This window comes from Sparus aurata, chromosome 4 (assembly GCF_900880675.1).
Source record: "Sparus aurata chromosome 4, fSpaAur1.1, whole genome shotgun sequence".
NCBI lineage: Eukaryota > Metazoa > Chordata > Actinopteri > Spariformes > Sparidae > Sparus > Sparus aurata.
This window is the reverse complement of record NC_044190.1, coordinates 24,656,909-24,780,752: the sequence shown is the minus strand read 5'-3', so window position 1 is coordinate 24,780,752 and position 123,844 is coordinate 24,656,909. Positions and strand designations below refer to the sequence as shown.

General features: G+C 40.9%; 1 protein-coding gene and 1 long non-coding RNA gene across 2 annotated transcripts; one reads left to right on the top strand and one right to left on the bottom strand.

The window, feature by feature from the left end:
* Positions 1–17,987: 17,987 nt before the first annotated feature.
* LOC115580584 (uncharacterized) lies at positions 17,988–20,509 on the bottom strand. Its single transcript, XR_003983877.1, has 2 exons — positions 20,265–20,509; positions 17,988–19,760 (listed from the first exon to the last, which is right to left on the bottom strand). It is a non-coding gene; the product is annotated as an uncharacterized LOC115580584 (long non-coding RNA).
* A 90-nt stretch (positions 20,510–20,599) lies between these two features.
* On the top strand, positions 20,600–114,684 carry galnt18b (UDP-N-acetyl-alpha-D-galactosamine:polypeptide N-acetylgalactosaminyltransferase 18b). Its single transcript, XM_030415096.1, has 11 exons — positions 20,600–21,151; positions 57,500–57,695; positions 60,490–60,656; positions 68,991–69,174; positions 70,206–70,403; positions 70,653–70,767; positions 93,429–93,614; positions 98,281–98,418; positions 103,079–103,174; positions 108,060–108,224; positions 113,947–114,684. Exons 1-11 carry the CDS (start codon positions 20,914–20,916, stop codon positions 114,091–114,093), a joined length of 1,830 nt encoding a protein of 609 aa, XP_030270956.1. The 5' UTR covers positions 20,600–20,913; the 3' UTR covers positions 114,094–114,684.
* The last annotated feature ends 9,160 nt before the right edge of the window (positions 114,685–123,844 follow it).

Here is a 123,844-nt window from a genome sequence, read left to right as displayed (position 1 = left end):
GACGGACAACAGAAATATGAATTACAGTTTTTCTCGATTGTTTACACACATTTTCTGAAAGCATGCCTCATGGTCTCAGAACTCTACACACAATATAAAAAAACACACACACAATGGGCAAAACCCCTCATTTCTCCTGCAAAATGAAACTTTACATTCAAAACAATGTTATTTCTTCTCAAAATGGTATTTTGTTTTCAAATGACACGCACAAACCAACAGACATTTATAAGAACCAGACGAACACTGATGTATACAATGTAAAACACTATGATGAATGGAAAACACTTCTTCATTCATCATAATGACTTAGGCCTTTTTTGTTCAGTTACACTTACTACAGTCAGTACATACATAAGTGTGTTGTAAAATGTTTGAGAATATTGTTTTTATACTCAGAACACACAAATACACGGTAACAGATATATTTTATTTTTCCCACAAAAACAATGTACACAGTGTACATCCCAACCAACACAAAGTTGCATATACAACAATATACCGTCTACATACAAAACAACACAAGAATTTACTGTACACAGTTACAGTAAAAAAATAAACTAAAAATTTAAAAAAACTGTGCAGTATGCTCTCCTCTGTTTCGGTCTGGCCACAGCACCTCATCCACATCACAAGCAATGTTTTCTCTGGCCAAGCAGCAAGAGAAACATCACCTAGCATGGTGAATCCAGCCATGAAAAGCACCAACTGCTATATATCCACATGCATCTTCCATAGCTTGGAGAAGGGGTATACACATTTGTGGATTTCGGTCAAAAATTCTCAGTAGGATTTGGGGAATGGAGAATATGGAGGGAGATAAAGCGTGGGTGGGCAGTGAACCAGTTACGAACCAGAACAGCCCAGTGGAAACTTACATTGTCCCAAATGGCAATGTACCTGAGCTGATCTGGTGGAATGAGTGTGTTGTGTAGGGTGTCCAGGTGTTTGCCCAGTACACATAGTAGGGCTATTAACTTTAGAATTTTGAATGACAATCCTTGTGAAAACAAGAGATTTTCTTTATGAAAATTGTGCCAAATGCAGAGAATTGTGTGTAGTGTTTTGAAAAAAGTCTGTTTTAGAACTGCAATTCGAGTGTAAAGCAGGAATTGTGCTTGTCGTTTAGCAGAATTGGTTCAGGGGGTTGGTGCATGAGTTACATGTTGTGGTCATTATGTACCAATTTTTGTGTGTAAACAATTGAGAAAAACTTTGAACAGCTATAACTTGTGTCTTCTACTTACTTTACTCTCTTTAAGAAATAATAAACAATAAATCAGACTACATAACTGCCTGTTACACCCGCCTCAGTACACTCTGCCCTGCATGCTTTAGATCTCCCCCTGCTCCAACGCGCCTGACTCATATGAATGGGTTGTTATCAGGCTTCAGCAGCCCTCGATGATGAGCCGATCATTAGAATCAGGCGTGTTGGGGCAGGAAAAACATCTCAGAGGACTAAGATTGAAAAAAACATGCAGCCAGTAGGTGATTTCATGGGTGATGCCAAGCCTTTTATTAATAAAATTACCAAATGCATCCCCTTGTTAACCTGCAACCCCCCTCTCGATCCCCTGGCAGCAGAGTGAATATAGGGGCAGAGGGGTTGCTTAGTTGAAAATGTTAGTCTAGTCTGCTGGAGCTGCTGATGCTTTATCTGATGGAAGTCTGTGCGAGTTAAAATCACCCCAACCTTGGCAGGAGTGAATTATTGTATGCAGAGCTAGAAAAATCTAACTCTAAAATAAATTCTGTGTAATTCCACTGACTGCGAAACTAATAATTCAGATGTTTGCAAAAAATTGCATTGTATTTGGGATTACAATGAAATTCCATGTAAAGAAAAGCGATATTGCACAGGCTACCCAGCTGTCACTGCACTGTAACTTCAATAATATAAAGGACTATGCCACGATTAAGTACACGGAATTATCACATAATTCACCTAAACTGTAAAATAAATGTTTATGACTCCTGCCAGTATACCATAATATAAAGAACTGTAATTCACTAAATTGTTTTATTACAGTAACATGCGCTAAAGTAGATTACAGTAGAAAACTATAATAAATACGAAACCCTGCTGCCAGTATTTTACTGTTCTACATAATCTAATCTACATGAAACCTGTTGAGAATGAGAACTGGTGGGTGTTAAGTGGGATACAAGTGTTTAAATAAAACTAACGCGTGCCTGAGAAAGTCGGACATACCTTCGCTTGAAGATGAATAATTTTCTCTGATTAGACCTATAATTAAGACAAGTGGAGGGCAAGTTATTTAATGCTCCCGCTGGCTTAGCGTTACAACCTCTCTAATAATAAATTCAGACTAAACACTAATTGCAATCAATGAAAGTGCAAACGTGAGAAAAATAACAATAACAAAAAGTCACAAATTTGGTCCAAAGGAGTCTCTATACAAATTAGGACTTTTTTGTCTTCATTGGTGCGTGGCTGTACGCTAAAGACTCCACCAACATATGGTCCTCGTGTTGTTTGTCTGGCATGAATGGTTTACTCTATATCACAGGCTGATGCTGAGTGAGCAAATAAAAGAACAACACCCGTGTCTGGCTGTAAAGCTTCTACCAAGGCTCTCTAAAGAGTCTGTCCGTGAGCCTGCAGTGATTTAACGTGTAATGCTGTTTTCTGAGAGCTCTTTCTGCAACTGTTTATGAGAGAACTTTTGGTCATCTATATGAAGTGTAAAAGCCCCAAAACTGTACCACAGATTGTGGAATAGAAATGCACAAAGTCCACAATCTGTGTATTGTTAAAAAAGCATAAAAACAATGCATAATTAAGCGTCATTATTCATGTGGATTTTACCCTGCAACCATGCAGAATCAGAGTCTCTGGAGACGGCGGCGTGCAGTGTATGAGCGCGTGTTTTGGATGCTTCCATGATCCAGTTTAATATAAAGTAAATCATGCCTTCTATTTTAAGCTATTACTGTGAGGTCAGAGCTATTTTAAGTACAGTAAGCAGCACCTTATCATCTCTGAGCTTGGTCTTAGTTGTGTTTTCTACCGTCAAAGTAGCAGTTCACAGCACTGACATCACAGCCGTGTCTATTAAAAAACAAGCGGCGCGCTACCGGTTTGCAGCTCTAGCAGAGACAAAGGTTAGCTGCTAGTTCCCCCCGAGCAACAAAGGAAACGAAGAGAAGAAACAGAAGGAGCAGTGTGATTGGAAGCTGGAAATCGAGTCGCTAATCAAAGCTGCGCCTGGATCTGTAACTCTAGCAGCTGGGTGTGGAGAGCTGTTCCCTGCTCGCCCTCATTGCAAAGAGACACACTAACCTGCAGTGACCAGAGGGAACAAAGATTCACACTTTAATTCATTTTACTTTTATGTTCTCCTGCTTAATGAAAATCAAATCAAAACCAAGCCAGGGGCCCCCTCGGTCTCGCGTTCCGTCTATCGCTCCCCTCTTCCTTCCCGATCTGTCTTTTCTTTCCCCTGTCGCTCGCCGTGCTGCTTTGAAGTGTAAATCAGATTCTACTGATGTATGAAAGTAGAGTGCAGACTGTACACCGGAGAGCGTTTTACACCACTGAGGGCATGCAGGGTGCAACCAGATGTAAGTGTATCTTTTTTCACCGAGCGCACAGGTCAATAATGCTTCGTACAGCCGTGTGCACGCATCTGTTTGTGTGTTTGTGTGTGTGCGAAGCCGCTTACCAAAGGTACTGCTTGCTAAAAAGTAAAGGTTGTGACTTTGCCTTCACTGTAGTAGGCAAAACACCGTAACTATCAATTGCACACGACTTGTTATTGCTGTTATTTCCTCAATTAGCTCCGTTCAAGTACGTTTTAGCCTGAGATTAATTCTCACTTTGCAGGGGGTTTTTTTTCCTTGGGGGGGGTTTAAAGAAAAACGATCTTGAATAAACAGAATCAGATTATAGTATTATAGAGCTCTGATCTACGAAACATGAATATTCAGTCCAGTTAATGTTAAGTTCAATCCTTCGTAAACAGCCCATCAGTTATCCCGCACCAACTCTGACTTCATAGAGATTTAATAAAGCAATCAGCAAGATAAACGATGATGAGTTTAACCTGATTTAGCTCATCAGTGTACTTCATGAAGAGAGAGAGCTTTTAATGGAGCCTCACAGTCACTCAGGCTGGCACACAGGTCATTATAGTCACATTCGACAAACCATCCAATCGTGTACGTCCGTGGCCCGTCCTTTACACCTCTTCGTCTGTGTAAATGTTTTGCTCCCGTTCACAATCTGAACAAACAAACGTCGAGCTCTGTATCCTCGCTGCTACAGAGCTGCCTTCCACTTCATCAACATTCAAGTTGTGTGACTGTTTCTTTAAAGAGTGAGTTAAAGTCCAACTGAATCAGACTGCATTGTTTTTGTCTGCTCCTCTGATGGTGCTTGATGCTGAGGGTGGTCAGGGGTCAAACAAGCTTGAAACTCTCAACCTGAGAGAGAAGTGAAACCCTGCTCTCACTCCTACTTTTTAATTACTTACGTCCATCACGCGCTGTGTATACCAGGTTCTGCCAGAGAGCTGCGCGCTCAGAGACAGTCGGTACCAAGCCCGACTGAAAGGAACCTTTTTGTGTCTTTTTAATAGGTGGAGCCTGGGACAGAAGACAAAGTTCATTGTTTGCAGTTGAATGTTGTATGTAAGAAGTTGTGTTTATGTCTCACAAATGGTTTGAAACTGCAACAGTATTATTAGATTGATGTGGGCTGGGGACAAGCATGTGCATGACACACTAAGTAAATAAATAAATAACTAACAGTAGATCCACATGGTCAAACTAAAACGTGGTTTTGTTAAAAGAAGTGGTTAAAACCTCATGATGAGTTTTTTTCCCATGCTTACTAACATTTTAAAGAATTCTATAAACACAAAAACAACATAAATAAAAACACAAAGAAAGGACAGTATAAGCATGTTTACATTTTAAAAAATGACAAAGAAAGAAATTAGACAAAAAATGTATAAATTAATTAGACATTAATTAAAATGAATATGCATGAAAGTCAAAAAGTCGAAATAGAAGCTGTGTTGTAACTGAGCCATCGTCTTGTCTTTTAGCGTCCATGAGTAAGAATCTTATTTAAAACCACTGAAAGAACACTAATATGATATATATTAAAGTGTGTTCAAAAATGTTTCACCCATTGGTGATGTGTTATTTTTGTCTTCACTTTTATTGAACCTTTAATTAAACCAAACCCAACCTAATTTATTTTTTAAATAGCACTTTTCAGACAACAAAAATATGAATTGACAGATGTAACTCATATCTGCTACCTATGAAACTGTTTATACAATAATAAATAATAGATTATAAATGTTTATATATGTTACACTACATAGCTGCTCATTACATTCAACACGATTGTCTTTAAATCCTAGTCCTGGTGTTCTCCTGTGCCCTGCTCCAATACACCTGATTCAAATGAACAGGTCTTTATCAGGCTTCAGAGGAGCTTGATAAGGAGCTGATCATGTGAATCAGGTGTGGTGGGGCAGGAAATCACAAATAGCTAGAGTGAGTACTGGTGCAAACAGGGTTGTTTCCTTAGTAATTGGTCCTTTACCTGACTGAGGTTTGTGAAAGTTAGAATCTATGGCCGTGACCATGGCTCTGAAATATTAGCAGCCTAACTGTGCTGTGTATTGATAAATCCATGGTGCTTTCCCTTGCGCTGAAGCTAAAGACAGATTCGTAATTGTGCCTTTTTTTTCTCTCAGTCCCTCTCCTCTGTCAGTTTTATCTCGGATCTAGAATAACCTCGACTCTGTACTATGTACTATAAATACCCAATTCTAGTCACCTTCATGATCAAAGTGACAAGGAGCAGCATGTAGTCGCAGAAGAGTGAGAGGATAGAGACACACAGCTGCCTGTAGTTTGTTCAAGGAGTCCTGCAGTGATGAACTTTTTTTTTGCTGTTTTACATGGGTGTGTGTGTTGGAGTGTGGTGTGGGGGGTTAGGCAGCTGTCCTGCCGGGCCATCAACCTGTTAGAAATGAACAGATCTGACTCTAACCATTTGTTTTAATGATTAGTGGTATGCACAATTGTCTTACTAGAAATAATTGCAGGTTAATAAAAAGTCATATTTGCACCTGCATTTTTGTGTGTGTGTGTGTGTGTGTGTGTGTGTGTGTGTGTAGGTGTGTGTGTGTGTTTCTACTCTGTTACTGAAACACTATTACAGAGATATTTCCATCAGCATTGGAGAAGAAAGCGGGTGTTTTGTATCAACACAGTGGCCTTGAGATGATCATTGCCCACCGCAGTATCCAACCTGACCACCCCATTGTCAAAGACCAACCATACTAATCCAGCTTAGTATGAAGATTCAAGATTCAAGATTCAAGAAGCTTTATTTATCCCGAGGGAAACTGCTGTGCAACAGTTACAATACAAAGTGGGAAGAAGAAAATAGAGAAAGTAGAGATAACATAAATAAATAAAATAGAGAAAGATAAAAATAAATTTAGATGTTAACTTAACATAAATCAAACATCAACTCAATATAACATGTAACAAAATTGTAGTAAAAACGTAGGTTTATACAATATACAACAATACGCAGTGCAAAATCGAAATAAAATAAGTACAACCTAAATGAGTGATGCGGAGCGATTGGGTAGAGTGTAACAGTGTTTAAAGTGATGAAAAATTGTGGCAGCATTTGTTAGCAAGGCTACGTGAAAAGGAAATGCACAAATGAGACAACCTGAAATCAGTGACTGTGATCTCCACCACCGCATCTCAGATCAAGCTGTTGCACTCAACGGGCGTTGGACTGTGTTCCAATTCGGCAGAAAGTAGGACGACGAGAGCTGGACTCTGTGTTTACATCAGTGATGCTTGGTGGATGGACGGTGTTTCCCAGATGTTGATCTTTGCGGATTTCTCATCACCATCTTCACCCTGAAGCAATTTCAAAAGATGCACCACATATGTGCGTGTGTTAGTATATAACCATATGTTCTGTTATTTGTGTAGCATGAAGTTCATTTCATCAACTCTAAATACGTTATGCAACCCCGTGTCTTATAATGACCAATAAATTACCTTGTACCTTGAATCACATGAAGATGGAGAGTGTGTTCTCAAAGTGCATAGATGAGTGATGTTTGGCTGTAATGCATTCATTCAGGCCGATTTCCTGCAGTTTCTGTTTCAGCATCTACTGCAGCTGTTTAACATGAATCAGAATTAGCCCACCGCATGTTTTTATAGCAAGACTTTGATTTATTTTTGAAAGCTGTGCAGTCAGCAGTATGAGCCATATGTGGCCATGACTGCATTTGACTCATCACTCTCTTTTTTTTATATCTGTTTATCTTTGCTTTTGCTGTTGTAGCGTAAAATAACCATAGTAAGTAGATAGTGGTCAGTATAAAATAATCACAGTTAGTAAATAGTGACTAATGGTAACTGATAATAACTGTTATAATGATGAAAATAAGAAACAAAGGGTAACAAGTGTGAAAGAGATGCTGAAACATACTACTGGGCACCGGCTGACTGAAAAGTGCATCTACTGTTTAAAGCTGCTATAGTCAGATGATGTCAAGTGTGAAAATGTAACCACAAATCTAAGAATTACATCATATGACCAAATATGTAACACTTTCATTATGTTTTAAAACGCAGTGCCAAGAGTGGTCAGATATAATGGGATCAAGGAGGGGAGTGAATTATCAAAAACCTGAAGGCCTCAAGGCCAGAGTTTCTAAGAGCCGGTGATAGCGGCACAGAGAAAGCCCCAATATAAAAAAACAAAGCGAGGCGAGGTGCAACTGGTCAACATGCAGCTCTGCACGTATGCCAATCTTCGCGCAAGCGCAGAAGGTAATACAGGATTTTTCCACTAGAGGTACAGGGATTTTCCATAAGAAATATGGTATTTTTCCATAGAGAAATAACAGTGTCAGCAGAAATTAAGCAGAATAATGATTGGTTGAGGCCATGTTGTCCGAACGGACACACCCACTTTTCTGTGTTTAAAAGAGGATGTTCGGGACTTTGAGCCTCGGGTCAGTTTGTTTTTTACACGGATTTTGTCTGTGTCTGATCCCGCTCTTTTTTGCCGGCAAATAAAGTTCTATTGCACTCAGCCTTGAAGACTCCTGGTGACTTATTGATCTTTGAAATCTTTTGGACCAACCGAGAAAAGAGAAGTCATTATACGACACTGTGATTCAGCACTAATGCAATGTAAAGTTATGTTTTTTTATATTCAAGAGCAGGGCAATAGATGATTAATTAAAAGTATAATATAAAAGAGGATTGTGATATTTTCCTAGAGCTGACCACTGACAATCAAAACTCCACAGATACTTTTCCTGGAAGACTTTAAATTTTACCTAATTTGTTCAGCGATCAAATGTATTTTCACATCTCTTCATCTGAGACAGAATTTCTCTTTTCTTTCCTTTATCAAGAACTTAGAAACAAGCCCCATCACCCACACGGCATGACCTGTAGAAGACTTCCTCTGACTCAAACGTGTAAAACTCGTTACTTAATCACTCACAGCGAGGAGACATCGCCTTTAATCAGTCAATATTGTTTAAGTGGATTTGCTGCAAGGATCTTCTGCTTGTTACACCTCATATTTTAGAAGTTTTCTTTTAGACTAAATGATGTTCAGCATGAAATGTTTAGGCTTGTTAGAAACAGCGAATCATTCCTGGCTTAAAGGCTTATAAACAAGGGGATTTAAAACATCTTTTTTTGTACAAAGCTCATATTATCAGGATTAAACTTAAGTGCCCATGGGTGCGTACAATATAAAGAGAATACACAAGTATCAAGAGCAAGTTACACGTCTTATTTACTGTGGTGATGAAAAAATCTTTTTGTATTTCATTTCATTTAAAAGAAAATATATGCAAAGATGGTACAGCTTAGGGTGACTGGATGTGGGTAAAAAAAAGTGTCTTAATTGACTTAACAGTTATTGAAGCACCTATGATGCCACACAAAGCCCTTTGTCGTGACCATGAAAGGATTTATTCATCTTCACCCACAGACAAAAAACAGTGTTGAGGCTTTGGGGTTCTCATTTTGTGTGACATACATCCTTTTCCTCTGCCGAGTTTGGCCAATTCACTTTATTTCTGCATGAGAGATGAGAAGAATTGGAAGCTAAAATGGAGAAAGTAGGGCAAAGAAAAGAGAATTTATGCCAGGCATTAGTCTTCACAATTATAATGGTCAGAGATGATGAGTTCATTTCTGCTCCTAAGCCACTGAAGAAAAGGCCATCAGACAAATCACATCTGGACCAGGTTATAAATGTTAAAATCTTGCAGCGCATAGAGCTTATATACTCAGTAGCCTATAAGAAAAAAACAAAATATGACAGCAGAAACGAAAGGACTGGACTAAACTGTGTTTATCTGCTCAAACGCCTAATCTTTTATCACGAGCATGTCCGGCTAACTAGCTTGCTAATCTACGTAAATAACACAGTGTTGTTGCCCATCTCTATCTGAAACCAGGAAACTTGCAAAGAGTTTACATTTTTAAAGATACAGGCTAATGTATTAATATTACCTGAAAAAAATCTGAAGTTGATTATAACTTTGTTATATATTTTGTTGAGTTGTGTACTAACATTACTTAGATTTCTTCTGTCAACGCTCACTAAATTCAGCACTCACCAGAGACTCCAGTTCTCTCTCTTCTTTTCCCCACTCTCTTTTGTGTCGGTACATTCATATAGTAGAGTACATTTTTCTTCAAGCATCAATCGGCAGTCAAAATAACAGTAAAGACAATTGAGGTCACCTCTGCGGATCACTGCTGCAGTCGGGTTAATTAACAGGAATGAAGATTAATCATCTTTTTAACCATAAAAGTCAAAAAGTAGTATCTCAGCTCTTCTGGCAGTAAACAGACTCAGAACATCTCTGCAGAGTCGTCTTTGATAAAATGAGACTGTCTACAAAAAAACATCAGAAATTTGTTTGTTAGCATTTGGGGGGAAATGTGTCTCATTTCTTGCAGCCTTTTCTTGCCAGAAAAGTCCAAATATATAGGCCGTAAAGTTGTTTTTTTACGGCAATATTCCATTACTCATATGGTTTTATAACTGATGTTGTAGAGAATGTTTAAAGAGGAGTGTAGCTGCAGCAAGTTTATTTGGATTTTCTTTTGTTTTTAATTGCAGCAAGTTCAACAAATACAAAGGCAGCAGTTATACTCATGCTTTCTTTCCCTAATTGTCTGCTACCACAGGCACAGATGGTGATCGCCTCACTTGACTCCTTCCTGCTTGCATGGAGTATACCCATCCGTGATTTAATTTTCAGGGCATCAAACTGAGCTCATAAACTTCATTTCCTCTCAAAGCCCAGGTGAGTTCACCTACATTTTCTCCCTCACTATTGTGCCAAACATGACTGCAGCTTATTTCAAACCCCCTGCTATCACTCTCTGATACATTAGTTAATTTATCTACATCGAAAAAAAACACTTGAGTGCCCTTATCTTGTTTCCTCAGCTGAGAGTTCAAACCAGTCCTCTCACTGGTTACCCTCTGGGTTTGGGCTTTTCATTTTTAATCATTTTTCTGAGCTCATTTGCTCTGCAAATACTTACCAGAATTAAAGACCAGAATGTCTTGCTTCATGGTGCATTGATGCTCTGTGCCTACTTAAAACCTGTGGCTTCTCAATTTTGGAGGTTCCATTTGAAAAGATGAGTTGCTGCACTTCACAGGCACCCTGCAGTGCACAACAACTTACTAACTTTCAGAGCACTGACCTCAAACTGCACAGAGAGATGAGATTATTAAAAATCATTCTCAGTGAATGGATGCTATAATTCAAATGAGATTTCACCAGGTGGACACAGAATGGACTGTGACAACTCAAAGTGAAAGGTTTTTCAAGGTTGGTTGTGTCGGGTGGGCAAGGCTTCATATGTCGAAATGAAAACCTGTGTGGCCAAACACGATCTTGCATAACAGACGATGATCACTACACCACAGAGCCTGTAGAGCCTTATATGAAGCAGAATGTATTCATCCGTCTGCATATTTCTGGAATACCATCAGCTTTTCAAACAGGCAAGTTTAATGTTCCCCCTGAAGCGAAAAGACGAGACTTTTTCTGTTAAGTCCATTTCATGTTTCATCGCTCATTACATGATGATTTAAGTGCTGCTCTGTCTTCTGAAATGTCTCTCATTTCTGAGTTCTTCTGGATGACTGATTATGAGAAACTTAGGCTTCTTTTTAGAACAGGAACCTTTTGTGTGGCTGATTTTATTTGAAGACCATGAAACAGAGGACATAGTTATTTCGTTGCAAAGTGGTGTGATGTATAAAAAGTTATGTTCATGTCTGACAAATGTTTCACACCTTCAACAGTATTTTTGGTGTTTTATAAGTCTCTTACGCCCGCCAAGCGTGTCTAACCCTTTTCTAGTGTTTTGATATACCAAGAAGGATATGGGGTCCCCTGTGTGAGATTGGTTCCTGCTGCTGAGGCTCGGCCCATCCCGCTGAACATCCTGATTGAAGTGGCACACGGGTCCAGCTCACATATCCAGGGATGCAAATTTGGGGACACATGATAAATTGTTGGCCAGCTTGTCAGCCAGGGCCGCTGGGAATTTAAGTGAACAGCTCATCACTGTGCCTCTTATTACTGTTACAGTCTAATAGATGTTAATCCACCTTCAGGCTGTTAATTAAATTTGAGGCACTGGTTAACTACCTGGAGACTGACACAGGCACAGTTTGGACTACTGATAGCATTTGGAATAGCCTTGTGTAAAAACATTGGCAACAAGGGTGCTGTTTTGACTGTTTTTTCATCAGGTGAGTCTAGTACTGAGGTTTTGCTTCCATGTTTGTCTTACTTTAAAAGTGCGATTCATAAGAATTGGCCAACTAGTTATTTAATTCCAGAAAACTAGTGGTGCCGCATGTCACCTCTTACTATAGCTGCCGTTAGCCAGTTAGCTCAGTTAGCCATGCAGCAAGTGGACTGGACTTGGGAGCTCGGAGCACTTGGTGAGTGTTGGTCTTGTCTACAATGTCGACATAAAAAATACAGTCCGAATACAGTTTTGGATTTTCTGCATTGTGGGCCCCATAGAGCATGAGCGCAAGAGACTTCTGCTGACAGAGCAAGCTAACTTCAATCGTGTGGCTCAAATTCTGACAGTGAAACAAGTCATTTTGCAGTGGTTGCGATACAGCCTCTTCTTTCACAATGTAACCTTATAAGGAAAAAGTATTTATTTGCCACTATGAAATTGCCTTCAAAGCCTGGTGCTCTGTGCTGTGGCCTTGGGGTACACCAGGGGCATGCTATCATGCTAAGCATTCTAACTTCAGTAAATATCTAACAGCGTCAAAACTGATTGTTATTCTGTTGATAATTCAAGTTAATTTTATCAGTGTTTTGAACTAAAATTCTTGCATATTGCACCCTTAAAAGTCCCATTTTGATCATACCTTTTCTTTGTCTAAACAGCACCCAGAAGGCCTTTTTTGCCTTTGTCTCCTTTATTATCTTATTTTACCAAATTAATCTGATTTTTCATGAGCTGGCTCATAACAAAGTCCCTGTGGGCTGAGCACTTGTATGTACATGACACAATAAATAAATGAATCAATAATAAACAAACAACCAGAACATTTCTTAAATTGTCCGTTATTTGCTGTTTCATAACCTCTGCAATGTGCACACTGTATAATTCAATCCAAGATAAACAGAGTGCAGTATGGCTCACCAGAGGCAGCTCCTTTCTTACCTAGTTTCAATAACAGAAAAAGAAATAAACAAATATATAACCTGATACTGTAAGATTCAAAACAGCAGCCTTCATTGCATGATTGTTGAGTTGGATTGCATTAGACTGTACAGGCACCTGTGATGTTGTGTCCACCTCTTGTAGATTAATGAGACGTGTGAGTCTTGTGCTTTGTTTGCTGCCATGCATTTCACTTGTTTCATCATGTATTACAGCACTTCACTTTGTCATGTGAATGATTCTGATTAGAGCCATCCGGAAAGGTTTGTGTGTTCTGCCTGTGAAGTCCTCTGAGACGTGCTCGTGATGAAAGGCTCTATAAATATACAAGCCTGAACTAAGTGTGATTCTCACCTCGCCACCCCCCTCCGTGTCCACGCCAGGAAATATACTTTCCCAGCTGCTTTACTTAATCTGTGGTCTTACTTAGAAATAAAATTATTGAGAACACTTCAATATCAGTAAAAAAGAAATGATACTCTAATCTGAAGTTTCCTGTTCAGTTGTTGACATCAAATCCAAACAAGTGTTTTAATAGGGGATAAAAAAAAACAATCAGATGGAGAGAAGAAGCACCAGTTTAACCTCCATCCATAAAGAAAACTTCATCCAGTTGATTATTGTGTGAATTTGACATGTAATATTAAAGACTAACAACTTAAATTATGTGAACACGCATACAGATTAGAAGGAAAGGCCTGTTTCTGTCATGTGACATGTTTTACATTTAACTGCAAAGACAATGTTGAATATTTTGTTCCTGCATAAAAAAATGCAACCCAGTCACAAGAATGCGCAATATTGCAAACCATGGATATGCTGACTCTAATATCCAGTTTCTGTATGTTGCAATTTTGCATTTCTTTAGGATTTAATTCTATGTTCTTGTGTTATATGTTCTTGTGTTATTTTCTTTATTTAAATAAAAAAATATATATATATTTAATGTTATGCTTATGTCTGTTTTTGCCTACCTGGTTCTGTCACATGGTTTAACCTTGTTGCTACGTCTTGAATAGGAGTTTCTGGTTTGGCAGCCTTCCTACCTATAACCTACGTAAAGATATTGTGTTGAAATGTTACTTTGGCAAACATGAAAGTCACTCATACAGATAGAACTTGCTTAAGTCTTAAAGTGACTTATACATGTATACACATTAAAGATGGCTCGTTTGCGAACAAATCAGTTTGAAGGAACGACTCTTTAACGCAAACGAACTGACCTGATTCCAAGTTTCACTTCTCTCTCATTCGTTCTTTCATTCTCACAGACCAGTCACTGTGTTGTTCACTGTATAGTTATCAAAGTGGTGAAGAGGACTGAGAGCCAGCCAGTTGTATGCTGAGTCTAGGACACTGTCGTCGAATTTTAGCCAATGAGTAACAGGAAAGCATAGCAACTGTTTCTATGAAAAATTTATTTTTTTATTTTGTTCGTAGCTCATTGTTCTCGTTCAGTCAGTCAGTAAGCCAGTCCTTAGCTTACCTTCAATACATAGCAATTTAATGTCAAGGTGAATATATATAATTATGTGCATCTAAAAGTGCACATAATCACGAAGTTGCAGCTATGTATTTGCCTTGAACGACAGTGTTACATTGACCGTTAGCACAATCGTTTGAGAACGAGGAGCTGAGAACTGTGCATTAGATGATTCACCGGTAAACTACGTTGTACCGGAAACGCGACTGAACGAACGAACAAATGAACGATATGAACGATTCTTCCTGCCGAACTGACTGACAGGAACTGAATCTGGACATCGAACTATGAAATCCACCTCTGTTACACATATCAGATCTGGAATCTGTGCTTTTTGTTTTATCTGTTGTCAATAAAATTGGTCAATTTAAACACACAATCATTTGGCTCTGATGCAGAATGCAATCTGAGAGAAACTGGTAACTTAAGTTATTAAATTAATGTGGCAACAAAACAGTCAAAAAACTATTTCCCTGTAAGATGTAGTGAAGTAAAAAATATAAAGTATCGGAGAATACATTCCATCACTGGATACAAATGCAGTCCTGTGCTCATGTGTCTACCTGTTAATATTCTCAAGCTGAAACTTAATAAACTAGCTGTAAACTAAATTGTAGAGCAGCCTCTCACCTGGCACCCCATACTTTATTTCAATAGTTCAATAGATTTTTTTTGAAACTCAAAGTCTTTTTCAGGCTCTTGTTCAACAATGAGCAGTTTGCACCAGTAAAACATGAATTAATTGAAAGTGAGTCTGTGTCTCGGGGGAAATTTCCTTTTTCTTGTTGGCCTCCCACCCACAGCGAGCTCAGAGCAAAGGGTCAGCCTCCTACACCATTTGAAGTGTGGATTTGTGTCATTTCTACCATTAAATGGGGGGATTGTGAGACAATCAGGGGGTCATCCTCAGAACAGCACCTTTTGAAGCCGGCAGGGAGTTAGTCTTTAGCCCAATATCTGCCTCGATGTGGACAAAATCCTTATCAACAAGTCCTCCGTAATTTAAAGCTGTTAATTAAAGGCCTAATTTCAGGAGAAGGTTTGAAAGTTTATCACAATTATTTACTAATCTTCCCCGTGTTGTCAGGGCCTAATGCTTCCATGTCGAGCGTGTGGTTTGTTGATTAATGGCCACTGTCTCCACAGCTGAGGAACTTACAGCTGTGGAGTCTTTGTCTGTGGGACCTCACAGCGATGATTATAGGATAACCTCTCACACACACTAATTAATCAGCCCACAAGAAGCCCGCTCGTTCAGAGTAAATGTGACAGCTGCTTGGCCGGGTGGATCACCCAGTGGGAGGATCACAGGGCCTCTGAAACCAACCTCAAAGTGTCCCCGAGGCTGGCTCACATTCAAAAGTATACGATAGAAATTGCAGGTCCAACACATGCAGGTGTTTATTTCCTGTCAATTCAGTGGTCCACACTGGCTTTGAGGTCACCTTCATGACAACACATTGTGTAACCTGGACATCCAGTGATTGTACTCGCAAGGACAAGTTTTTTTTTTTTTCCAGTGCTGTCCTTTAAACATAGGAGACGGTCAAAAATAACATGAACAAAGTGAAACCGGAGCTGAACGACACTCATACATCATGCTGTGCAGCGAACGAGCTAATCTTTGATCCAGTCCTTCAGTGCGACTGTCTGGTGACCTAGCTGCGATATAAATTTCTCATTATAATTTCATCGTGTTTATCTGCACACTGTGCGCATGTTTGCTGCATTACATGTCCCATTTGAACTTCAGAGGAAGGCACTAATCCAACATTTGATTAGAATAATTAAACGTCTCTCAGATTCGAATGAAATATTTCTACTCCTCACATTTAAAAATCCATATTTTAGGTGATCCGAACATGGAAATGCAGTCAACAATGTACCACAATGTGCCACAGTGCAGTTCCATCAAAACAGACTTTGTTGGAGGTGATTCATAGAAATATAAATCATTCAGATTTCAACCTCAACAATGATTTGAATTATTTTGGGTTAATCTGTGAGTAATTTTCTTGATTCCTCTTTTGATTTGGGGGGGGGATTTGATTTTCTGCACCACAACAGGAGATGAGGCAAGTGGTGTGAGTGTTGCATGTGACTCATCAATGACAAAGACAGATTCCTGCACAGATTGGTCACTTCTGCATTGATTTATTTATAAAAAAAAAAAAAAAAAAAAGGTCAGCCTTTCAGTCACAAAGACCTTTCTCAAGACATAACATTCACAAAGTAACACAGAGTTAAAAATGCAACCTTCAATTAAAGGAAAATCCAAATCAGTGCTGGAAGCGTTTCCACAGTCACATGCAGCGGCTCTTCAAATCAAGACGATCATGAGCCGGCAAAGCACAAACAAGGAAAACATTCATCACTTTTGTTATCATATACACAAAAAATAGGTCATGTCCATAAGCTAGAAATGCCCCAGGAGGTGCTGGAGGTCTGTATTCATCCATGCACATATTTACCAAACACATAGTCACAAGGAATAACAAGGGAAAACAACAGAACTAGACGAACACAGAACAGCACTGCGATTATGGTGGTGAGCTGAATGATGTTAAAGCCGATTGATCTGTTGGTCAATCAACAAAAAATGACTGGCCAACTATTTTGAGACTAGATTAATTGTTTACTTTCACGAGTGACCTTCTGATTCCAGCTTCTTAAATGTGAGCATTTGCTGCTTTTGCTGTTTTGGATAATCCCAAACTGACTGCGCTGAGCTCCACAGCTTAGGTTTAGACTTGCAAAGTCAGAACTTTCATTTAAATCTCTCCTAAAACCTACTTTTATACATCTGCTGCTGGTTTGGCCTCTATCTCTCTCACCTTGCTTCCAGTTTATGTGATTTTATTATACTAATTATGATGTGTTGCTTTCAACCTGATTGTTAGTACCATCTTACTGTCTTCTTGTTTTTATATTGACTGTGTGTTTATGTTTTAACTCGACCTGTACAGCCCATTGTAACCATGTTTTGAAAAGTGCTGAACAGATAAAACATATTATCATGAGTTTACTTTTATGTTTGAGTTTTTGGACAAGAACCCTGCAGATGTCACCTGGGACTGACAAAGACTGCTGGAAATTGTTTTAATGACTCATAGATTAATCGTGAAAATAACTGGCAGAATAACTGCTACGAAATGTTAGTTATTCTTAACACCAAGTCGCTTTCTTCAAATCATTTCCTCTGTCCACCCCAAACATATTTAATTTATATGATATTGTCATACAATACCCAAAAGCAGAAAATCCTCACCACTGAGAAGCTAAAACTGGAAAATGTTTGGCTGAGAACAAACTTTTTTTTTTTTTTTAATCCATCTAAAGATTTAATCTGGCAGACTGGCTCATATTCAGCATGACAATCTTTCCAGTAACACTTTATACCATCAGCTGCAACTGAAGGGCACCGAATCCTGGAGTTTACTGATCTTTCATAGTGTCGAGAAAACTTTCTCATTACATCCACATAACTAGCAAATATGGGGGGAAAAAAAACCTTTACATATTGCAAAGTAAAAACAAAACAAGCTTTCTGCTCCCTGGCAGGTCTGTTAGCTGAGATGAATGGGCAGCATGTTCCTGCATTGATCATCTCGCAGCCATAAATGGCTGCTGCTGAGCTGACAGCACAAAGATCCAGACCAAATCACATAAAACACTGATGCTTTCTGACTGGAAAAAAACAATAAATTAGAGTAAATTTCTGATCCTGGAGCATCTTTTTTTAATACGAAGAGACAGAAATACATTGGAGCATTTACTTTCAATGGCAGCGTTTTCCTGGCTTTCAGTTCAACTCACCAATTCTTCTTTCATACATTCTCTATAATAAAGGTGTACGATAGAAGTCGGCCACAAAGAAGACATAATAATGCGGCTTATTCCATCCATCAAAAATAATTCATGTATTATATTGATGTAACATTTGTTTTTTTTCATCGTGGAATATAATACATTCACTCTGGCAGTCTGCTGAGTTGTAGCTGTCTGGCGGATTGGATGACAAAGGCTGTTATTAGCAAATAATCATCTGGTGATGATGATACTGGAAAAAAGCTGTCAAAACACAATCAAGAATTTCTGGGAAAATAAAGGGAAAAAAAAAACCTGACAGTCGCTCAGAGACAGCCGTTTCCACTTAAAGACACGTCAGTTACAGACAAATGTCTGTAGAGAAATAAAAAAACGTTGGTGAAGAGCAGGAAGGACAGCTTTTAGTATTTGTCTTGTATTCTTACACCTCTTGCTCTTAACAACCGTCAACCACCTGCTGAATATGTTGATCTGTGTGTTTGTATTCCATGTGGTGACAATTTTTTACCTGATTTGCTTTGCTGATTCGTCGCCCTCAGTGATTTCTCAGAGAATCTAAAACTGGCAATAGATTAACTTTTTTGCTTCCACTCATTATTCTTAAGTAAATACTGATTGCAAAAAAAATGACAATATCCATGTACAGATAGATTTCCTATAAACCTCACTTTTGCTATGATACTTGGCCTGCCGCGGGGCTTGAGTTTTCAAGAGAAAATGAAGGTCAAACTGTGCAACCAAAACACAGAGAGGCTTTGTTTCCCCGGGTCATTGTCAGCAGGTAACGGTGGAACGACTGGAACGACTGTGGAAATGGAAATGGAGGAGGCAAAGAAGGCGAAGAGGGAGAGTGATAAAAAACCGAAGGTAGAGCGCGAGTGAACGGACGGGCATTGGCTCGACGGACGGCGCCGGTGTTGTGTCAAAGTCTGTTCTCAGCTGATACGTGTTTCCTCTCACCAGTGGGTCCCTTCTCTAGATCAGCACGCCACAAAACCTGCCCGCTTATTAAAACAACAGTGTCGAACTCTGCCTTTTCAAAGCACCGAGGTCAGGGTTTCTAGGTCAAATTGCAATTCTTACGGTTGCTTTGGACAGTAGCCAGGCTGTTAGCAGTAGCCCTGTTGCCAGGATTTAACGTCAGCAATTAACGTTTCCCCAAGGTGGATATTTGTACCAAACGTGGCATATTCACATTAAATTCTTATCATCGCCTTTTTTCGAATCAGGAGGTGGAGGGGGAAGTCTGGTGGTGTTATTACAGCCGACAAGGCTTGAGTCACTTCACTGGATATCTTTAAGGAAACTTGAGGACATTTTCAGTTGCTTTTGTGGCGACACAACCGGCCTTGTTCCATCTGTGTTCGTCGTGACCAAAACAGGTATTTTAGGCCAAATCACGATGTTCTCCTCCCTCCGCTCTATCCGAGTGCTTTTTGTGCGTAAACCTACCAAGAGCATGAGCACAGTGTTGCAACATGAAGAAATCTTTGGCTCTAACTTATCTGTGCCTTTCCAGAAAGTTCTGAGCTGAAATGTATTCTGGCGGTTGGGAAACACTAAGAAGCGGGGGAAAAGGTTGGAAATGTGTCTATTTCTGCTTTAAACAAAGGTTGAAATGAAATGAAAACGAGGAGCAGGAATGACAGCTCATCAGGCTTCAGGTACACTGAAAAAAAGAAATAAAGAGAGTGCTGTCAGACACGAAAAAACCCAGATGCTCTGCAGCATTCGTGCAGATATGAGAAGTGGTGCATGGAGAGTGAACAACATCTTTACATTTCAAGCTTTGTTCATGAGCCTCTTTTCTCCTTCTCAGCATCAGAAGAGTACTACAATTTAAAATCCAGTTATCACATCATGCCACAAAACAACAGGACTCACATGGTGCTGGCATGCCCCCCAAACTACAGACTTTTGAACACTGAAATTGACAGTTTTGAAAATGACTCAGACCGATCCTCACCACTGCTGTTCACTTTATCTGCAATGTCTCCCTCTGAGCTGTAATTACTCTGCCTGCTATCTGTCTTTCAGGTCTAATTGCAGCAGAAGCCTCTCATCTCTGCATCTTGTGTGTGTGTATATGTATGTATGTGTCCGTGCGTGTGTGCGTGCGTCTCTCATGGTGAGCTGGACCTGAGCAGAGCCCCATAACATGACCCCACCACACCTTGATTTCCCGTGGAGACGCGCTGTCTCTATCTTCTGGCTCGATCCAGAACTGCAGCGGGACGAATCAGCCCCTCCGCGTCCGATTGGAGACATCTGATAGCAGCAACTCCAGAAAAAAAAGTGAGAGATCCTGCTGGATGTTTCTCACCGCTCAAGGGACAGGGAAGGGGGTGGGGAGAAATCACGCATCAAACACGCGCTGCTGAGGTCTGCTTGGCGCAAACTGTGCGGACAGCGATAGGTTGTAGCACTTTGCGGTCGGAGCCGCTCTCTCGCAGTGAATCGGTGCGCTGCGGGGACGCGTGCAGCAGGGGCGGCTGTCAGTCCTCACCTCCCCTCTCATTGGCTGCGGCGGGATGCTCGCTGTCTCTCCTGCTTCCCTGATCCTCAAACGCAACTGGAGCCGACGGAGGTTCACCATGGAGCGAGAGAGGGAGCCTTCACCTGTAGATATTTCACACTAACCTGCCTTCTTCAAAGAAAAAACAAAAAAGCGCCCGCACGCCACTTTCCAAGTGAACGCCCCGCGCCTCGGATACCACAGTCCCCTGGAATAACTTCATTATTCCAGGGCTTTTTTGCGGGCGGCTGTCGCCCCGTGCTCCAGGTTTGACGGGATACTGCAGGCTGTATGGAGGGATGTCGGCATGGCTTGCACCAGGAGAACCAAAACTTTGGTGTCCACATGCGTGATCCTGAGCGGCATGACCAACATCGTGTGCCTGCTCTATGTCGGATGGGTCACCAATTACATCGCCAACATTTACATCAAGGTGCCGATGCCTTTAGCGGAGAGAAAGTTGGAGGGTGACAAGAGAGGGGACACCATTCGGATCATGGAGAGGCTCGATCGGCTGGAGAATGTGGTCAACCAGCACATACAAGGTAAAAAAATTAAAAAAAAAAAAAAAAAAAACTCCATCAATTCTTCACCTGCGGCGAGAGGAAGTTGTACTTTTTTTTCTCACAGTAAGGTGTGATAGTGTTGTCTGATACAGAGGGAACTTGTTAGAGATCAGGTTATTTGGAGGATGTGATGGAGGACAGGAGGGGCAGAGAGGCTGTAACCTCACATACTAAGAGCAATCATAATTTGTCATTTGAAGAAGCTTGCAAGATACATTTTATTATTATTCTGCCTTAAATGAAAATTCAAAAAAATAAAGGCCCAAAGCCTCATAACATCACAATAAATAGTGATCAAAATGACTCGGAGTCACAGGCAGTGAAATGCATTCAGTGTTGGAGAAGAAATTCAAACTCAGACTTTTAATATTTATAAAATCATTGAGGCAATAATACAAATTCACAAATACAGATTTTTTTTTTCTTTCCTTAACTGAATAAACAACTTGTTCTCAGAGGAAAATAATATTCCCAGAACACTGTGTGAAGCTAGAGAGGTGGCAGGGTCCGCCACATAGAAACAAAGTCAAACAGTATGAATCTGTGTCGTCCTTTTGAGGCCAGCTTGTTTATTCAGACGTGAAAACAAAGAAAGCTTGTTTATAAAACTGCACAGTGCCGTTTTTTACTGTTAAACACATGCATGTGCCTTTTTTTAAATTAATATTAATATGAATGTTGAATGTTGCAAAAAATAGAGCTCCTCATATGTCGACCTGCACTCCACCTGAAAAACCCCAGTGTGACACAAAGGTATGCATCCCCACTGAAAGCCGTGAAGTGTTCAGTGCTGGCATTAAAGGGAAAGGCATTAAAACACAGTTACAGCATTCATTTTCCGTGCTGGTGCACGTCTGACTCCGACCGACCATTCATCCTTTCAGCTACTTTCTCATTTTATCAAAGTTAATCGGGTATAATTATGAAACTGTTCGATTCTCAGCTCCTTATACATTATTTAACCCGTGCTCGTTCTTTTCTTTGAGGAATGTCTGGAATCCTTTTCCTCAAATTCCTCCCCAGCCTTTTTCCTCCACCGCCGGTGTACAGTTACTTCACACTTGATCACACACAGTTAATTTCTCTCCATCTCTGTGTCTTTAAAAGGAGCTATTCTTGTCATCACAGGGGGCTCGTGTTGGGCAGGTCCCACTCTGAAGTGGCACAGAAGCTGGTGCACGAGTGAGAGAAACGCAGACAGAGATCTGCTTATGCTGCTGCGAGCAATAAAGGCTCCGCGCTAAGCTTGGGTAAACATTCCTCCTGGAGGCACAGTCTCCATTTCAGCTTGGCACCCATAGGCGTCTGCTGGGCGGAGCTTTTGTTCATGTGACCCCAGTGACTTACCTCCGGAGTACATTTTGCAACTGTTTCTGTTGCAGGTAATTCATGCTGGATTTTTGCTATAAAATCAGCAATGTTTTTGGGAAGATTTACAGTATGTTTTTCCACTTTAGCAAGCCTTCATCTCAAATAAAAGATAACTAAGGACAAGTTTAATCATGTATGAAGCTCATAAAGTCGCCAAGAGCTTTGTATGCTCTATTTCAAGCAACTTGAAATGCAAGGTTAGATTTCTATATATATAAATATACTGAGCTACACGTCGACTGACAAGAAGAGATTGTAATAAGAGGAAAACAGCCAGCCTGGCACTGAAGGTAAAAAGAAAATAATTCTGTCTGTGTAACGAGGTCAGTTATACAGCATGAAAAAGTAATATGTCTTGATATGTTCAGTCATCCAGAATCAATATGTATACGTGTCAGAGACTTATCTCCAGGTTCCACTGAGCCCGCCTACGCCGCTGTTTCAGACAGGGCTTGAGTTTCCAGCCGCTGCGCCACGGCACGTTTCAGCAGCGTTCCTGAAGCAGTTCTCAGCTCATCTCTGTGGAAAAACACAAAATACATTTTTGATGGAAGCAGACCACAGCCGCGTCAATCTGCTCAGAGCAGATCGAGCCAGACAGCAGAATGGTGTAGTGTTTCTGGTCAATTTTCAAAATAAAACACCCTGGGCAGCCTGGGGACTAGCACAACAAAGTCGGAGACATAACGATTTGACTACGTAGCCAACTCAACTTCAGTAGAAGCACAACAATCAAGGAGAAATTAGAAAATAAACACAATCTGAGCAAGTCAACAACATGAGGCAGATGTGACTCCATGCTTCTGAAACGCTCCCAGTGGGATATGAAGCCGCGTAAAGGACAGAACAAAACCACGCTTCACACGGCAGGTAACAGAGACGTGCCCAGTGGGATCAAGGGGTCAGATTCTACACCACTTAACTTTTACAGGGTCCCTGCCCCTATATATGATGTCTCCCGTCCTTACCTCATCATAAAAGACACACCAGATTTTTCCATGTTTTAGCCTTGGAGGTAATTTACGTTTAAAGGTTTGCTTAATTTCTGCATAGTCTTTTGTATAGGAGCTCAAGTTTGTTGGCATAATTCACCTGAACATTGTGTTATTTACCTGAAATCCTAGTCTGGGCCACTTCGTCAAACACTAATCTCCACCGGTTATATCTGCAGCACCTCTAAAGCTCACTATTTAACACGTTGTATCTCAGAAGTCAGCATTATTGAGTAAAAAAACAAGTTTCCACCTGTTTCTTGCTAAGCTAGGCTAACCGATTGTAGTGTCACATTTACCTGAATGTGCCATCAACCTTCTCATCTAACTCCTCCACAGGAACAGAATTGTCGGCTCATCCTGTAAAAACTAGCCGCGGCTCGTGGTCTTTTTATACCTCGTCTAAAACTGGGCCAGTCATTCTGTAATTAGCGACAGAAAAAAAAAACAACAACACTGTTTTGCACTCGTTCTGTCGTGATCTCATGCACAGTCAGCCTGCACCATCAGTGAGTGCAACAGCTTTTTGTCCTCCTTTTTGATTTGTGGACCTGTCTCCAGACCTCCGACATAAAAAGCCAGGACGTGGCAACAGCGGCTCTCCGTGCTTGTCATTTTTTTTATACTCTGGGAGCTCGGCGTCGTAGTTGACAACAGAATGTGTTGGGGCTCATGCTGGAGGAGACTGCTGATGTGAAATGCAACAACAGAAACCGCTCCAACAGAATGACCTCTCTCTTTACATGCAGGCCATATTGTCTGTGCTTCCTTGATAATTGCTCTGAATGCATCCGCTGCAGATATAAACCCATAATCCGAGACTGTAAGTGGCCGACGGCATCAACAGTCAGCGAGCTTCGGGCAGAGTCAGAGTCATTAGTGAACTTTTGACTTCCCTACAAATAAAGTGTCCTCCTATATCTTTGAACAAGTGCAGGAATTGTACATCTTCAGATTCCTGCATTCTTCAGTGCTGTGACTCGCACACTCAAGAGGATCCCGATGTACTATCCACACAGCCACATGCACTTAGTTTTTTAGTGCAGTGCGAGAACAGTCTGAGCTCCCACGGCGCAGAGCATTAGGGCATGTGAGAATGAAACATTTACTGCAGCTGAGTCACCGTGGACGGTCAGAGGGAGATGTCTCTGGTGTCAGCTTCCCACTCGGGGAGGAGACAGAAATATTCCACCGCTGTATCTACGTGATGATGTTAAGTGCCCTGTTACCAGCACAAAGCTACGTGGCAACCGCACACAGACCGGCGGCCCTGTATGAAGGTACAGTCAGCCGAGGAGAATTTATTGGAAAGTTGGACTGGGCAGGTTCACACATGCCCACCATGAGGGTTTCTTTGCTGCTCTTTCTTTGCCTCGTGATACCAACGCAGAGGAGTCTGTAGACTGTAACTGCTCAGGATCTGACATGAAAATGATTATTAGAGTAATTTATGTCTGCATATTTGGTACATGTACCGTGAATGAGGTGCTTTTGCACAGCTGTTACTGTGCGTATGTATACATTTGGACATTTGTAGCCTGTTTTCTGTTTTTTTATCAATGTACATATTAGAAGAATTCCAACAATATTCATGTTTCTTTTGAACACTGTTTATCTTCTTCTACTTCCATTCATTTTGTGTTTAGCTGTTGCCCTGGGGGTCGAGTTGTTGCATACAGTTACTCTTGCAGGGACAAATGAGGCAGTATAGAACTGAATCAGATGCAAATAGCCATTGTTTTCATTATTTTTCTGATTAATCCTTGAGCCTTTTAGATGTCAAAAGAAGGAGGGAACAATGCACATTTTAATGTCATTTGCTTGTTTTCTTCGGTCTGACTAACAGTCCATAAAAGTCCATTTTATTTATGCTACCACTTCATTCATTACCGCCTATACTTCTCAGAAGGGCATTTTTTAAGCCTTGTTTGCTTGACAGATTAGTAAAACAATTAACTTGGTTGATCATGATTTTGCCAGTGCAGGATCTCTGTCATTAGAAAACTAAACCTATAGTAAGAGCTAACAGTGTGTGCATGAATGTATGGTATGACAGACATGCAGTTTCAGTAGAGACCGGTTTTAATGGGATGTTGTTCATGAATAGGCAGCTTGTTTCCTAGCTTGTGCTGACCTCTGAGGACGTGTAGTCTGCCTGCACGGCCACGAGGCCTGCGAGAGCTCGTCATCAACACAGTGCTGATTTAGCTGCAAATGATAGCGACAGCCCCCGAGATGGCTTCAAGCAAATCCACCCGCCAAGTCAATTGAGCAGTTCAGTAAATCAGCGTTTACTTTGATGCTCAGAGGACAGCTATATTTGGATATTTATCTGATGTGATACACCAGAGCAACAATGACTGCAAGAGTAGAATAAATGAGTGTGTATGGATGTGTGTGTGTGTGCGTGTGTTTTTGCATGCTTGTGCATGCATGTTATGGTATGTAGTTCCAGAGAGTACAATTTACACTCACGCATACATCCAGTGGCTTTAAAGTGCTTTGGCCTTTGGGAGAGAAGCAGTTGAAACGCTCTTTTTGTTCATTTTTAAGCCATGTATCCTGCAAGATGAATACACAGTTTTTCTAATTTTTTCATGTTATTAGATGTGATAAGTCTCAATGGGTGTCATTAAGGTTTTAAAATATATGAAACGCGAAGTGATCCGGGGATAATTACCACATATTGATTCAGAAATATCCACTGCTGACTGAAATCTGGATTTTTGAAGTGGGCTTCATATCCAGAGACCTCCAATATTTGCTTCCCATTTTTAATTTCCCATTTTAATTTGGCTGTTTTTTTTTTCTTTGTTTTTAATTAATTTTTCTGACAGATGCAGCATAGTGGTAGATTTATTTATAGGTGCCAATTCAATGTTTTTTAATCACTGTTATGTAAGTATTATGTAAAATATGAATGTGTTTTGTCGACAAGGAATATTTACTCGAAAAAGGAATTTGGGATGTCCTTCCTCTGTTGTTAATTAATTGGGTAACACTTCCACTGTGGCATCATATAGTCACAGGACTCCTGTTAGTGGGCACAAACTGATTGGCTGATTATTAAGGCAGATGAGGCGCAGGTGTGCTGGCAGGAGATGGGCAGGTGACTGGGGAACAGCTGGAACAGCTGAGGACGACTGCTTAGTGCAGAGTGACGTCTGAAGTGACAGGACAGGTTAGAACTGGCAGGAGAGGATGATGGCAGTAGACTGCAAAAAATATTGAGACAATGAAAACTAGTCTGTGGTTGTGCAATGCCCAATAGAATGTATAAAATGCATACAGTAATTAATGTTTATAAATAAAATAGGCCTATATTTGGGCACACTTGAAAACAAAGCTGCCTTGTTTTCTGATCTGTTCCAGTTTGCCTGGTTTAAGTTTTGCCACTGCATTATGTTCAACATTTCATTTATCCATTTCAAATTAAAAGCCCTTCAGCATTTCAGTGAACACAACGGCCTCATTTTTTAACAAGACTTTAATGCTGAAGCATTTGCAAGCAGTGGTGGACAGTAACAGAGTAAATTTACTTGAGTACTGTACTTAAGTACATATCCAGAGGATTTGTACTTTACTTGAGTATTAGATTTCTTTGGTACTTATTACTCTTACTTGAATACATTTCCAAGACAAATATTTTTACTTTTACTCGAGTTAATTTCTAGGTCTGCTCTTTTTTTTTTTTTTTTTCCAAAAAACTATTGGACACAAGCTGTGTTTGTCAAAGAAGGAAACCTATCACAGTGCACGCTCTCCACTGGGATCTACGTAAAAGCGGAAATACGTCATCCCTCCCCATACGGATACCACCAAAGTAGCCATGCTCTCGACTGTGTTTGTCAACACAAAACCGCGACAATGGCTGCATCAGATGTAGTTTTTTGTAAAGCAGTGATTCTCAATCAGTGGTCTGGGGACAACATTGGTCTTTGAGGGGGTTCCAGTTCCCAACTTAGCTAAATGATAGAGAGTTAGTTGGATGCTGCAGGTTCATTTGGTTACAGTTTTAATGATTGTTAATAAACATCTGCATCTGCAACATCTGCTGTCCTCCTGTGATCCCATTCATTTTATTTGTTTTTATAGGTGTTTCTGCAGGCTTTATATAACATTGTGGTTCTAAAAGCAAGCACATCAGTGCAGGTGGTTTCAAAGAGTTAATTCTCAGAAACAAGAGTTAAAAGGTCCTTAAATTCATTTAGAAAAAATTATAGTAATTCATTAATGTGAAACATAAGAAATTTACTCTTACTCTTACTCATACTTTTACTTAAAGTAAATTTAAAAGCATGTACTTTTGGATACTAAAGTACCTTTAAAAGCAAGTACTTTTTTACTCTTACTCGAGTAACATGTCGACTGAGCTACTTTTACTTGTACTTGTAACATTTTTACCAGTAGTATTTGTACTCTTACTCAAGTACTGGGGTCGAGTACTCTGTCCATCTCTGTTTGCAAGAATGTGTTGTAGAGGAAGTGACCTGCACGGTTCTCAGGGTCTCATAAGGGACTATAAATGTAGCCACTGCCATCTTATGTCACTTGTATGTTACTACAAAATACAGTTTGGCTGAGACATTGAAATATGAGTAATCCAGAAAAGTGTTAGAAAATGGCAGGATTATGTTGTTGACTAAATTTATGTAGAGTGATGGAACTCTCCATTACACATACATTTATATTATATGACAAAGACCAGGAGCATCTCGACTCTTGTTTTTTCCCCCAGCCTGTATTTGGAACCACACAGACATTATTTTAGACCCTTATTTTACTTGCGCAAATATGTTAGCTAAATGCAAACGTCATCAGGCTAATACACATGCCCTCAATAACAGTGCTTACATTCTGCTGTTTGGCATGTACGATCTGTCCCATTCTTCATCAGCTAAAAAGGTTCCCTGTTGACATTTTGACTTCTAGTAGCATTAAGGAGCTGGTTCTGAGCTTGGTTCACTTTTTTTGATCTCTGCGTGTGCATGCAGGTGACGCAGCACACATTCCTGACCGTGGTTTCACACTATTCCGCTGGTCAACAGAGGGTGGTAACACGGCAAGATATGCTAAAATGTGTCGGTAAAGTCACGGACGAAGAGGACTGCAAGCTTGTAAGCACAAATCCAGTCATTGCAGTATTACAAATACTGTAAAAAAAACCCAAAAAAATGGTACAGCTGAGCCGCAAGGAAATGTCCTTAATTGTACCTTATTTGTTAAGTTTCTACTGAGTTTGGTATTTACGGTCGAGAGAAAATCTCCATTGGACAAAAAATTGTTTCTAAATCCGTGACAAGCTATAATTGTTTTTTATTAACTGGCTGATTTATCTCGACTGTCAAACAATGATGTGATTAGAAAAATGTTTGTTAAGGGAATATTTTAATCCTGCCACGTTGGCAGAATTTTTGTGACTTATTCAGAAAGCAGCCACGCAGGACACCGGGTGCATTAAGAGGTAGAGAGTTTTATGCTTTTAATAGCCCGACCCTCTTAAAGGTTGTTGTGAATTCTTCAAGGTGCAGTGATGATGCTTCTCTGGCCGTAAATAGAAAACAGAAGAGCCTTTACTGTTCTTCATAATTGATAAATATTGAATTATTGTGACCGAGGTCTCTATAAACATTCTGCTGTAGATTTATTACGAGTCTGACTCATCTGTCAGCGCTGCAGTTTGCAGCCTCTAGGCAGGGACACAGACGCTGTGCGACAGGGAGAGTGTGAGGTGAGGAGTGGAAGATATAAAACGGAATAACAGCGCAAATCCTTGGTGGTAATTTCAATAAATCGAGAAATTATTGAAAAACGGGGATATGAATGCACTGGAGAATATTTGGTAATGAAAACAATTAGTTATTTTGACTCCAGAGGGCAAAATAATTGAGAAGGCAATAAATTAGTCATGTAAAAGCCTTTTAACAAGGGTGTCGATTGAAAAGTCGTCCCCTGACAATCTCTACTAAATAGATCAGTTCACTATTGCAAATGTTCCCATTGTAGTTTTACCCCACTGACTCTCCGCAGCCACAAGAAAATATGATAAGAGCCCCTTGTAAGTCACACCGAGATCTGGTTTAGCTGTGACTGTATGAGATTTACATTATGTGAACCACAAGCCAATCATCTGTAAGCTTTGATAAACAGTGACGTATTCGTATGAACTCCAGAGCTCGGGGCTCGGTAAAAAAAACACTATGAATATTTTTAGGAAAAACTTACAACTGCATTCAATTTCTGACCAGTTGGAGAAGAAATAGTTTAGAAAATGTCAAATTTAATACATAACTGCCTGCTCTCAGCAGACACAGAGCAACACGAGCATCCCATTAGAGTCCTCTTTCATGCCTGATTTGTTCCTCCCGCCTCTGAGGAAAACATCTGGATCGTTAACTGGTGAAATGCTCAACTCTCTAACCCTGTCTCCTTAAAGTGATAATGTATTAATTAGTGAGCATATGGCTGGCAGACAGATTTAGTTTGGACAGAGCCAGGCTAGTTGTCCAGACTAAGTGCTAAGCTAAGCTAACCTGTCGCTGGCTCTGGCTTCATATTTACTGAATATTTACCCATGGTATTAATCTTCTCATCATCTAACTCTCTGCCAGAAAGAGAATAGACATATTTCTATAAATATAAAATGCACTGTAACAGCATTACACCTGCTGGAGCTTCAGTAAAGGAAGCAGCTTATATTAGCAGTGTTGAAGCTGAAGTCAACATTACAGGAAACACCCAACAATGGTGATCACTGCTGCAGTCAGGTTGATACACAGGGGTGAAGATAAATCCACTTTTTATCCCCACAAGTTAAAAATGAATCCCTGCGCTCTCTTCCCACCAGTGAATGGCTCCATTGAAGAGCAGAATCTGATGTGATTCTGGATGTTTATTCCTCCAGAAAGCCTGGGTCTGCACCTGACTCTAGTCGGCTCTGAGCAGCTGATCGGCACAATAACGACAGAAACTGGCAGATGAATTGAAAAAATCATTTTTCACATCCTTTTTTTCACATACTCACATAAAATTAGACTTATTAACCCTTCTACATCAAATGTTGCTAAACAAAGAACAAAAGTGTGTATGTTTAAAAATTAAACAAAACGATAAAGATTTAAGTAAATGTGGTTCTTGGTTACTCCTAGAGTTTCTTAAAATGCTTTCCTAAGAGTGGGTTGGACTAATCTGCAATAATTTCTAAGAGTTCCTTCAAGCGATTCTTCAAGTGTTTCCTGCAGGCACTGTATTTGGGAAACACTTGAACACTCGAGAAGGTGCGTACATTTTTCTTACAATAGTCTCAGCCTAAATCTACCTTCGGGGAAGCAAGGCCTTGGTCTGTGCTGCTGGTGGTGCATTAGGTGTCTGTCTGGCTGTTTGTGTTCACACAACATCGCCCAGCTGCCAGCTGCTTGGATCTGCCTTCATCAACCATGTGGACCACCATGCCACATGCCAATTTTGTGATTTGTGCAGTTCATGAGCGCAGTCAATACACAAAGCCAATCTGTTCACAGCCCAAACACCTCAACAAATTTAGTCAAATTCAACTTACTAACCTCTGAAACCACCACAGTTGTGTTAACAGAAACAACACGTTTTTAAATGACAGATTGAAGCTGTATTTGTGAGTCTCAGCGGATTTTTTTTGTCAACGACACAGTAGGCTTTAGTGTCAGTGTGGGATTTGTCCTCATTGAGTCAGCTGTTGTTGATGTGAGGTTATGATGGGGCGGTGGAGATGGATGACAGTGTGAGAATCTGACAGAAGTGAATTACCACAGCCTTGAAACAAGATGCATCAAAGCTAACTGTAATTTAGATCTTCTGTCAAAATATATTTTCCCAGCAGTCACTCAACATTAATCCATCGCTGATGAAGAAGAAAAAGATGTGATGTTTTTTTTTTCTTTCCTGCTATTTTTTTGTGTGCTCAGTAGAGCAAAAAAACTTCAGTCGGCTTCAGGCAGATGTTGTTTTGTAAATTCTCTCTGTTTTTTGTTTAGTTAGCATTTTTACTTTACATTCAAAACACCCAGTCACCTGAATAAAATGTTGGCCCTGTACTTTTCACAAAGCACAGATATTGTAAATTTGCATGATTCATACATATGCTCTCAACACTTTCACATTACATATTCTGTTATGTTCGGATTACATGTCTATGAACCAGATTTCGTATCAGGAGGAGGAGGTTAAGTGTGACAGCTGCCAGTGATAGACCGCTGTTTAAGACCACTCAAAGGACACTTCCCAGCCGTGTTTGACGACAAAACCCTGTAATTAAAGCCAAAACATGATCTTTTTCTTACCCTAAGAGAGATAATGTTGAAACATAAAGACGGTTCGACCATATGATTCACAGAAACATGCATTGCCAAGGGGGCCGCCACATTTATTGGTGCAGCTGTGGCTCGGGAGGCGGAGCGGGTTGTCCACTATCGGTGGAAGGTTGTTGTCTGATCTCCAGATCCGACAGCTGCGTGTTGAAGTACCTTGAGTAAGATACCGAACTCGAAATTGCTCCTGATGAGCAGGTCAGCACCTTGCATGGCAGCCTGTGACATCATTGTGTAGATGTTTTTATGAATCAGTCAATGTGAAAATGCTTGAATGCCCAGTCCACTGGAAAATGATTAACAAATGCTGTAGTTGAAATTTGGTCCCTGAGACTTAAAGTGGAAAAGATTCCTTAATTCTTTGTTGTCATCCCAGAGTGAAACGCCTGAGTGAATGGAAAACACTTTAATGGCTTGTTTAGAATAAGGTTTTACTTTTTTTTTGGCCATTAGGCTCTAACCATTTAAAGATCAAGGTTTCTCTTTCTATCCCAAGGTAACATAAGGAGAAAACTGCTTTCAGACTGTTGTCAGGGGCAACAATTACAGAAGACAAAGGCCAAAAGAAAAGACTGAATAAAAGATTAGATTATGAAAATAAAATGATTAGAAGATTTCTTAACGAACAGGTTGTGATAATAATTTTTGTTTGCACGTACTTTCAGAAGGGAAAAAGCTTGGTACATCTAACTGACGCACTTATATGTAAACTTACACAGCTACTGTGTAGGTCATGTATGTACAGAAGACAGGAGGCACCTGAGTATCCAGCATCCAAAGTGAGATTCACCTCTTGTAGGCGTGAGCTTTTTATGGCTCTGTTTGGGTTTAAATCACTGATGATAACTTCAGATTGTGTTCGTGTAATGAAGAGGCCGTTAAAGTGTTTTATTCCCAAGATCTCAAACCACTCAACCTTTTCCGCACAGAGAAGATTTAAGACTCAGTTGCAGTGCACCCGCTGTCAGAGAGCATCTTAGTAACTGGTGAGAACAAGTTTCCACATGACTCAGTTGTCATCCGCTGTTTGCTGACACATGTGAGTGTCGAATGCCTCAAGCTGATGACAAACTGCATGAGAAGCTGAAGAGGCTGTCCTCTCCTTTCACATATTGAGATCTTGCTTCTGCAGAAGTATTGATGTGTTAGTCAGGGCTGAAACATTTGGTCGGAAAACATTTAACAAATGATGGAAGTAATTGTTCATCGAACAATGTTGAACAAATGCTGGTTCCTGCCTCTCAAATGTTTGAAAAGATATTCCTTTTATCCTTTGTGTAATAGTTGCAGAGAGACATTGTCATTAAAACAATAGTCTTTCACATTTGATGGGCGCTGGCATGCGCGCACACAGTTATGTTATTTTTAACAATTAACAATTAACTCACAAAAACTACATGCATCATTTAAGGTGGAACATTTCCTTGCATGCTGTGCTGGAGCCAATATTTTATAACTGCTGAGGTCATTAATAGACATACTAGAGGGATAAAGCATTAAAAAGGAATTAAAGCGATGATCCAGATGAGACTGACTTCTCTTTCATGCACTGATTACTTATTTATTGCCCTGTTATGGTCCTTCCGATGGACGCCCATTTCTGCCATTTAAAGACAAAGCCTGGGTAAAATTATGACTTATAAATCTCATAATTTAATGTCATATTTCTGAATTATTATCTTATTATTTCATCTTTATTTCATAATTTCAAATCTCTTTTCTACGTTAGCATATCCCTAGAGTTCCCGCTTACTGCTGCTAACTGTTGGTTCCATTAGCATGTTACCTCAGCTAGCCTTGCAGCTTAGCTGTCGTATCAGTCAGTGCCTACCGCCAGAGGCCTGAGCTATTCTATCAGACCGTAGTATCTTGAGGTACAAAGTTGATCTTGATAGGAAGTGCCGCCATGAAATAGTTAGCATGCTAACTTTAGTGGATATCTCTGCAGAAATGTACATACATGTATTTGACATGATGCAAAAAATTATATTTCTTCAAAACCTGGTAATAACTTTAGTACTTGTAATGTTTTAAGGTATAAAAAATGTACATACCTTTTAAGCTGTCTCATTCTTTTATAGATTTGTTTGCACATTATGAAATACAGTTATTATAAAAGAAATTATATGAACTCAAAAACATTCCCGTATATTAAAACACAGTTCTGCCTATTTCAACTACATTAATGTTAAGGTACATAAAACCTATTAAAGGAAAGTAGTTCATGCAAAGACCCCTTAAACTCAAGAGTAGATAAAAAAAAAAAAAAAAATTACATTAAATGAGAATAATGAATTGGAAACTACAAAATAATTCCCCTTTCAGTGAACAATACAGCTCAGTATTGTTCACTGAAAGGGGAATTATTTCTAAAGTTCAGCCCCGGCGTCCCCATCTCCTGTCTGCGCCTCTTCCTGCTGTAAGTGCAAGACATCAAATATTCACAAATGCCTCCAGGATGCAGATATTTAGCATAAAAGTAGAGCCGGCTTGGTTTATATTTGCATGTGGACGTCTCAGCTGAATTGTACGCTGAGGAGAACAACGATTGGCGAACCGCGGCTTCAGAAGTGTTTTTTTACAATACGTTTCTGTTACTATCTGTGTGAAAATTAAAGTAAACGTGGTGCATTTGTTGTTGTCAGAAATAAATGTGCTGGATATAGTGTTTATGGTCCTGCAACATGGTTAGTGAGACATTTTTTAGTAATAAGAGAAAGGATGATCCGTGTTTCTATTTTCTAATTAACAAATCCATGACAATAATAAAACTTGATCTTGAATTGCACGCACCATTGTTTATGTTACTAACCCGATGCCTCGATGTGGCATTTCTTCAAAAGATTGCAAGGTTTTGGAAAGCTTTTGGATCTTGCGACCAAACACGATAGAGCCGTCAGGCAGTGCTTTGTCAGTCGGGTACAGAGGGCAGCGGCTGCCATCAGGAGCCTGCCAGCAGCCATTCAGTCTGCCTGGCCTGAGGTGCAAACCAACACTGTGCAGAAACTCCCCTGTCATGTGCCTTTGTGGGGCATCTGCTGTGTGGCGATAAGGACCGGGCAGTTTCACTTTTTGCAACACAGCACCGAGTTTTTGAGCTAATTTTATATTTCATTGTACTGTTGTAGGAATTCATGGTAGATAAAAAATTTCCCTCAACCTTCTGTGGCAAAATCCTGACTCATGATATTGTGGGACAGAGCAGGATATACATAGCGGCTCCTGTTTTTTTCAAAGTGATGTGTGAAATATAAGAGCACATCAACAACAGAGAGACTAAACCTTCACATTTCTGTACTGAGAGCTCTCTTTGCCAGTACCTCTGAATCAGCAGCCTCAGGTTCAACACAAAGACTCGCTGGACTTCTCAGCAAACACTGCGGCTAGAACATGGGTCCATGCTGGGCGGTTCGTTGAAAAGTAGCTGTACCTCGCCTGCAGCTGGATTACGGTTAGCTCAACACATCTACTTTTTACATCTAGCTATGTTGTGAAAAAAAACAGAAGCATCGTGTTCTCTTTGGTGTATCTGAGGAGGATGCAAATATACAACCAGCTGGGGTCCGTTCCCTGGTTCCGTCTGTAAGTCGACTCCCCAACTATGTACATTTTGACGGATTTGAATCACAGAGAAATCTATCAAGTGCCGCATTCACAGCCGTAACATTTAGAGTTGGATTATTTCCTGTCACCACAACTACTAGCTAGGCCGCTAGGTTGGACAAGCCCAACATTTGTAGGAATGAACTGCGCTGGGGTTAAAATAACACAAACAACAAATAACCTCTATTGCAGCCATAACCCTACCATAAGAATAACACAGCCTGATTTGAAAACTGTTATTGATGCAATATGAAATCAGGGCGATGTTGTGTTGAAGTCTGTTCCCCGATTAAATAAAGTTGTCATCCTGTTAGAATTGTTTTTCCTGGTGACCCAAATCTCCACTGTTGGGTGCAGGTTAAGGTCAGCAGGTAGCACATATGTGAATTACATAAAGAGTAACCTGTGGTTTAATTAACTTGTTTTATTAGTTTAAATTACTTTTTTAATCAATATATATAATCACAATTATATTAGGGCAATTTCAAACCTAACCACAAACTATGACTACGCTTTATTCATGTATCGGAAATGACATCTCACAGCCCTCCTGTGGTACCTTCACACAGTGCGTTTACATGACGCTCAAGAAAACCGAATTACTGTGTTAGTCCGGCTATGATCGGATTTTTAAGATGCATGTATACACCTTAGTCTGACTAAAATCGGACCGGATCGGATTTCTCATAGTCGAATTAAAACACCTAGATTATTCGATTGATAGTCGCATTACTCCTGCATGTATACGCTCTATCCAATTGGATCGGATTTTGCGTTCTGTGCAGGTGCGAGATTTCTTTAGGTGACGGCGGCGTCTTTCTTCCGAAATCACCGCAAGAAAGAGCGCCATTGTGCATCTAGTTTGTGTAATTATCATGTACACCATATGCGAAATGTGCAAAGATGTAGCTTTGTCTTGCTCTTCGTACACCATCTTTCTTGAATGCCAAGGCAGAGTTTGTTGTTGCTGGTGACGTAAAGAGGTCAGCCGGAGGTGGCTCTGTTACCACTAGTTGAAATGGGTACAGCGCCACCTATCGTACCGGGGTATGACATACTTCGGCCAATTATCTGATTTTCTCACCGGCATGTATACTCGGACAATTGCAGTTGTCTGATTGAGTAGCATAGTCGAACTATGGCTGTAATCCGACTAAGCTGTGCATGTAAACGCACTGACAGTCTCACTGTGTCGCAAACTTTTAGGATCACTGCTCTGGTGCGAACAAGACTAACTAGCTACAGCTTACTGAGTAGAAGCTAGTTAACTTGTATTTACAGGTGGAAGACAAACTAAACAGGCCTCCAAAATGTTAAAAGGCTGCATAACTATTGACCCTGTGTGGGCTTGATGAAAAAGGCAATAAATATCCGCAGGCTATAAAAGGGTTATGCTCTTTTCAGTAGTGTGCCAGGATAGTTACTGCACAACCCTGTTAGATGTCAGAAACGTCCAAAAAAACTCTTTTGTTTTCTTTTCATGGTTGTTTTTCTTTTTTTCTTTTTTCCCAAATAAATGTTTTGAAATCAAATCTCACATCAACTCTAACACAGTTAGTGCACCTCCTCTCCCTAAACTCTTTTGTAACAGACGGCCCAGCCACTGTGATATTTCTGCTGTTTGACTCGCTTGTTTATCACTTGCAGCCTCTCTTCACTGGAGGATTGGTGAGCCTCATTACTGGCCTTTAGCTTGTTTCGTCACCCTTAACAGGTGATGTGAAAGGTGCAGCACATTTAGCCAGCTGGTTGAGCGAGCAGAGACAGCCGGGGGCTATTTTCCTCCATTTCCTCATGAATGGGCACGCCGGTTCAGACTTGCATCTGGGCTGTGAGGTTTTTTATGACTGAGGTTAATGATACCTCTGATAATAATATACATCTTATCATGTGTTGAGTTGGATTTTATTTTCTAAGTTTTTAAAAAAAAAATTATTTAACTTATTTTTGTATTATCCTTCTTTTGAATTCTTCTCCATGATTTTTGGACTACAAACTACTTTAATTCTATATATTATTGTATTTAAGTCAGTAATGTTTGTCTATAGTTATAACAATAACAGAAACAGTTGAATTGCACAAGCACTCGTTATTTTGTCTTCTATGCTTCATGTCGGAGTTTCTAGTTTTTACATCTATTTTGCTGTATTTTGCAGCCTGGATCGACTTCTTTCTCGTCCCTTTTCACCAAAAAAATCAGTGGTTCGAGTTCCAAACAGACATAGGCATATACATCGACAAAAGAGCTTTGTCAATCAAGTGTGTTCATCAGGGCTCAATCCATCACTGCACCGGTTTATTGATGTGTGCACCCACAGTCACAAAAAAGAGAACGTAGAGGAGGTGATTGTAGCCAGTGGGGTGACTGAAATGAAAACCTGTTTGTTGTTGTGCTCTGACGTGTAAAGAAACAGCCTTCGCAGCATTCAACACAAACTTAACCTGTTGTGAAAAGTACTTTTTTTCCTAGTAAAGGCTTAATTTCTACAGACATTTGTACCTCATGTCCACTTCTTTCTTTGATTTCCACAGCTCTCCTAATTTAAAGTTTGTGATGTTTATTTCTACATGAAAGTGATAAAACGGAGGGAAGGGGAGAAAATCAAAAAAATCAAAAAGAAACCTCAAAGGGCTCATTAAAACATCTCTCCCGTAAAGGCAAGGGCAAACGGCAAATAAGGACACTGACTGAGCCACAGTGGCAGAAACATGCTCGTGTTTGCTGATAGCAACGCTGCATGTTGAGCGATTCTTATCTGATTTGAGATTAGTGCAGTTGGAAATGTCAGACAAAGACATGAAAGACCACTGATGTGATTAACATCAATGTATTCATGTTTTTACTGCCTCTGTGGCTCGTCAGAATATCCACAAGTATTCAGGACGGCACTAGTTGATTTCTTTGTTTGGTTGGAGAGAAAAAACCTAAACTAAATGATCTGCTGATCCATAATCAAAGTTGACGCTCCATGTGTTGATAAATCAGAGTAGAACAGGTAACTTAAATACGTTTATTGGATTAACTTGGGTTTGACGACCAATTTATCACGTTTCAAGCTGGTGTTATCCCTCCTCGACAGGCAGCTCTGCAGTTTGACCCGCAGGTCATTTCTCCTCCTCTGAATAGAAATGGCAAAATCTTGATTGATATCACTGACCGGGCCCTCGGCTTTCTTCCAGATGTTGAAAATGGATGGTCAGTTATCACAAATAAACTGGCCGTTATTTGCCTCAGCTCATCCACCCCGTGAGCCCATTTCTGCTCTCCAGCATTCGTCTCACTTTCTCTCACTTCACTTTATCGTCAGCGTTTCCAACCACAATAAAGGTCCTGTTAGCTGTGCAGGTTTTGACCCTTGGCATCGACTTGCCCATCTCATTCTTTCTTGTTAGGAAGATATGTTGACTTCTGTCAGTGCAGTTACATCAGAAACAAAAGCATGAAGATTTTGGACAGCGGGTACATTTGTTAGCAGCACTGCATTGCAGTGAATGGTTTCGTTTTTTGGACAGAAGATGGGATGAGTGTCCACAGGGTCCCTACACCCAACAGCATCAGAGGATGGAGGACTAAATGAGATTAGGGCCAGTCTGCCCAAGGCTGGTTGTTGGACTTTGACAGTTTCCACTCAGGACTTCCAAAAAACTCTGTGTGTAGCCCCGGGGTCCACACCATATGTCCGGTGTCACACTGACTGTTGTGTGTCTGATGTCTCTCAGGCTGGCATTGGGTGTCTCATCACTTGTAACTTCAAACAGAGAAGATTTTTTATTTTAGGTGATCATTGTTGCTCCTGTCACATATAAAACCAAAAGCGAACGCAGATTTATTAATTAAATCCAGACCTTGATCTTTTTTAATGTCTAAATCAGACCAAACTAACTAAAAAACTGGAAATATTCTTTATTTGCCTAAAAACTATAAATTCACAAAGTCTAATGGTATAAAAGCATAAAACCAAACTCTTATTCCATGCAGAACACAAACTCTGGGTGACCAAACAAAAGTCCACTTGCATCGACCATCCAGCCAGTTCTCCTTTCTGATACTTCATCAATTGAGCATTTTGAAACTATATCAGAAGACTGACCTTTCCAGAAGCTTTTGCAGCAGAAAACTTATAACAAAGCCGCCCAAACAGTCTTACAAGGCAATATATCACCTTGAGGCAGTGGCCATGTTTGTGTTGGTGTTGTATGCTATTTTGAGTTTATTTTTGACAAATTGCGACTTTCTTCCCTTGGAAAATAATCTTTTAAATTGAAAAACATCAGATGCGTGGTCCATGGCACAATTCAAGCGAGTTCGAAAAATTGTTTGTCAGTCTAGGCCAAGTTTTTGTGAAATACGATCCCATAGGGTCAACTGGAAGGGGCGTGAGTTTGGCTCCCTATTGAGGAAAAGTCAAAGCAAGACAATTTAAACACTTTAGTCATTCCATCAGGTTTCCCCTGATATGGTGTCAGTGGTCAGCTACAATACATTACACAGCATAAAGCTCAGCATGAAGGTCACATATGTCCCAGAACCCTTTCGTCTGGCGGGTCAGGTCATTATTGTTCTGATATCTTGTAGTGTGATCTTGTTACTGTAATCTGGTTACTTATGCGCTTGTAGGAAACCTGTAATAATATGGTTTGTAACCACAACGTGTAAGAGTGTCTCATTAATTGTGCCAAACATGCAACAACAGGAAACTCAAACAAACGTTCCCAGTCACGGTGGTGTAAAGAGTGCGAGCGGTGAGTGTATTTTTTGTATGCTGTGCGCTGTTTGTCAGCTCTTTCATCAGGAGAGAGTCGCATCTAAAACCTCGGCACAGACCCTTGGGTATGAGCAGCTTGTTGAATAGGGACTCTCACAATAGCTCTGGTTGATAAGTGACCCGTGCCTTATTTCCCTTCAAAAAACTCCCAGAGTGAAAAATCAAGAAGCTCTCCACCTGAATAATTGATTCGTGCCCCATACCAGCCATCAAGAGGCCATGATCAAAAACAAAACATAAAGTGAAATATTCGATTTCTCTGTCTGCCGTCCAAATCCATGTAGGCTTCATTAATATAGAGCAGACGTCTGTTTCTACATGCAGCGGGTAAAAAAAAAAAGACAAATTCAACAGTGTTTTAAGGATTCTGTTACTACTTGTCAGTGAAATATTAAACACCTGTCTGTCAGAAACCTTCACACATCTTCACTATCTTTTCCTATTCATTAGAACCTCCCTCCAAGCCGTGGTGCCATTGTAGGTTAACACTTTTGCACAGCGCGGACGGAATAATTTACACTGCTAGAAAATCATCAATTAGTAAAATACTGAAGAAAAAGGAATTATCTGAGAACTCGGCTGGCTCTCCTTTGAGTATGTCTCGCCCTCCTGTGATAGCAGAGGTGAAATCATTTGTTATAATCCAACAATCACTGACAGAGCTTGACTGTCTGCTCTTCAGAAAATATACATGTTGAATAGATGACTGACTGTTTTGGTTTTGATTCACATACTCGTTCTGTGTTTATTTGCTTCCTAATACTGTAGTTTAATCTGATGGATCAGGAAAAGTGAGAGTTGTCTCTCGGTGTCACACAAACACCTCCAAGCTCAAAACGAAAGCCACATTTGCAGTCATGGCTCTGGAGATGGCATTGTCCGTTCACCTATGTGGTCCAAACTGAAATATCACAGAAAACATTGGATGGATTCCCGTCAAACTGGGTTCAGACATTCATACTCCCCAGACTATAAACCCTGCTTACTTCGGTGATCCTCTGATTTTCCTTGAACACCAACAGCATGTAAAAGTTGTCTTTATTTTAGTCAAATTTCCCGACATCGGCAGAAAATGTCTCCAACTTGGGTGCTTCAGTAGTTTGGTTGGTGGAGCTTAAATCCGACCTGTGGCTCCCAGTTGTGCACATCATTCCTAATCCCATCACTGATTCCTTGTTCAGTCACATAACTGGAACCCTTGTTTTCTGTGGAGGCTAATCAGCTTTCTAACAACCATTGGTATGGTGTTTCATTCATTCTTGGGGATTTTGGTTAGCCCCTTTATCGAGTGAATACTTCTAACACTGTTATTATTGTTTGGCCCACTTCTAAATGCCACCGGTGTGTAAGTTGTTACTCGCTAGGGGTGGGAAACATTTCCGATTCTTTTATGCATCGCGATTCTCTCTAGAATGATTATGTCTTGATGCAGATAAGTCAATAATCAGAATTTTAAAACTGAAATTAGTTAGCCTGCTGCAACATTCAGTTCGCCCGCTGCAACATTCAGTTCGCCTGCTGCAGAGCGCTACAGAAAGCACCTGCCGATTCTCTGCTGTGCACGCATGCGCACCAAACACACATGTGAGTTGTTTGTGTTGGAATGGCAACAAAATGGCTGCAATGGCTAGCACCCAGCCTATAAGACCGGCACCGACTTCTTTGAAAGCTACTGTATGGCAGCATTTCATGAAGTCAACGGGAGAATTGACAAGACCTACACAGTTTGTAAGGTGTGTGGAACTCAACTTAAATACTTCAGCAACACAACTAATTTGAAAAACCAACTTGCGTGATACCACCCAGAGTTGGGAGAGAATCAGCGACCTGTTGCAGATGCCAGCCAGAGCAGGATCGAGCAGGCGGTGGCACTGCTTCAACTGAACTCAGAGAGAGCAAAGCGGATTACCAAATCCATTGCAAGTTTTATTGCATTGGATTTAAGACCATATTCAGTTGTGGAGAACGTGGGTTTTCGGACGATGGTGTTCACTCTAGAGCCAAATACAAAATCCCAATCTCGGCGTTACTTCACTCACACAGCCATACCAACTACAGTGAGACTAAAACAGAAGTTCTGGACACTTTGATGAAAGCGGGTAGGTAAGTAGCCATGTTTAAGTATGTGTTGAAACGCAAGCTGCATTGAAAGCATTTTTTTTTTTTTTTTATATAGGCTACAGTATACTGTTTTTCTCTCAGTGATATGCTTTGCATTGTCTGTAACAGGAGGATTCTGTGTTCATAGAAAGTCAAATCTATTTGCGACTAGGGATGTATACCAAGGACCGGTACTTTTTGGTACCGGCTCCTAATTGGGTGGGTACCAGGGTACCGTTAAGATTCTGGACAAACGGTACTGTCATCGCTACTTTAAAAAAAAAAAAAAAACACTTTTTTTGATGATTTTTTTTTATCGGTTTTTGACATGGATGGTTTTTGAACGTCTACCCAACTGTAATGACTATAAACTTAACAACAAACTCCGTGACTTGACGTCGCAGAAACGAAACGGGGGCCGCTGTCCGGCGCTGCAGTCTTTAGCGTTAGCCAGGCTGCTAACTGTACTCGCTTTGTTATGGCAATCAAACACGCTGCACTCCTTTAGCTTCATACTATGCTCCAAGTGTTTGGTGATGTTGCTTACTCCGAATTTCCCCTGCATACTGTCCACTGCGTTACGGCTCCGATCTGGTTTTGCTCCGCCGTCTGCCGTCTGGTAACCCGCACCGGTTGCGTTTTGAGTCCGTCACGGCACAGTACGGTAGACAGGCGTTGCGAGGCCGAGGAGTTTCTGTGATAATCACATAATCACTCGCAACCGCAGTTATAGGTATGTGTCATAAAAACAACAACAGGAAGTGTTCCCGACCGAAGGATTAGTAGAAGAGCTTGTGTCGTTCTCTTTTTTGAGATTTGTGTGCTGGTGTCAACACGGACTGTTTTATTTTGAAAAGTAACCAGGTGTTCTATTAATATTTCGGTAGTTGACTTCCTGTCTGCTCGCTGCTAAATTCAGCTGAATTGCTGCGTCGTGCTCCGGCATCCGCCAGATATAAAATTCCTGGTTATCTGTTCCGGAGTATTTGTAATTGCATAGCTTCTGTTCTGCTGAAGCTTTATTATTAGTTTGTGGTAATAAAAGGTTAAATCTTTTGACATCTTGTAAAGTCTTTATTTTTTTTTACACAAAATTACATGTTGTAGTATCGATAAGAGTATCGATAAGTATCGGTACCAATAAGGAGTATCGGTATCAGTATCGATAAAATCCTAACAATATACATCCCTATTTGTGACAAAGAAAAGCCTTTTCTTTAATAAAATATTAGAGAAGGTAATTAATCTGTTGATTTTTGTTAATGATCATCACAAAAGTAGGAAGTGATTAATGAGTAGCAAACTCAGATTTGATTATTATTATTATTATTTTAGATCATGTATGGGAATGTACATAAAAAAAAAAAATTCGAGATGCATCGATAATCGAATCTTTGACCTCAGAATTGGAATCGTATCGAATGGTGAGGTGCCAAGAGGTTCCCACCCCTATTACTCGCGCTAGTTTGGGCGATCACTGTAATCATCAATCATTATTCCAAGCAACCTCCCCAGTTACTTGTGATTACAGACATTCACGTTTCCTAGATGATGCAACCTCACAACTTTGGTGATCATGAGGTTTACATTTGGGGTTTTAGGTGACTTGTCGCAGCTATTATTGGATGGATTGTCTAAAAATTGGTGTTCAAATCAGGACGAATTGTAATAATATTGAATTTCCCCTGACTCTCCTCTAGCGCCACCATCAGGTCGGACTTTTCATTTGTCTTATCCTGTGATTTACGACAAAATATCTGCAACATGAATGACCTGTCCATCAGCCTCTTCTGTACCTCTGTGTTGCATGCTAATTAGAAAGCATGCTAGCATATTAAGTTAAGAGGGTAAACATGGCGAACGCTACATGCTAAACTTCTACATGTTAGCAGGCTGACGTTAGCCTGTATCTCCAAGGACCAGAGTGCAGCCTTACAATGTAGTATAAAACCTTCTGTGGCTCCAGAAGAAGCTGCATGTAATCTGATAAATGACCTCCATTAACGTCACTTGGTAACTAAGTTGCATTGTGGGTAAGGCAGGCAACAAGGTTTTTGAAAAAGGAAGAAGAATGCGTAAAATGAAAGCAGACCTCCTCTCTAGTTCTGCAGTATCGATTTTGATCATTTGTGTTTGAACTGTCCATGATGCAGTGCTAGACTCGTAAATACACTTTAATTAGTAAAATTGGTTGCGTTTCCTTTTATGAGAGTCTTTTTTTGATAAGAATACATTTGTATGAGAGATGTTTACTCCAAACTAGTCTGCTACTAAGTTCAGACAACCGTAGAATTCAATTGACCTCACAAACTAAAAACATTTCACAGCAACACAGCGCCCAGACAGAAACTGTGGTTCATTGCTTGGGATTATCTGTAAGAGACAAGACTTGACTTTTCTCTTCAGTTCATAAGGGATGCTGCAACATTTAAGGACCTCTGTTCTCTTTCTTGTACTCGTGCATATTTCAGGATGTTCTTTTTGTTTCGTGACTTTTTGCCGCTTGAACATTTCAACAGTGGTAACAATTCAAACACTCTTCAAGTCAATTTCCATTTTCTTCCCTATTCAGAGCTAAATTCAATCCATTCTGCTCATTGTTACTCTTACTTGTCAGGGTAAGTGGCTCTCCTGTATTCCTATTGTGTTATTGAACGCTCTGAAAACTCAACCACAAAAGCAGCAAATCAGTTTGATGGGAAGTTATAGGGAAAATAAGTCTCGATTGAGAAATACCGGGAGTTGTGCTTTAAAACATCATCCCCAGTATATAATTTGAATTGGCTCAGAAAGATTTATGTGCAAAGGGATGGATTAATGGCATTCCTCACCCTCTATTTTTCCATCCAGCTCGCAGGTGAGTGCTCTGAAATATTTTTGATTTATATCCTGCACTGATGAATGATTTTCTGAGAAGAGGCTACACCCTAGAGTCCAGTTTATAAAGAAAACAACCCCCCATAAAGGACAAATGATGTTAAAACCAGGCTGCTGATAAAACTTAAGAGATAAAAAGTCAAAAGATACAGCGAGGAGGCTTTTTTTTTCCACAGGCTCGCTGCTGAGGAAGTCAGATCTGATAGGGGGTTATAGAAAAGGCACCTCAGATGACTGAATTTAATGGAATAACAAATCCAGCTTTTCAACTCTTACAGTGGGAATGAGAAATGTGACACAGGAGTCAAAATGTCCAAAGCTTGGTGTCAAACACCATCTGCACTGCCGCATAATATCTGCCATTGTTCAAAAGAAGGGAAATATTGCAGTTAGTTGCTCAGAATTTGTCAGCGATAATGACATTGAAATTACTAGAGGAGATACTTTTTCTCTTCAAAAAGCACAAAGCAAGCCTTTGTAGCCTTCTGAAGGGCATGGGTGATCTCAACGCTTTAATGAGGAGGAATGAACAAAAGGGGTAGAGATGACAAAGACCGCTGCAAGTAAACACGACCCTCCTCCTAAATTCTGCCACTGCACATCCCCTCTCGGGAATAAACAAAGAAAAAAGACAAAGCTGCACACCCCTTTTCTCTTTCAGGAGGAAATGTCAGTGTGACGTGCCAGCTACTGATGCGTCCTAATGAGAGGAATTCCCCCTCCTCCAGAGCCAGTGGCAGCGGCCCATACTGTACCTTTAACGTGGTGGACCCAGTAAACAGACTAATTGGTTATTAGCTGCATTCGCTGTCAGGAAAGAGGTTTTTCCTGCTGAGGGGAAGAATAACATGACATAATAACATATAAACTGTGACGCACAGCTGATCACGGTCACTGTCTAAGAGCTGCCTGTAAGTGTCTCCTCCATAATACACTTTTACATGAGTGCGTATGTAGATTGAGAGAGCTTTGGATGTCAAGAGTTGTCGACGGGAAAGCGTTGAGTCATTTAATGTGTAAACCGTGCATACTTATACAAAACAGCTCACTTACAGGTTATTATCCTCCTCTCTGTTCCGCTGTCAAGTTATTTTACGAGCAGGGCGTCAGCTTGTTGAACCTGAATCCTTTTAATATGTATAATATGTAACAACGACAGGCTATGAAAAGGGTAACATTTTTATACATCTAGCAGACACAGGGCGTTACGGTTTGCAAAATGTGTGGACCCAGGTGCAGAAACGGTGAGGCAGACAACAAAAAGCAAGCTTTATTTACAAAATGTTAAAATGTTGGCAGTTAATGGCTGGCAACAAAAAGGCACTGAATAAGACTCCAAGAAAAACTAAGAATGCAAAAATAAACCAAACCAGAAAAGTGACAGGGAAGAAAACCGGGAGCACTGAGGGCAAAAACAGATGAACAACAACAGGAGGAAAATAGAGGACGCAGGAGAGGCAGAGCTGACGTGGGGAAACAGGTGAAGCGACAAAAAGAGAGAGGGAAAGACAGAAACTTAGATACACAAGGGTGGGAAGCCCAATAAGAGATGGGTGAACATCATAGGGAGATTAAAAGAGGCGGGAGGTGGAATGTGAAACATGACACATGAGGAAACAAACTACCAAAATAAAACAGGAAACATCTAAACGAAGCAACAGTAGTATTTAACCTGAGGTGTGTTTTGAGCAACCCGATGAGTGTACGTCCAATATTCCCTATATTTTTGGTGTCCACCGACTCGTGAGAGAAGTATCGAGCTCCTCAGCTGCTAAATGCACCACAGTGTTCAACAGCTGATCACTAACTATGTGTGCTGTTACTGTAGTTATGTTTGTTCCTGCTACTTTAATATTAGCATTTAGATTGAAAATCAAAGCAATAAGCTGAAAGATGCAATAACGTCTCAGAGATCAGCTGATATCGATAAGTGCAGCTGCAGAGTTAAAATCAGATAAAATAATGAATAAGATAATAATAATAAAGGACTGGTTTAATTGCATCAAACCAACACTGGCCTCATTTAGGCTCATTCATTTAGAAATAGAGCAATCCCCAAAACATCACCTACTGCTGTAGTTTATAAAAACCTTTCCACATTAAGTGTGTTGTTTGTAGTGAAATGTTGTAATCATTTAATATTCAAACCTACAGTGGTGCTGATTTAATAACTGGAGGATTGGCTGACTGACAGGTAGTGCTCATCATTCTCTCCTTTTTGTCTAGTTTGAGCAATATTTGCATCAAAGAATGCTCACAAATTATCAACAAATTAATTAGTTTTTCTCTTTCATTTTTTACTTTTTCATTTTTTCATTTTGCAGCGTGCACAGATAAAAAGCCGTTATATAAATGTGTGAAGACGCCTTTCCCCTCAGTCTTTAGTCTGACTGACTGTGGAGCAGCCGGGAAGTGGTTTCCAGAAGATCTAAGACTCTCCCGGCCTGGCTCGTGGGGGACTTGAGATATGAGGTGAAAGCCAGGCAAGGCCACGATCAATTAAATCTAAAAAATTGTTGGTGACCCTCAGACGCAGCCAATGCAGCGATGATAAAACAGGAGTTTTATGATGGTGTCATTTAGCATCTGTTAGGAACCCACCTGCAATATTTCCCACTACCTGCAGCTAAAAATGGTAAAAGACAGGAACAGACAGAGTTCACACGTAAAGAGATGAAAGCATGACTGACCTTCTCTGTTTCACTGTCAAATAAACACAGTTTTATCATAACGGTGTGTGAACTGACACACAGTGTCTCTTCACCTGCTAACATGTCAAGTTAGAATAAAAAAATCACAACAAGCTATACTGTGTTTGAAAGAAGGGGGAACGGAGCCATCTGTGGCAAGCTGTTAAGAAATGCAAATCGGTGTACTCTTCCATAAACTACTCCAATAGAACAGTAAGTCGAAAGACATTGAGACGGTCACCACAATGTAATAATTTATTTAAAGGATCTGCTTCCATCGCAGCCTTCTTTTTTATTTGGATGAGACCGCTGCATTGAAAGTAAACCTGGTAGAAGTTGTAGTATAAAAAAAACACAGTAAGTAGATGGTGACTAATGATATCTGATAATAACTGTTATAATTATAAAAGCAAGAAATTAAGGGTAATCGAGTGTGAAACATACTACATGGCATCAGCTGATTGAAATGTGCATCTACTGATTAAAGCTGCTGTAGTGTGATGGAGTGAAGTGTGAACCAAATATACAACACTTATATTGTTCTTTAAAAATGCAGTGCCAAGAGTGATCAGATATAATGGGATATATCAAAAAGCCTGAAGAGGAAAACGTCTGTTTAAACAAACCAAAGCCAGGCAAAGAGCTACTAGTGTACATGCAGTTCTGCACGAAGGCGAAGATACTGAAGTCAGGTACGCGGAAGCTACGCGCAGGTGCAGAAGGAAGAACGGGGATATTCCATAGAAAAATTGCAGCATCAGCCGAAATAAAGAAGAATAGGGATTGGTTGAGGCCATGAAGCCTGGGAAGACACTCTAGTTGTTTGTGTTTAAAAGAGGATGCTCAATGTTCAATGTACCTCGGGTCAGTTTTTTTTTTTTTTTTAATAGATATTCTCGGTGTCTGATCTTGTACTTTGTTTGCCGTCAAATAAAGTTCTGCTACACTCAGCCTTGAAGACTCCTGGTGACTTTTTTGATTTTTGAAATCTTTTGGACCAACCAAGAAAAGTGAATTTGATTTAGGACAAAGTGCTGCCGTGACCCGCCAAGTACGTGCAAGTCGCTGTAAACTTTTGAGTATTACAATTATTATTATAAGTGTTAAACCCTATGTTTTGTGTTACAGTGATAATAAGCCTTCAAATGAGTCATATTTCACAGTCTCGTCACCACCATCACAGATGCCCTTCGCAACATGGAGCTTTTACTGAAGATTTGCAATATACTCAGTCATTTGCATGAAAACATTGTAATGGCTGTTAATGATTGTTCAATATGCATAGAGGAGGTTTGATGGAAATTTGCTAAATAATATTTATTTATTTAAACATGAGGGTCTAAGTGTGGGAAGAACATCGTGTCTAGTGCTTACCAGTCCAGTTCAAAGCCATGCACTGTGTATTTAGTCAAAATAATTGATTTTCGTGACATGCTAATTTCATCACGTTAGGCAGAGAAGTAAACAGAGAAATCTATGTAGTCTGCATTTAACAAAACATCTGTGTTGTTGAAGATATTCTACTCAAACATTCATATACTAATTACCATTATAATTACAGTATTATTCCAGTAAGATAAGAGGTGATGAATATAGATTTCTTTATAATGGGAAAAGAAGCTCAAAGATGGACAGCTGTTGTAACAAGCTGTTAAGATGTGCAGTCTTGAGCCGCTCTGCAGGAAATGCATTTGGAAAACCAGCAAATGTGACTGTGGCAGGATGCGGAGGATTTTCCGTGCTATTGTCAAAGCCGCCTTGAACGTGAAAAGTTTTTAAAACCACTTGATCTCCTCTCGCTGACAGTTTCTTTGATATCAAGTTGTAGAAACACCGGTGTGTCCTGAAACTTTCATGTGTATGATGAGACCTGCTTTTTTTTATAGACTGAAGTTTACGTCAACGTTCTCTCCTCCCTCTCAGCCGGTGTCAGAATGAATACACAATGAATATTTTGACTGCACCACAGTCTTTGAAGTTGTGGCTTCATGCTCCACTCTCATTATTTTGGATGTAAAATGACAGTGACTGAGAATAAATTGCTGTCTGCTGTAATTGGAGGACATTTACAGACAAAGAACTACAGACTTGTTTTTTAAATGGTTGTCAGGTGTCAAGGTCAAATGCGGATCTTTGTCTGATTAAAGCAAAATTCACTTGTCAGTTTTAGTTTGTAGTTAAAAGCCTGCGACTGCCCAAAGTAACTCTCTCTAGTGACAATACTGTTGCTCTGTATCTCGCTGAAAGTTCAGTCAAGATGCAAGTAGTCTCTAAATTACTGAGGCGAAACACAAAAGTGAACTGCATTTGGTTTCTGGGGAGTATGGCAACATGCAAGCCCAAAATAAGGCTGTTCAGTCATAGTGTGACAGTTTACATTAACCCTTAAATAATCAGGTCAAACATTCCTACATGCTTGTAAACTTAAGTACTATAATAAGTCAAAGATGTACCTTTGCCATCAACATACTGACGCCTCTCGTTGTATTCCGCACATATTTAATTAATTGTGAGTACCTCTCCATGAATGTTTCTACCAACAATCTAAGTTTCACTTGAACCCCTTAAACCCACTCACTGTCTCTTGGAACCTCACTGAGAAACCTAATATGTCATTTTAAATGCCTCTAGAACCGATCAACGAGGACATATAAAACCCTTTCAACCCCCTCAGGAACCTTCTCATGGACCGGGCACGCCACCAAGAACCTTGAAACAAACAAAAAACCTCTACGATTTCTTTATGGGCCTTTGAAACTTCCAAATGAATCCTACTCAATTTTTAAGAGATCCTAAAACCCTTGGAGCCTCATCTGGGATCACTCCTTTCTCAAACGTCCTAAGAGACCCCTTGAACATCCTGAAGTAGTTCTGATAGCTCTTCAGAACCTCTGGAACCTCCCGAAGAATGAGGCATCCTAGAACCATTTAAACCTCATCAAGTAAAACCTTGCCAGAATAAAGGATTTCGTGTCAATACAAAGCCTTGTGGGGGAAATTTGCAGCAGAGTTGAACGGACCCGTCTCAGGACGGCTGATGATGTCGCCTGCGACCCAGCTTGTGAAGTCGCTGGTGGCTGGTTTTAGAACATATGCACACAATGCAATCAGCGCCTTGTCATGAAGTCAGGCAGATCAGGCAGTTACAAACTGTCACCTGATCGAAATGGCAGTTTAGGACTGAGAAAAGGGGACCAGCTCATTAATTTGTCAGAGTAACAGCCGTGACTGTATGACACAAACCTTAAAGTTGAAATCAGACAACTGTCAACTTCACTGCTTTTCTTTTGCTTCCCTCGCATTCACAGCCACTCTCCACCGCTCGCTCAACCACACACTCGTTTCATGACACACACACCTTTTGTTTAGGCTGTTTCATCAATACTAGAGATGAACCTGAGGCAAGAAACTCAATGTCACTGTGCTCATTCATATTTTGAGTTGCTACAAATTATATCCAGCTATAAAAAAAAAGGCTGAAAAGCCGTCAGTTAGAGTGAAAGTACAGAGAGTAAGTACGAAGAAAGTACATCGTGTTGCCTAGTTGGATTGGCGTGAACTGGAAGGTTTTCAGCATGTAGCAAATTAGCGCATTGCAAGAAGTTGAAGGCTTCAACTTGTCTCGTCGCAAAACTTTGGTCTGAAAAGGGTTTTAGATCTTCGTAAGAACTTTTCTGAAACTCATAAGAAAGTCTTCAAACCCACTCAACAAAATCCACCACAATAACCACACAAATCTCTTCAAGGGCCCCTGAAATCTATTCGCTTCTGAAACCTTTTCAACCTTATCAGAGCCTGTAAAATATCAAGAAATTAAAGTAGGTCAAAGGACCTATTGAACCTCGTCAAGTGCATCTAAAAAAAGTCAACCCAAACCTCTTAACAACCTCTGGACCCCTCCCTTGGACTTAAAGTTACTCCACATCTTTAAATGTTTGTAAGCTGTGCTGCATGTTGAAAATACAAACAATTAAAGGTCCAATTTGTAAGAACATTGATTTTTGAGTCTCATTCCCAAATACTGACGCCTTAGGATTGTAGGTCGGGTCGGCCCTCAGCCCAAAGTGTTTGTTATTGACCAGTTGGGAATGACTTGGGAATTCTACTTTCTCCCAAACTGGACCTTTTAAAGCATAAATGAAATAAGCACATGTTTCTTACTTGGAAATGTCCATCATGAAAACAAAGCATATAATGTGCAGTAAATCTTATAGCTTGTTCTATAAAACTTGGTGGAAAACTTTGATTGATTGACCTGCTGCTCACGGCAGACATTACTCTTAAGCACACACGACTGATGACTCAGCAAGAAAAATGTACTTTTCATCATCAGCTCCTCTAGTCATGCTTTCATTTTCAAAGTTACCCTCCAATATCAAAGAACGCGCTGCTCAGCAATATACCGAACAGACCGGCGCTGCACCACCATGCACTGCATAAAGAACATAACCTGTGATTACTTATACATCTAAGGTCTCTAAAATCCCTATGAAATATGTGTAGAAAACACTAAACAAAGATTTTTAACACCAGAGAATTGTGAAAAACATGGTCTGAGGTTTGAGGTTTCTGAGGCTCTGAAAGACTCTTGACGACCTGTGATATGTGTTTAAGGGTTAATGACTGTCCAGTACGGAAAAGATCCATCGACCCAGATTTGACCCCTTTAATGTTTTCCAGTGGCCAGGAGCTTCCCTCAGTCCTCCCAGCGGACAGTAGAGTTCAGAGTATGGGGAGGCAGGTAAAACATTCAGGCCTACAGCGTTTTTATCAAAAGTCTACATCTGTTCCAGCATGAGCTAGCGTTGCATGGAAGTGAGGTATCTCTGCGCTGTCAAACTGATAATGATTTGTGTTTCGAAATTCAAAACATTTTTCTCTCCACAGACAGGAACGGGTTGAATAAATATAGTGTGATAGAAATCTTTGCGGGGCAGTTTCTATCTTTTATTGGGATCAAATTTAATAATCCAACATGTGCTGCTGTACCTGTTAAGTTCATTTCTGATCTGACGGGTTGATTGTCGTGTTTTCTGTTAAGAATCCAAGTTTGTTCTCCAGCGATTTTTGTTTTTTTCGGAATGTTAATGACAATGAGAGTGTCCGTGTTGTGTGTCCATATCTTCTCTCCTGCCTCTCTCCTCCGTGGGAGCTGACAGCTGTAAGTCAGTTGCCGTGCTGTGCATGCAATGGAAGCACACTCCACACACGCCCGGAGTGCTGCTGGGAAGCTCAGGGAATACTTCACCTGTCTACACACTCACGCACACAGTCGTTTTTGCCTCAGGTATTTCGCTGTGCTTTACTTGAGTTAGCACCAAGGTTAGTTGACTGGATGTGCACTCAAGGGGAAAGCCTCTCTCCAAACAGCAAGGTTACAGCAAGTCACATGACTCGCTCGACGAAAGACACATCATGTGACAAATTGCTTTGTTTCCGTGCGATTTATCTGGACCCAGTTCAGTGAGGCTGCGCTGGCATGTTTGTCAATCATCTGCTGTGTGTGCACCGCTGAACAACATGCTACACAGAGGATGCTGCTGAGGTTACCCTTTCTAAACAACACCCACCTTCCTTAACCACTGCTTAAGGGATTCAACACAGAGAAACCCGTCTCCATAGGCTTAATTAATCAACACCACAAGCAGCGAGATGAATGGGCCTTCAGGCATACTTGGCAGGATCGGAAGACTTTCAGAACTTTTATGCTGTCCTTAGTCTAATCACATTGTCGTCTTATCAAGAGCCGAGACAATTTTTCTCTGCTCCACAGCAGTGAAACTTTATCAAGTGTGTATTGGATGTGAGGAGATAAAGTCAGTCCGCCTCAGGCTCCTACTGTTCACTGTGCACTGTTCTCTCAACTCAGATGTTGGTCGACTTTTTGATTACTTAATGTTTTACTTAAAAATACTCCCCTGTCATTGTAAAAGATAGATAACTCTGTGTTTATACCAGCTACTGTTGGCCACCACAACTGGTGTAATAAATGGAAGAGGCTTGTTTTCTCAGGTATTCCTTAATTAGACTCATTACTTAGCCTCAGCTTTAGCATTCACTACAGCAAAAATACATACATTATCATTGGGAATAACATTTTCCAGGTGCTGCACTACCCTCGAGTTCAGTTCCGCCTTTTTCGTTTCATCAACATCAAACTATTAATTAACAATTAATTTTTTATATATGTTTTTTTTAACATTTGGTAAACGATTCAGAATCAGAGGAGATGAGAATCCAGATTTTTTTTTTTACACACCTGTAGTTTTTATAAAGAGAGATGTACTGATAAACTGAGACAAACAGAAAAGCAGAATGACATGATTGTCTTTTAAAGTTGATATTTTGAACTTATTAGTAGCTCATTTATACGTTCAGCAGTTATGGAACACCACCATCACTGTTTCACACAAAATCACCATGCTGGCGTCCTGTGGCAGATGCAGAGCAGGACAGAAGGTCTGCAGACAAGATGAGTAAAACAAGGGGAGATTGTCATTAGTCAATTGATTGCAGATGGTGTCGTTCTCATGGACAAAGAAAAAAATGTGAAATCAGATTGACCAAATATACTCCATTAGCCATAAATATATCTGGGTGGCCCACCCGAGTCTATGTGTCTATCCGAGTCTTTTAGAATTGATGTCCTTCTGGCAAATTTAAGTCTGAAATGTAATGTTTTTAGCTCTTTGAAGTGGTTAAATGCTCCACTGTGTTCACCAGCTAATCAATGACTGTGTCCGCCTGGTGATTGGTTTGAGCAGGTGCTGTAAAGTGTGTTCTTCTCCCAAAATGTTTTGAAAGGCTCTCGATGCCTATATAAAGCTCAGATGCAGTGAGGTGGTAAATACAGCCATGTCCTCTTAACGTCCAGATGTGAGAGAGGTTCATGCTGCATGTTCTTTTTGTCACCTTCCAAGACATTTCCTGTCAGCTCCTGCCTTTTCAGAAGCAGGCCTTTTTGTTTTGGGTCTTAATGTAATCCCTTCATGCGTCCATATTGTTGTCTCAGCTCTTACTTGGCTGACTGTTTGTCACTGTTTGTTTGTGTGTTAAAACAATCTGCTCATGAATATTAACCTTCCCCAATCTGCTTAAAACACTCTCACCCTCCAAACACACACACACAGACGCATGCAAAAGCACACACACAAACATAACCTTGTATTTTGCTCGCGGTGTCACCGAGGACTCAGAGCCTTTTCTCTCCTCTTCGGGTCTTTTGAGGCTTCTCGGTTCGTGTTCACTCCACAGTGTTTCATGTAATGTGGGAGATTTCGAAAAAGTATCTGTCTGCATTTTTTGGCATAAACTGTTCATTCATCTTTGGCGTATTCTCAAACTTGACAGACATACGGTATATTGGTTTAAAATGTGTCAACAGAAATGACAGTCATGTCAAAGAATGTTAATTTAGAGGGAAAAAAATCCTTGTTATCGCTCTTCTACTAACTTGCAGAAATAAATGAACTGTTTATTATGCCAGGTTTGTTGTGAATTATTCCTGATAAGTCTGTCAGCAGTAACCTGAAATACAGAAGCACTATAATGAAATTGCTGTGTCTTTATTGTTTTTATGGTCTCAATATGCTGCAGGGGACTGCTGCTTTCTCTTTTAATGAAATGACTAAACTGTGTCTTAACAGATACAGCAGGCACCAATTTTCATTAGATTTGTTTCTGTTTTTGCTCATTAGGACATTTAATTTTAATAAAATGCTGTTATTATCTATTGTATGGAATTCAATTTCACTCTATCCTTTTCAATTGGGTAAAGAATTGTTTCCCAATCGCAAATGTGATATATGTACGGACACTGAGATTTCCGTGTTTGAAATATATGTACAAACCCTATTAGAAATTGTAACAAACTTCATATAATCTCCTTCATGCTACACAAATTACAAAACACACATATATTTATTTATATATGATAAACACAAACACATGGGTGTCAGGGTGTATGTAAGCCACAGCAAAGTTGGTGATGATGAATCAGCATCTTAATATCAAAAGTTCAATTTCTGGGAAACACTGTCCATCAACTTTGACTGTGTGTTAGCACTGAGCATCGATGTTATAAAAACAGAGTCCACCTCTCCTCGTCCGGCTGTAGTGCTGCATTCCATTGGCTCAGAACATGGAGCGCTCATTGAGTAAGTTGAGTAAGAGATGTTGTGGTGGAAACAGATCTCTGTAGGCACGACCGTCCCAATTGGCCAGCCTGAGTCCCAGTTTATCCATTTCCTGTTCCTGCGACCAGACATATCGTGACAACCCTACTCTAATTTCAGAGGATATGTGTATGTAAAAATTATGTATTGCCTTAAACGTATATATGGCAGCATCATTCTTGATATAAGGGCATTTTGTGATATTCATTTCCTTATGGGTCGTATTGAATTTAGGTGATTTCTATATACTTTCCTGATTCAACCCATCACAAGGTTCACAGTTTTCTCAACTTCACTGTGTTAACAGCACCAGCCTCTCACCAGCACCTCCATATTTTGCCAGATCATAAATATCACTGAGCTGTTACACTAAAACACTAAAACTCGGCAGTGTTCAGATCTGACTGTGGCACATTATTGAATCCCTGCACAAGGTCCCAACAGGTGTTTGGACTGAAATTGCTGTATTACATGAAAACCCTGGGAATGCTTTTGGACCGTTAACATATTTTTATTTTTGGGCTGAAAAATAAATCAGCTGCAGAATGCAATCATGAGAGTGCAGTTGGGAAACTTTTACATATTCTTCAAGACAATATCACTCCACTTTTATCTCATTTATATACTGTGTTTTTGGCATTTAAAGCAATCCCCCTGTGGCTGATGCTCCTTGACTGCTGAGCACACTCAGAAGTTTTGCATCTGAAGTGCATTAAAACCTCTTGGAAGCAGGACAGAATTTCGAACAGATGCCGCCAGTGTTTTATGGAGTCTGAACATGAACTGAGTCCATCAGCGAGTACTATAGGCAGTTATATACTGTTTGTCCCACTAAATGTGTGTTTGTCAAACGTCTCTCTGCCCTCGATGCTGTCAGCTGCTGCTGCTGCTCTGGAATGAGTCAGGACTGCACTCATGAACCCTTCAGCTCTCAGCCTCTTAAACACAAAGAGAGTCCTTCTTCAGTCTCCTGTAGTGTGAGAGCTCTCAAAGAGAAATGTTCACGCGCACCAAAAAAGACCACACATTACCTCTTGATTAATTATTAAAGGAAAGCTTGTGTATGTGACTACAGCGATACCTTTAGGGAAATTTGATTCACTTCCTCCTCTCTGTGTAGGTCAAAGAGCAGTGTCAGCTACAGAAGAGCCCACCAGCTGCTGAATCTTTTGTTCAAGGGCGCCAGAGCTTCTAGCTGTGTGTATGAAGGACAGCCAGTCAGCCCCTGCAAATAAAAGGCCACACTTCATCTTCTAACATACATTACAGTACAAGAAAGCAACATTTATCAAAGTGATTACATTAGCCCGATCATCTTTAACACATTCCTTAAATGTCACCTTACGCGCAACCTCCCCGGTAGTTTGAGAGGCAACAAAGATTCATGCTATTTGTCTTCCTTTGCCTCCTAGAGACTCCAGGGAGGGGAGAGGACGGTCAGGCGGACACATCATTCTCTGACTCATCGCTGTTCGCTCACTGGGGTCAGGAGCTGGGTCCGGACAACCGACGGGTGGCACTGAAGATGTTTCAGTACTATGGATATAATGGCTACCTCAGTGATCGTCTCTCTCTAGACAGGCCAATACCAGACCTGAGGCCTGATGGGTAAGACTTCAGGCAGAATGGTGCTCAAACACTGTAATTTTTGCAGCCTGTCACTCGTTACTCGATTATTCGGCCAGCTGTTGAAATGGATCTGTGTGTGAGTAGATTACTTTACATTTTTTTATTTTTCTGACACATCTGAATTACAGACTGAGAGATGATGTTTGTGCCGCAGAAGTGCCAGAATGATTGTGTGCGTGCAGATTTCCTTCTCCCTTGAAACTTGTGGCAATGTCACATGTTATTGTGGAATCAACTCATATGCCTGTGTCTCCACGTTGGAGTGGACACGTAGTTAATTCCTTTATAACAGCATATGAAATTTTATATCATGATTTCAACATTTGTTATGACATGAAGTGATAATAATTGATCATAAAAATAAGTCATGTTAGAGGCACTTTCAGGTAGTCGACTGATGTGTCTTTTTCAGGGCCGATACCAATACTTATGATTCGTTATGATTGCAGTATGAATACAAATCTTCCTGTCAAAATTTAGTGCAACCTGTGATGGATTATAACTAACTACAGTTTATTCAGTATCTGCAATTTCAGGTACTTTACTTGAATATTGCCTTTAAACTTCCACTCCACTCTATTTATTCGATAACCTTTGTTACAAGTTACTTTGCAGATCCAGATTATTCATTTGATGTAACCAATCATACAGTCATGTGGGCAGAAATTTAGTGAGACCACAGATTGGTGACTATGGACTGAGATAGAAAGCTGCCTCAAAGCCAAAGAATTGTATTGTTGAATGAATTTATTTTTATTGGCAATTGGACACAAAAAAACACAACAATTGCCAACAATTGAAAAAAAGCTGAATATCGTCCCCAATAATCGTCCAGGATGAGAATCACAATGACAATACTATCATGCTCATTTTAAGCTAATGTAATGTTTATACAGTTCAGTTTTCACCATCTTAGTTTGGTGTGTTACCACGGTAACATTTGCAATAAACAGAATGTAATGCTGAGGGCTGGGTGTGGGATCTTACAGCCAAGCACTGAACAAATGGTAATGTTGAGCTGATGATGGTGCTAAATGAAAAATTAAAGAATCATCAAAGTAATTACATTTCGATCTGAGGGTGGCTTGAATGTGTGAATTTCAAGGTTAGCAGTTGTTGACACATTTCACTCAAAACTAGATATGTTTTCCGCAATTTGGTGGCAGAAGAAAAGCCAGAGGATCACCAGAGTAATTAGGATTTATCTTCTACCTGCTCTTTCTCTTGACACTAGATTAAAAGTCTGGACATGACCAAAATCTGTAGGATTTATCTTCTGGGGAGAATAAATGTCTTTGTAAATTTCCATGGCAGACGACATCTCCAAAAGTCAGCTCTTTTGAGCACTAGTCTCACTGTATGTCATCTTCCTATCGGTCACTTTATCTACTCACCTTTTCACCTCTGAGGACCATTTATTTTTCAGTAAAAAACAAAAGAACTCATGAGATACGCAGGAAAACACTTTGTTGTTCTCTCTTTAACGGCTCTCCTCTAAATGAAAACCAATGAAGAATTTACTTCTGCACACATCATTCAGCTCAATTACCGCCTGCTGACATAATCATATCATGCAGGCAGGCAAAAGGAAAGCTCCTGTATATAATAGACTTGGTTCGGGGCTGATTCTTGTCTCAAGCCGCTGAAATTTGCAGGACAAAGTACACGGTTTTAATCTGCAGTCATAAATCAACACATGTATTTTCAAAGCCTTGTTCAGTTATTTGTGCACCATGGGCTACTGATTAAGTCCTGGACAAATAGCACAGCAAGCCTGCAAAGTCAATACACCATCGCCTTTAACGCTGGCTGGCTGTGACTCGGTTTTTTTAGCACTACTTTCATGTTTGCATCACCAAGGTTACAGGAGCTCACAAAATGACATCTTGGTGCAAAAGGTTTACACAGCTCAGAGATCTTCAGGGCATTTTATCCACTGCACATCACTAAACTCCCTTCAGACCATCCATTCCCACTACTGCTGGTCCGTACACTTAAACAGTTCTGGGGGATGAACTGATGACACACATTCATTCTGCACATATTTCCCAGAAGTGATGTCAGAGCCGTGGCATTATGTGGGAACAACAGGCTTTTTGGCAGTAATGAACCGCATGATGTGGTGACAGTGATGTGATTTTTGTTCAATTTGACAGAAAACAGGTCAAATATCGCAAATCGCAACACAATTCACTGTCAATCCTGTCAAGAGGATTATGATGGAGATAAGTCACATACAGTCAATGAGGGGATTTTTTTTTTACACATTTCAATAACCTTAATTCAACCTACAAGGGACGTGACTTCTATATAGTCTCATTTTTACAGCCTGGTCTTTCTGCATGTCCCGGAAAAGGCATCAGTTTCTCCTTCAGACAATGGGCTCGACTCCTTATTCACACTGAAAATGTCAGCATGCAGTGGCTGAAGGGAAAGAGAATAGCTTGATTGATGTCAGACCTTAATGCACTGCCAATTATTTATTCCTAACCCGATCCCTTTTATAACGGCATTCCACGTGCACCGCTATTGCAGTCGCACTGTAACCGTTAAATTTCCCCCAAATCTGCCAGCCATGATCTGGTGCCAGCGCCTACATTTATACCTTGATTTACGAAAACAGGGTCCCGATATAGTCTGCCAAGTACCTGGGTTGGCATCAGCCATCGCCCCGCTCTTTAGGAATCAATGTCAACTTTATCTGTTAATCCTTTCCAAGAGATGCAAGTCTAAACATTGCCTCGCCCCGGGGTTTATTGTTTGTCCTCCACAGGTGCAGGAACATCACTTATCCTTTAAACCTCCCTCAAGTGAGCATTGTGTTCATCTTTGTGAATGAAGCCTTGTCCGTCATCCTGCGGTCCATTCACTCCGCTATCAACAGGACGCCCTCCACCCTTCTCAAGGAGATAATCCTGGTGGACGACAACAGCAATAACAGTAAGCAACATCATTTTATAATACAGCAGCTGGCCCATCGTAGCTTAGCAGTCATAACCAGGTACGGCAGTCCTGTCAAGCTTTGTATTTCTTAACACATAAAGAGGTTAGCATGCAGCTGAGAGACACCAGGGGGCTTTATTCTTTCTACAAACCAAACACACCAGAGCTACAGTGCACGATTTGATTAAACAGTGTTTGTCTGCTCTTCCATTAACTGCAATCACTAGCATGTCTGGCTAATTAGCTAATGTACCTCTGAGGGCCAAGGAGTACATCATTAACTAACTACATTATTATGTGGGGTTACAGGTTATGTTGAAAACAAGGCTTGGTTCATGAGTAAAACCTCCCCCGGTAGCAAACATTACACAAGATGTGTTTTCCTTGGTTTCTGTTGGTCCTCATCCTAAATGCCTTTTCTTGTAACATTACTGTTTAAAACTACTGTTTGCAAATGCAGAGAAGTGTAAGATAAGCATAAAGTAAACAAATATAACAATCTTACATTTTCCTTATCATCCTTATAATAGTGTAACACATTAACAACACTGTTGCTTTAATTCCACGTCATCTGCAAAAATCATCAATGCCCCACTCCAGTCAGTGTTTTTGCCTGTCTAACATTCAACGTTTCTTCTTAGACAGAGAATAGGTGTTTCGCTTTACTCAACCAGACTGCCTTTCTAGCAGGATCAACGTCACGAGCATAGATATGTGTTTCATGGATATGAGGATGGATAAGCAATAGGAAGTTCTCCTTGGGTGTCCAGGAGCTGCAGAGTTTATTCATGATCAAACTGTGCATTTACCAATGCTGTTTGTCATGCATCAACTGCATATTTATACAAGATTTTTCAAATGTTTGCAACAGCCAGTGAGAGAGATGTCCCGGAGCAACTGACGGTGTTGCCGAGCAATAATAAACAGCCCTAGACCTTGAGGCTAATGTAAGCTAGCATACCACTGCTGACAGATAATAAAACCCGCAGTCAAAATGTCACCTCCAGGTCTCAAGTAAAGAACAGACAGCCCATGATGACCGGGTCTCCCCGAGCGTTTTATCATCCAGACTTGTTTCTTCTGCTTTTTTATTTCTCACTGCAAAGTATTAACGTTACTACAGCAAGTTATCTCCATTTGTTTACATTTGAGATCCCGTGAGTGAACTCCCTCTGGCACCGTTATCTTAATAATATCCTGTAGTCTTTTTTTAGTCTTGTAGCACGTCTTTGAGACTAGAGAGAGGGACTTCTGTGAAATTCTCCTTTTGCGCGTGATGCAACCCTGACTTCACAGCCGATTAGGAGCCTGACTTTAGACGGTGCCCAGCAAACATCCTAACAGCAACATAGCAGCTCTGTGTTGAAGAGGGCCTGCAGTTAACATGTTATTGCCTCACATGTGGAGCGATCTGTATCTGTGGTATTTACTCCTCTGACGGCCTCTAGACTCCTTTAATGTTTTTAATGAGGGGCTGTGTTCGCTGGATTTAACCGATAGAGGAATAACACTAATTAGCAGCAAAGCCAGGAAATTTGCCCCGAGGCGGAAAACAATCCAGCAAGGTGATGAAGTGCGTACCTTGTCAGCCATTTGCAACGCTAATTCTGACATCTGCATGCATTGGATGTCGTGTAAACAGTATCAGGTCGAACAAACACCCAGTTATGTGCTGACTATGAGTAGCTTCTGAGCTCTGTTTACTTTTTATTACCAGGATGACTGATGTGCCAGATAGCTGATAACAGTGGCTGACCCCAGTCCGCCATGCGAGGCACAAGAAATAGACTTGAAGCCACCTGTAAAAAAAGTGGACCCATAATTTAGAGTGTAAGACTTAACTACATTACAAAGGCAGAAGGCCGGCGATAAAAAGGTAATACTGTACTGATACTGTGCCATGGTCATTTATAGGCAATGCACTTAAAAAATGGGATGTGCTGCTTGTAACAAGGAGTTAGACAGCCATTTTGGGCAATCAACATGGAAAATACTGGCATTGGGAAGAATATGTTTACCAGAGTCAATAATGCAAAACATGTTGCACTGCCTGTAGCCCGCTGGAACAGAATATAGATCACTGTTGTGTGCCTTCGGTATTTAATAACTTATAGTCTGGGATAAGAATGATCACTCTCCCTCTGGCTATTATTGACCAGAAAGTCAGTTTAATATATATATATATATATAAAGTTATCTGTTAAAAAAGTGTAAAGATGAAAACCACAAAAAAGTTTGCCTCCACTCCTCCCAGCACATTATTGGATTATCACATCAGATCACATTAACATTCATATTTCACAGCGTAATTGAGAGCCGGGGAGCAGTCGTCTTTGGCTCCCCTCGGGGACCCGAGTCACGCATTGACATTTTGCTGATGGCATTTCACCCTGTTTGCCTGAGCGCTCTGTCACAGTGCATCTGATAGGCCTGCTGTTATCATTATCACCATGACTGTGAATCTTATGAGTGCTAAATGTCATTAGCTTGTTGACCCGTGATGCTGCTGAGATAGTTGAAGGGGTCATCGTCCACAGCTAACCTCCGAGGCATCCGCGGCTTTACATTAGTCATACGCCACTGTCACGGCTCACCTCCGAGAGGCATTAGCATGCAGGAGGACGTGTAGCTATCAAGGGAGAGAAGGGCAAATTGACCTAGCTGATTCCTCCTTAATTGGATAATGTCCCAAGCTGTGGCCCGAAAAAGGCTCGTCTGTATAAGAGTGGGCTTTTGAGAAGGGCTCACTTATTAGAAAGGCTGTCAGAGGACTTGTGATTCCATATTTTAATTTAAACGATTATACCAGGGAGTCTTGTATATGTGCGAGGGTGAAGGATTTCGCGATGAGCGACTCGTTTCAGGCAAAATGTAGAAAGCAGAAAAAATTTAATTCTTTTATCTAGATTTCTGTCCCCTGGTGTCTCCGCCAGAGTCCCAGTTGTCAGGGACTTTCTGAGTCTGATTCATGTCATCTGTGAAAGTAAGATGGATAGGGAACCCTTTAGCTGCACAATTAAAATATCTTAGTTTGTCGGTTGATAGTATAATGAGTGAAAGAATGAAAATCTGTTGTTTTAATTGTTATAATATATTATAATATATTACATTGTTATAAGTTCTTAAAAATCCAAGTCAAAGGTGAAACTTAAAGATGTTTATTCTACTAAGATAGACGGTTGGAAAACTGTCACTTTTTTGACAATTAACTGTGCATATTTTTATTCAGCTGATTAGTCGACCAGTGGTTTCTGTCAGGGCTGTGGCCAGGATTTTAGAAATACTGAGGTTACGCCCCCCCCACCCCCACTCATCCACCAAGACCATTTTGAAATCTGTTCAGAATCACTAAGGAAATAGTTACAGTGGTAGCACATAGTAGAAGATTTGACTTAAATTTAACAGAAGGTAATAATTCACAAGTATGGCACATTTTGGATTAAGCTTATTAAACTTGCTAACGTGTCTTTTATGCAAAACATTGCCAATATCAGTAACACTTACATATAATAACCACCATAAATAAAAGATATATTCATTGTTAATTAATCTTGAGTTGATAAGTATTTCACTGTTAACAAACAATAAATAGCTTTATAAAACTTGTGTTAGGCATTGTAATGTTTTATAAACATCTAACCCATCTTCATAATGGCCGTCCAAATAATGCTTATAGATGAAGTTTGTCCTAACCAGTTACAAAGTGTTAAAAATATCAGTTGCAACTTGACAATAAAATCATTTTTGAAGTATTAAATTGCTTGTATGGGTCCAGCAAAAATGTTGGACCTTGTCTATCTCTTGTTCAGTTCATCTGTTTGCCTCTTCACTAGATACTGAGAGACTGATTTTAATGTTCTTTTTGTTTCAGGCTCTCTCTCCACGTCCCTTCACTGGTATACTGAGGGTCATTTATTTGCCCAAAAAAGGGACAAAACACACAGTAGACAAAGTTAAAGATAGATTTGATTTTTCAAATTTCTGTCAATGTTACGATGATGGTTTGGCCACGATAATCGTGTACTGAAAATCTGATATCCTGACATCCCGAAATTGCTTGTTAATGCTGAAATACTGTTTACTAAAGTTTAACTGAACATTAAATTTGCCATTTTTTAATTCTTGTTATTATAGTGTGTTAACAAATATATACACTGAAATATTAAAGACCCAGAAAAAACACAGAGGACGTGACTTCGGTGTCCTGAGTGGTAGCTACGTGCCTGGTGTCAGTTATGGTTAAGAACAAGATGCCGTTTATTTTACCAGCGTGTAAAGAAGATTCAGACTGAGCGTGCTGACGGTGTGTTGCTGAACAGACCCCGTAGATTAACATCACGTAATGTGGATCCAGTCAGCATCTCAGGTGTCCAGAGAAGTTCCAGCGAATGTTTGAAGCCGGTTGGATAACAATCTGGCCAATGAAATCTGGAGAGCACACAAAAGCCGGGATGATATCAGCAAAACACAACAAAGCTGCGTTTACAGTATGCGCGGCCAACTATAAAATTCATGCAGTGTGCACTCGCAGTGGAACTTCAGCAACATGTGTTGGAAATGTTTCTCACAAGCTGCCAGTCACGTATCCAAACCCTGGACTCAGAAGGGGCCGGTGGATTTGTGGGGGAAGAGCAAGCATCAGTGGGAAATTTTAAACAGAGAGATTTTCACACCTGCAGTGTTGTGTAGTGAGAGATTGCCAAGTGGTGTCGTGGAAACCACACAGAAACTGTGAGACCTGTATCCGTGCCGATATGCCATCTGCTGTGTGAGCAGAAAGGCTTGTGTGGTGATAAGTGGAGTTAAGTTTGGACACGCACGTAGAGGACAGACAGTACTCGAGGATTAGACGGACGAGCTCAGTTTAGACGTTCATCAGCATGCAGTTATGAAGCGGCAACAGGTTACAGATGAAGGGGAAAAACTACTAAAAACCCTTTTCATCAATCACATATCCTCTGACTGTTTATGCATAGAACTGCACTGTAATAAATTAGACCGTCTGCACAAAGAAACATGATTTTCCAGCCTTGATGTCATGGTGTGTTGTTCTGGATTCATAAACACAGTATCCATATTCAGGTAGTTATACTCAGTTTCATGCAGTGTATTGTGTTATAGATGTGTGCTAAATGAAGCGCAGCCTACATTTAGCTTTCTGTCTCCTTAGAAAAACCTGTTTCCATGACACATTTTGAATGCTGGATTTACTGCTCGACTGCACAGCGATGTTGGAAACCTGTTTGCTTGTTGTTCCAGTCCAGCTCCGACCCAGAGCGCATTGCTTTCCAGCAGAGCTTCAGCTGGATATAAGTCCCGAAAGACTGATGACTGCTGGCCATCAGCCATGCCCAGAGTAATGGACTGTGTTTATTGTGATTTGTCACGATGAGTAACCAATCATCATTCTTGTTATCCCATTCACACACACAATCAGAATGACTTAATTATCGATGGATTCAAATTATTAGGGATACGATCATCTGGTGGTTTGCCATCAGCAGCAGCTCGCATGCGTGACAACCTTTTAGCCGGAATGAAGAGTCTACTACGTACGCTAAAACTTGAATTACTGCAAGTGTGTTTTCCTGACCCCGAGTCCATCTGCTTTTTAGTTCTGGTTATTTAAATCGAGGGCAAATTCACACCAGGGATGTATGCTGATTGCAATTAAACAGGAAAGCCAACCACTCTGCCACGTAAATGTACTGTAGAATTTAATGTTGCATATGGTGGATATAGTTTGAGTATTATCCTGCTCCAGACTTGTTTATTTCCCAGTGGGAAAAAGCAGTTCTCAGAGTTTCTCAGGACCAGCGGCATCCTCTGGAATGATAAGTGGAACACTCACACTGCATCTCTGACTGTATCTGTTTCTGACATATTTGTATTTATTTCCCCAGTTGACTCATGAGGTTAGTTGTTGCCGAGGGAACAGTTTAGACAAATTGAGCTAATTGAACAAATTCAGGAGTTGTGGTGTTTTGGGTTTGCTGGGAATATACCGTAGCTTCAAGGCACCCTGTGGGGTTTGTGAACATTAGTAGAGCTACGGAGCAGTATGAATGAGTGTCCATGTTGTTTTCTGTTTTGCCTTTTGCGTATTCATACACACGTCTGAGCACGAAGGCGACAAGATACTCATTCCTGCTATGGTTTTTTTTATGTCATTGAGTTAATGTGCAAAGAAGTGTGGCGATGCATCAACAAAGCCGTTGAAGCATGGATGTAAATAATATCGTCACCTGCCGAGCGCTGGACCGGCCTGACGTCGGGATTTTGAAGGCGCCCACCAAAGAGCACAAAAAAGTAGTGCGTCCCCTCAGAGTTGGTGAAAGATGGTTGCTGCCGTTTGAGACATACGGGAGAGAAAATTGAAAGAAGTTTGTAGCTTATCAATTCACAAACCTGTTGCATTGGTGGAAGAAGTGTTTCATTGTTTCTCACGTGTTCTTGCTAAGCTTCCTTGATATAACGTTACCCGGCCAACGAACTTTGCTTCGAGCCTCTGAGGCTGTGCGCAAATAGGTTAGGGACGTGTAGTGCACAGACGGAGACCCTGAAATGTATGTCTGACACTTGCTGGGCAGGGATGCGAGATCTGATAAAACACATATTTTTCGCCTGAAGGATTCACACGATGCATTTTGTTGAGAAACAGTCAATGTAAACATAACGCCGAGGGGCTCTAACTTCATCCCTGGCATAAAATGTTAGAATGATGGCAGCTCAGCAGTGCAGTGACTCATGCTAAGATACCAAGATAGCTCTCAGTGTCTTTATAATCGGTATACCGTTCCTCTGTCCAGGTAGGCATTTATTAATCTATATCCACAGTACATCATTTCACAAATGACTAATAACATATAGAACCAACCTTTGAATAAAAAACAATGATTAGCAAAGGCTGTTGAACATCCTGACATTACAAAATACAAAATAAATGCTGCTTCTCCAACCTCTGAAGGGATTTCTGATGAAAAAATATCAGCCTAAATTATTCTCATTACATATTCCTGCATTTTATATTGAAATACACTGTTGTTGTAGATGCGCTGATTGAAATGCTGGGAGAGCTGTTTACTAAAGGGTGCCAGCGTTAACTACCAAGCCAAATAGCATAAATTTGCTCTTTGCAAAGTAGGAGAAAATAAGGCTGCTGGTAACTATCTAAAAATGATCCGACTCACATTCAAATGAATCTGCGCTGAAGCAGGTTCGTATGTCGCGGTGCCAAGTGTGCGCTGGGACGTGATTAGGAAAACAAAATTCCTTGCTTTAATCATATTTTGTGCATTCTATCCAAAGGTGAGTTTCATGTTGAGCAGGTTGTTTCAATAATAAATACGAGCCTCCAGCATACAGCCAATGTGTTCAGAGACTTCATGATCAGATGAACTTTTTCAGAGTTTTGTCGGTTTGTAAAATCTAACTTTTTTGGACTCACCCTGCTCGCTTAGAAGCCAAGACACAGTTTGATTTCACGGCTGCCGATTTTTTTTCTTTCGGTCTACATGCAACTGCTCTACATTCCCTTTAAATAAAAAAAAAGCTACTGGCTGTTAAAAAATGAAAAAGTGAGAGCACAGTCAAAGGTGATTTATACAAGGGATGATGAAACACGGTGCTGATGAAAGTTTTATTTTTTGCCAGCATTGTCAGATTCATGGTACAGCAGAAGAGTCGGGATATAATCAGTTTTTTTGCTCACTGGCTGGCTGCTTCTGACATTTTACAGCTGACTTAAAGAAACAATCCTCAGCCGAAGTTTTTCACCCGAGCTAGTTGAACCACGAGGAGAACATCTAATACATTGCTGTAATTTTTTCAAAAAGCAGAAGAGTTGCTCCCGCTCATCTGGACGAGCGTGATGCTTTCTCCTCTAAGTAGCACCACCAGCTCTTTCATCCAGCAGGCTATGATTCATCATAGAGTATATCGCTCAGGTAATAATGGAGGTAAACTTTAAAGCCAAACATTAAAACGGATGGACTGCTCCACCCCGCATGTTTTGAAAAAGCATTGCAGGCTGGGTCCTCAATATTGCAATATCCCGTTATGACTGGTAAGCCCCATGGAGGTCTGCAGTGCTGGCACAAGCTGCTGCCTCTTTGGTCCAGTGATCAAAGCAGTGAAGCATGAGTACTTTTGGCCTCCCACCAATGAAATACTGCCCACTGGAGGAGGACATGCTGGCGTCTTGTGGGTGGAAGTTTGCTCACACCAGGCAGCTATCGCTTTCCTCACCTAACTCGTGTGCCACCTTCAAAAAACTCTTCAGGTATTTGATGTGAAATTCATATGTGTGTGCGTGCCTGTGTGTGTTCCTAGATGACCTAAAGGAGAAGCTGATGGATTTTGTGTCCGAGACAAACAGCAAGCGTCCAGGCTTCATTAAGATGGTGCGGCATTCCAAGCAGGAGGGTCTGATCCGGTCCAGAGTGAGTGGGTGGAGGGCTGCCACCGCCCCGGTCGTTGCCCTGTTCGATGCCCACGTTGAGTTCAACGTCGGCTGGTGAGTCACACGCAAGGCGTGCAGCACAAAGCTAACACAGCTCAACACGAGAGCGCCGGTTCTTGAGTCATATCGCTGTACGTGGGTTTAGGGAACATTATTTGATTTAAAAACAAAGACTGCGTGCGGCTTGGCTCTGTTCCTGGTGGCTGTAGTCTGAGTCTGAGCACACTCTGCACTCGCAACAATCACTAATCTGCCAGAGTCCTCATTCTCCACCGGATAACTCTGCACTCTGTCCCAAATCTGTCAGGAGCAACATCCACACATTATCATCGTGAACTGTATCTGCGTTCTTGATTCAGACATGAACTCATTAAAGCAATAGTTTGACAGTTGTGGAATCTGCTTATTCCCTCGCTTACTGAAAGTTAGATGAGACGGTTGATACGGCTCCAACGTCTGTCCATTAGAGATAAGGCTACAGCTTGCTGTGAGCCGAGCATAAAGACAAGAGGAAGCAGCGAGTAACAAAATCCATCGACACTTTATTTTAACATTTTAAACAGTCATTATAGTTTCATGTACTACAGTATGTGGAAATTGGCATTTTGTGTGATTTGCCATAGTTTCCGAGTGCAACCCCACTGTCGGCCTCAAGGTGCTGTTCACGTCCTCTGGAGATTCGGAGTCTCGTCTATTTCTTTGACTTTGTTTTCTCTGGTCACGTAGCACCAATTTCATAAATACTTGTGTTATCCCAGTAGCAACCCAGTTTGATGCACTGGCCGTCTTTCCAGCCTTGGAGTACTTCTTTAAGTGGCCTCATGTGCAGGCTCTGAATCACTCTGTAAAGTGTTGATGAATGAACATATTTCATCTCCTCACATTTCTATTAAAAGATTCCATTAGTTTATCAGATGGGGAACGATGCTTCATCAGACTGATACATTAGATTGAATTCATCTTGAAATGGTGAAATCGTTTTTTGTTTCTTTGTAAGTGCCTTACACGATTAATGAATAATCACAAAGGTGATGGAGTAAGCCTGTCAAAACAGCAACTCACTCACTCTCTTTCCATGTTTGAAGGGCTGAACCCATTCTGCAGAGAATTAAAGAAGACAGAACCCGCATAATCTCCCCATCATTTGACAACATCAAATACGACACGTTTGAGATTGAAGAGTATCCGCTGTCAGCCCAGGGCTTTGACTGGGAGCTTTGGTGTCGCTACCTCAACCCACCCAAGTCCTGGTGGCACAAGGGCAACAAGAGTGCACCAATCCAGTAAGTGAACATCACAGAGTCTTGATAGTTTGAAATTAATAATATTACATGCTACTGTTTATGTGAAATTAGGTAAACAGCTGTCAACTCTGATAAAAAGAATAATTCATGCAGCATTGATTAACTTATTATAGTACATACAAGGTCACACTTCTCTTCTAGTCTCTGCTGTCACTATAGCAACTGTGCCAAGCTAACATTACCTGTGCAGAGGAACAAAACTGATCTTCATCATCTTTAATCCCCCAGGAGCCCGGCCCTGATTGGCTGCTTCGTCGTGGATAGGCTGTACTTTGAGGAGATTGGCCTGCTGGATGAGGGGATGGAGGTGTACGGGGGAGAGAATGTGGAGCTTGGCATCAGGGTGAGTAATAATCTCAACCCCCCGTGGCCACGGGTCATTGTTCATCCAGGTAATGTGTGGAAAATTAAGTACGGTAATGACACGTAATGGCTGTTGGGAGCGAGGTCACCGAGGACATCGCTGTCAAAACACCAAACTCATTGAAAAAGTGTCATTAAGCTGCGAGCGATGCAGTCTGTGCATTTTAAAAAACGGTGTGGAGGTGGTGGAGTGGCTGTTAGTAAAGAGATGAGAAGCAGGATATCCAGCCGCCTGCATGTGTGTTTATTTTCACTAAAGGTCAGTGTTCTGAAAACTGTCAAACTGTGCTTTAGATGATAAACTATCTCAGTTGAATGCAATGTATCCTCTGAACTCCAGCGAAAAGATTGAACTCAACAATTAGTTTGTCTGTCTCTCTTTATTTCTTCACGTCCCTGATCTGTGAGTGACACTTAAAGGAGAACTTCGGTCGATTTAAACATGCAGCTTCATTGCTCAAGCTACCCTTGACTTGCCAGTACCGAAGACGCGAACAAATTTTGTCCAACCATTACAGAGCTCCGTGAACGGAGACTTAGCATTGAACGCTAACAGCATGGGGTCAGAACTTTGCACTGTGTTTTAAGCGTCTTAACATGCTCCACATCTCACACCAAAAGTTATGCAACAACAGCAGACACCTTACAACACAGCACTGTAGCGTGTATGACTCAAAATAAATAAAAAAGTAGTTAAAACAGTGTGTTTGTGCAAGCAGCTACTTACCTGTTTGTTGACATCCGTGTGTTCCGGTAGCTAGACCAAACTAGCATAACCATCGAGTGTGCACTTAACAGGCTTAACAGGCTATTGTAAGGCTCATGGCTCATGACAGGCTGTAACATGGACATGTACATTATGAACATAAACACGAAAATGCTGGATTACGTTTCCGTCTCCGCCAGTGAGGGAGTAAGCGCACGCTCGACGGATCGACTAGTTTGGTCTAGCTACCGGAAGACGCCGATGTCAACAAACAGGTAAGTAGCTGCTTGCACAAACACACTGTTTTAACTACTTTTTTATTCAGTTTGAGTCATACACGCAACAGTGCTGTGTGCTAAGGTGTCTGCTGATGTTGCATAACTTTTGGTGTGAGATGTGGAGCATGTTAAGACGCTTAAAACACAGTGCAAAGTTCTGACCCCATGCTGTTAGCGTTCAATGCTAAATCTCTGTTCACGGAGCTCTGTAATGGTTGGACCAAATTTGTTCGCGTCTTCGGTACTGGCAAGTCAAGGGTAGCTTGAGCAATGAAGCTGCATGTTTAAATCGACCGAAGTTCTCCTTTAAGCCCATTGTTGCCGGTGCCTAGTGAGGACTAGTCGGACTGTAGACTGTTGGTGTATGCCTGTGTTAACTCTCAGTGTTTCTCGGGCAACATCTGTTTTACTTGCAGTTCTGATACAGTGGCTTATCAGCTGTAGTTTCCCGGGGAAATGCAACGACCTCTTTGGCCTCCTTACTGATCAGCTGCTGCGCCTCTTGGGGTCACTCAACCTCTGGAGCTGTCAGAGCGCACCGGCTGGGTGACCGCCCCAAAGACAATGCAGCCGTGAGGTCTGTTTGTTTACCAGAGAGAGTACAGCTCACAATCTACTACCAGCTCCGCCAATAGCCTTTTGGTTTTTATAAACCAACTGCGAGAAGGAAACACAGACACATTTACACCAGACAATAACTAAACACACTGTCAGGAAATAGGGCCAGGAATTTAGAAATAGTCAAAGTCCAAAGCCTTCTCCACACTGCCAGGAATAAAATCCTTCCTATACAGTATATGTGTTTTACCTACCATGTGTAAGTCTTTATTAGTAGAACGTAAACTCAATCCTTGTCACTGTGTTGTTCATTGATGTTTTTGCTGTCTTTGCACGAGAATTTGTGTAATAATCCATATCTGGCTTTGGCTTCACAGCCGGAACTTGTTAAAAGGGCAATTTATAAGATAGCTGATTATCGAGTCTTATTCCCAGGTTGTAAAATAATGATGCTTTGGGTTGGTGAACCGCCTGAGCTGTTAACCCACAGCACCAGTATTTGACGACCTGGGAATGAGACTCAATAATCCACTGTCTTCCTCCAGAAACGCTTTTAACAACTTTTAATAGGATCCATTCATTGTTTGTCTTCATCTCTCCATGGGATTTGTTGACAATGAGGCGAAAATAGAATATCACCAGTCTAATACTTTAAACAGCTTCAGTCAGGGGAACTAATGACAGTACATACATGCTTTGACAGGAACAAGTGAGCACAGTGGAGGAAATGCTCCTTCAGAACGCACTGTGACACGCTCCCTCTGGTTTTAGGTAGAATGAATAATCACTGCTAATTAATCCGGAAGGCTGAATGATGACCTTCATTCCCCGGTGAGCTTCTGAAGCACATGTGAGAGTTGTACAACTCAAAGTCATTGTTGCCGTTAGCAGTGATGTGTGAAGAGAACGCCGACGTTGTTCGGAGCAGATAGTCGCGCTGTGTCTGCAGTTACATCGCATTCTTCGCACAGTGCCATACTTAATTTGTACACCATCCGCCTGCTCGGACTTGGATGGAAATCATTTTGGTGTGCATTCAGTTTAGCAGATGGGCCCAAGAAAGAACAGCCCTCCATAGGGATAGCTAATGATAGCACGCATCTACTGTACAAGGCCATTAATGAAGCTATCAGCCTGTTCAATAACAGCGAGAGCTAAGAGACAACTCTGCTCCGCTCCTGACTAGATTGCACTGGAGGAGGAAATGGAGGAAAGTTTACAACAAGACGCCGCAGATTGTGGAAAATATTCATCCTCGTTAATGATAGAGATGCAATCATCAGTAAAGAAGGGAGATGAGTCCCATAAGTCATCTTCCAACAGAAATTACATGCTTTTGGAATTCCTGGGCCTGATAATAGCCCCACTGATTGCTTTGTAGTCAGACGTACTGATGATTTTATGGCATATATTACAAACCAGGGCGTCTACTGTATGTATAAACAGCTTGATGATACGTTTGGTCCATTGAGCTCCATGTCATTTAGTTGCTTGCTTGTGTTGGACTGAAGGAATGCGCCCTTGTTTGGAGGTTAATGTTAGTTTAGGGTTCAGTAATGCTTTTGTAACAGAGGCTGACACAGTGAGCTGAGAGCTACAAGACTAGAGGACACCGGCTTGGCCCTAGATTAGAAGTCCCATAGAGCCCCAGCAGGGCCCGTCTGTCTGTCTGTCTGTCTGTCTGTCTGTCTGTCCGTCCGTCCGTCCGTCTGTCCGTCAGCAGCATATTGGTCATGCCACCAGACCACCTGCCAGCATGCAGACTGGCTGCTGTGGGATCCTCAGGGACACACTCAAAGCAGGCCAGCAGCTACAGGCTTTGGCTGAGGCTTGAAAGGGAAGTCCTGGGTGATGCGAGGGTGAAATGAACCGCTGCTCTCCGTTCACATTTGGTCACAACGCGCAAGCTGAATATTTCTATCATAATGTTCGAGAATTATCATTCTGATTTCAGCACAAATGTTTTGTCTGCAGTACATTCACAAAACCTCCTGATGAGCAACTGTGTGTGTGTGTGTGCGTGCGTGCGTGCGTGTGTGTGTGTGTGTGTGTGTGTGTGTGTGTGTTGCACTACATTATTAACAGTGCACTACAAATTTCTGTGAAATCCTGTGTGAATTAAGCAGACTCTTTCTGAGAAACAGGCATCCAGTGCTATTTTTCCTATGTTTTTGTTCTCTCTGCTAAAGCTTTGTTGCTTTATATTTTTATGGGAGTGAATATTTATGAATATAGAATTTGTACACCTTCATACACACACATCTGGCTGGGTTCGATTGCCACACAGACAAAGAAATTAGCATTTGAACTTAGACGTTCACATCTGTTGTAAGGAGGCAGGACAGTGATTCTGCCACCGCATTCATGGGTGCACATAATTCAGCTATCAGATTTCTCTATAAAGGAAATTGCTGCGTGTTACATATAACAAAGCAATGAATAACTATAATCAGTGCTGTAAAAAGGACCCAAAAGACATACTTGAGTAAAAGTGAAAAGTGAATCAATAATTTAATATCATATGAATAATAACTGAGTAAAAGTCTTAAAGTAACTGGTATTAAACTAAATTATAGATATATTTTTTTAAAAACTAAGTATATATCACAGATTTTTATCACATTCCATCTGTCTGTAACACAGTGGTGTGATGCACCATTGCTCCTACATTCTGTCATCACGTTACAGTGACTAATCTAACAATTATGTCACTACTTACATACATTAGATCAACAATTATCTGCATAATGCATCTAACATGTCTTTTCACGTTAGCGCAGCAATCGTCTGACCTTTCCTGACGTCGATGAAATTCAACACGGTGTGCCTGTGGAGAGGCGCCTCAGTGCAGGCAGTGGTGAGTCCGAAGGGGAACAGGTTGTCTGAGAGACGATTTTAGAGACTCCTCTCGCTGAGGAAACCATCGCTTCAGAGATAAACATGTCAGACAGGATTGTCAGACTGGATAAGTCTACTACAAAGCCATGGTTTAGTGAGTGAGCGTGTTTCACCAGTTAAAAGCAATAATGCCATTAGACTTTTTTCTTTTCCTTTTAAGTCTGTCATCATCACCTTATGGTGTTAGAAAGTCCAGTTCCTTATTTTAATCACTGATATTTTATTTTGACGCAATTCATATTTATAGTCTGTGGTGTTGCAAGGCCAAACACTTTGCATCTCGTAATAAATAACTGAAAGGTGTTGGTCCTTGTGCTCTATAAAACATGACACAGTTAGAATCCATCACAGTATGATGGTTTACATTGTAGACTTGTTTACGGATGTGCAGCAAACCAAAAGATATAGTTTATGTGAGGCTATTCTTTAAGTCATACTGGATGGAAGAGCTCACGGCACATTGGACTGGACCCTGAAACTAAATTGTATAACAAATGATTTCCCAGAACACCTGCGAATACCGGGTGTTGCTGCCAGGGAAGCCGGGCTGGAACAATGCATCATAAGAAGACCAAAGCCGACATCGTCACTATCAAGCCGTGCCAGGAAGGTTGTGCTGAGAAATAAGGATCATTGAGAGCTATGAAAAACAATTATGAGGCCGGCTTTTGTGTACAGTGTTTATGGACGTGGCAATAAAACACCATTACTGTCATAATAATGATACGCACATTATCACTTTCGCCCAAATGCTCATCATGCAATTTGTATTCAACATAAACAAAATGTGACATTATGTATGTTTTAAATAGCAATATGAAAATAGCAGATAGCACGGAGAAGAGATGAAACCGAGAGGAATGCAAAATAAACACAGTTCCTCACAGTGACACTACTACTATTTTATCCAAAGTCAATATATTAATCAGGATGTGGTCTAAAGGAAAAGGCTGATTTCTCCATACAGTTTATTTTGTTCACAGTTGCGATCCAGTCCTTTGTTGGCTAGTTTGCCTGAAGCCACTTCCTTGTGACAGCTTTCCCGCCTGCAACCAAAAGCACTCTATGAAGATGTTTATCCCGCAGCAGGAGATTGTTCAGGGATTTCACACAGGCATATCGTGACAGAAGAGCGAACAACTTTAAAACCGAAAATGTTACTTATTTCTGTAGCAATCTCTTGGCAAAATGACTGGATAAGAGAGCGGCTCAGTCTGCCATTGATTTACCACTAACATTCATCCTGACACACAGTACCCTGCTTCACTTTTGCAGTCACAACAAAACGTGTTGTGTTCTTCCAGCCAGATTCTCGCCAAGTTCTTCAGTTTGTTAGTTTTAACCTGATTTTTGCCAAATTTAATTCCAGTCATCTTAACATGTCTCCTGGCCAGATTCTCTCCCTCATTTCTGTTTGACCTGAGCAGTAGTTAAAAAATTTTATAACAACATTGCAAACGCGTTGATTCAGTTTAACTTATTTCCTGTTATTGTTTTATTAATTTATTGTTGCTTTATTAAGATTAATATATACTTTATTATGCCCCTATTAACAGTTAACTGCTCTTTGAAGCTACTGGATTTAAAGCAAGAACAATGCCTTGTTAGGGGTAATAGATTATTTTTTGTTTTGTTATCGTTAATAAGCATCTTCATCTCTTCACATATATTATTTATTATGTATGTATATAGTTTACTTGTAGCCAACATTCTGTGAATGAAACCTGTAAACTTAGATTTTGCTGCTCTCTTTCGTACACATGTCTGTCCATCCTGGGAGAGATTTCTTCCAACGTTAGTTCCCTTTTAAGTTTTTTTTTTTAATATGCCAAGGTTTTTCTCACTTGAATCGATGGTCTAAGGGCAGAGGATTATGAATAAACAGAGAGCTATAAAAATAAAACTGATTTGATTTGACTTATTACTTTATTGCCTACTAACTAACACTTATTACAACGACCTTAATATAAGCAGGGATCTGTTGATTATCTAAACTAGTGCAGTGCCCGTAAGAAAAATGTATTCCTATATATAAGTGGGAGGTTAAGTAGCTTTTTCATGGATGGCCAAATGAGGCTGTGTTTGAAGGTGGGACGTCGGGGATATTTAGGTTTGTTGTGAAATCCGATATTCCAGGGTATAATTGGCCGTTTTTGACTATTTTTGATTTTGCCATTATATTTCCCCTTAAAAACTATTTACTTGGTGTCATTATTTTCAGCACAACCTCACATGTGTGACTGTACAGTTATTTTTTTATTTTGACATACTGTATTAACACAATTGACCTAAAATCACAAAAAAACAAAACATTTTTTATTACTTATAATGCAAATATAAATTGTTGTTTGCTAAATATGTGCATACATTTTAAAAATGTACAAAGTTATATGCCTAACTATTTACATTTAAATGCAGGCAATGCTCAGGTCTGCCTGAGCTCCTTCCAGCTGAATGAAGAGCTGCACTGTCTGCTCCACATTCAGCTTCTCCTCATTGTTCTGACTCATTAAACAAAAAAACGACTCCACTACTCACTTAACACACTACACCAAACACTACATAACACACTAACTATACACTCCAAACACGCTAAATGTCACAAATCTCTCAACTCTCAATATCGTGTCTGTACACCGACCGTCATTGCCTGTCATTCATCCGTCTACGTCCCTCCCACAACTTCCTGTTCCTCAACAACCAAACTTGCTGCTTGGACACTTTCGTGACAAAAGCCTGTTTTTACCATTTCTTCCTGCACCAGACACAAAGCAAACGTGACGGCAATGTTTGCGAAAAAGCGTGGCGGACATTATTTAAGTCCGGTTTTGGACGTGCCGGTGCGTCCGGTCCGTCGCCTCGGGAGGTGGGTCGGCTAGCAGCTAGCAGCTAGCTACACACGAACATCCACAGATTCCGATTCCACTTTGTTGTCTGCGCATTTTCGGATCTCCTCAGACCCGAACAGACTCGGTCCGGACTCTTTTAGTTTCATTAATCCACAACAGTCAGTTTAGATGCACAGAACAGAACAGGACCGAACTGCCGGCAAAATCCCGGTCCAGCTCGCGCCGTTGCAGGTATAAATCTGCTTGTTTCTTAAGGTGGGGGGTCGCGGTGGGCTCTCCAGTGATTGGCTCTGGTGCGCACGTGACTGTGGTGGCTCGGGTGGACAATGCTCGGCGGAATTTGTAAAGCATTTATGAAATAATTTATTCACGGTATCATAGTAGTCCAAACAAATGCGACATTGCACACACTTGAACCACGCAGCAGCCATGCTGAAAGTCTCAGGTCAGTGTGATCCTGATCCGCAGAGATATTTGAGGCACAGAAACACACACACACACACACACACACACACACACACACACACACACAGAGATTCCTTGCTTTTATAGAGAGATATGCTCACTCTATCCATGTTAGCTTCTTAAAACAGTTTTACTTAACCTCAGCCTCAAAGCGCATTCACTCAATATTAACAGTAGCTCTGAATAAATGACTGAAGTACATGAACACTGTCAGAAAATAACATAAATCTGCATTAAATATATGTGAGTCATTCTCTTCCTACACTCCTGGTTTGATTTTCTCCCATCATTCGAAAAGGTACAAAAGATGTCGGGTTCTGCCTAATCATACAGGATGAATAACAAAAGTTGTGCCATAATGACTCCGTCGGTAATTGCAGAACAGCAGTGATTGAGTTTCATGACCTCACTGCAGCTGGAAAATCTATCGAACCCCGCAGCGTAATCTCAAACCAACAAGACAATCAATGAGAAAGTCCTTTGTCTGACAGAGGTAATGTGAATTGTGATGTAGCACCATAGGAACTGCCACAACCTCACGCCACGTAAACTCTGCCTTGTTAACTGAAGAAATGCAGTTTGAGCCGTAATTACATTCTACAAATAAAAGTCCTTAAGAGTAACTCTTCGATGACTATTTTCTACAGAGTGCAGAAAAGAGATTTTATTTTTTTTAATTAAAAGTCATATCAACCGCTAAGATCTAAAAATACACACCCGTCAACAGAACTCTGATGGGCCCCAGAGGATATTATTAAACTTCTGACTTATCGCTTTTTTTAATCATATTATCAACCTTTGAATTAAAAAAACAAATCTATAGAAATAACACTTGTTGCCACAGCTAAGTAAGGATCACACATGATCTCCACACTACTACTGACAAAAACATCATCACAACATGGGGCAACCAGGGACGTTGTTATCATAGAAACAGGACATTTCTGACGTGTTTCTATAGAGACTAAAGGGTATTAATAGATAGAATGGCCACTATGGTTTATTTTATGTGTACTATAATTGTGTAGCACTATATTAATGATGTCTACCAGCTTATGGCTTCATAATATAATTGAAGTTAATTTCAAACCAGGCAAAATTAGGTTCTGTATAGACAAAAATGTCCCTGAGTTAAATGATTTGGTGAAAGTCAGATGGTGAAGCTTATACTGGGAAGTTAAGACCAACTGAAGCAAAGACAAATCTCATGAAGAGAAAGGAGGAGCAAGGAAGAGTTGTGGTTTGATTTCAACCCAATGGATCCAAAAAATGTTGGCAATGTTTCTGCAAATCACTGATATGTTAAAACTGTGCATTTGCTACTTGGTTAGAGTCAGGAAAATATCCTCTTTTGGCTTAAAAGGTCACCACAAACACGGATGGAAAAGTTCTGAGGTTTCCTTAAAATCACCAGGTGGTTTCAAACTTCCAGATGTTTTAATAAAGTCTCAACCTGTCGCCTGTAAAGGCCCTGACACACCATGGCGACAGTCGGTGTCCCGCACTGTCCACGCTGGGCGGACCTTGTTGGTTTTTTTGGGGCCAATTCAGCATGTAGAATCAGCGGCAGCTTGTCGGTGAGAGAAATCACTCTGATTGGCTGTTCATGTAAGTGGATCAGTGCACGAAAAGAGAAACAGGAAAAAGAACGGAAGGCCCCTTGAGTCTTTAGCTGTAGTGTCCATGATTTCACACATTTACCACGATTTCTCCTTTTTCTCCTCTGCCTCTTTGTCCGTGCCATTTGCAACATCATGTTTTATCAGACATATTCTCGATTAGAAGATGAAATAAGCTTGTTGGCTGCAGTCGTCGCCCTCGGTGCGTTCAAGTGCAGCTTTTTGGTGGAGACACAGGAGACGCGAGGCGACTCGATAGTCGGCCTTTGATGCAAATAGTTCTTTGACGTTAGTTTGGTGTGTCAGGGCCTTTACTCTGCCATCGTCCCCTCTGCCTGCTGATATGAAAGTCAGGACATAAACATTTAACGTGAACATGATATGACACATATTGTAGAACTTACAATATGGTAGGTAGCCTGTGACATACAAATGTGAACTTGACAGCAACATGACTCGGAGACTGTTCCTTTTCAGTGTTGTAGATTAAGGAGGACGCGTGGAGGGTGAACACAGTGTGGCTGCAGCAGAGTGGATGAGTTGTGATAGTTTTTTAGGACATCCTCTGGATGGGAGCTACAGCGGCACAGAGTGAATACTAAAACCCAAACATGGATCCCCGTGGAGGGGATGGATCTGATTTGACAGATCTGGTAGACAGCGGACCTGCTGGATCAGGTTTCGGTGGCTTTGTGTGATATTAACTTCTTGCTGAGATATGGTAAAGATAGATATTCAGCAATATGAAAGTGCATGCATGTGCCCTGATTTACATATTTATAACCTCAAATAAACACCAAGGCCACAGGAGTGACTGGAATATTTAGGTTCAAGTATAAAAATGTAGTTCCATATTGCACTGTTTGTATTGTGAAGAAAAAAGCAGTGTTTTCATGTTTTGTCAGCTTCTATTTTTAATGAAAAAAGCCTCTCATGCTCACATGTATAAAGTGCTAATGAAGGTTATTTTGCAGGTAGAAAACCTGGCTCGTGATTATGTGAAGGTGTTATCCCTCCGAGCAGGAATTCTTGCACGATATGTGAACATGTTTGAATGTTTATTATGTCTCCAATTCACACTTTTTTCTGCTGATGATAACAATTGTGAGGGGGAAGAAAACTGCTTATATTAAAAAATACATGCAGTCCCTTGTCAAAGAGGTATTTTTGTTCTTATTGGATTCACGTCGATGCAGCAGAACCCGCTCGTGTGTGCTCAGTCTGCAGACTTCTTTTGTAATAAGCGCCTCTCAAGTGGTTGCAACTGGTGGGATTTTCCCATTATACAGGGAATGTACCGGGAGATACCTGTCATTACAACTGCGAAAATTAAATTCTTTATAGTGCTGCTTCTGGAGGTGGATTCAGTCTGCAGCAAGGAGGAAACACAATACTTTTCTGTGTGGTTTCAGGCTAAATGGATATAAATGTAAAATAATGCATCATAAAACTGAAACCTCTGTGAATTTATTGGTCAATTGTTGGATATTGTTCTTAAATTATGAATGACATCAACCCAAGCTTGTGAGTGAGTCAGTGGTTGCCTACGACTATATATAGTAGCGCAGCAAGAGTCAGGTTTCCAAAGACGTGATGTCAAACTAAGAAGACAACCAGAATGAGGCTAATCAGCCGAACACTAGCAATCCCTGGATAATGAGATAACACAAACAACCAATCAAACTCATCTCCAGCCTTCGAGAAAAACTCCTCGTCTTTTTAGTGATGCTAAGTGATACATTAATAATGCAAGTCGAGGATTCTTCACATTTCTGTCTGCATGGATTACTGCCGGCCTGTCTCCTGCAAATTACATTTATATGCATTTATTCTTCATTAGCGATTTATGTTCAAGGGCAGCGTTCAGAAACCGAGGAGGGTCAGCGAATATAAAATGAATGCTGGATGGTCATGTTGCACGTTTAGCTCCAACGCTGGCAGCCTGGCTTCATCTCCCATGTCAATTTCTAACGATCCGCAGTGGAATTTTTAGGAATTTAATGTTAAGTGACCAAATTAGAAGAAAACAACACATATTTTTTCTCACTTACTCCCGGTTACATTGGTCGTGTCCACACAGACAGCACTGCGACTGCCAGCCACAGCTTTCTTTCTTACCTTTGGTAAGGATCAGTGTTAAAAAACAAAGAATAGATGTTAGTTAGTTGAATACATTTCTGCAAAACCGCAGAGAAGTTAAAACTGGAACTTTCTTTATGTTGCAACTTTATGTTTGTCTGGGTTGAATTTTCTATTTCTCTCGTCACTTACGCTCTGCTTGGTTAGGGTTAGGACAACATTATGGTCTCCGTGATAAGGAATGGAGACTTCCTGTCAAGAATTGCCCATTTTTCACACCACAAAAAATGCTGAAAATGTCTGCAGAACTCCTTAAAAATAACACCCACTTTGACGGCACAAAAAGGATTGGCAATATCCCCGGGCGTCCTTTATAAAATGTCCACTGGTATGACTTGAACTGCTTTTGGCCAAGCTGGCTGTAACATCAGCACTACAATCCCCTCAACCTCCCGATGTGAAAGTCGGCTAATAAGCATATAATGTGAACGTGATATGCCATGTTTGGTACAAATGTCAACCTTGGACATATCTGTGGTTTGAGATCACACTTGTGATGTGAACAAAATAGTTCAGATGCCAAATCTTTGACGATCCAAAGCAGCTGCTTGTGAGACTCGTGTGAGCAGCCAGGTTCTATTTTTTCTTTCGCAGTGTGGAGTTTCTACAGTTTTCTAGTTGTTTCACCGTTACCTGGGATAGCAACCGGGGAAAACAAAGCCTCTTCCTGTTTTGGTTGCACAATTGCAGACGTGTGCCTCCTTTGAACCTAACACAGCCCTAGTCTTTTGGAAGGGAAATCCCACTCAGTGGCAGATGGAATAGCACTGTGAAAGCGAGGATTTTAGGGAACCAGTTGATTGCAACTATCAAATATTTTTGTCATCCATTCATCTTATTATAATTTTCTTGATTAACGAATTAGTTTTTTGGCAGATATGTCAGAAAAACATTTATAAAATGTCTATCTCAAGATGTCAGTTTGTCATGTAAGACAAAGAAAAGCAGCAAATCACTGAAAAAGGGAGGCTTCGGTTGACGCACGCGCTGCTTTACTAATTTTGCTGTTGACTTATGTATTTCCGTTGATTTAATTAACAGCCCTAGCGAGCATGAGGGACGTTCACCCTCGCTTCTCACCAGTCTAATCAACACTTCTAATAACTTTCTCATCAGCGTCATCAGTTATTAGGTAGAACATAGGAGCTGTTACATTATGTTAGGCTATTAGTTCTCATGTGAAGCAATCTCAGTTTAGTTCAGAATCAGCTTCTTGGAGCCATGTATGTCGAGGCATAGAAGTGGATTGACTGCAGTTTCAAGTGGCTCTTAATGTAATGTACTTACACTCAGTGCTGGTACAAAGTACAGGAGGACGCACGCGGACTACAGAGCAGCTTCCTCAGTTCATCCTCCGCACTCCGCCATAGATAACAGTTCTTTGTTTTGTATGTAGAATGAGGGGGTTTAGCTTTTTACAGCCCTGTTCTGTAGAATGGCAAATAAATGAAGCTTGAATTTCAAACACAGATACAGATTGAACATAAAGGACAACAGCTGCAGTGTGCGGAGGAAATTTGGGCTAGTTATTTCATGGGTGCTGTCAGTTTCTTCATGTACACACAGTTTATATTTATGCATGCTACAGTACGTACACCTCGATGGAATAAGACAATAACCGATAATATGTAAATGTTTTATAATGATCAACTATAGTACATATAAAGTATCATACTATCATATATTCTCTTCGAACATATTACTTTAGCACAAATCCTTGCTCTATATCTTTGCTGCCCTTATATTTAAATTCTACAACGTTCTGTATTTACATGTCTTATGCACATTTTTATATGTATACTTTACTGTCATACCCTTTATTTTAGTCCTACCTTCTTAGTATATCTATAGCAGAGTTTCTCAGGCAAAGAATCTCTCACGACTTTACTTGTACAACCAGGGTGACAATAAACATCTCAACTCTTGAATCTTAACACCAGTAGATGTTTTGTTGCAGCAGCTGCTGTTTCAACTGTTCATGCTGTTCTTTGTCATCTTGTTTTTATGTTTGGGAGACTGATGGTCTGATGATTAATGTAGTTTCCCTGGACCAACCTACTCAGACTGCCATGACAACTATTATTGAGACCCATATGCACAATTAGCAGCACAAAAGTACTCATGTCAATAAGAATGAATGTGTAGATGTGGTGCGTGTGTATGAAGGTCTGTGGTGGAGATGTATCCTGTTGATTTTGTCTGTAAATGGCTCAGTGTGGAGAGGACAGGAAATAGACTCCCCCTTTTCAGAGACTTGATACACACACAGTGGAAACTTGATGCCAATTGTCTGCTTCAACTCTGTGCTCTGGGCAGCAAAAGAGGAAGCTCAGCTTTACCTTTAAAGTAGGTCTGTGCTTTGATGTGCAGGGGTTTATTATCACAAAATACTGAGGAAATGTGAAATGAATGCAGTTGGAAATATTAGGAGTCTTTTTTTCTCTCTCTTTTTAAAGTCAGTATTGGTTTCTGGGGAGGGGTCCAGCAGAGGCGGAGCAGGGAGATGAAAGCAGATAGCTTCAGATACACAATGACGAGTATGAAATGAAAAAAGGAAATTCCTAAAGCAGCATAGGAAATCACAGGGAGATACGGTCCAAAAGTTCCCGAGGTTCTGCTCATCTTGTCAGCAGGCAACAGAAGTGTGTCTTTCCTTTGCTGGTGCTTTTCTTTTCAAGTTTTGACAGCTATCATTGACAAGGTGTCACCACATTTTTCACAACGGCAGCAGAAAGGATGCATCACTGCTATACATGTTACCCAAGAAGCTCCGTGGACTCACTTTTTTATCTGATGCCTGTATTGTTTTGAGTGCAAATTAAATAATAATTCATAGACCTCCCAGTGTTCATCCCATCCTGACCTGGATTTAGCAGTGACTGAGCAGACTGTACAATATACGTGAGCCCTTTCATTCTTTCCCCTTTCTTGTGGTATCCTGCAACAAAAAAAATTTACATTCCGAGACAGCCTCTGTGTTTCTATCATATCCTTGTATCTAGTGGCATTCAGATGTCTGTCAGCTTTTATTCATATATATATATATAATACATATATAATATAATATTAATATTTATCATGAAAATGCACCGCACCTCATCATATCCCTACCTCCAGCTCACCGCAATGACTCATGGCATGACTGATGCATGACCTCATGGTTCTCCAGATCTCAGTCCGCCCAGCTTGAAATGAGACCTCATCATCGTTTTAAAATCCTCTGGTGTTTCCGCTATTTACAGCAGCCTGATTGAGACATGCCATGGTGCTCCATCAGAAAAGGAATGGAAAGCAGTGTATACCTCTCGTGTGATTTTATTGTAAACAGAGAAGGCAGAATATTTTTCAAGAATGCATTTGTAGTTTCATTCCCTTGCATAATGTCAAGATGAAGATAAGCACTTTGTAGCTCAGCAATAGCAAGTTTGGTATCATATTATGTTGTGACCAGTCCATGATTCAGCAAAATTATCCAGAGGTAATTAATATGGAAGCCTACCTTATAAATAAGAGAGAGAAAATCACAAGTATTCTTGAAAACCGCAGTTGTATGAAATGATTTGGTCAGTCTTGTGAGCTAGCTAATATACAGGATTGGCTTCAAGGTTTCGCTCGAAGTTTTTGTGAACTTAAAGTTGGGTGTGTAGTCTTTCTAATTACGTACTGTCAAAGTCTTGGGCTCGATTAGTTTTATGACAAACTATGACTTTCTCACATTAAAAGATATCTATTAATTTGACAAGCATTATGTGTGTAATTCATGGCACAATTCAAACTGGATCAAATAATTATTTGTACATTTCAATCCCATGTGAATTTTACTCAAAATTAAGCCATTTTTAAACCAGTGAGTCTTTAATTTTATACAGAAGTTAACAAAAGCATCTAATTTCTAGCCAACGACAGTTAGTTTTATTAGCTTAAATGACTGTCACTCTCACACCACAATTAGCTGCAGCCAGCTAGTTTTAGTGACTTAATTTAAGTATTAACCCTTTAAAACAACCAGTGATGCTAAACGCTGACACAGTGCTGAAAGGATCTAGCTAAAGCTACATATAGCAGGTAAAAACCAGCATCCTTGCATTCCAAAATTACTACTTGGTTGCAGCAAGATACAAAAATGAGCATGATAGAGCTAACATCAGCCTAAACTCTGGTACAGTAGCCTCCAGGACAAAATGTAGTTAGCTAATGACTCACCCTTACACCTTGAAATTAAAACATGGTGAGTAATGTTTGCAGCCAACGCAGTTTATAACTTACAATTTGTCTGTTTCAGTGAGGCAGTAATCAAGTTCTGCTCTCCCCGTGTGTGCTGCCTCGACGAGGAGAGCATTCAAAGCTTCACACACCTGAGTGATGGTTTCTATTATGAAACGTGCTTCTGTTCGAAATGCAGAACTCTGAGGAGGGAAACGGCATACCAGCCTTGTCAGTAGATAATAGTGAGCGTTGAATGAGCAGCAGAGGCATGTTTTATGCTGCATGAGTGATTTTTGACATTTTCCGTACGTCTCCATCCCTTTTATTTATATATTTCTTTTGACTGCGAAAGTCTTGAAATCTGTTGTAACTGTGACATGACTTCAAGCTGCTGCCGTTCTTAGAGAAGAAGAAGAAGTCAAAAAGCAGAATGTCACAGCCGCTGTTTCAAGTCTGCAGGGGGCGACTGCTCGAAACTCTAAAATTAGATTTTGGGTGGTGCACTTTAAGGCAGCGAACCATAGCCAAATAACAGAGGTTGCAAGAGGTTCATGAAATAATTACATCGATTGACAATTCAGTCATTAAAAATGTATTTTGACATATTGCTGCGCCTTAAAGCTGCATTGTTATCATGCTTCGTATCCTTGGAGATTTACTGAAATAACCTTGTGAGTGCTCCCATCAAAATCCAGTTTAAGCCTCTAGACACTGGTATCTGTCTGGCATCGCTGGAGACAGACAAATGATTAAAACACTTCCGCTCACATTACATGTACATTAAAGGTATTTAGCACTTGCTCTTATCCAAAGCAAATTATGATGAGGGCAGCGGTAAAATCGGCTGAGGCTCGAGCTGATGGAGCCTTGATAATAGATCCAAGCAAACACTCTTGTAATATGAGGACGCTTCAGAAAAGTTCAGCAGGAAAGAAATTAGAGGGAGAACAGGTTGATAGCGAGGAAGATCAGATTGAGACAGGAGCATATTTGCGGGGGGATATGGCAGAGAAGGCTGCGATACAAGTAGGAGCGGGAGACGTGAGGTATTTCGTGAAGAGACTTATAAGCTCACAATGGGAGGGAATGACTGTGCTGTCCTGACAGAGATGGAGTCAGGCATATGGGTGGAGTAAGGACCTGACTTTTAATGACAGGGCAGACTCAGACGTGGACATAAAGTTTTGGAGTGGTGATTTGATTTGTTTGTGCCGCAGTGAGAGTGAAGTACGGCGCCACCCGCAAATGACGCGGACCGCGTTAGAGCGTTTTTTAAACCTAACAGCTAGTTTAACGGCTCTCTGAGAGTCTCTCAATCAAGATCAAGCCGCCGTCGTGGAGTAAAGTGCAGTGTTTGTTGCGGCGCTGCAGATGCTTCCCGCTTCTTTTCCACACAGGACAACACATCGTATGAGTCACCATGTAAATCGGATGGAGGGTTTGATCACTCGAGGGGGGAGTGCGTTATTGGATACAAACTGTTTCAAATCGGTGTATTTTGAATGGAATAACAATACAGCCCTCCTGAATGGAATAACAACACAGCCCCTCCGTGGTAATGAAAGACTCCAACTACTATCTTGACAGTAATTACCCATCTATAGTGATTCATTTGGGGAAAAAAGGCAGCAGACAATTAGTAGTTAACTGCAAGGTGGCGTCACACAGGCAAAAATGTGTTTCCTTGTCAGAAAGGAAGTTGACACTGAAGAATGGAGAGAGAATACAAGCTGTAATTTATTGTGTTTAAGGACACGCTGGCACAGTTGTCCCACTGTTTAAGGCGCCATTTACATGTTGAATGAGTATTGTGTTTGGTTGTGTTTGGAGGAGTACAATCTGCAGCTGATTATTCTAAAGTCAGTCACGTTCCCACTTTGGTCCACACGTCGGTATCTCAGCGACTGCTGGATGGATCGGCATGACATTTGACATTTCTATCCTTGACCCTGGGACTTTTCCTCTGGCACCGTCACATTCATGTTCACCACAAGATGAATTGAAAAAACTGCGGGGAGGCCTTTGCTCGCCATATTTCCATCTAGTAGGATTGGCCCATTTGATGAATATTTTGTTAATTTAATGGCCTGTCTGAAAAACAAAGACAACCAAAAACCAACGGCAGAGCAAGGCAGCAAGGGAAAACAGTGAGTAGAGCCGTAATACCTTCATATCTACACGGTACAGCAAGGGTTTCTTTCAACTAAACCAGAGTTGGTGACTGTGGAACAATGGAAAGATGGACCAAGGTAGTTTTGGTCAGGTGAATTTGGTTTCTGTCAAGTTTAGATGAGGTGTTAAGGCTGTTAAGCTAGGCTAAGCTGCTCTGAAGGCAAGAAACTTGAATTCAGCTGCACATCCTTTTTCATTGATTAAAAACAGGTGAAAGAATATAAATCCTTGTGACATTCTGTGAAATGTTTGTGTTTATTTATTAGACTAAAACAAAGCTAAGAGCACTTGTGTAACATGTTGAACTCAAGCCTCTCCTGAAGAAGAGAGGCGAACATGTTTAAACATTAAGTCACCATATAAAATTACAAATACATTCCTGAAAAATAGGTTAAATTCACCAGTTATGATGAATCGTAAGAGATGTATACGTTGGTTTCCAGTCCTAAACACTTCACAGAACGAATCCAGTTACTGTATAGAATCAGTCTTCTCAGTTGGAACTCCCCGGCCCCTGGTAGAATCAGCAGTCGACGGTTGTCGGGCTGGTGGTGGCTGGTATAAGGAGTATATTCAAATAGTGTCGCCCAATTTAACAATTCGGCGGCCATCATCAGGTCAAAATCTTAATTGGTGGTTCCCAAACGAGTGCCTGCAAAACCAAGAACACACCCATCAGCCAGAGCCGATGTTTATATTTAGTGCAAATTAGCAAATGGTAGCATGCAAAGATACAAACTAAGATGGTAAGCAGGGTAAATATCACTCTGCTAAACATCAGCATGTTGTCTTTGTCACTGAGAGCACATCAGCAAGTCGACTACTAATATTAGCATTTAGCTGCAACAATGACACTCTTGTTTTTCTTTCATTATTATTATTATGATAATAATAATTCAATTTACCATTATATGAATGAGGAAGGCAGAAAATCCCCAGAAGCTGCCAGCCAAGCTTCTATGCTTGAATAATCACTTAAGTGGATAATTCGTTTTCCAAATAATTAGCAGATAATGTTCTGTGATGTTATTAGCAGTCAGATTAAGTCATCCACATCAAACAGCAAACGGTTACCGAGCATCGTTCGGTTGCATCAGACTTGACTGGTCTCTTGACTGGAGCAGGTGTTTCTCTGTCATAGTTGCTGTAACATTTTATATCCACATTGAAATTGATATGAAGAAAAATATCAGGAGTCTGGGTGCTTCAGTGTGGTTCAGGGACACCACTGCAGCTGCACAACGCTGGAGGCATTGAGCTTAAATGACATGAACCTTTCATTCATTAAAACCTCAAGAATATCCATTCAGACTGAGATGAAAAGCTCAATTCTATGTCTGAATCGTTAAATTGATATTTGATCGATTGCCTCCCACTGAAATCTCACTGCAGAGATACATGCTCAGCCTTGTCCTGTGGCCTGTTAACAGCCCAGCACCTTGAATACGTGTGTGTATACAGAGTGTAATCACATGGTACATAACGCTTACCTAATTGCCAGATGTAAATTCTAATGTTGGGACCTCCGACATGTTCAAGTTGTGCTGTGGCAAAACAAACACCTCTCCACTTTTAGTTTTGAATAAAGTAGTTCATAAAAAGACTGGGAAGGCCAGAACAGTCGTCGGTGACGGCACGCTGTCCAGTCATGGCCACATCTGCTCGACAGCCATTTCGGTGGTCACAGAGCGTGTCCCGTCATCAGCGTCACAATCACATCTACAGTTTATGTCACATCTGATGTTTGTTGTTCATCCTCGACGAAAGCCATCTGCATCAAACACTGTTTATGTTCTCTGGCAGCGGGGTTTTTTTTGGGGTGAAAATGACACATTTTCCTTTATAAGGATGTCAGCTGTGCTATTTGGTCCTCGCATAACAGCACAGTGGGATGTTTTCAGCCCTATTCATACTGAAACACCGGGTGTCGTGGAGTAATGTGAGGCTCAGCACATTTAAGTGATTTCTGAGCGTCCTCCAAAGGCTCTGGTGGTGACATCTCCTCTGACGACCTCAGTGTGAGCATTTAAACAGAAACAAATCACATCGTCACTGCTTCTGTTGAGTCTTTGAATTGCTTTGAGATACCGTTCAAATTCTACAGATACTAATCAGTGGCATTGTGCGGCCTAATTCATTTTTCTCATTCATTTCCATCCCAGCTTTTAGTCTCATACAATTATGTTAAAGGTTTTTGTGACTCAGAACTTTGTCCGCCTTTTGATTTATTAACGTTAATCAAGTAATGACAAAATACATTTAAATGTCATTAGTCAAAATGGGTGATTAAATAATGCAGGAAAGAATGTTAAGAAGATTATAAATAAATCAGAGTCAGAATTTGATTTAAAGGAGAACTTCGGTCGATTTAAACATGCAGCTTCATTGCTCAAGCTACCCTTGACTTGCCAGTACCGAAGACGCTAACAAATTTGGTCCAGCCATTACAGAGCTCCTTGAACGGAGACTTAGCATTGAACGCTAACAGCATGGGGTCAGAACTTTACACTGGGTTTTAAGCGTCTTAACATGCTCCACATCTCACACCAAAAGTTATGCAACATCAGCAGACACCTTAGAACACAGCACTGTAGCGTGTATGACTCAAACTGAATAAAAAAGTAGTTAAAACAGTGTGTTTGTGCAAGGAGCCACGTACCTGTTTGTTGACATCGGCGTCTTCCGGTAGCTAGACCAAACTAGCATATCCATCGAGTGTGCACTTAACAGGCTTAACAGGCTATTGTAAGGCTCATGGCTCATGACAGGCTGTAACATGGACATGTACATAATGAACATAAACACAAAAATGCTGGAATACGTTTCCGTCTCCGCCAGTGAGGGAGTAAGTGCAAGCTCGACGGATTGACTAGTTTGGTCTAGCTACCGGAAGACGCCGATGTCAACAAACAGGTAAGTAGCTGCTTGCACAAACACACTGTTTTAACTACTTTTTTATTCATTTTGAGTCATACACGCTACAGTGCTGTGTGCTAAGGTGTCTGCTGATGTTGCATAACTTTTGATGTGAAATGTGGAGCATGTTAAGACGCTTAAAACACAGTGTAAAGTTCTGACCCCATGCTGTTAGCTGTCAAGGCTAAGTCTCCGTTCCGGAGCTCTGTAATGGCTGGACCAAATTTGTTCGCGTCTTCGGTACTGGCAAGTCAAGGGTAGCTTGAGCAATGAAGCTGCATGTTTAAATCGACCGAAGTTCTCCTTTAAGGCCAAGTAGGTTTTTCAAATACAAGGAATTAGCCTCGGTACACTGGTGCATAGCAGTAACCATGTTATGAGAAAATGTTGAATGAAGATTAATGTAAATCGAGCATCAGTGGAAAATAGAACACTGACAATAACACATGAACAGATATTAGTAAGCAATGAAAACAATATGTACAACATGACAAGAATTTAAGGCTGCTGTGAGTGTTTTTATTAAAATAGATGTTAAATAGCTCTTTATTCCAACAGTTCTACTGTTATAGAGTGTTTGGTCAGTAACCCAAATCTCTCCTCATCCTGCTCATGCAGTAAAAGAGAAAAGGCCTATACTACCAAACAGGTCGAGCGATGAAATACGCTTGAAGAAAAAGGAAGGGACGAAAAGAGGTGCATCAAGGAAAAGGAGTCGTGCAAGTGTGGTGACATAGAGAGGAGGGAGCGGATTGCAGCTTTGAGTAACAGAGATATACAGTTTTGTGCAGTAACATATTCCAGTTGGTAAACAAATACATGAATATAACCACAGAGGTGATGATTTAAACGCTTGATTACTGTTGTTAAAGTTAATGGTTATTCATGTTATTTAGATGTATGCATGTAGGAAAGTTTGGAAAAGGATCATCAGTTTCTTTCATCTCTACTGACTGTGATGATGCTGTACATAAATATTCCAGAAAATGTATTTAAGTATATAAGTTTATATATATATATATATATATATATATATATATATATATATATATATATACACACATATATATCCAACAAATATCCTTTTACTCTTTGTGAGCTAATCTGTTATCATCTCCTGTCATGGAGGTACCACAGTTGGGAAGCATTTGCACAGATCCCTGCTCCAGGGTCTTGAGCCTCCCAAAGGTCTTCATTATTGAGGACTTAGTGCCACTGGCTTTTAGTCATCAAGGACTCTGGCTTCTCCTCCTGGGCGCTGGGACATTAACGTTTTCCACCGTGGAGACTCCTTCCTCGCAGTCAAGGATACGCTATGCTGCAGAGGTGATGTAGGGCCTCGGCTTGGTGGCCAAAAACGTGCTTTATGCAGCCTGGAAATGATGCCACCGAGGCCCACTGCGCCGACAGCAGGGAGAGCAGTGTGTTTTTAAGTCTCATCAGCAGCAGGGATACATGCACTTAAAAAGCACAGAAAAGAGGCTGAAGAAAAGGATGAGGGTTCAGAGCACGACACAGAATAAATTAGATCAAGTTAGCATCAAGCTCTTTGTGGAATAAGATAATACGATTTTATAAGATTTGAGCTGGATGGCACCATGAGGAGTTGGGCTTTCCTGAAAGTTTTAACTATTACTTTTCAGCTGCAAACACTTTCAGTGCTCCTAATAAGACTTGACTTCACATCACATGCAGGGTTCTACAGTGTTGCACATGAACATCTGTGCAGCCTTTCGTGTAACTTTTGGTTTCTGTCAGGCCACAACCAAACATTTTCAACCGAACTGAATGACATGTTTTCTCTCTTCTCTTTTTTTCTAATGTTCATAATCCAGGTGTGGCAGTGTGGCGGCAGTGTTGAGGTCCTGCCCTGTGCCCGCATCGCCCACATAGAGCGCGCTCATAAACCCTACACCGAGGACCTGACATCTCATGTGCGGCGAAACGCCCTCAGAGTTGCAGAAGTTTGGATGGATGAGTTTAAGAGTCACGTCTACATGGCCTGGAATATTCCCATGGAGGTGAGTGATCATGGAAATAGTGACGTCTTTCTCATTGTATTTTATTTACGATGTCACCTTGGCAACACAATATGGGCAATTATCTGTCTAGTCATTAATAAAACAACATCATTATTTTTGTTTTGTTTCTTGCCTTTAATTGGTGCATGCAGCTTTATTTGTTTTTATTTAAAGTTTGAAATGAACTAAGATAGCATCTGGTAATCTGGTTGTGATAAAGCACAACTAAAGCTGTTTAGTGGGATTATCTTTTATAATATTTAAGATTATGTTTTCCAGATGCGTTAGAGCAGAGAAGCAGACAGGAACTAGAGAGAGATGTTGAAATTTGATGACGTTTTCATCTTCAGTTTTTATTAATAGAAGAGTACTGAGCTGTGCTGGACGACCTGAATGAACTGAAGTGAACTGATAACAAAGCTCCTGTATTGATTTGCATGGGGAGGTGGTTACCAGTGATGGGAAGACAGGTTTGAGAAAACTGAACTAGTGTGAACTAAATAGTGGTATTTTCTGTTTGTCTTCATTTTTGTTGATTATTATTTGACCTTGTTTTTTTTTATAAATATTAAGTATTGGCTTTTGAACCCCAGGTGGACTGGGTGGTGCGATGGGCAAATAATTTCCCAGTCTGGGATCATTAAAGTAATTCTATTCTATTCTATTCTATTCAGCTAATGTGGATCCTTTTAAATAAAAACATATAAATTAAATAAATACAGTCAAGCTGATACAGTTAAATACCCCTGTCTGAGTTGAAGAATTTACAAAATGTCAATGACAGTGATCTGTTGATCTTTACACATCCAGATCGTGTCTTACTAACAATAACGTCACTCCTCAAACCATGACCTTGAAATGGACATAAAAGAGTTTGTGTGTAACTGACCACAATATCCCAGTTACATTACAAGATCCATCCAAAGCTGTCTTTCGGTTTCTCAGTTTTATAGACAGCGGCGATGAAAAACCATCTATGCTTTCAACTAAATCTTCAGTATGTACATGTGTCCTATTTGTCAAATGTCACATATGTCAGCCAGCTACAGGTAGAACTGACAGAACTGTTGAGGCAGAAAAGAAAGAAAACACCTCAAATGTGAACAAGCCAACTGTACGTGTCATGCTATAAAAATGTTGCAGTAGAGCACATCTGAGTAGATTGCACTATTGATTGTTTGTCTAATCCCTAATAGGAACATCATGTCAACAAGATGAGCTTCTTTCATTTGTCAGAGCTTGATTTATAGCTTTTGAAGTTACCTGTAATGTTGCAGCCGTTTGTGTCGTGATTCACGGGGAGCGTTCATACACAAGTCCAAGGCTGATGTGAAAGAATGACGCAGAAACAGACGGTCAGACGATACAGTCTTAAATTTACAGGACCAACAGGCAGCTTCACTCTGCAGCCGCCTAATCTCAGTGTTACAGGGTTGAGTGTCATCTGTTAATCAGCTGCTGTCCTCCCGTCGCAGATGTTTAGTTGAATCAGGCCCCTGACATCTCCACAAGGCTCACATTTGATTAGTTCTTATCACTTACAGAATGGCCTGAATTAAATATGTGTCACAGAATTAATAAATATGTAATAGTACTCAATAAAATAGTCTAAAACTGCAACACTAGCTTTTATAAAGTTAAAGTTTTAAGAAGAATAAGAGAAACTTTTGGGATTACAGCTGTCAGTCGATGCAAAATGATTAGTGATTTAGAAATAAAAGATGACGTGCAGAGAAATAAGGAGAATTATTGAAGCTATGTATTTTTCAGCAGAAATGCAATCAATTTGATTCTTTTCAATCTCTTCGCTCGAGGCTTATTGTTTGAGATGTCGATTAAAACATCTGCAGTGTCAACAACTCTTACTTTTACTAAACGAAACGAGCCATTTATGCTACAAGCAGCTGCATTAGTGTTAAATTTCAGTGTTTTCCGTCGACATTGATGTTTATTTCATCTTCAGCTGTAGTCGGTAAATTAAGATAAATAATCATCTGTGTCATCCGAGGTTAAATGTAGCATTCCTCAAAGGCGATGTCAAATATTTGTTCGCTGACGCTTTTTTTCTTCGCCCGCATAATCTGTTTGAATATGTAAATCCACGTTATGAATAGATGAACATCTGCAGGCAATTCATTCAGTCAATAATGAGGCGTTTAACGCAGTCTGTACTCAAGAAGCATGAAATTTAGCCCCAGCTTTAGCCCCATGAATTAACTACACAGCAAAATTGTCAGTGTTAATTTACCTCTGAGAGTGTGAAAATCAACATTGTGCCAGTGTTCATATTAACTCCGAGTTCACTTTTTGATGTTTTTTGTGCAGCGGAGAGCCCCGTCAGCAGCATTTGCGCCCACTTCAGCCTTTTCAGTTATTAAACAGGAGGCATCAGTGACATTAGATGAGATCCAGTGGATGACATGGGGCGGGTGGTAGCATGCTGTGGGTGAGACAGTAATCAGATCCATTACTTAAAGATCCACTCCACACATGTATAAAGGCAAAGTCTCTAATGTGTGCCTGACATGGCTTTTGCGGGGAAATCCACATTGAAATCCTAAAAAAATGCCACCCCTTCCTTCTCCCTCCAGAATAAATATTTTCCATTTCACACGTTTCACCGATTAACACAAGTTGTCTCTTAATTCACTGCCCATTCTCGGTGTATGTGCACCGGAGGCTTCAAGTTTCCACGTCACACTTGTGTTGGCTGAATATTGGACTGGAGTTGGCTTCACAACTATTTATGATGTCATCATCATTTAAATGAGCACAGAGGAAATGTACAGATCATGCTATGAATGTGAAAACAGCCTTCTAGTGACAACCTCTGAACATGCATCGTTACACAGTGGAGCTCAAACTTACAACTGAAGGAACAAGAAGAAGTCAGTAACAATAACAGTATGCAAAGCTACTGAGTTTCAGTTCATACTTAAACTGGCAATAGACCTGTTTTTTTTTCTTTATGGTATGGTTATGGAGTTAAATGTTGATTGACACCATCTGCATTTAGATTGGTACCCTATGAACCGCGTTATTTGGTCTGTCACCGGCATAAATCTGGTCTGATAATGAAGGTTGACCGATCATGCAGTCGGGCTGGCACCAGTTCTGTCTACGTTTACGTCTCATTTGATGACTGAATAATTGAATAAACTCGCATTTTGTCTTGTGCTGTTGGCAGTTGCTTCTCTGAGGAAAACAGAAAACAATCTGGTCGTCTTGCAACAGTGGCACCGACAACAGTACTACTTTTTAAGTAAAAAGTACTTTAGTATCAAAAGTAAAAGTACTTATTCTGTGTAGAATCTGCCCCTATTGATAATGTGTATTATTATGTATGACTTTATTAGATTGTTACTGATGCATTCATGTGTAACTCTGTGGTTGTAGCTGGTCTATACTAGCTGGAGCTTATTTACTAAGTGAGCTAACTAAGAGATGATTAACGTCACAGGAAAGGGAAAAAAAACATAGTTCTGATACAACATTCTGTGTTCATCTGGGGGATTTTTCATTGATCTTTGCTATTTGAGAAATATTGGATGATTATTCCTCTTTGGGTCGCAAACAGTTTAGAGGGGAAATGTCTCTTTGGTGGAACAGCTAACGACCCATACACATTTTAAGTCAGCACACAAACTACAATGTTTTTTAAATACAAGTCAAATATGTCGGGAGCCACTGCTTTAATCGCAACAGTAATGAGTTTACCATGCTCTTCTATGTACAATCTCAATCAGAAAAGTAACCAGTAACAACAATAACCAGAGGAATGCATTATAGTATTACGGTGAAAAGTAGATTTTCATGATTAATGTTGGACCATCATGTAACTGACCAATCAAGCTGGTGTGATGTCACAGCCATGTCGATTGGGACTTGTGTTGTTGCTGTTGTGTCTGAAAGGTTTAAGTAATAGACTTTCGCCAAGTGCCAGGGTTTGTATCTTAAAGGGATATTCTGGTGTAAATTTAATCCATGGTCTAACACACCGTGAAACTGTGTTAGACTCCCTCTCGAGAGATCAAGTTAGCAGACCGCTAATTTACGGAGTTTTATCAACCTCAGAAACGACCGCACGACAACAATATATTGCAGTAAATGGGTCCAAATATAAACCGCCACCAAAAAGCCACAAATAATGCTCAGAACAGCACCAAACTTCAGCAACAGTACAAATGGGGTCTCAGCACATAGTCCGGGGCATCTAACCTTCGCTAGCTTAGCTATATTTTTTAAGTTTTTTTTCCCTGAGTCGCCAAGTCGCCCTGACATTACAAAACATGACTGGTCAGTTGTAATGATGGTCTTGTGATATTTCACCAACACGACGGTATCAGGTTGTGCACTTGCGTGATGAACAAGCGCCTCAAAATACCTCCCTGTTAAGTAGAGTAATAGGTTACTCCCGTCACTGGCGTCATTAAACTAGTCTGGCATGTGGGGCTGTGTGATGTGGCAGCTCGGATAGTGGACGGTTTTCAAGTCAGAGGAGGAGAAACATCAAAACGCCATAGAAGCTTTTCAAATACATGACAAATGGCTGCACAATGGTCCTCAATGGCCCATTATCTGATTTGCTTTTCCACAAGCCTCTGTTAATCGATTTGAAGCTTTGTGTGAATCTGTGTACTTTTATCTCTCTCCGCCACTCTCTCAGGACTCGGGGATTGATATCGGCGACATTTCTGAGAGGAAGGCTCTGAGGAAGAGGCTGCAGTGTAAGACTTTCCGTTGGTACCTGGTCAACATGTACCCCGAGATGAGGATGTACAGCGACACCATCGCGTACGGAGTGGTGAGCCGCTGCCCCATCCCCCATCCCCCCATCCCTACTCCCCTCTTCATCCCAAATTTAGTTCTATGTCTGTAAAAGCCAAACAAGGCCAGAGCGTGCCTGAGCAAATCATTCTAATCCCTCGTGTTGGGCTCCGGATGGCTGCTGTCAGGAAACACAAACAGTTTACAGAGCTGCAGAGATGTTGACCCTCTTCTTCTCACTTCAGAAGTTGCTGAACAAATATTTCCTGTCGGATTAACGTGAGGAAATTAGATAAATATATAGATTAACCCAAGCTTACGTTAAATGTAGAGGAGAGTTTTTGCAGCAGAATTTTTTATGAGTCAGAGATGCCAGGAAAAAAAAAAAACTGACAGCCAGCTGGGCATTCTGGCAGTGTTTCTTTTTGCCCATTCCGAGTTGTTTCTCAAACAGCTTTATTTCCACGGTCCTCCCACCTCACATCACTGCGGTGCAACCTAATACACAGTGACACACAGGCCGCAGCAATATGGCACTGCTCTCCGTGTTGTGCAGATGATAGGTACTTATTTTTTTTGGCTTTTGACAAATGGTGGAAGGATACGGCGAGGAAACAGGGCCGACCTCATTACGTTCATTTCTGCAAGTTAGTCGACCTCGTTATTCTATATCTGCGATGGGCATCTGATGGGCCAGTCGGTCGCGGTGGTTTGAGGAGTGTTTGAGGAGTGTTACTCCTGTGTTGATTTCTGTTGGCAAAAAACTTACTTCACACTTCCAAAAGAATATGCTCTAAGTCAAATGTATTCAGTCCTCCCTCATCCTCCTTCTGTTATAAAAAAATGTGGGTGAGGGAGGTGCAGGTGGAGGCCTATTGTCCTGTGCAGCTCTTTATTTTGCTAAGCCATGCCCACGTTAGAGAGGAATACAATCAAATCTGAGGGATTTGATTTAAATCCCTCTTGTAACTATGCCCCGCCTACGTTTCATTCACAAATGCGTCACATAACAGAAGCTGAAGGTGCTGTAAATGTCTGATGTCGTCCCCACAGGTGTCACTGTTGCATATTTGCAAGTTTTCCCACTCTCCGCCGCTAGAAATAGCTCAACTTGAGCAGTTGCAGGGGACCATGTGGATTTACTGATTATCAGATGAAATAGACGTCTCCCGAGCCAATGGGGAGCTGAATCATCCCAAGCTTTGTTCTTCTGATCTCACGTCTTTACCTAATTCCCCCAAGACACACACACATTCCCACACACAAACCACCATCCCTGGAGCTACCTGCAGCGCATTTTCTAACTCGCAATCAGACAGACCTTTGTCATGATGCACATGAATAACCCTCTGGGTCTCAAAGTCTGAGTCATGTTCATCAAGCGTGATGCTCCTGATTTCCATTTTTATAAAGTAAAGATGAATTTAGGAGGATTCAGCGTATGATTCAATCGGCTCCGCTCCAACCGTAATTTCTCCTACATCCTTTAATTTTTTTAATCTGTTTGTGTAAATCCCGGAGAATGAGCTGGGCTGAGCCTACTCCTTTCTCTCTTTTTTTCCTTTTATGAACTCCTGTCCAAATTGACGTAATCTCGGGGAAACATTGTCATATTAACAGCGAGCACCAGAGCAAGCAAAACTCACGGTATGATAATAGTTTCTTTACCCTGTGTGAGAAATAATGTGGCCTACTGCAGAGTTGAAGAGAGCAGGTGGTAGATGCAGCCTCCTCGCTCTCACTGTGTTTTGGCAGTAGATGGTTTCGTCTGTGGATTGGACATCACACATGGTCAGCAATTCTTTTTTACTATTATTCGCAGCCCATCAGCGTTTTTTTTTTTTAAAGCCGCAAAACCTCTCTCCAAGAACACAATCCTCCTCCCTCCTGATATTAAAATTGGGGTGAGGGAGGTTTTTCATTCACCTCGCCAAACGTTTTCAGGTACGCTTTCTCGCTCACTGCGGTGTCTAAGGCTGTTTTTAGGTTCCTTAATAAACACACGGACCATAAATCAGTCAGAGCAACAATCAATAATAGGCACACAAGTACATAATTATAAGAGCAGACTAAAACTTTCAAACATAGATACACACGGTATAATACATAATATACAAACACAGCACAAGATCCATATAACCTACACTGTTACCAGAGATCAGAGATCAGCCAATAGCAGATGGAACAAAAGAGAAAGGGCCGTCTGAAACTCAACATGTAAAGGATATAAATGACCAGTAATAAAAAAATATATTATTTTACAACCATCTTATTAGGATATTCTGTAACAAAGTTGTTGTTTTTTTTATCTCAACTCATCAGTGGTTGAATTTTCATTTTCAAAACAGAACGCAGCGATATTCTTTAAACCATCACTATTTTTCATTTTTCAACACATAGTTTACCCAAAATTCTTTCATCTACCAGAACTTATGAATAACCTCTAACTAATTTAAAGGTTTTGGCCGCGTTTCCCAGATTCGTTAAGAAGCTCTTAAGTGCTAAGATCTTCTTAGGAGCGCTCTTAAGAACGCTGTGAAAGAAGGATGTGTTTCCCAGAGTCGCTCTTAGCTTAAGAAGATCTTTCACTAAGAAGGAAATGTAAGATCGAGCTGACCCACTCTTAACAGCCTTCTTAGCGACCAAATGCTCAGTGATCAAGCCGCGTCAGGGAAATTTATATCCTGCGGACCACTGGTGCAAGAAACATAGGCTAATAGTAGAGAAGAAAAAAAAAAAACTTTTTATTGAATTACACGTTTTAGTTTTCCCACACACACATCTGCATATATGAGTTTATAGCACGACACATACAAAAAGCCAGACAGTTTACATAAATGCATACGTGCGTCAGCACTTCTCCCCACTGGACGTGCTGTCAGACCGAGCAACCCGCTGCAAATTTCCCCTTAGCCCGGAGGTGCAGCTCCTGGCTGTGCTGCGTTTTTACGCAGTGGGGAGCTTCCTGGAGGTGGTGGGGGACGGCACCGGCCTCAGCAAGGCATCGTTGTCACGGAGTGTGGCAGCTGTGACACCGATTCTCCTGCGCCATGCCCGGACCCACATAAAGATGCCCTCCACATGGGACGAGGTCCGCCAGGTCCACCAAGGGTTCCACGCAGTGGCTGGGATCCCCCGGGTGTGGTGGATGGCACCGTCATTCCAATCCACAATCCCTCCCTGGTGGATCTGTGCTCGATCGGCAGAAAGCACTACGCGGCCATCAACACCCAGGTGGTGGTGGACCACAATGGCCTCATCACTGACATCGTCGCCAGGTGGCCAGGAGGCACACACGACAGCTTCATGTGGGCCAACTCAGCTGTGGGGCAGAAGGCTGGCAGAGGAGTGTTTGGTAGGAGCAATGAAGGGAGATTGATTAATGAAACTGAACGGGATACATTGCGTAATGCAGATAAAAAATAGAAATGCCCCGCACCTGAATCCTGGGGAAGGATGATTGGAACCGAGATGAAGGGACGGTTGAACTGCGCCTCGGCAAGCACCAGCTGTCTCCGGTGCAGCTCCAACCTCTCCTGCTTTATCCGGACCATCTCTTCCTGCAGGGCAGTTTGTCGTTCGAGTTGGCCCTCTATCCCCCGCAGCACCACCAGCTTCTTCCTCTCCAGGCGCACCAGCGTCTCGCTGCAGGTGCAGGTCGTTATTGCGGGCCGCCCTGTTACGCCTCCCCGCATGCGGACACCGGGCCCTGCTGGTTGGCGCACAGGGACAGGGCACGGTTGTGGGGGTCGATCTCTCCTGGGGGCATGCACGTCCCTGCTCCGCTCCCGGATGGCTCCTCTTCATCCTCACTTTCTGAGAGCCCCTCGTCCCCCTGAACATCGATGCCCCCACTAATGCCTTCAGAGGCCGTCTTCCTGATGATGGAGAGGACTTTCTCCTCGTCGGGAGTGAGGGTCGTCCCACCCGGTGCTCCACGGGGGTATATATCTTCACCCCCCCCCCACACACACACACACACACACACCCACACCCACACCCACACACACACACACACACGCGTGGCCAAATTGCACCGGTGTGGGGGGACCACGGGGCGCTGTGTGTGACTTATGCGCTGATAAAAAGGTGGGTGATCGATTTGCCTGGCATCGATTGATTCAGTTCAAGCAGGACAGCTTCCACTAAGAACTTCTTAAGAAGCTTCTTTGGCTTGATCTTAAGGTTCTCCTAAGAAGGCAGTTAAGAACGCGTCTGGGAAACACCCGTATCTTAGCGCTCCTTCTTAGCCGAACCCTTCTTAAGAGCCTTCTTAAGTCCTTAAGAACGATCGAATCTGGGAAACGCGGCCTTTGTCTGTAAGCTCATGAAATCTTCTAATCTGTCTTTCTAACATTATATATTTATGATTATAAGCAGCAGCAAAAGTTACAACAAGAGTTCAACACTCAACAAACTCACTTTTCAAGACGGGTGAGGTGATTAAAGGGTCGCACACATTGTGATGGACTTGGATTGTAGATCACAGAGGTCTGCATCTGGTGGTGTTGTGCATTCTCAAAGTGAAAAAAACATTCCTCACATGGTATCAAAGGTTCACATGAACTTAAAACGTCTTCATGCTTTTACCTGAATGGGAATGATATGTGTCTGTTCGTGCGTGCAGACTCTGTCAAAATCCTGATTTGATCCCCTGACAGTTCATACTTTTGTTTTGTTTATTCTTTGTCTGTCAGCTGAAAAACTCCCTGAAGAATGATCTGTGTCTGGACCAGGGGCCCGACAATGACAACACGCCCATCCTGTATCTCTGTCACGGGATGACACCTCAGGTTAGAGCTCTCTCTCTCTCTCTCTCTCTCTCTCTCTCTCTCTCTCTGTCTCTCTCTCTCTCTCTCTCTCTCTCTGTCTCTCTGTCTCTCTGTCTCTCTCTCTCTCTCTCTCTCTCTCTCTCTCTCTCTCTCTCTCTCTCTCTCTCTCATATCACTCCATTTGTGTTATTTCCATCTTGGGTTTGTCTGACTCAATAAACACCTTTTCCATCTCAGAGAAAAATAACTTGCCTTTTCTCCTCTTTCAGATCAAATCAAACTCAGTAGCTTTACCCTCATAAACAGGTTTTATATTTTGGCCCTTTACAGAAACAGTCCTCCATTTTTTTAGATACATATTAAACTCTTCTCCATTTTTCATACGACTCCAGTAAGGACTGACACGTCCCCAATGAATCCAGCTCAGAACGAAATGCTGCAATATTAACACAAAGTTAGATGCAACATGAACGTTTGTTTTCTATCTGCAGCTGTCCTGGGTTTAATATCAAAAGGTTTATTTTCTTGATATCACACATATTCATTTTTCTTCAAATTGATATTCAGTTTATTTTGCTCATTTCAGTGTATAATTCCCCCAAACAACTGTACAAGACAAAAAAAAATCCCTTACAAAAAAACTTAAATTACCTGCTCCTTTCATCATAACAACATGAGATACTGTGGATACAGATGATCATAGCTTTGTTGATCGCCATTTTCTTTTCACAAATCGCATATAAATTCAACAATGAACACTCAGCTACATCAGTAACATCTTAGCATAAATGTTACTCATCAAGGCCTAATTTTTTCTTTTTTCGTTATAAATGTTACTAAACTGAATAATATTTGAGCAGCATTTTGAGCAAAGTATTTCCACAGTTTCACTCCATGTACTGAAATACACATCCTCTATAAAGTAGTATGTGTAAAATGGAGTTTTGAAATTAAATTTCCTTCTCTGATTCTCATCTTTTGATCTTCAAAGAAACATATTACATATTATAATTTTATTTTGGTTAACTGCTAGTATAGATTAATATTCTTTAATGCTAAAACAAACACATCAGTTTTCTCATTCTGTCCAGTGCTGCAGCTACAACTTCTGTAGTAGGTCCTGTTGCTTTTTGGCCCTCCCCCAAAGTTCTCGGTCTCCTCTGATTGGTCAGCTCACACATGCCCAAGCCAGCATTGAAAAAACAGAGAAGCCGTGTTAGGTCAATTCTCACATGCCTTACCAGCCACTAGGAACAACATTGTGTATATGTGTGACATAGTGATGTAGTGTGATGTCACAAAGTCACAGAATTAAAAGCTGAAGAGGCGTTTCAGGTGCAGTGTTTTCTGTGGGCGTGAGGAGCTTCCCTTGATGTTGACTTTTTAAAGATGCAATTTTTAAGCAGTTTGGTTCATTCATTTTAGTACATTCAAAGTACTAAAAGTTAGCATGCTAACCAGCTAACCCCGGCCCATCCAGGTCCAAAGCTCCTGTGGAAACGGTGGAAACACCAGCACTCCCCCAGTCCTCCAGGCTCTTGGTCCAGACTGCTATCTGCACAGCTAACTAGCTAACGGTAGCTACAGTAAGCAGCAGTTGGTTATTCAAGTGACTGACTGCCAGAGGATGTAACATTTTATACCTTCTCAAGGGAAAGAATCAAAAACAGCCTCTATATATTTTCATGTAATAGTCTGTTTCTGCCTTCACATAAATCTAAATCTTTATATTTCAACACATTTGACTTGTTAAACAGTGCGTTGGTATGTCCCTTCACAAGGATTAAGGATTAAGTCAGCCCGACAGACATCAGATTTGTTTCTTGCTTGCTTATTATATGTGCTTTCCATCAGTCAGTGTCTGTGTCTTTGCACTCCTTGTTCAGGATATATCTCAGCCCAAATAACAGGGTGTTTAAGTGATTTCAAATGTTAGCACAGCTTGATTAGCATTTACTTTCTCCAGCCTTTTTCCAGCTCCTATTGATCCCTCCATCCCATTATGTCTGAGCAGATTGTTTAACCTTGCCGTGGCAGCTGTAAAGTTGTTGCATGGAGTGAGGCTTGATCCTCGCATTATCCTCCTGAAATCAAGTCAATTTATTGGACGTTTCACAGACATTGTGCCTGTATTGATATTTACATCAAGCTGAGACTTTTTCCTTATAAAAACCCACAAGTCGACATCTGCTGCCCGCTCTGAGACCCTGAAAAGTTTAAACTTGCTAATAATAAATCTGTTGCCATAAATCTCTCGTAAATCCAGACATATCAAACAAAGGATGGGAGTAGCAGCCGCGTTCCTAATGAGATTATGGATCTCCTCTGCAAGACAAATCCAGTCTGCTCTATTTTTATGTTCCAGCGTTACATCATCGAGTGGAATTAGTCCCTGGATTGCTTCTATGATCATACAAAATGATGTTTGCTGTATGTAGTCATGCCAGCTGTACTTGTGTAGAGCTACACTCTGTGTCGGAGGTTCTGCGGTAAATATTAAAAGACCTCAAAGAAAAAATTGCACAGGCACTCATGAAAAGAATGGAAACGACAAAGCTTTACAATCCACAACACGTGACCGACTTCACAAGAGCGTGTTGTCGGCAAACATACAGCACAGAACAGAATTACAACACACCAACTTAAGCACAGCAACAATAAGAACCACAGTCACATACAGCCTGGCAGTCAGCGCCGCTCCAGAAATGAGCAACACAATAAAAAAAAGAAATCACACTAGTCAGACTCTGTAACGGCTGGTGTGAAGGAGGCAGGAGGCTGTTGCGGCGCTTGCAGACAAATAAGATTAAAGTGAGAGGATGAGTGAGCGTGAGACATGCAGCAGAATAAGCAAATACGCCCTGATTTTTTAATTTTTAATATCGGCGAGTGCCTTGACAGCAAATGGGGGATGCATATTCAGAAACAGTCTTTGACATGGAAAGACATCTGCAGACGGTCTCCATTAAAAAACGTCTGCTTTTCTTCCCAATTTTACTCTGATATGAATCTTATTCCCCCAGACTCTTGTTACGCCTCTGCTTCATTTGGATTCAGGAAAACTAATTAATGTGTCCTCCTCAATTCTGTTTTTTCTACAAACTTGTTTGTTCAAAGCTGCTGATGGTGAGAAGAGTATTCACATCATTTACTCAACTAAAAGTACCAGTACAACAATGTAAACATACTGCATTAAGAGTTAAAGTACTTCAGAATCCTACGTCCTACTCTGATGGACGAATTGTCATATATGACATAAGTTGCGTTCTGCTGTTTATTTTCTACACAATCTGCATGTTGGACTACTGTCAGATCACAACATACATACAGGCATATCAGGACAATAAAAGAACATAATAGCAAATCAAATGTATATTTTTAACTCATCTTCATGCATTCATTAATTTCATGTTTTCAGCATTTGAATTGTTGTACATTAAAGACAGTTACAGATACAAGATAAGTAACAAACAATACAAGTTCCCCTTCAATCGCTTCTTAACCCTGACCTACCCCTTCCCGGTGGGTCTCTCTCTAAATTCCACTATACATACAGGAAAGTTTTTCAGGAGTTGGAGCTCATTGTTATCATCATTCTATGCAGTATAAATCTGAGGGGTCATGAGATGATTGATGGAGGAGGACAGAAGACTAGGACTAGGACTAGGAGGTGAAACCAGGAGACACAGGACCAGAACAGAACAGAACAGGACGGCAAGATGAACAGATAAACCAACAAAGAGTGAGCAAGCAACACAGGCTTATATACAAACTCAACTAAAGAGGGGATGAGGTGCAGGTGGAGCGAGGCGGAGAAACCCAGGTGAGGGAAATGAACGGAAAAACCCTAGAAACAGGAAAGGGACTGGAAGGCTGGATGAGGCTGGAAGGAGGAAAGGGCTAAAGAGGTGAGATGGAGTGCAGGTGTGGAAGGAAAAGCTGATAGGGGAGGAACTCAGGTAACAGAGCTGGACAAATAAAACAGATACAAGACAGGTGCGGGGGAAAGTCAGGCTGGTGAGAACAACAGGAGGGAAAACAGAACACAGTACACAAAAGGGGGCAAAATAAACTACAAACACCTAGAAAACAGACAAAGAATTACACTTAAACGACAGGACCGCGACAGTCAAAAGTAAATTAATGCAGCACAACAAACAAAAAAGAAGTCCCTATGTCCCATTCTATGAGACCTGGTGTCCTGTCCTGGAACATGTAAAAGAGAAGTAATTGTAGCTCTAACTTAATCTCCTGTTTTTGTTGCTTTTTAAAAAATGTTATTATTATTGTTATATTTTCTCTTAATTTGTGTATTTTTGTCATCCATACCTTTTTATTTTTCATATCGTCCATCGCCATATTTTCACTGTTTTTGATCACGCCGTGGTTGCTCTCAGTATAAATACAATTCACATACTCTCTTCTCTCTCATGCTTGTACAACCAAGCCCATTTCTCTTTTTGAAATCAGAGCATGCTTCTCGTGCTCGATTCCTGCAAGTGATTTTTCCGCCTTTGTCAGCTTTATATGAGCAAAAAAGCTGCCCTTGAAAAAAGCGGTTGGAGGGATTCCTTCAGAGAGCGCACAATTATTCAGGTTTTCTCCCGATTCTTGAATTAATAATGAGCTTCTTTACTGTGCATTGCCCCGTTCTCCCTGTCCTCCATTCACTCAGGATAGCTGAATAGATACATATGTTTAGTGTATGTAGATCGGCTCAATGGATGTGTCTTTCTCGCAACCAAAGATAACCCAGGAGCGAGCCTCGTTTGCTGCATAGTTTATTACCTTATGGCCACATACAGCTCCGGAAGGGGCCATTACCTAAATGTCAACCTCAGCAGTGCAAATGTACAGCACAGCGCCGCGCACGTCGTTCACTGCAGGGTGTGGTGTTTTCTTGCAGAATGTGTACTACACCAGTACTCAGCAGCTCCACATCGGCCTCCTTAGCCCCACCGTTGACGACGATGACAACAAGTGCCTGGTGGATGTGAACAGCAGACCGCGCCTCATCGAGTGCAGCTACGCCGCGGCCAAACGCATGAAGCTCCACTGGCTCTTCACTCAGGTGACAAAAGCCCCCCCCCCCCCCCCCCCCCCCCCCTGCCATTCAACGTCACAAAACCCACACATTGAGTTTTCTGTTTATATTCAGCAGTGAGGGAAGGTAATTTGTTAAGTGTGACAGGAAAATCGAAACTGTGAAGAAGAAGAAGAGTCCTAATGATGGTCTTTCTTGATCAGCTGCTCTGTGCTTACACTGTGTTTTAACAGAACCAGCAGCCACCTTGCAAAATGCCCCATGACAGCGGATGAATTGGATTTACTGCATGCTTTGATTTGAGCTCAAAAGACCTCATAATGATGTTTGTGTGCTGTCAGTGTGGCTCTAATTATATTTGTTGTTCCTCTTTCAGCCAAATATGTATAAAATCCTATATATAATTACACATTATATGAACAATTTATAATATTCTTTTGTCTTTGTCCCTGCCACCTCTGATGTTTCTACTTGGTGTTACAGTGTAAAGGTTTTATACATGCGAACTTGAACGCCACCTACCCTACGATGAACTATAAGTGGTTATTTTTGTTAACTCTGTATAATTCAGGAGGTAGGATTGAAACATATCAGCTCGGCTGGAGTGTATCATGTCTCTGAAACGTGGCATCAATTATTGATACAGTTTTGACTGCACATGTGCAGTGTCAGGCTCAAACAGAAAGAGATTGCCTTGATGCAGCCGCCACGACTTGGGGAAACGGAGCACTCTGCAAATTAAAGAAAAGAGAGAGAGAGCGAAGGTTTCAATTTTTTATATCTTAATTCAAATGTTGCACCGTTCTGGACAAAATCTGATTAACTGGAGACGTTCTTAATCTCTTCCCAGTGAAATGTGCAAAATTGCTTCACTTCCCTTATCCTCTGTAAAGACCTCTAATTATCCACGAAGAAGTAAGTGAGATAAGCCCTGACTTGTGAGAGAAATTAACTGTGTGCTCGCATGTAATGATTAGTCAAAGCTTGGCAGGTGCTGATTTTTCTGATTAGAAAAGCTAACACATGTTCAGTGGGCGGGACGGTATGGTGTGGTATGGTTTGCTCGTGTGGACTGTGGACGTGTGTGTGTGTGTGTGTGTGTGTGTGGGTGTGGGTGGATGATTCCTTTTTATTTCTCTTTAACAAATACCTACAGTTCTCTGTATAGCATAGCAAATGTAATGTAAACCCTAACAAACCAAAAGCATGCTAAATCAAATAACAACCTTCCCACATGCTTTATGCTCACGTATACATTCATTAGCCGACTCCCGGAGGCTGTTCTAACAAGCAGCGGCGAGACGCAGTATAGATAACTTGGCTGAGTCAAACTCAGAGCAGCTCCTTTTATCAGTTTATGTTCCAGATTTTCCGGGATTCTGTTTTTTTTTACTTTGCCCTCGTTCCAAGCTTCTGAATCACCGCCCACTCTTCGATTTGTACAGGGATTGAAATAGGTCCGGGGTTGTGCTAATGAACTGCTTTCTGCTGCAGCTTGAGAAACAGTCAGCCAGTCAGGGCTTTGTGGGCAAGATTAAGAATCGATACAGATGTATGGTAAGTTTACTTACACAACTGTTAAAAGCTCCAGTTTGTAGACTGATTTATGTGCAGAGTTCGACAGAAGAAGGCTGTTTTCACATTCATTACTCAAAGTGCATGTTTCTCTGTGCTCACTGGAGACGTGGCTACAAGCATGAAAGCACATTCAGAAGCTGATAATTTCAACATTTTTTTATATATGCCTGAATACATGTGTGGATGAGATCTTTAATAAGTTATAAGTTGACATTAAAGGAGACGTAAAAACACATCAGTTGTCCAGTGATGCAGAACTGTCTTGCCCCTCTGTCTGAAGCGCTCTGTTTTAGCTCCTGTCCCTTTAAAGCGAAACTCTCGCCAAAAAGCAACCAAGGCTTTATTTTGGATTGAATATGAGTCAAACCTTCGTGTAAAATCATAATTGCGACGAAAGAGGCACTTTTAAGATTTACCGTAGTTTCGGTTTTGGGCACGTTCATTTTGAATGGTAGAGCTAGGGGCACGACACGCTAGCATCAAAATCGCCGTCATGGCAGGCAAAAAGTGTTGATCCCGAGTGCGACCTGACAGGCAGGAGAGTAATGGTGAACCGCTCCTCAAGCGTGCCTGTCAGGTCGCACTCAGGGATCGACACTTTTTGTCTGCCATGACGGCGACGTGCAGGAGCTGCAGCAGCTAACGTGAGTAGTTCAAAAACCTTCTTTTTCATAAACTCTGTATACACAAACAATGTTCTCAATGCTCTTGTTCAGGAGTAGAGACCCTAGTGATGCTACGAGCAAAGTTTCATGTTGTGTCGAGCCTTTTTAGTGTTCTAAAAATAGCGATTTTGATGCTAGCGTGTCGTGCCCCTAGCTCTCCCGTTCAAAATTAACATGCCCAAAACCGAAACTACGGTAAATCTTAAAAGTGCCTCTTTTGTCGCAATTATGCTTTCACACGAAGGTTTGACTCATATTCAATCCCAAATAAAGCCTCGGTTGCTTTTTGGCGAGAGTTTCGCTTTAAGAACCCCCCACTAAATACCCAGTCTCCTCTGATTGGCCAGCTCACACATGCCTGAACCAGCACTGCTAACAGCAACGGAGCAGCTGTGCTAAATCAATTCTTACGTGCCAAACTAGCTGCTATAAATATTGACATGGTGATGTAGCATGAGGTCACAAAGTCACAGAGACTGCTGTTCCGTCATGGCGGTCACTTTCACCCACCCCTTAATGCACGGGGCCGATGCAGTCTTCCAGTTTAGTTAGATTAACATTCACGCTGTAACCATGTTCAAATCTTTTATGACTTTTAAGCAGCTGTGTGGAGTCGGAATTTTGCGACAAACCATTGCTGAGGTTTTAAAGTACCTCGATATCCTCCATGAGCTTTATGTCACAACCTCTGCTTTCTTTCTAACTGCTGACCGTGCTGATAAGCGGAACAACCAACCAGACCTCCTGCTTTTAGAACACCTGCATGCACCTGTCACCTTCACTCTACACTGTATGTTTACCTCATGTCCCTCCTTCTGAATGTCCCAGGCAACTGAGCTGAATTAACCAGCTCCTGCAGCCCCTTGAACTGTGCAGTCCTAGCCTGAAAAGTCATGTTGTATTCAAATAAGCTGTAGCATAAGACTGTCAGATGTTTCTTCGTTTTGTCAATAGTTTATTAGCATACAGTACACAGGCTACTGTGGATCACTCAACATGTTACAGCATCAATGAAAGAGCCTTTTGGTCAGGCTACAAACAAATTACTTTTGTTTTTCGCTAAAGGTTGACGTTTATTGATTCTGGTTTCATACCCAAAGGTTAAAACACATATTTTACATCAACACTATCTCTGAATGGGGCTTAACACACACAGACAGGAGGTTCAACACATGTATTTCTCCACTCTTAGAAAATAACAGCAGTGTATTATTTTTCATATTCATATTATTTTGAAAATGTCTCCGAGCTCTGTTTTCTGCCACAAACTCTCTGCTTTACACTTAAAACCTATTCTAAAAAGTCCTCTTTGTAAAATATTAACTCGTCAGTTGATCTAGTAATGATTGAGTTTAAAGGTTCGGTGCTGGACTTGAAAGCAGCATTGTAGAAAAGTAATTTCCGACATGTTGCTTCCAGTACAGAAAAAACACATGAATTTCCTATGTTCCAATATGGGATCACATTTTTCATGCCATAAAAATGTGACCAGTTTCAACCAAACCAGTGGACAAAGTAACAAATTGTGGCCCGGTTAATGAAATTACCTTATGAAGGATGTTTGATGGGTTTCACAAGTGATCTCATAGGTTTCACATGGACATTTTTATGGCTTCAACATGGATATACACATGGGTTTTATATGTAATCCCATATGCTGCACATGGGTATTTGCATATGTTTAACATGTGTATTTTCATGGTGTTCACATGTAAATCTATAGGTTTCACATGGGAATTTACACAGTATTCACATATTTTATCATGAGAATGTTCCTAAACCACATTTCCCTTGTACAAAAGCACCTGTGTCCCACATATTTCATACATGATTTTAAGATTTTTATCACATGTTAAAAGTTCCCATGTGCTAAACCACATGGACACGTCATCTCATATGATCACGTGTGTTTAGCCACATGGAAAATTTGTGTGCTTTTTTTCTGTAAGGGTTCCAAAGCTTTCAACCAGAACTCGTGGCCTTAATCAGCAGATGGAGGTACTTAGTTGTCATGGGAATGGTGAAGATATTATCAATTCATAAATATATAATAATCTTGTAATCTCTGCTGGTCACTTGCTCCCAGCTCAGCTGGAAGTTGCTGTACCCACAATGGGGATTCAATAAATATCGGATCTGAATCAAATCTGGCTTTATGGAGCTGATACCGTTCAGTTGGAAAATGCCCCTGATTGCTCCATTCACTGCATTTATGGGCTGGCTCACATAGTGCTCCATAAATGCCCACTCTCGGTAGTTATTACCAATCTGTTATCTATAAAAAGAAATGTCTCTTGGACCTCACAGACCAGGCCAAACGCCTGTGAAGGTACAGAAAGAATAATATAGCTCACAGTCTGTGTAACCTGTCCAGTCCTGAGGTCTTCTCCCTCCCACAGCCCTCTCAGCCCTCCATTTATAGTGTTGGATAGAGCTCTCCCTCTCACAGCTCTCCACACACTGTATTGACTGTTAAAGGCCTCCTCTACAGTCACTTGCCGTCGGTCAGCCGTGACAGTGTAATGAGAAAATCCTGCCTGGTTTCATCAGGACAGGCTGGAATATTCTCACTGAGCTGATGTGCTCACTCTGTTCAGACTGTGACAGCAACAGCTGTCATATAAAAGTTTGTGAATTGTTGGACCTTACTTTCTTTTTGCACTAAAGGTTTCGCTCTTCTTCCAGACATATTTCTCACCCACCAGTCGATTAAATAATTGACTTCACTTATTTAAAGGTTCCCTCTGGTCAAAAAATAGTTTTTTCTTCTTGTTCTGACAGAATGTTTAAGCTTCCCTGTGTAGTATGAGCTGTGCTCTGAACCTGACACCAGAAGGCTGATTTCACACCCATTGCTGAAAGTGTAAATGTTCTCTGTGCTCATTAAAAATCACATTTTAAGAGCATGATTTGTGACATCACAAATGGTCCAATAGTCAGCATATGGGATTTTTAACGAGGTAGAAGGAACAGATGTGATTTTTAATGTGGTAATTATACTTTTTTCTGCAAAAACCATGTCAGAGACATTAGAGATTTTTTTTTTGTATGTCTTTAATACATGTGTGGAAGGAAGATTAAATGTATTTGAATTGATTCAAACTATATTTCAATGGCTCTGAAACTTGATGTGAGGTTATCTGTTTCGGTTTCTCTTCCACCTCAGCACCAGATGTTGTTTTCCGCTTTTGTTTTCCATTTTCGAGCATTTTTAATCCAGTGTACTCCCTCCAAATCTTGGCCTGGCGAGGGAGAAAGTTAATGACTACTCTGGCAATTGCATTGTTGGTTTTGCCTTGAAACCATGTTGATGCTATCTGGTGGGCCCAGTGAGGACAGTAGTGTGAATCAGCCAAAAACGCCCAGAGCGCACGGCACTTCAGCAGCTTACATCCCCATCCGTCTGCAGCAGTGTGGGCTTAAAGGAGGCGAGATATATATTGTGTGCGCAAATCGTTCTTCTGGAGGCCGCCACAATTTTAACCAGCGTGCTTTTATCTTTTCAGGGAGGATCCATTCAGAACAGGAAATCAAAGAGATGCCTCGAGCTTGTAGCGAGCAGTGACAATGAGTTCGGCTACCAACTGGCTCTGCAGAAATGCACTGGACAGAAGTGGTTCATCACAAACGTGCTGTTTAGCAGCTCCTTATAATCAACTGCTGAAAGGAACACGGCAGTGAATAGCACACCGGACTGGATGGAGATGTTTTCTTTTGTGTGCACATGTATATGCGTGAGTCAGCGTGTATGTGTGTGTGTGTGTGTGTGTGTATGTGTGTGTGTGTGTGGAAGGATACGACAGAAAAGTGGTGCCCGTTTGAACAAATGTTAGTTTGAGCACCACGATGTCCGCTGACAAGCAGTCGACATCACATCATAAATGTTAAACATTTTATTTTGCCTACAGGATCAGCCAGAGTTGGCCAATATTTTGCAGATTTGAAAAGGTAGAATATTTAGTATATTTTGTGGTAAATACAGTACAGTCAGATTTTTGTTGACTTGGGTCCAATATGTTTTTGTACTGTTAATATTTGCTACTGTGTAGCAAGCTTTCTGAACTCGTCCCTGCTGTAATTATTTTGATTTAGTGTCTCAGGTTTGTAGGTTTATTATGCGATTCAGCTGTATAGTCGTGGGAAAATGTTGGAACAAATCCAAAAATGACAGATTATTTTCTAAGTGTTGATATTTCCAATTATTTGTAATATGTAACAGTAAAATGACTCATGTAAACTACTGAGTGCGAGTGCCTTTTTTTCACTGTTATATCTGCCAATCAAATCCTAATGAAAAGAGCTGGAATCTGCTATCAATCCCAAAAAGAAATTTGTAATGTCAAGAATGCCAACATCAAGGTGCACGAGAGAATGAGATTTTTAGGGGGTATTGGCAAACGCCCCAGCCCTCATATAACCCTTTAGGGCTGTTGCAATGTACAGATAATGACAATAACCAGGATATTGAAAAATGAGATGTTCATAATATGTTAATAATACACATACGATAATCTAGTTTAAACACTGATTTGGCACCCGAAAAGAACATTTTCTTGAAGCTGCTGTAAGTGATTTTCATCAAAATAAGTGTTAAACAGCTTTATATAGCGTTTGCTCAGCAACATGTTTCTTCTCCTCCTGCTCGTACAGTAGAGGAGAAATACATTGTCTGGTATCCCTGCCCTCTTTATCCAATCATGACAGAGAACTCTATAAAGAGGGGCAGTTCTGTCTGTTTGTCAATGTGCAGAAAGCAGGATCCTCCTGTTTGCTGCCATGTCAGACGATTACCGCTCCGCCCTCATGTGATGGTGAAGAGAGGCGGGACGGGATCGCTAACTGCAAAACAGACAGGAAGTTAGATAAACAACAACAAGGCTTACTGCTGCTTTAAAGATTAATTTGACTGAGCTTCTTTTTTTTTTTATCTCTGCTCACGTAACAATTTTGTTGCCATACATTTTTGTTACCATGGTAATTGTGTCGTGAAAATCTGATATCATGAAGTTTCACAAAACATAAAACACGCACAAAAAAAAAGCTCAATATCTAAGATTTACTTCACCAAAAATCTGAAAAAGCGTGTGAATGAAGCGTGTTTTCTTTAGTATTCATAACACTTTATTGAATCAGGAAGTCTCACTGAGATCGAGATCTCATTTACAAGTGAGTGCTGAGTAAAGAATAAAACATGACATTTGTAAAGATAATTGCTTGAAAAGGAAAACTTGAGTGAGCGCAGTGACAAGTGAAGCACATCAGACATCCAGCGACATTACTCCCACGGAAAAACTGAGGAACACCCATTTGATCTTCATCACTGAGACATCAGGAGATTAACAGGAGAAATCACCAAACAGGAGCGCGGAGGGAAAAAGGACTAAGAAGAGGCAGACTCCAGCGAAAAATGATAGCGTGGGCATGTATACAGTACATTTTCTTTTATGGTTGCCTGACGAGTTCATTGCACTGTGGCTTAAGAAAACACTTGTAAATAAAGAAAACACAAATGAATGCAGAAAACATCCTCACCTGACATAAAATCATAACATTGTGAAGTCAAGTACAGATATGCTGCAAGCGGCAGTGAACAGAACAAAAACAGAACAGGATTTGCATGTTTTCTTAAGCACACTGCATTGTGTTGAGCTCTCAGAGCCACCATAGATTTGACCTTTATAAAGGGGAGTTTAATAAAAAAATACAGACTAAAACACACGCGCACACATAGCATGGAGAATATCCAGAGTCACGCGCGTGATGTTGTTCATTTGTAATGACAAATAGGGGGGGCAGAAGCTGAGAAATGGGGCTGCTTTCAGCTCCGACTGTTGCGAGCACCTGGGGAGGAGACGAGTGCCACAGCCTGTTTTCAACGTGCCAGTCCTCATTACCATCCACATTCACGCAGGGCTGTGCAAACCATGGCATCAAATATACATGGAAACCCACTTTCATCAAAAGGACCTCCCTCACTAACACGTCTTAATATATGCAATAAGAGCGGCGCTGCACTCTAACTTCTGAATGAAAGAAAGTCAACAAAACAGTATTCCCAAGCACATTGCTTACACCCTCTTCGAGTAGACCCCGTGTCCTGATTTCACTGCTGCACTTTCCAAACATCACTTTCAGCTTTAAAATGACTGACGATGGGGAATCGGCGTGTGTACATTTGCTTAATATTCTATCATCATACATACATTTATCACCCCTGTTGATTTAGCACATCATCTTGTTCCACAAAATAAATTAAAAAGGGTTTTTTTTTTCTTTAAGGTTGGCACAAAGCACACTGCAGAGAATTAAAATCCCTGAAAATGTGGAAACATCCGATTGTGTCCCACAGTGATATGCCGCTGTCTGAGCATAAGTCATTGAACAGCTCAGAAAAGTGCTGGCCTGATTCTGATGAAGACGGGGCGATAATATGTCGGTCCTCTCTTTGAGATCCAGCTTTCACAATTTCATCTCCTGCTGTTACGGCTGTTACTGTCGTGAAAACTGTATTCATATGAGCAATTTGTTACTGGAGAGAGGCTTTTTAGGGAGAGTGCCTCTTCAATCTCAAACTTGCTGTATATAACAGACATTTGCTGTTAAAACATGGAGCGAAAGGACATTGTGCAGTTATTTGAGGGAAACATGAATGTTTCTCCTTGAGTCCCAACAGTTTTGTGGTTGTGCGTGTTAAAATGCTTTAATTATCTTTACTTTGCTAAGTGCAGAAGCTTTGTGAGTGAATTATTTTGTTATAAAAATGCTGTTTTGGTTATAGTGTAGAAAAGCTTTAGATTACCGGATGTCATTTACGTTGTAATTGTCCTCGAGCATTTAGGTTATCAGTTTAAAAATGTTTTACTTTAAGAACCAGGGATAGAGACAAGACACTTGGTGTTTAAGAGGGAAATAAAATATTTTTAATTACTATGCCTCTATTTTATGATTAGCATTGTTACAGGGCAAGTTGATAATGGGTCAAATGGAGCAACAGTGCCATTAATCATAATATTTTCATATTATGATATACATATTTGTAATGCAGTTTTAAGATCCAATGTAAGAGCCATCTGATGATCAAAACTAAACTCATCACCATATGTTGTGTGGTTCCTTTTCCTGACAAAGCTATTGTAAAGGGACAAAAGCTGCAATACAACACTTGAGAAGACTTGAACTCTAAGTAACCTGTGGTAACTGTGCCGAAATGCCAGATCTGCTTCTCGTATCATTGCAGACAGTAATATTAAACACAGAGGTGAGGTCAGTCTCTTTTCAGTGAGCCCCATGGGACCTTATTTTGAAAAAATGTATATACTAGGCAATGGCGAGAGACAAATATATTTTTGATCAAGTTTGAATTGAGCCACAAATTTCACATTTGATGTTTGTCGATTTAAAGATACATTTTCAACTCAAGTAAGTCCCAGTTGGTGAGAAAAACTATATTATATAACATATTGCCTTAGTTTCTTGGTTGTCTTTGTGTACAGTGATTATAGATGCATTGGGTAACTGAAACACTATTTAAAGTGTAATTTATCTCAAAGTTCCTCCTATAATTGAATTGTTCTCCCCCTCATTCCTTTCACTCTCCCTTCTTATATCTACAATAGGTACAGAAGAATATCATTACTATTCTATATGCACAAAATAATATTATTTAAGCACCAGTTTAAATTTAGAAAACTTGTTTGGTTTCTTTTTGCGGAGAGTGGGATGAGGAGATTGATTCCACTCTCATACCTGCACAGAGCCAACAGTCAGTTAGCTTAGCTTAGTTTAGCACGAAGACAGGAATCAGGGGTAAGTAACATCTTGTCTGTTAAATCTGTACAAAACCCAAAGCATAAAACATAAAATTGGTGTCTTGACGTTATCTGTCATGCTACTTTTTTGGCAAAAATACTCCAAGGAAGTGACAGATCCTTGCCAAGACATAGTACAGCATAAAAAGCCCCACTAAAAAAATCAAATTGTTGTTTTTTCAAGTCAGTTTTTGAATGGATGAACACATGAGATTAAATGATATCAGTCATCTTAAAAGGATCAAGTGGGCTGATTTTGTTACTTTGTTGGCAAAGATTGTTTCCTCCTGTTTCCAGTTTTTATGCAAAGCTAAACTGAGTCATATACCATAGACATACGGGGGTGGTATAGATCCTCTCATCTAACTCTTAACACAAAAATATATATACTGAAATATCTAACTAAATAAAATCTAAGTCACCTCTCACTCTCTGCCCGTGTTTCTGTGTCCCTCTGTACCTCCATAATTCATCTTCTTGCCTCTTGTGGAGCTCTGAGGGGCAGCTTATCATGTCTTGTCATTATTTTCTGCCCCCGACATGGAGACATAAAACATTGAGGAATATATTCCTGGCAGTGCCCGCGGTGTGATCAGGGGAATCTGCTCGGTGATGAATACCATATGGCAAAAGGAAGCAGCTTGTCAGAAGTGAGAATATCTGAACGCCCCTCAGGATTCGGAGAGGTTTTCTTTGTTCTCTCTCCTGCAGGTGAGCCACAGGTAGCCGAGGGGAAACTGTCAGTACCGCGGGGCGAACGGGACGACACACAAAACACAGAAACAGAGAATGGGAATAGTCTAAGTGCATACTTCCCCGTTGAAAATAAACATAAGCCCTGCCAAAGATAAATTGAGTGTTGCGCTTTACAACCCGCAGCAAGCCAACAGTGTAAGAGGGAGTGCTTAAGCAGAAAAACAGATTTAGCAGAACAATGCACGTGGGTGTGAAATTTGTGTTCACCGCGCAGCCAAAACGCTTCACATGTGGATAAATGTCAGTGTTAATTGTTTTCAGTGAGAGCGAATCTGAGTTGTAACTGTGTTGCCATGGCTGCATGTTCTCAGATATCCTCAGGCATTAGAACATAGGTGAGCATATTAAGTATAAAAGGAAAAAAAAACCTGTCAGGATGTAATTGCCCACAGATGCAGACGTACCTCTAATCTTTGCCCTTTTTATGTCGCGCTTGAATACTTCGACCTATGCAAATGAAGCGGCTGACAAATCTATTTGTTTTTGTGCATATCTGCCCGCGCTGTACGTGAAGTGAAAGAGCACGATGGTGAATAAGGGATCGGCTACAGTGGAAAATTAAGCTCTCCACATGGGGAGTGAAGGTCTGAAGTCATGATGAAAATGCTGAAAGAGAAAGGCAAATCATCTCCAACCAGCCAGGCAGACACTGGTATTGATGATGCTGTGTAAAAACCCTCTTCCAAAAAATCAGTTGAAATATATCAGAGTAAATGAAGGTTTCACCAGATACTTTCAGATACAATCGTTTAGTAAAAATTTAGTACTCTTCCATATATTTTAAATGTACTTGGAAGGAAATTATAAAACAGTCTCAAACAGGACCATCAGCGAGAAGAGCGGCTTTTGCGATGCCTCTTTATTTCACTCGCTTTCAAAACATGAACACCCGAGTCAGATCAAGATCTTTAGCACAGGAGGCGGTGGTGCTCATACCAGTTCCTTCGACAGGGGTTGCCAGAATCAACAAAAACTAAAGTTCCTTGTAGCTGCTTTAAATAGCATACAGTCTGATTTAAGATTGATTACAATACCTTTGGCGGTCAAAACAGGTTGTAAACAACAACATAAACATATTACTTCATAAAGGTGATGTACCATTTGTTCTGATTAGCAAATCTAGCAGTTACAAAGCAACATAAGCATTTGTAAGAGTCATGTTTCTGTCCACCTGATGAATGTTACTATTCAAGCTCTATTTTGGTCTCCACCAGCTCCTGAGGGAAATAAACGGATCTTTAACCTCTAAGTCCTGTAAAGTTGGCCTGCCTTAAGGTTCAATCTTGCCTGACTGATGTTTAAAAATTATTTGGAATGCATGTTTTTAATATACGTAATGCTTATGCTGTTTGAATTTTTCTGAGGTAAAGATGGTGTAGGATCACCTTTATTCAGTATTTTTTATAATATAAGCATGTCTGGTAGAGTCACACTTTGTGCAGGAAGTCTTTAAATTAAGGGAACTTGGCATTCTAGTGCCATTTTCCTTCTTTCCAAGACAATAAAAAAAACAGGCCCCCCATTAAGATTCACTTTTGACCCTCCAAGGGAAAAGGATTTGGGCACTCTGGCTCTGAGTGCTCCACTGGCTAGTAAATTATTTTTGTCTGTCTGTTTTTTAGTGCTACTTTGGTGTAATACAGAAATTCTTTAAAGCTAAAAGAGAGATGATGGTAAAGACGAGAGCTATGAGAGTGAATTAAACCAGTTAATCTGTTGGCTGGATAACCAAAAGAAATAACTGAAAGAAGCTGAATTGCACCCGAGAGCTGAGGGTTACTGCGGAGTCAGGAATGCTGTGCGCAACACGTTTCACATTACACACAATCTTGTGAACCATTGTACAAATATTGATTATTTTGGCCAGAATACAAACGATGTTGAGAGTCCATACCAGGATTAAAGAGCGGTGCACAGAGAACAATCTACTGCTCAACGTCAGCAAACCAAGGAACTGATTGTTGATTTTAGAAAAAGACTTACACCACGGTCTACATCAGTGGAGCCGAGGTGGAACAGCTAAACAGTTTGGGGTTCCTGGGAATCAATATCACAGAGAACCTGCCTTGGACATCGTACATCTTCCAAAAAAGAATAAGCACAGGAAATGCTTTTCTTTCTAAGACAACTTAAGAAAGAACTTCCCACGACAGGCTCTTGTTAAAGGAGAACTTCGGTCGATTTCAACATGCAGCTTTATCGCTCAAGCTACCCTTGACTAGCCAGTACCGAAAACGCGAACACTTTTGGTCCACCCCTAACAGGGCTCCTTGAACAGAGAGTTAGCATTGACAGCTAACAGCATGGGGTCAGAACTTTACACTGTGTTTTAAGCGTCTCAACATGCTCCAAATCTCACCCCAAAAGTTATGCAACATCAGCAGAAACCTAAGAACACAGCACTGTAGCATTTATGACTCACAATGAATAAAAAAGTGGTTAAAACAATGTGTTTGTGCAAGCAGCTACATACCGTTTGTTGACATCCATGTCTTAGACCAAACTAGTCGAACCCATCAAGCGTGCGCTTACTCCCTCACTGTCAGCGACGGAAACTTGAATTTTGCTGACAGAAACGTATTCCAGCATTTTCGTTTTTCTGTTCATAACGTAAATGTTCATGTTACAGTCTGTCATGAGCCATTAGCCTTACAATAGCCTGTTATGAGTCTATTCGCTCTGCACCGAGAGCTAGCTTGTTTGCTCATGCTAATGGTTCTTACAGAGAGCAGAGCAGAGAGTCCGTGATGATCGAAGCAGCGCTAGTTACTGAAAATGGTACGAGTTTGTGCAATGCCCAATTGTGGCAATAGAATGAAGAAATATAAGAATATAAGCTTCCACCATTTGCCTCTCTACGACCCCAAAACATCACCGTTGTGGCTGGTCGTCCTTCAAATAGACGTGCAAACTCTGTTTGAACTCTGTGCGGGTGACACACTGTGCGCTATCCTGGGACACAGTAGGCTGTATGATGTCCCACTCCTTACAGCATAGGCTTTTCTCTTCTGTATCCATTTGGACACAACATCCACAAGAGCACCACCAGGTCGCCGATGTCCTTGGCCGTGGAGCCGCCTCTGCCTGTTCCGCTCTCTGTTCTGCTCTCTGCGCCTCTCTCTCCGCTCTCTCATTCTCTAGTGCTAGTAACTCCTCATCTGTATACTCCGGTACTAACAAATATGGACTACCGTTGAATTCAAAAGGTTCGTCGTCGATGTCTTCCACTTCGACATCAGACAAGCTCTCCATCGTGACTATTTCGGAAACAGCTTCGATCATCACAGACTCTCTGCTCTGCTCTCTGCAAGAACCATTAGCATGAGCAAACAAGATAGCTCTCGGTGCAGAGCGAATAGACTCATAACAGGCTATTGTAAGGCTCATGGATCATGGCAGGCTGTAACATGAACATGTACGTTATGAACAGAAAAACGAAAATGCTGGAATACGTTTCTGTCTGCAAAATTCAAGTTTCCGTCGCTGCCAGTGAGGGAGTAAGCGCACGCTCAACGGATCGACTAGTTTGGTCTACGACATAGATGTCAACAAACTCTCTTTTGTATTCATTGTGAGTCATAAATGCTACAGTGCTGTGTTCTTGGGTGTCTGCTGATGTTGCATACGTTTTGGGGTGAGATTTGGAGCATGTTAAGATGCTAAAAACACAGTGTAAAGTTCTGACCCCATGCTGTTAGCTGTCAATGCTAACTCTCCGTTCAAGGAGCCCTTTTAGGGGTGGACCAAAAGTGTTCACATTTTCGGTACTGGCTAGTCAAGGGTAGCTTGAGCGATAAAGCTGCATGTTGAAATCGACCGAAGTTCTCCTTTAACTCTCACAGAGCAGCAATAGAAAGCATCCTGACTGGAACATCTCAAAAGGGTGAGATATAAAGGGGTGAGATAAGCCCCTTGCATGAACTTACAAAGCATCAACTTGTCGGCATGTCATTTTTCTTTCCCCAGTTTAACGCTGCGGGTCATTAATAGTCACTTTGCTTCCAGCAGTTGAAACAATGAGCCTGAAGATGACATATTTCAGCTGTCTATCAAATAAATCATCAGCGCAGATTTTAAAAAGCCATAAGGCTCATTGCCTGAGCAGCTGGGATCTCACAATGCTTTTCTTGTACCACTATTGTTATATTCAATAAATGTTAACAAGTGAGAAGATGTAAGTATTGTGACGGTTTATCCATTACAATTTAACTGGCTTTTGACAGTGATGGATGAGGCTCCACGAGGAAGCCTATAAATCAGATTAAACTGTGAAAATGGGTATTGACTGTATTATCTGCAGTCTGTTTGCTTTCAGCCTTCAGTAACTTCTTGCAGAGGTTAAAGCTGTCGGCCTCTGTGGAAAGTCGTCTTGAGTATTATTGCTCTTTAATGCAGCCATCAGCTGGTACTGAATCAATCACTGATCATGATCTTGATTTATATAGTTTGAATAAAAGCTGAGTCAAACCGGCTGAATACATTATCCTGAATGAAAATTTCTGCTGGTCGTACAACATTTTGTGTCCCCAACTTTCCAGACTGAATAATTCATGACCCGATGTTCTCAATGAAAAATGACTAAAATGACATTCTGGGGTAATGCACTTAGTCTTTTCCTTTCCAAGACTTTAATGAGAATGGTGCTGTCCAAAGGTAATAAAGTCCACCTACCATCATCTAGACAGGGTGCTAATTGTTCTATCCATGAGTTAACTGGGGAGGTTACTGGGGAAACAGTTATTGGTGATACTAACGGTGCTCAGGGGAAGTTGAATATTATAACTGGCATATCCCTCTAAGAACGAGGGTTAGCGTCCTGTTAGCCAGCGGTTGCATCCAT

Coding starts and splice junctions, on each gene's coding strand:
- galnt18b (XM_030415096.1), top strand. CDS start 20,914: ATGGCTTGCACCAGGAGAACCAAAACTTTGGTGTCCACATGCGTGATC. Junction 21,152..57,499: donor GGTCAACCAGCACATACAAG/GTAAAAAAATTA, acceptor TTTGCCTCCTAG/AGACTCCAGGGAGGGGAGAG. Junction 70,768..93,428: donor ATGTGGAGCTTGGCATCAGG/GTGAGTAATAAT, acceptor TTCATAATCCAG/GTGTGGCAGTGTGGCGGCAG.